Below are 127189 nucleotides of genomic sequence, written 5' to 3' on the forward strand. Positions count from 1 at the left end.
GGCTTCACAAGTGAAATGTGCATCTACCACAGCATGAGTGGTATAACTGCGGAACACATTTGGGTGTTTGATATTATACCAGAACCTGTCAAAAGTCTGATTTTTTCTTCAATTTTCACCATATATACACTCACTGGCCACCTTATTAGGTACACAGTGCTTTTACCAGGTTGGACCTCCTTTTGCCTTCAGAACTGCCTTCATCCTTCTTGGCATACTTTCTACAAGGTGCTGGTCATTCCTCAGAGATTTTGGTCCATATGGACATGATGGCATCACGCAGTTGCTGCAGATTTGCCGGCTGCACATCCATGATGCAAATCTCCCGTTCCAACACATCCCAAAGGTAACTGTGAAGGCCATTGGAGTTCAGTGAACTCATTGGCATGTTCAAGAAACTAGTTTGAGATGATGTGAGCTTTGTGACATTATCCTGCTGGAAGTAGCCATAAGAAGATGGGTACACTGTGGTCATAAAGGGATGGACATGGTCAGCAACAATACTCAGGCAGGCTGTCGCATTTAAACGATGCTCAATTTGTACTAAGGGGCCCAAAGTGTGCCAAGAAAATGTCCCCTACCACCACCAACAACCCGAACCATTGATACAAGGCAGGATGGATCCATGCCTTTTCTGTTGTTTATGCCAAAGTCTGACCCTGCCATCTGAATGTTGCAGCTGTAATCGAGACTCATCAGTCCAGGCAACGTTCTTCCATTGTCCAGTTTTGGTGTAACGAGTGATTATTTGAGTTACTATTGCCTTTCTGTCATCTCGAACCAGTCTACTCATTCTCCTCTGACCTCAACAAGACATTTTCGTCCACACAACTGCCGCTCACTGGATATTTTCTCTTTTTCGGACCATTCTCTGTAGAGATGGTTGTGCGTGAAAATTCCAGCAGTTTCTGAAATACTCAGAACAGCCCGTCTGGCACCAACAACCATGCCACGTTCAAAGTCACTTAAATCCCATTTTTCCCCCATTCTGATGCTTGGTTTGAACGTCTGCAAGTTGTCTTGACCAGGTCTACCTGCCTAAATGCATTGAGCTGCTGCCATGGGATTGGCCGATTAGCTATTTGTGTTAAGAAACAATTGAACAGGTGTACCTAATAAAGTGGCCAACATTACTCAACCTATGGGCATGATGTCATACTATATATAGAGTAACGCTATACTCGACCCAGGATATAATGTAGATTACAGGATATGTTGCTAATTCCAAACAGACCTACAGGTTCTTTTGATCTAGTTCATCATGCTGTTTTGTTTTAACATATTAGTAGGATACCATAACCGTAACTGGCACTGCCCAAAACTGTTGACTAGACTTGTGCATTCGGATTCGTAAAAACTTTACTGTTAACCAATTCTGTAAATTTTGTGCATTATCTCAGATAAGGAGGAGGGCCTCAAAAAGGAACGACAAGGCCTTCCTTGCCTGCTGTAGCTTAGTCAAGTCTCACATTTTCTGGAAAGGTTGCCCTGTGAATGAGAAGAAGTTACTTTTGTTGGGGTCAGACATGCTTAAACAAGCTATGATTAGCATTTTCGCAATGTTTCCAGAAAATGTGGTTAAGGTTCAAAGTGTGTACACCTGTTAAGCATTCAGAGTCCAATAAGTATAACAGGTGCTACGTATTAAGTATTAGCAAATGCAAACTCCCCAAGAAATAATCAAAGCCAGGTTGCAAGAAATTGAACCATGGCAATGCCCGCAATATCTATAAGGAAAAAAAACTACTTCGGATAACTCTTTACAAATCTCATCCAAAATCCCAATTTATGGTAGAGAGGTGCAAAGAGGAAAAGAAAAATCAAAGTTATCTGTGGACCTGCTGTGGAGTCAGAACAAGATTCCCCAAAATTAACAAACAGTTGCTTGAATTGAAAACAATTGTTGCCTCACTCAGCTGCCCTAAAATCTGATATAACCCCAACAACCAGACAGGTAAAACAAGGATCCCAATTGTAGCATGTAACAGTGTAAACCATTAAGCTCAACACATTTCCCATAACTTATCATGCCTTCTTTCTATCCTTTAACTGGTCAAGCGAGGATTCTTAATATTTTAGGGCAGTAAGTAAGTAAGACAACATTAGTTGTTTTTTTCAAGCCACTGTTTGTTATTTTTGGTGATCCCACAGCAGTGGTGAGTAGTATTTTTAAAACTAGTAGTTTGAGGTCCAAAGAACCCCTGGGATTTTTACTTCAGTGCTAGGGAGATTTAGGTACTTTATTGAGAGGTGTTTCCAAATAATAAAAAAACATTTCATCTGAATGGTCAGGAAATTAAACTAATTGTCCCAAAAAACAAATGAGCCAAAAACGAAATGAAACATTTGTCCAAATGACCACTCACAAGTATTTCCAGAACATTAGCAAAGCATTTAATGAAAAAATAACACCTATTTTGGATTATGTTGAAACCTTTTTTTAAAGATATGGCTATAATATATGATATATAGCAGAGAATGCCCTGAGATCCCTATACCAAGGTGGCAAAATAGCAAAGGATTATGTTTTAGAATTTTGCTAGCGGGCCACTAACTGGAATCAACCCGCTTTGCTTCATAAATTTCAACTGAAAATAAAGAAGGGGAACTCGCAAGAGTTGGGGTATTTCCCTCTCTTGATCAATTGCTCAATCTGGTCATAAAAATAGACCGCCACTTAAGAGAGAGGAAAGCTGAAAAATCATAATTTTCCCCAAACCATTCCTACAAAGCTGGAATGTTCCCTTCATCGTACCTAGACATTTTGGACAATGCTCTGCTTCCTACTTTGTGGTAACAGTTCTTTTCCCAGTCTGACTGCGCCCCAGCACACAAAGCAAGGTCCATTAAGATATAGTTGGATGAGTTTGGCGTGGAAGAACTTGACTGCTACTGCTGAGCTGAAATACCTTTGAGGTTTAAAAATGTTATTGTTTTATATTTATTTTAATTGAAATTGGATATGTCTTTCTACCTGGACCTTTTGGTCTGATAATATTATGGATGCTGCACATCTGAAATGTAAGCTACTTTTATTGAATATATGTGTTTACTACATTTATATTGATTTATACTATTGACTACATTTAGGGGACAAGAAGACAATTACCACTGTTATTGAAGAACCTATATACCTTTACCTATATGTTAGTACACTACTAAACAGCACCAATTTATGAAACATTAAATTACTACGTTATGTACTTTTTCATATTTATACAAACTTCTGAAGAATGACTCCATCATTTATCAGTAGTTGGCGTTATTCATTCTTCTTGGGGAAATCATTATTTTTTGTTGTTTTTATTCTGTGTTTTTGTGAAAGGGAAGTCTCATAGATTCACAGTCCAGCTGGTTTTCAGTTAAGTTCAAAGTATTTATTTTTTTTCTTACTAAAAAATGGCTACTAAATACATTAGTCCCTTTTACCATTTCTAATGTCATTAATCCTGTTGCTGTACATTTTAATTTAGATTTATCCTTTAATGTATCATTCTTGAAGTCTTTTGTTGTAAATACATCTCCTGGACCGGCATCTATGCCGGTGAATCCCATCTCCCTGCTTATTGTTGACTACAAGATCCTAGCTAAGGTATTAGCTAACAGGTTGCAGTCGGTCATTGAGTAATTAAAAAAAAATATTTTTGTTGGGGGGGCTTTTATTTTTTTTTACATTTTCTGGAACTGGAAGCTTCCCCTGATGGTGACATCAGTGGACAATTATTTTTACATGTTACCCTTTTTTTTTTAAACTATTTTTATTATTATTTTATAATTTTTTTCCCATTTGTTTACTAATCACATAGTGATTAGAAAGCTGGGCTCCATTGACTTGCATGGTTCAATGCAGTACCTGTATTCAACCTGCAAGTGGAGCCAGAGTTCTCAGGAGAGTCTGGAGAGACTCTCTTCAAAACTTTTTCAGCTCTATTATTTTTTGAAAGGCCGTGCCGCCATCTTGCGAGTGGCAAAATCACTTGCAGTAGCGTTTGTCACTGCTCTCCAGAGCAGTCACAGCGTGTGCTGGGGTGAGTGTTTTTTTTAAAACTATTTATAATAAGAATGCAGAGGCAAAAGGTATTCCTAATGTCCCATTAATAGAAGTAAGATAAGGAGGAACCGTCACTTTATATATTATCACAGGGTCAGCTTCAGGTAGTATAATGGCAATAATGCCAGTGAGCTTTATGTGTGATGTCCACAATGAATTGGCCACCGCCACATAATGCAATGCATGCAAATGTGCCCACTGCATTATGTGAATGTGGTCATGCACAGTTCATTCACTGGCCTTACTAACAGCACAAACATATACAGTTAAAACCTTGAAGGAATGTAAAAATCCATCTAGTTGTTTGTTATCAAGTTGTCTATCACAATAGAAATTGGGTGTGAAAGTAATTTAGCTGCAGATTTTGCAAAATGTCTTAAAACAACAGCAACAGATTAAAAAAAACATAGCTGCACATTCAGTAGATGGAAGGTTCAATTTTGGAACAGCAGATCCAAATACCAGCCCTACTCGGCAAATTATACAATATGTGCTCGTCCCTATTAAATTATGTCACGGTGACCATGTAGTCACAAGGATAGTTTAAGTTACATAATGCAGTCTTCACCAAGGAGAAGCACAAGATGTATATTTTCAGGTTTTATTTTTAAATGTAAAAATGTGAAACTACTACAGATATATTTATGATGCACTTGACCAGCAAACGTAATAGTTTTCTATGTGGAGAATCTAAATAAATTATACGACTGTTCCTTCAAAGTGCAGCTTTGAATAATGAGAAGGTGTCACACGTATACCAAACACATGAATTATTTTTCATTTTTACAGTGTCAACATATTTGAAGCATGGCACAAAGTGGTTACATAGAAATGGCATTTTTAAAGAGACGCAGGTGTGGCGGTCCCTTTTTTCCTGGAGCTTACAACCTTAAATACAATATACATACATCTCTAAACATACCTTCTTTCTTGGCTACCAAATATGTCTCCTGACTCCTACAGTAAAGCACATCTAGTCTATATTACAACAATGGCCATCTTGCAACACATAAAAAAACATACCTGGCCGTTGTTGCTATTGTAATATCTTATAATCATGATGACCTCACTGTAGTGTATTTAACCTATGGATGGATACATCATTTCTCACTGTATGACACAACTGCTTTTTGGAGAGACACATGCCTCAAATCTGGGAGTTCAAAATGTTACCAGTACTCCATCAACCCATTTTCTTCTTTAATATTTTTTTTATATTTCATTATTATTGTTAATTAAAACAGAAATTGTGTATATAAATTCAATTGATACCGTATTTGCTCGATTATAAGACGACCCTGATTATAAGACGACCCCCCAAAATCTGAATATTAACTTAGGAAAAAAGAAAAAGCCTGAATATAAGACGACCCTAAAGGAAAAAAGTTTTACCAGTAAATGTTAATTCATGTAAACTATTTTTTTTAATAAAAGCTATGATTGAGAAAAATATTTTTTTTGTTTTTATTTCTTGTATTTTCCAGCCTGTCCCCCAGTTACGCACATCTGCCCCCAGGCTTGCCACACCAATATGGCACTGTGGCCCATGATATGCCTTTTAACCCTCTATATGCCACTGTGCCCCATGGTATGCCTTTTGACCCCCTATATGCCACTCTGCCTCCAGAAATGCCTTATACCCCTATATCCCATTCTGGCATTTAGGGGGTTAAAATGCATATTATGGGGCAGAGTGGCATATAGGGAGGTATAAGGCATTTCAGGAGGCAGAGTGGCATTAAGGGAGTTAAAAGGCATTGTATAGAGCACTCTGCCTCCAGAAATGCCTTATACCCCTATATGCCACTCTGGCATTTAGGGGGTTAAAAGGCATATTATGGGGCAGAGTGGCATATAGGGAGGTATAAGGCATTTCAGGAGGCAGAGTGCTCTATTAAATGCCCCCTTAACGCCACTCCAGAAATGCCCTATGCCCCCATTTAACTAACACACACACACACTCTCTCCCCCCCTCCCCTCTCCTCTCCTCTCTTCTCTCCCCTCTCTTACCGGTGCTTCCAGCCGGGGCAGCGGGTTGACGTCGCCTTCTGCTGCAGCCGGAAGGAGGTGGAGTTGGCAGCGGGGGTTTGTATGCGTCCGTCGCGTATACTTTCCCCGGCTGTCAGAGATCAGAGATCTCTGACAGTCGGGGAAGGTCTACGCGACGGACGCAGACAACCCCCGCTGCCAACTCCACCTCCTTCCGGCTGCAGCGGACGTTGTCTACGCGGATCGCGTAGACGTCAACCCGCTGCCCCGGCAATACAGCAGGAAGCACCGGTAAGTGTGTATGATGGGGGGGGGGGTGAGACAGGAGGATCCAGGTCCCCTGCAGCGGTGCGGGGGATCTGGATCTTAGTCTCCTAATCAGACTCTATTTGAGGTCTGATTAGAAGACGACCCCGATTAGAAGACGAGGGGTATTTTTCAGAGCATTTGCTCTGAAAAAAACCTCGTCTTATAATCGAGCAAATACGGTAAATAAAATACATTATTCTGCTACTATACTGTATATTATTCAATTACATACATTGCTACCAACAGGTCACAAGATTACGTCCTTCTTTTGCCAATGGAAATGTTGTATTGCATAAAATGCTTTGGTATTCTAAATATATGTCAATAAGTGTCTAGCATAGATGTACCATATATTTGTAGAAGTTTTCAGTTCACTTATACTACCCTTTTAACCTCTTCCATCTCTGCCATATTGTTTTTCTCTATTTCACTCTACCTATAGTCACATTCTATTCCCTCACCTTATCTAATGTTTATATAATGCAGGGTGTTATAATTCTGGTTCACTTGCCCTGCAACATCTGCAGGATATTTTCCTGGAAATGTATACATGCTGTAAGGTGCAGATGCACATCAGGAATTATTGTTGCTTTATTGCGCCATTTTAAAGCTTTTCTTTAGTGATGACTAAAAGCTACAATGTAGTGTGCTGGGGCTGACCCAGTCGGACTCCTTCTCGCTTGTCTCATAAGGAAGTATTGTGTACTTACATTATAGATGGATGCTTCAAGCTTATATTTAAATGCAGGGAATAGAGAAATATGCCGATCAGTAACCTTCCAACTACCATGACACGATATGGAGAAGGAAACAGCCCCTGCAAGCAGCAGACATTACATAAATAAATGTAATATTCCAAATACCTTTTCCTCTGTACATCTGCTACCCAATAGCCCAGCACAAAGTATAACTTAAGTCACCCCTCACAAAAACACATTTTTCAATGACAGGAGCCCTTTAAAGGTACATGCCAGCATTCATATGCAATATACTACCCTGTATATACACACACAAATATTGTTTATAATATATATATATATATATGTAACGCCATAACTACTGTGTTTCATTCACCACCAAAACCCACTAGTTACCCCTCAGTCCTTTCTCTGCCCCTTTCCCCCGCCTTTTTACCTCACCGTTATTGCTCCATTCATCTCATGCAGGACAGCAGTTTCTTTTCAAACGCCCCATGGAGCCAGGCTCCGCCCCTCTTGTCACTCCCGGCTGCATGCTCTTCTTGCGATGTGTCAGTCCTCTTCCCGCCAAAACAGTCCAGGTCGTGGTGAGGTATGTATGGTAATGCAGTGTATCAGGTCCGATAGTGTTCCTGAAATGAATATCACGAATCTCCAACATTCTAACATAGTGTGTCATGTAATGCAACATATATTAAATTAGTTTATTATTCAATTCTGAAGAATACCTCACACCCCACATGGCTCCTTTTTGTCATAGTAAACTAGGGCTTGCATAATAACACTAATAAGAGAAACAGGGCAGGACTGGCACCTTCTAGTGGGAGGGGCAGGTACAACTGAGTGGCCCCCTGCCACTGCCCCACCAGTAACTAACATACAGATTAATACATACACACATGCCCCTTCTCACACACTAAACACTGTAACACTCACATACACCCCTCTCACACACAGGCATATTTGCTTCAGTACACCCCACTGTATCTCTGACACCTCACTCACTCACACATCGTCACACCTTGCCTGGAGCTCTTTTACCTGGGTCAGGTAGCGTTGTTAATATAACCTCTGCGAGTGGGCCGGTCCAGGTCAGAACCATTTAGTCTGCCCCATTGTTTCCAGCTGTAAAATGAGACATTGTTTCTCAAACATCATCATTATGTGGCAAAAAAATGTTTTTGTAAGAAAGCTTTTTTTCTTGCTCATATTGAAATATCCCCATAAAATATTAAACATAGAGTATGATATAAATACAAAAAAATTTACACCTGCCAAGAGTCCTAATTTATGAAGACAGCGCTTAAGTTTTTTTGCTCCATGGCCCTGTTTACATTTTTACAGATTTTTAAACGTGCCTTTTTAATAGCCGACTGTCAATTTATTCAATTACCAGTATGTATAGTGCTGTTTATTATTGCTCACCTTTAGACGTTATTGGAACAATTATTAAAATGGAGCTTTTTATTTACACTGTATATCTAAATAAAGAAAATCATTATATTAACCCAAGAGAAGATGAAAACTGGTGCCTTTTATTGGGCCAACATAGAAAAAGACATAAAGTCGCATAACCTTTTGGTACCTGAGAGATCTTCTGCGCAGATGAGAGACCTCAACTTTTTCTACCTTGGCACAATAAAAGATTTTAGTTTCCACTTTATCTATCTATCTATCTATCTATCTATCTATCTATCTATAGAGTGGCATATAGGGGGTTAAAAGGCATATCATGGGACAGAGTGGCATACCCAGACACTAATATACCCACCTAGACACTTCCCTCCCCACTGAGACACTTACCTACCCACCCAGACTCTTACCTACCCACACACTAATATACCTACTCAGGCACTTCACTCACCGCGATGCCTCAGCAGGCGCTTGCTGCAGCTCCCACAGGATTACGGCATGACGCTGTGTGACCCCGCTAGGCCTCCTCCAGAAAATTTAAGAGGTCTACTGGATCCGCTCTGGGATGGCACAGTGCCGCCGGGTCCCGGTCCTGCTTCTGGAGGAATCTCCCCAACCGGCTCTGCTTCCCCGCAGTGGGCGGGCTATCCCGGGAGCAGGAAGGTACGCGCGTGTGCAACCTCAGCTGCTGCCGGCACTTTCGCCAGCGCTCGGTGATAGACGCCGGCAGCAGCTGAGGTTACCATACAGGAGGATCCAGCTCCCCTGCAGCGATGCGGGGGATCTGGATCTTAGTCTAATAGTCAGACCTCATTTGAGGTCTGATTAGAAGACGACCCCGATTACAAGACAAGGAGTATTTTTCAGAGCATTTGCTGAAAAAAACCTCGTCTTATAATCGAGCAAATACGGTACTAAATAAATGTGCCCACCAGCTGGTTTGCCAAAGGCTGCCCCATGGCCCTGTAGAACATGCTTGTCTAAATTCCTAAACTCACCTCCCTTAACAGGCTTAATTCAGATTGAGGCAGCAGAAGCAAACTCAGCTCTCCCCCCCCCCCTATGATTTGTACAATGTGTACGGATTGACTAAACAAGATAGGATCTTGAGTAAACCAAAATGCAGAAACTATGGCTTTTAACAAACACAACCTTTAGGGCTATGCTGTACTGCTCAGTATCACGCCAAACATGACAGTTCTGGTTGCTCCAGAGAAGCAAACAGAAAAGGCAGGTGCACATATTAGGTGTTTTACGAGAATTTTAAATTCCATGAGAGGTGTCTCTATTTAGTTACATGGTAGCTACCTCTAAAAAAAAAATACAAGTTGGTTATTGCTTCTATACAATTTCTCCTTCTGTTGCAGTTTACAGGGGAAAACGGGGGAAAACTAAAAGAAAGCTAAATAGACAAGTGCTAGTGGCCACTATAGCAGGGACATGATATGCACCGCACAGGAAAAGGACTCCACTGCTAGGACAATAAGTTAGAAATTGGAGTCACCTGTAATGGATGAATAACTAATATCTAAGCGACTGAGTGAGCTATATGTACTTATGGTGAAGAGATCCGAAACAGGGTACAAAAATAAGGATTTAGCACCTTTAATTAAAAGTATGGGTAAGCCAAACTGAGCATGCATCACCCTGTAATGCTTTGGCCCATGACAGTTCCTCTACTTTACAAGGGACCTATGCAAAAGGCTAGGACAGAGCCTGATGCATCAGAACCCAAGGTGTTACACCAGAGTTAGGGTCCCTTGTTTAAATACTTTTTATTTAATTTTGGGATGCTTAGATTACCAATAGGAAGTAATTTTGGCTAGTTTTTAAGATATTTTCCAGTAAGGTAGATCGCACGCTGCCAAATATATTGACTAATGCATACAGGGTAGCATTTAGCCCATTGAAAAAGTAAGGATTGGAGTTACTCGGGTTCCTATAAAGAATAAAAAAGTCTGCAGTTATTTGGTTATATATAATAATAATATTTTATGGTCTAATTAGTTTCTGTTACTAGTTAGTATATGCTACCACCTAGTTCCTAAATAGTTGATTACACTTTTTAAATACCCAATTTGGCCTGATAATTGCCCTAACCAGTAAATTTGATAAGATGGACTACATATTTTAAAGGAAGACGACCCTGTGCGTTTGCATACCACCACATGACACACATTGCAGAGTTTCCAGGCGTGCTGAGCATTTAAGCTTGCTGATATCACTCTGCGTTATCAAGGGCAAACCCCAGCAAGCTTCTTCTGCATAAACTGGCCCTGCATAATACAAAGCTCATGAGGGGGACTTCTTAAACTATTCTGAATTACTTTTCCATACATTATAAAGGGCCAGCTCAGCCTCCTTGCAGGAGGTCACTGGAATTTCCCATGATGAAACAGAATGATAGCAGGTGAAACTTCTTCATCGAATGCCTCAAGGTGCGTCATTTGGTGTTCTGCAAAAACATGGGACATCCAGGCAGTCCATTATATCTCATTAGCCACCAGGGGACTCCAGTGTTGGGTTGATTTTTGGGATTTGGGGCATTTTCATAAGGCCTTAGTAATTAACTTGTAGTCTTTGAAAAAACTTCAAAGAGGGCTAAATGTATAATCCTTTCATTTGACCCTTCCCCTCACCCCCACCTTCTCGAGCAGAAGAACCGGTCACAAAAGTACTTTGTAATTGTGGTCTAAACCACTGAGCCTCCGCATCAGTGGGATAAATTGATTACGTTTTCAGAAGATATGAAAATGTCAGATCACTATGCATTATGATGGGCCAACCGTGGTGAGTTTCCTCTGAGCTGGCCCTTAAACTAAATAGTGAAATCAGTGAGATGGCTTTTAATAATGATCCCCATATTCACTATACATTATTCGGAACCAGCATAGCCATTCTTCAGAAGACTCTGCGATTTTCAATTCATAACACATAATGAAACAAGGGAGTTTTACTGTCTTGAAGACTCACAGTTTAGTGAATACACCCATAGTCTCTTCCTTGCTACCCTTCTTATCCCCACTCTTTACACTCTGATACTAAATACTTTAGTGTGCAGTCACCTGCTGGATAAACACTGCTATACACTGCACTTACACATTAGGAAAAGTGACAGATTTAAAAATGTAATGTGAAGCCACAAGTCTGCGATTTATCAGCTGCTGGCCTTAAAGTTAATGTCCAGCATGTTTTTCCCCCAGTCCTTACATATAATGGCTTGGCGATTAATGATAATGCCTATTCGACAAAGACATTATCTTTTACTGATTTAGTATAAGTGAATTACAAATCGTCTTTAATTGTAGGAGAGACTTCATTTATGCAAAATAGCTTCTTTTTTTTTTGCAAACATTTGTTTATGGTCTTCATCTGGTCAATCTTTCCTCTAACTATTTGCATGTGTTTCCTTAAGAACTTGTGTGTCAGCCACGTGGATGACAGTAGACATGAAAAGACATTAACATCTAATGGCTGCCATGTTAACTTTATAGCTTACAAACACAAAACTAGGTCACATTTCCTACTTCTGAAGTACTTTACTGCAGTGATTGACACAGGATACGAGATCACACACATGGAGTTGTTTAACTACCAGCCCAGTGGACAATAGTGATTTCTTTAATGGTAGCCATATTTCTCACCGTGCCAATGTTACAAAGCTCACAAATCAGTAGGGTAATGTTTCTCATGAGACATTAACTTTAAACATTAAAGGTTTACACAGAAAACCAAATGCTTCCATGTGGCAATGTTCTCAATCACTTTCAATTGGAGCCAAAACAGAGCTCTACTGTAGAATCATACTCAATGTGTAATATATTTCTGGAATTACCCATCCCATGTTAAACAGCCCTGTATTCTGAACTGGTTGTTCTATTTCTTTTTTCAGTTAAGACCCTACCAGCTAATGAACACAAGCATAGATTAAGCAAAGACTTCAGTACTTGCCTTTGTCATTTTCATGTTACTGTGGGGATAATTATATAACTTGTGGAAATCATAATCAGTGACTCAAGGATGACTTTACAGTGTAGAGCAAGTCCAAGTTAAAACACCACTCACAGCTATGAGTGAAAAGCTGTATACGTGAAATGCAGTAACAACTCATTCCTAGTTGGAATTAAGTGGGTTGAAGACATACAATGTGTAAGTACACACGTGCATTCTTCCATTCAGTAGGGCCCATCAATAATTTATTATGAAGATACTTTAAGATACTGTGTGGTTCAGCCAAACAATATTGAGAAATGGTGGTACAGAACTCTAGTTACTGGTTGCCAATAAAGGTATTCACAAGACTGATGGCCTGTCCTTAAAAATCCTACCTATATGGAAAAAAGTATTGGGACACCTGATCATTACACCAACAGTGACTTTTATGACATCTCATTCTAAATACATAAGCATTCAAATGTAGTTGAGCCCCCCTTTGCAGCTATAACAGCTAACACTCTTCTGGGAAGGCTTTCCACAAGATTTTCGAGTATTTCTGTGGGAATACTGGTGTTGGACAAGAAGGTCTGGCAACAGTTCCTGTTGGTGTCAGGTGTCCCAATACTTTTGTCCATATAGTGTATCACTCTATGATTTTTAGGTTCTCGCTACCAAGATTATGCTTCTTGAAAATCATGTGCGAAGCATTATTTGGTCATGAGCCTACTATTGGACCCAGTCTAAGAGTCTCCATACAGGAGTAATCCAGTGCCATGTGTTCTCCAGGTAATTAACGTACACTCTCCTTGCCATAAAAGTAATTTAAAAGAAAATGTGGCTCATCATATCAGGCTATCTTCTTCCATTGTTCCGTGGTCTAGTTCTTATGCTCACATTCCCATTGTAGGCGCCTTCGACAATGGACAGGGGTTAACATGTTCTGACACTTTCCTATCAGAACCAGCACTAACTTTTTCAGCAATTTAAGCTACAGTAGCTTGTCTGTTGGATTTGACCACATGGGCTAGCCTTCACCCCCCACGTGCATCAATGAGCCCTCAGTGTCCATGACCCTGTCGCCGGTACTCAGATTTTTCTTTCTTGGACTATTTTTGATACTGACCACTGCAGACCGGGAACTTGCCCATTTTTTCTGCTTCTAACACATCAACTTTGAAGATGAAATGTTTACTTGCTGCCAAATATATCCCACCCACCGACAGGAGCCATAACAAGATAATCAGTGTTATTCACTTCACGTGCCAGTGGTCATAATGTTGGTGTTTGTATGCTGGATCTGCATGTCTAAGATGAATGAAGAAAGGGATCTTAGATCGCTTTCTAAGCTTGTTTAATGCCATGACTTCCAAGGCACGTCATTGGTCATTAACTGACTGCTTTTGCGTGACGTGCCTGGCATGTCATTGGGTCACTGAGGGGTTAATAAGTGGTTGCCAAACTGTGGGAAAAAACAAAAACTTGCATGTATTTCTGCAACCAGATCATTCAGCACACAAGAGGTTACTATGCTAAGGCATTCATGGGAGATCTATTGGTGCAGAATCTTTTTCTATGCATGGACTACTAGTACTATGTAAATAAGTTTATCTCAGTTGGTTTGGAATGTCAGTCTGAATTATTGCCATACCAGGATAAGTGCAATGTTACTTAACAAAGGCTAATTACAGTCGCGACATGCATCATCGCTGGGAGACAGCCAAAGGAGTTTTTAAAAACAGGTTTGACTAGAACTGCTTCAGTTTGTGTTTTGGAATGCTTTTCTATTGTACCCACAATGGCCTGATCAGTGAAGACCCGGATGCAGCAGTTTCAGGAGGATTTGGCAGAAGGGACCTATGATAGAGAATTGGAGGGTGGTAGGATGCCACACTGCAATGCACACCGTCTGCAAAAGTACACACTCCTGAATCCTCCTAATAAGCTATCAGAAATTATATTTTTTTAGAGGCATAAATGAGAAAAGGAAACTAAAACAAGGATTAGGAAGATTAGAAAAGTCTAGCTCACAACCTCAATGAATATTCCTGTTCAGTTGTTACAGATAGGATGATGGAAAGGGACCGTAGTGAGGAAAAAAAGACTAATGATTCATTTGATATATTAGAGTTTATAGAGGAAGAGGTTCTACTTCAGCTGATTAAAGTAAAGACAAATAAGTCAATGGGGCTTGATAGGATGCACCCAAAGTTGTTAAACCCTTAAGGACAGAACTGTTTTTTGTACCCTTCGTGACAATGGCTGTGATAACATTTCTGTGTTGCTCCTGTTTATCTGTAATTTTCTTCTTTCTCATTCTTTCAATCATTTTTTGCAGGACACAAAAGGCTTTTTTTTTAGATACCATTATTTTGATCATATTATATAATTTACTATAAAAAAATATAAAATATGGTGAAAATTTGGTGAAAAAGGATCTTTTCTGACTTTTGCACATCTACAAAAGCTAATGAAAAAAAATAGACTCTAATATTTGTTTAGACATTCACAATGTTTTTACATTTTTGTGCAAGTTATAGGATAGCCTATTTCAAAACCATTTTTATTTCAAATCTAGTCATACCGCCCCAATGTCCTATCTGGGACATCTTTGAAGCCGGTCACTTTGATTTACCCCTATTAAACCATATATGTTTGAAAACTAGACACCCCAAGGTTTTCAAATGCTAGTATTTGAATTCTTTCCATGCAAGGAATTTTGTGAAGATTGTGCTTGGTCATAAAAATAAAGCAAAAGTGGCATAGGTATTCACATCCAAACTGGAGGAAGGGATTAGGAACTACAGCTCTTTAATGTGTAGCCCCCTCTTATTCAAGGGACCAAAGGTATTTGGAGACTTGACTCAAAAGCCATTTGATGGACAGGTGTGGTCTATTCCTTCATCAGTTAAGCAGGTAAAAGGTCTGGAGTTGATTTGAGGTGTGGCATTCACATTTGGAAGCTGTTGCTGTGAACCTACAACACGCAGTAAAAGGAGCTCTCAATACAAGTGAAACAGGCTATCCATCCTTAGGCTGCAAAAAAAAAAAACATCCATCAGAGAGATGGCAGGAACATTAGGGATGGCAAAATCAACCATTTAGTACATTCCGAGAAAAAAAAGAACATGCTGGTGAGATCTGCAACACAAAAAGGTATGGACAACAGGGGTGTATGATCGTAGGATCCTTTCCATGGTAAAGAAAAACCCCTTTGCAACATCCAACCAAGAGCAAATACAGAGGGTTCACCACAAGGTGCAAACCATTCATGAGCCTAAAGAATAGAAAGGCTAGATTAGATTTTGCCAGCAGTTTTGGAACAGCATTCTTTGGGCAGGTGAAACGAAGATCAACCTTTACCAGAATGATTGGGAGGAAAAGGTATGGAGAAGGCTTAGAATGGCTCATGATCTTAAGCATACCACATCATCTGTAAAACACAGTGGAGGCAGTATGATGGCATGGATGGCTTCCAATGGCACTGGGGTCACTAGTGTTTATGGATAAAACATACTGTGAAAACAACCCAGTAGTTTTTTTAAGGCAAAGAAGAGGAATATTCTGCAATGGCTAAGTCAATCAACTGATCTCATGCTAAATACAAAAGGTAAGGCAGGAAGCCACAAATAACTGAAGACAGCTGCAGTAAAAACCTGGCAAAGCATTACAAAGGAGGACATCCAGAGTTTGGTGATGCAAAGGGTTCTTGACAAAGTATTAAAAACAAACATTTTATTTATGATTTTGCAGACTTCTCCAATTACATTTGAGCCGCTTAAATGAGGCTGTGTATGAAGAAAGTAGCAATTCCTAAACATTTCATACAATATTTTTGTTCAACTCCTTGAATTAAAGCTGAAAGTCTGCACAATTGCCTCTGTCGTTTCAAATCCATTGTGGTGGAGTACAGTGCCAAAATTATGAAAATTGTGTCAGTGTCCAAATATTTCCAGACCTAACTGTATATGGTTGAGGTGTTTAGGGATGTGTTACAGCGTTTAACTAAGTGAAATCCTCTGGGCTCTAAATGCCATACCTTTTAAGACTTTAAGACTATACATTTCCTTTTAATTCTTTTAATTCTTTGTTTTAAGTACAGATTAAGTTCTTGCAAGTGTTTAAAATACACATTCTCATTTACAGGACCTCAAAAAAAACCATATATCTTTTAATTCAGAGCAAGAGCTTTCTTACCATTATTTTCATCATATCTAATTTACTATAAAAAAAAATATGGTGGAAAAAGCAAAAAACTTAATTGAAAAATATTTTACTCATCTACAAAAGCTAATGAAAAAACCTGCTAAATAGATTCTAATTGTCCTGATTTTAGAAATTTCCAATTAACTCCATGATATGCCAGGCATGTATATTGTTGGTAACTGACTGTTTTTCTGTGACGTGTCTGAGGTAACACTGCTGATTTCAGTTCTGGGTAAAACATTTATTTTAAACTATTAATGCGCACTAAAATGCAGACAATAAAAAACAAATAATGTAAAACTGCTTTATTCACAAGTATGAAGTTAATACAAATAGTTTTATTTACAAAAGTAACCAGTTTAAACAAAAAACAAACAAATGATTGCTTTGTATTGTTACTATGTACAGCCTTACTAGTAAAACAAAATTCCGGAAAAATATACAAAATAGAGAAAAGCGGACTGGTGATTATAACGTTCTGTCAGAATTACCTGCAGAAGCCTGGAATTATTCTCCTATATTCCAATTCTAATCAACGTTATAATTCTGACTGTTTTTCATACGCCATTAATCAAGGAACTTTTGTGAACCCTGGAAAAGCTACGTTTGGTAAAGCTGGTGCTTCAGTCTGGGTTACTTTTGTAATTAGATTTGCATTTTGTTTATATTCAATGAATATTAGAAGCTATCTAAACTCTTTGTTTTAAAGTATTGCAGTGAAAACACTGATTTACTTTCCGCCAGGCATGTTATCAGGCAAACATCGTAGGCTTTTGTTTTGTTTTTTAAAGAAATATGACTTTGATACAAAACAAGGTACCATTGAGTTCAACTTGGCAATTTTGGTTTCTCAAAAGTAAGCTTAAATAACATGGTAATACAAAAAAAGCCATTAAAGGTTTATAAGGACGGTAACGCTCAGATTCTTTCCAGGTGCCAACAAGGGGGAAAACTGTGTATTCAGCAACTATCCGCCAGCAGTACGGCTGAAGACTGCACCCGGCTAGTAACCATGCAGAACAGGCTAACATGTCTAAGAAAAACGGCCAGGACAGCAGGCTCTGCAGAGACAGGGTAACTTAAGAAATGTAATTTAAAAACTTGTGTAAAACAACTTACTTTACCAATTACTTAAAAATCCACTTTGGACTGAATTTAAATTTCTGGCAACATTATTTAGGACTGACATTTTCTCTAGCCTTATTGGCCTGATTTTTGTTTTAAATCTGTGTTTTTGACACATGTACATTGTGTGTTTTTTTCAGCATAAAGCAAACTACTGCTTCGACACGAGGTGACAATAGTTGTATAGAATTCAGCAAATTTTTTGAAGAATTATAGATTTGATTGATCGACATGGGTAATGTTCTTTAGGTTGGGATGTTTAGTAAAACACTGCTGCATTATTACCATATATTAATTAGTGTAAATAAAAAAACACACACAAAAGAACCGCAGAGAACTAGTCCTACGCCTTGTGAATTCTTCACTGGAAGGATAATTAAACCACTCCATTTCACTTTACCAAAAATAACGTGGTTACAAACATTGGCTCTTATTCAGGACCACAGGTATGGATGTTTTTAGTAATATTCAGACTTAAGGCAGGTGTTTCAGCCCAAACAAAAATATCTGCAGCCACCTGCACCCACTACAAGATTTGATTGCTCAAGGTTAACGGTGGTTAGAGCTGAGAATCTGTGTCTTTACGTGATTGGTTAACAGCATGCCAGAGAAACATTAACCAGAGACTTTTGTAACCTGTAAGAACAGGCCAGCTCAGTCTGACAGCGACGGGGAACGGAGTGAGCGCCCACTAGCTGGGCTGTTTGAGAATGCAACAGGTTCGCGCTCCTTATCTTTGCTTTCATGCTTGTGTTTGTGCTTATGCTTGTGCTTATGCTTCTTCTTCTTCTTCTTGTGGTCATGGTGGTGATGATGGTGATGGTCACTGTGCTTCGATGATCCTGATTCTTTAATAAAAGAGGACAGAGGTGTCGGGGGCATGGGATGAATGTGCATGTCCAAAGAGGACTGTTCTTTCCCTAATAAAAGAAAAGTTCAGAGTTAGTAAAATTTGATAGGGTCGCATTAAATGAACCTAGATATTTACAGTAATTTCTAACAATTATCTACCTGGAGCTTTCGGACCACGTGGAGTTATGTTTCATATATTTGTTGCCATTTTCTTACATGGTCCATATAGGAGACCTGAATTTGATTTCTAATTCCAAACTCTGTACTGTAAAATAAAACTAAGTGCAGGCAGGGCCAGGCTAACTTGCCCAGGGCCGGTGGCACCTCACTCTGGCTCTGGTCATTAAGACTTTTATTTTACATTTTTAACCCCTTGATGACAATTGCCGGTCCGGGCACGTCACGGAAATTCAAGTCGATAACGACAAATGACGTGCCAGGACCGGCACGTCTTTAAACGGGTGCAGAAAGCGATCTATTTTCGCTTTCTGCACCGAAACGGCGTTGCTGTAATGCCTCGACCTCGAGGCATTCAGCAACGCCATTATCGGCACAAAGGGGCCATCTCTGGCCCCTCCCCGGGGCGTCAACATCCGCCATACTTTGTATGGCGGCGGACGCTCGTTTTAAAAGCGTTTAAAACTTAAATGGTGTCGCTGGAATGCCTCGATCAGGAGGCATCCAGCGACACCAAACACTTACCTGGGGATGGACTGTGACCGCTACCAGTGATCTTCGCCATCAGCAAGATGGCGGCGGCCCAGGAAAAAAAACAATAGACTAAAAAGTTTGCTAGAGGGTCTCCAGACCCTCTAGAGAACTCTGGCTCCACTAGCAGGTTGAATATAGGTACTGCATTCAACCATGCAAGTCAATGGAGCTCAGCTTTCTAATCACAGTGTGATTAGAAAAAATAAATTAAAAATAAAATAAAATTAATAATAATTAGAAAAAAAAATAGTAAAAAACCAGTAAAATGTAAAAATAATTTCCCACTGATGTCACTATCAGGGGAACCTTCAAGTTGAAAAAAAGTTAAAAATTTTTTTAAAAAAAAGGCAAAAAAAAAATATATATATATAAAAAATATATTTTTGTGAGCAAGTCCTAAAATGAGCATATTAGCTTAAAACAATTCTCGCATGGAAAGAGTTAAAATACTGGCATATTAAATGCCCATGGGGTGTCTACTTTTAAAAAATTTATGATTTGATGGGGTAAATTGAATTGGCCGGGTTCAACAAGGTCCCAATTAACACCGGGGGGAAGGATGGCCACACATCTAATTTCCAATTAGAAAAATGCACACGTACCAAATGTGGCCTTTTAGTTCCCCCCAAAAATGACAAACCCATGCATGTGGGGTATCACTGTACTCAGGAGATGTTGCTGAACACATATTGGGGTGTCGTGTGACAGCGGCATATACCAGGAGCTGTAAATTCATACATAAAGTAGGTGTGTGTGGGAAAAATACACACACAAAAATACTACTGCAAACTTTGAAAAAATGCTGGTGGTAAAATGTGTGCATGCAAAGAGTTAAAATACCAGCATTTAAAATACCCTGTGGTGTCTAGTTTTCAAAAATATATGGTTTTGTTGGGCACACTGAAATGGCCCGGCTCAAAGATGTACCAAATAGGGGATGGGCAGTGGATCCCCAAATGCCAAAGTTCAACATTGAAAAATGTGCATGCCACAAATGTGGCCCTTTTGCCCCCAAACAGCCAGGCAAAATCATTCATGTGAGGTATCGCTGTACTCAGGAGATGTTGCTAAACACATATTGGGGTGTTTTGTGATAGTGACATATACCAGAACCTGTTTATTCATACCTGAAGTAAAATGTGTGTGAAAAAACAAATGCAAAAAAATTACTACCATAAAGTTTGACAAAGGCTGATGGTAGAATAAGTGCTTGGAAAGGGTTAACATACTAGCATTTGGAATACCCTGGGCTGTCTAGTTTTCAAAAATATATGACTTGATGGTGTAAATTGCATTGGCCGGGTTCAAAGATACCCGAAATGGCACATGGGGGGAAGAATTACCAGATTTGGAAAAAATGGCTTTGAAATAGCAAAACGCTACCTGTACTTATTGCTCCATTATGTGCAGAAAAAAGCAAAAAAACATAAAAACATTGGGTATTTCTAAACTCAGGACAAATAGTAGAATCTATTTAGCAGGTTTTTTTTATTACCTTTTATAGATAAGTAAAAGATGTTTCAACTAAAAGTTAGAAACATTTTTTTCTAAATTTTTCACCATATTTTATACTTTTTTAATAGTAAATAATATGATACAATCAAAACAATGTCATCTAAAGAAAGCCCTTCTTGTCCTGAAAAAAACAATATCTAATGTGTGTGGGTTCAGTAAACGGGAAAGAAGAAAATTACAACCAAACACGAGCAGCGCAGAAATGTTAAAACGGCCATTGTCACGAAGGGTACAAAAAGTAAAATCAGCCTTTGTCACGAAGAGGTTAAACAGCAAATTATTTTACCGAAACACATGTGTTTACAAGTGCATTTTTTTGTTCATAACAGAAAAAAAAAAACTATTAATCCCTGAAAGGATCCGTTTACATTTAGTATTTAAAGTGTTACAGGATCACAAGGGAAATTTGGCAGGAATGAAGTGACACACACCAGGACAGGGCTGTATCAGCGTCAAGGAACTTAAGACTTGTAGGTTCATGCAACTAATTAATTGATCGTTGTTCTGACAAGGGCTTTATTGCAAACATATGATTGCTTTCAGCCACGGTCTGGAGTCAATAATTCACTTGTTGGGGGGGCTCTGTTTAAACAACAAGGAAACAGCTGACAAACACAGCAATTATATTCTTTATGGCTTAACAAAAAAATATGGTAGAAAACTTCTAGCTAGTGATTGAAAACTAAGTTAATAATCTATTAATGCCCTTAAAGCTACTGTCCCAAAACATTAACTGATATTTCACGCAGGTTAAGCAAATACGTCTCTATTACATCCATGATTATAGTCTGTCTATTCAAGTTTAATATAAAGACAACAAAAGACTTTTCCAATTTCTATGGCAACAACCAATCCGTGCCTGCTCCTGGGGTCTGTTATGTACGGCATAGTTAAAATCACTGTGATTTCTTGAGTTTACTCACACATCAAATGGTGCATCGCCATCATTCCTTATAAAGAACCGTAACCAAAGTAATGGCAGGAACGGGCTGATGTGTTTATTAACCTCAGGAGCAACTTATAGCGCAACTGATGTCAAAATACGGCTAGAAAACGCATTCGAAAAGGATAAATGGGCAGCCCACTGAGAGCGAGCAGCACATTAACACAGAGAACAGATGTCCCCTTAAAAATTAAGGCTCTCTTTGGCGGAGAACTCTGCGGAAGATCCTCCATATAACTAAAAGAAGGCAGAGTGAGCAGGGTCATGAGTGTTTCCATTTGTGTACACACTTTAACTGCGTACAGAAACCAGAACGTAATTATAAACAGGGGATGCGACCTTAAACATCCAGATGGCTTCGATTTGTGCAAAGACTCATGAGTATTAAAGGAAAAAGTGCTTGCTTTGCAAAATCCTGAGGTTATGGAAATCCCATTTATTACTTTTTTTTTTTACATTATATTTTTGTTCCCTTCTAAATAATAAGACTATAAACATATTAACCATGTATCTATATATGTGTTGTAGCCCCCCTGATGGATAGTAGTCTGGATAGTCCTTGTAATTGTACTGTAGCCACGTGCAGACGGACTCTTTTGCTGCGCATGAGAATTCAAGGGCCAAAGTACATAATCCATAGTAAACACATGATATCAAACCCAACTGTACCTGGTGTCGATGGTCTTTCCAGCATATTCAAATGATGATATATGAAAGCCTGGCTGTCGTGCACTGTATCCATGTCAATTTCTTCTTCTTCCTTAAAGTTCAAAAACAGAAAAAAAAATGTTTCTGACACTGAAATACGGTGCCCAATATCAAATGTTGGGTTTGTAAATGTCCTTAACGGTATATGTGCTGATATTTTACGTCTGAGAACGGCTTACTCAGTCTAATGAAGTGTTCTCGGCCCTACTTTGTGCTGGAGTTTATAAATATTTTAGTGCTATGCTGCTGTTTATAACCTCCATTTGTATTAATATGCATATGGATTTGGGATAGTGCGCAGGTAACTATTTTTTTGGTGCTTATTCTATGTATTTTGGACTGATATTATAGCTGTTGCTGCTGCCCAAGAGTGATGGGAGTTTGAGCGCAGGGCTTTCTTTTATGTGTTTTATATTTCAATTTTGTATTTCACAGCCTGGTAACTATTGCTGCCGCCCATCCCATGTGGTCCCTATTAAGGGTTAATAAATGTGTAGGGGTTCAGAGAATACCCCTTCCTGCCTCAGAGATTTTTACCTGTAGCTCAGGGGCGTCCAACATGCGGCCCGCGGGACCTCGAGGTGCGGTCCGCGTGAGATCTGCAGCATGGATCACAAGAGCCCTGCTGCTTACGTGTAGGAGGGGCTATTCTCTGCTCCAGTCCTGCCTCCTCTGTGGGGAGAACGAGGGAGGCTGCGCCCCCTGCTGAAGTCTGTGATCGGCATTGAGAGCTGTAGTGCAGGTAAGGGGGTGGGGGAGTGTGTTTGAATGAGTATGCCTGATTGAGGGACTGAATCTGTGAATGAATGAATTTATGTGTGTGTGATAGCATGGATGTGTAAGTGCTGGAACGTAGGCATGATGGGACTGTGATTGCTGTTAACAATCCCACTCCTATCATGCCAAGTCAGCCAGTATATGCTGAAACCTGGCTAGCTGCCCCCTTGTGTATTGATGCTGCCAGCAGTATGGGGTCTGCACTTACAGCCACCCTGTACCAGCATGTACTGGCTGACTTGGGATGATAGGAGTGTGATTGCTAACAGCAATCTGCTAACAGCAATCACAGTCCCATCATGCCTAGGTTCCAGCATTTACTGGTTGCCTGAGTATAAAAAGAGTGTGTTTGCTGTTAGCAATCACACTCCTATCATGCCAAGTCATATTGTTGATTTTTTTTTGTCCAATTGTGGTGTGTTACTTTTAATAAAAGCGTGGTTACACACTAAAATTGGACAAAAAATACCGGTACAATGCCCAGCCAACCAGTACATGCTGGAATCTGGGTATGCCTGAGATTGCTGTTAACAATCATAATATATAATTTTTTGTACAATTTTGGTGTGTAACTTACTTTTATTAAAAGTGTGTGGGGGGTCATTTTCAGTTTCGGCTAAGTGAACCCTGAATTTTTGGTTTTGGTCCAGAATTTTCATTTTAGCGCATCCCTAAAATAAATAGAACTATTTTATTTTTACTTATCCAGAATCCTGCATTTGTAGTCACAAAACTTTCTAGGCCCAGAAATCAGTGAGAGGAAAAGTAAAGGTTTTGTGTCATTTAATTTATTTTAATCTGCATATCTTATTAAAGGCCATATTTTCTCACAGTGAAAAATGAGTGCGGCCCGCGCACGTATACAATTCTGATGAAGTGGCCCACTGCAGAAAAAACTTCGACGCCCCTGCTGTAGCTCATAGTAGCAGGGTGAATTATTCAGTGTAGGACTCGCCTAAGCGGTTTGCCGTGACGTGGCAGGCGAGCTTCCACTTTAATTGGCCATTGGAGTGAAACTAAAAACCTCCATTTGTCTAAATAAGCATAGGGATTTGGGATAGTGCGCAGGTAACTATTTTTTGTGTGTTTACTATTGCCATTGCTGCCGCCCAAGAGTGATGGGAGTTTGAGCGCAGGGCTTTCTTCTATGTTCTTCTTATAACGTTTGTATCATCGTCGTGGCCCCGGTGGTATCTCAATGGTAACCACACACTGGTACATGCGATGCCACCGACACTGGCCTTCATACATCCAGAAGGTTTTTACTCTAAGGCTACTGCACACTTGATTATTGGCAATAAACCCATACAGCAACACCACCCTTTCATTGCATAAGATCAGGACAGGAGTTCAGAGCTAAAAACAAACGACTTATCCAGGATAAGTTCCCCTCTCCTCATATGGGAGCTGAAGCCCAATTTTCTTACTCTGATTTTGAGTTTCACTTTATTGCTGTCCTCATTCTTCTCCAGTACCTGCCCGGGTTCCAGCTGCAAGTCGAGTATGGCGTCCAGCTTCCTTTTCATACCTTGTGGGATGGGCATGTTTTCCTTGACTACGGAGTCTTCATCCTGAATTAAATGCGGATTAGTAACTGCATGGAAATGAGTTCCAAGAGCAGAGGCGTATCTACCGGAAATAGCGCCTATGGCAAGCACTGAAATTGCGCCCCTGTCCAAATATCTAAAACCCATTTATTAGCCCCTGCTGCCCATATATACCGTATTTGCTTGATTGTAAGACGACCCTGATTATAAAACGACCCCCCAAAATCTGAATATTAATTTAGGAAAAAAAAAGAAAAAGTCTGATTATAAGACGACCCTATAGGAAAAAAGTTTTACTAGTAAATAATAATTCATGTCTATTTTTTTTTGTTTTTAATTTCCTTTTATTTACCAACCTGCCCCCAGTTATGCTCATCTGCCGCCAGTTATGCACATCTGCCCCCAGGCATGCCTTATACCCTCCTATATGCCACTCTGGCATATAGGGGGTTAAAAGGCATATCATGGGACAGAGTGGCATATAGGGGGACACTTACATACCCAGACACTAATATACCCACCCAGACACTTACACATATCTACCTACCCAGACACTAATATACTCAGGCACTTCACTCACCGCGATGCCTCAGCAGGCGCTTGCTGCAGCTCCCACGGGATTTCGGCATGACGATGTGTGACCCCCGCTAGGCCCCGCCTCCTCCAGAAAATTGAAGAGGTCTACCGGATCTGCTTTGGGACGGCACAGTGCCGCCGGGTCCCGGTCCTGCAGCAATCTCCCCAACCGGCTCTGCTTCCCCGCAGTGGGCGGGCTATCCCGGGAGCAGGAAGGTACGCGCGTATGCAACCTCAGCTGCTGCCGGCACTTTCGCCGGCGCTCGGTGATAGACGCCGGCAGTAGCTGAGGTTACCATACAGGAGGATCCAGGTCCCCTGCAGCGATGCGGGGGATCTGGATCTTAGTCTAATAGTCAGACCTCATTTGAGGTCTGATTAGAAGACGACCCCGATTACAAGACGAGGGGTATTTTTCAGAGCATTTGCTGAAAAAAACCTCGTCTTATAATCGAGCAAATACGGTATATAAGTATTAGTCCCTGCTACCGATACATATATACATATATATATATATATATATATATACACACACCGATAGCAGGTATAGATCAACACACAAACCCAGATCAATTGAAATTCACTTGTGATCTCAGCACTGAAGGTATATATCAAATAAACAGAATCAGACATACAAATCCTATATTTGCAGGTATACAATAATATATGAAATGTAGCATCGCAGGTATAGATCAAATAAATCCATGGAAACAGCATTGCAGGTATTAATCAACTGAATAAGACATACAAACCCTGTATTTGCAGGTATACATAAATAATGTATGGAAACATAGCATAGCAGATATGGATCTACAGCAGGGGTGGGCAATTAATTTTCCCATGGGGCCACATGAGAAATTGGAATGGTTTTAGAGGGCCAGACCAACATACGAAGGCTCCATGCACATTGCCGTAATGGGGCCGTATTCCAGCCGCCCGATTTGCGGCCAGAATACGGCCGCCATTGAAAATGAATGGCGCTGTAATACGGCGCGGTGAGCAACCGGTGTTTCACCCCGTTTTACGGCGCGGCCCCCGTGTCTGCCAATGGAGAGGGGAGCGGTAAGGAGCACTCCCATCTCCTCTCCGCAGCAGCACGCCGTAGTTTCGCCTGGGTTACGGCCCGGGCGAAACTACAGCAGTGTGCATGAGCCCTTAACTTCATTCTACCAATACCTGTATACTGCATACATATACTATCCCTTCTTAAAAAAATGGTAAATGACGAGCGTGGAACGATTGTCCTGGCACTCCCCAAGGTCCGCAACGAGCATCCTGGCACTCAGAAGTTACAGTGGCATCACTTACTCAGCATCGGGAAGCAGTGAAACTACAAACTCCGAAGCCTTGTCCATTTTGTTAACTTATGTGCTGTTTAATAAAGTTATTCAAGCCTACGTCATTGGTAGAGGTGCTTGAATAAGTAAGGCCTGAATAACTATTAGCACAGCACAGAAGTGAACAAAATGAACAAGGCTTCGGAGTGCATAGTTTCGCTGCTTCCCGTTGCTGACACCGGACTCATTGGTGAGTCACCAGGACACTCTTTGCGGGCCGGTCCGAGCTATTCAGCGGGCCGGATGTGGCCCGCGGGCCGTGCTTTGCCCAGGTCTGATCTACAGATTAACACAAAAACCCAGCTTTGCAGGTATAGATCAATTGGAATTCACATAAAAACACGGCATTAAAAGTTATATTTAAAACCCCCTAAATTACAGACATAGATCACAGGTTGCACACCCCAAAGCCAGCCCTGGCATCCACACTGCCGCATAGAACCTGACCAGCACCCAAATTACACACACATAAGATTTGCCATCTTTGTCCCCAAATAGCCCAGCACAAGTCAACTTTGTCCCCAAACAGTCCGGCCTGTGCCATCTTTGTCCCATATACACCCTGCCTGTGCCATCTTGGTCCCCAAGGCTCAAACCTCCTGCTAGTGCCATCTTTGCCCTTCCACAATTATACATCTATGATACACACAAACACTTTTACTGTCACTCACTAATTCACACTTTACAGACAACTCATCCACACATTAACCTATGCTCTCCCTCATTCAGACAATTCATCCACACAATAACTCATGCTCTCCCTCATTCAGACAATTCATCCACACATTAACTCATGCTCTCCCTCATTCAGACAATACATTCACATATTAACTCATGCTCTCCCTCATTCACTCAATGCATGCACACATTAATCCATTCTTTACTTATATCACTCCCTTATCACTCTCTAACCCCTCTCGCTCCCTTATCACTCCCTAACCCCTCTCCCTCCCTTATCACTCCCTAACCCCTCTCCCCTTTGATGTTCTCACCTTGAGGTCCAGCGACGGGAGCACGAGGCTTCGCCCTTCTTGCACTGCTGCGGTGCCCGCTGCTTCACTGCTGAGCGCCTTAATATGACATCATATTTCGGCGCTCAGCACTGAAGCAGCGGGCACCAGCGAGCGGCTTTTAAACGGTGTCTTTTTTTTTTTTTTTGATGCGGGGGAGAGCATAAAAAAAAAAAAAAAAAAAACGGCGTTTGAAAGCCGCTCACTGGCGCCCCCTTCAAATGGCGCCTATGGCAGGAGCCATAGCTGCCATACCCTAGATACGCCTCTGTCCAAGAGTCACAAAACAACAGGAACATACCTAGCGCCCGTATGCGCTTATCCTAAGCACGGCCATGTTAGTAGAAAATCACTAGAAATGGTGGCAACGGCTTTCAGTAACCTGAATATTTCTCTGATCCCATCGCATTACAATCTCCCTGCAAGACACTACTAAAGATTCTATTTTATATACATAACTCCAAATGTGACATTAAAACCAGCGGCATTTAGATCTTTACACATTTCCAGGCCCTTGTTGACCTTCATGTTTTTAACCCTCTCTTTTATTCTGTAAACAGGGCTTTTTGGTCTTGCGTGTTCTATATTTGATATACTTTATAAATATTTTAGTCAATATAAGCCTCAAAAAGGTATTCAAATTGACAATCTAACATATGAAGGATCTTTATTCAACCTTGCTTTAAAGCAGCGTTAAAAAGCCTTATTAAAAGGTGTCTCCTCCTGTAAGCAAATACCGTTCTGCTTTCTTTCTAGAGAAATTAGACGTTTACCAAGAAAAAAAACACCGCGATACAAGGCGACAGTGTTTTCTGCCTAGCAAGTCACAAGAGTCAACCCTGAAAAGCCTATTTACATCACAGCAGCTGGCCTGGATTAAATGCATATAATTTACATGATTACCTAGATAGTTCTGCCAACATTGTGGATTAATTCAGTGCTAAGAACGGAACATGACCTTAGCTGTGCATTAAAGCATAAAGACATTATAAGAGACTTTGTTAATCTTACGTGGCTTTGGAATCCTGTAACTTGCCCGTGCATGTTGGCATTTGGCAAAGGATCCAGGCTACTCGTTACGGGCTCTGGGATAATAGTGGGGTTCAGGACAGCTTTCTTCTCCTTCAGATTAAGGACTAATCCAAGCTCTGGCAGGGGCAGACACGAAGGTCTGCTGGGGCCGAATAGTATGTGGTACAGGTCCACTGCCCCACATCGCAATCTCCAGTCATGCGAGGTACCTGAAACGTGAGCAAAACGAATACTTAAATATATTTTCACAAACGGTATATTAGAGGAAAACAATTCTCAAATCAGAAATGAAGCCATTTTTCGGAAAGCCAAATCAGTGAAGTTGTTTCGGTTTCATTTTGCTTCTCCTCCGACTGCCTCTACTGAACGCATGGTGTAGGTTGAAGTACACTTCCTGCGCATGCTCTGTAGCGCACCCACTTAACTCAAACTGAGCTGAGCTCCCGTTAACCCCTTCAATCCCAGGGGTTTTTGGTACCTCAAAGCCCGGCGCAATTTTGCCATTTTTGTTGCAAGAAGGGCAGGACGTACCGGTACCTCCATAGGGGATTGAAGAGGTTAAAGAGTAGCAGTTAATCATATGTACGGCAGTTAACTGTGATTGGCTGTCACTGCTGCCCTTGATTGCAAAGAGGGCACTACTTCCTACCTTACTTAAGCATAAAAAAAATATACCTGTGCAACTTTGGCCCTCATGGGCATCCTGCGTTATCCAATCTATATCACAGATATCAGTCATTTGGAAAGGCATGTGTTTTTCCTTGACCCTTCAGCATCATTTAAAAATGTCGGCCTTCTTATAGAAACAAACTGGATTAAAAGTAACTGAAGTAACCAAGTAGTCGCTGTGCCCATTTTTCGACAATTTAAAATAATGAACTTATCTAACAGCATCTTAAACAAGTTGGAAGGAGAAGGCGTAGTGATAGATCCATCGCATTTATACAGAGAATAGGGCAACGTCTAGTTAAACATGGCAACAAATAAAAAGGTTCCCTGGAGAGATCTGCTCAAAAGGCTATTTAGTTCGGACAATAAATGGTTTAATAGTTTCTACCGGTGCATGAAGTGTGTCATGAAATGAACATAATCCAGACACTGTGTACTTTTATACCGGAACCACAAAGCATAAACAACATGGGTTCTGTATTTTGGAGGGGACTTAAGAGCTCCGGGATACGACACAATCCTACGGGTCCTTGTTTTAACATCTGGCAGCTTTCTGTGCTTGGCAGGCAGCCCCCATTCACCCCGTGCCCCCCAGAGTGCAATGAAAACCAACGAAAGAAAAAAATTATAATAATTAAGACGCTCAGAGCAGGACAGCAACAATAAAATCCTTGTTCATGTGTCTACAATCGAGTGGGGTTATTTTTTTTTTGGAACAACTTCTGCAAATGATGTTTCTTTTTCACCAATAACCACTGCAGCTTTAGCACTTAGTCTACTAATCCAGAGTACTGAATACTGATTCCGTTCTGGAGTAATGTCAGTTTTGGATAACCTTAGGAGAACCTTTAGGAGAACAAACCCAAAAGGCTAACCAACACTGTTAGTTATTATGGCAAAATAGCTGTCTCAATAACAGCAAGTATTAATATAATTGTGAGTATAGCGTGAGACGGCTACAGGTGAGAAGGCACTCCAGGTCCAATAATTGTGCTTCTCAGGTAATACTCCTATACCCATATACCTTACCCCTGCCCAGCGAGAGAGCTGGCGTGAGTTGTGGTTTCAACTCTCTCACTACACTATTCATTATTAAGGTCCAACACCACCAGGTTTTTCCCCCAAAAAGGGCTCAGCTGGCCCTGTATAATGGATACTTTAGTAGTGTGAGCACACTTTGGAAGAATCTCACTGATTTAACATATGCAGGTCCAGATAATTTCTTCCTGTAGCAGAAGCTTAATGGTGATGGGCCTTCATAACAAAAAGGGACTGAAACACAACTCTACTATCAACTCTTTCATTAGTTGCCCCCAACATGACATCTCCATTTTGCTTAATAACATTTTATGGAAACCTTTGGACTTGCAGTGAGGCATGTGACCTTCCGTCCCATCTTATTCCCCCATGCAGTCAAACCACGTGGGTGATATAAAAACGATGGGTTACTGACCCAAGTGCCAAGAAATGGAAACACACTGCATCAGTCTCTTCTTAAAGTAAAACACTTGCACACGGGTTGTAACTCCTTGCAACTGTAATTTTATTAACATGTTATTTCCCATGGCGTGACACCATATAGAACTGTATGCTTGCAAGGACATAGTCCTCTTCAGTATCAGAATGTGTTAGTGTGTGTTTATGGTAATTGTTATTGGTAATTTTCTATTCTACCATATTAAATGAAATCTGCTGGCACACTAAGATAAAAACCAAAAACAAAACATTATTTAAGATAAATATATAAAACAACGCTACGCTAATCTAAACTTTTTAAACAGCCTCGTCCGTGTAAGGCTGTAAGTTACAAGATGTGAGCTAAATATCAACATTAGAAATACGCTGTGTGATTTTTATCTGCACCTCTTGGGGAAATGAAGACATTTGCTTGTCCCTTTGAAATCAGAACACTTCCACCTCCAGTTATATGCTTAAACAAAATAATAATAAAAGAAGCACTTTTTATTTTTTTTTAAAGAGAAAGGTTCAAATATCTACTTCACACCTCTTGACAGGAACTTGAGCAGGAAAACCAATTTCCCCAAAGGAGGCCTTGATGGATAATTAACCTTGCAGTCTGTGTGTGGCATCCCATGGGGTTTATAATTGGTGGTTAAATACATATGCTGATCACTACAGTTCTTTTCTCAGTGAATTTCTACAATATTAAGTTTGTAAATTGCAGACTGGTTGTACCTACATGCTCGGTTAACCCATTCGTGACAAGACTATTTTTTGTACCCTTTCATGACAAAGGCTGTTTTAACATTTCTAAGGCGTTTGTATTTATCTGTAATTTTGTTCTCGCTCGTTTACTGTACCCACACAAATTATATACATTTTTTTCAGGACAAGAAGGGTTTGATTACTTGAGATACCATTATTTTGATAAGCATGGATGCTATAGTATATAAATCTAATTTACTATAAACAAAATATGGCCTTTTCTGACTAATTTTAAAAATATTTTACTCATCTACAAACGCTAATCAAAAACCTACTAAATAGATTTTAATATTTGTCCTGAGTTTAGAAGTACCCAAAGTTTTTATTGTTATTTTTGTAAGTTATAGTACCAGTAGTGTATTATTTCAAAATCTGGTCATACTGTGCCCATGTCCTATTTGGGACATTTTTGAAGCTGGCCGATTCAATTTACCCTATTAAACCATATATTTTTGAAAACTAGACAGCTCAGGATATTTCAACATTTTCCATCCACCAATTCTACCACCAGCCTTGTGGTAGTAATTTTTTGGGTTTATTTCTTACTCACATTGTACTTCGGGTATGAATTTACATCTCCTGGTATGTGTAACAGACACCCAAATATGTGCAACATCTCCTGAGTACAGCGATACCGCCCATGCATAGGTTTGTGGAGTCGTTTGCGGGCTAAAAGGTCCCATTTGGGACATGCACAATTTTCTACTTAACATCTGGTAATCCTGCCCCCATGTCCAATTTCGGACATCTTTGCAGCCAACTCATTTACCCAATTAAGCCATATTTTCTTGAAAAGTAGACACCCCAGGGTATTGCAAACGCTGGTATTTTAAATCTTACCATGCACTAATTCTACCACCAGCCTTTGTGAAAGTATGTGGTTGTAATTTTTTGTGTATTTCTTCACACATTACACTTCAGGAATGGATTTATAGCTTCTGGTATATGTCACATCCCAATATGTTGAGCACAGTGATACACCCCATGCATAGGTGTGCCAGGCTGTTTGGGGGCTAAAGGGCCACATTTGGGAGGTGGGCATTTTTTCAATATGGAATTTTGACATCTGGTCATCCTATTCTATTAGTCCTGTTTGAAAAATCTTTGAACCCGGCTAATTCAACTTTATGCAATTAATGTTTGGTCTAAATGGAACAGTTCCTTTACATTAAGGTTAAGTGGCTTCCTTACCCAATACCTTCGAAAAGCTATTTCAAACTCAAGAAATAATCACAGAAATGAAAATAATTACAAATGTTAGAAAGAGGGTTCGTAGACAGAGCTTAAAACGGTTACCTGAATTCATGAGTTTCCAGAGCTGATCAACCAGAGCTTCATTACACAATGGAGAGTCCACGTTCTTTGTAAATGGGGGGTTCTTTGACAACATGTACAGAATCTTGTGCCTAGAAGCAATCATAGTCAGTTTATTATTCAATAAGATGAATGATTGTCCTCTTATGGCTGTCAAGTACGTTTAAGTACCAAAATGTTACAAAATACTTTCAAGTAACATAATTTGAAACAGATTTCAACAGAAACAGACCAATTTCAAGAGGCTGACTGGTGAACGTTACAGCACGTTATAGCATCCATGCTGTGGTGTTACATAGATGGTAAATATACCCTAGTCAATTTGTGGCTTTAACTCGCTCATGTCACTATTCATTATGGAGGGCTGAGGTAATGGGAAAGGTTTGTGTCTGCCAATGTTTTGCTGCAGGGGTCATCTGTATCAAGAATAAAATCAACTAATGCTCTACAGAAATACTAAACTAATATTTTCTGCTAATGGAACACTAGATGCTGTTTATAAATCACACCAGGGAAAACAGGAGCCAACGGACACCGATGTAAAACTTTATGCAAGATTTCTTGCTTTGGTACTGAAAAAATCCAGTTAGAGTACATTGCTGGATATTCTACTGCAGGGGTTGACAAATTTGGTTTGTATCTATTTAAAACAAGTTGAAAAGGGGGTCAGAATTTGGCAAGTTGGACAAGAACTCCATTAAAGGAGGAACAGCCCAGACCCAAACTTGAAGACCAACTCAGCTGGACATTAGTAAAAACCTACTAAATGATTAGAATTTTTCTTTAGTAAAACCAGCCGCGTTAGCGCTCTTATCCGATGGACAACTTGGTGTTTGGTGAATGGGCTGGTATTATTTTAATACATTATGCAAATATTCTGTTTGGGGAGGAACTTGGCTAGTCACAATAGCTAAAAATGAGAAAATCTGTAGAACTGATGCAACGAATACATGAGAAACACACATACAATTTAAGAAACTGGTAAATAAGAATGGCTTTTTTTTTGCTTTTTACTTTTGGGTATTTTAAAACCTTTAGTAACGGATTGCAAAATCATTCCAAATAACAGATAGTTTGTACTAAGTGTCTCAAATCAAGATACGAGTAAACAGACAAGACATTCACGCACTGCTACAAATAGCTCTTCCACGTAAAAACATGGGGGAAAGGCTCTTATATAAATAAAATGTTCTATAAACCCAAATCCTACCATTTACTATGTGGAATGAAATTCTTATTGAACAATTGGGTCTGCGTTTGGCAGCAAGCGATGGAATTGCATTTAGAAGAAAAATCTTGGGGCCTAATCTATGCAGGGCCCTTTGGCACTGCTGGCTTTTCGTAGATTCAGATCGATGGTTCATTTTAATGCCAACAGTAAAGCAAAGTGCTGCGATACCCATTACGCTCAGCCTCCCTATAAGGCCATCCTTGACCAAATTCCCTGTACCATAGGTACCCAGACACCAATCCATCACACCGTCTACTGTTAATCGGAGAACATCTTACTTTGGACCCATGTGAGTTGATGTATGATATCATACATTCAATGTAATTTTTTTTGAACATTGTGTCTCTATTTGTGATGTCAGACAGCAGTACTCTTACCGATCAACTGTGTGTGTTGATTTCTAGTGTTCTTATGCCGCCAGCCTCATGGCGCACCCCAACGCCAATATGGTTAATGGGTAGAAATAGTCAGAGTTTCTTATCTTGGTCACGTGCATATTATTAGTCTTATTCTACTTTTTATTACGTTACATAATTTAACACCGATCAGTTTTTTCCACGAATAACTTGCGCGCGATAGAGCTGCCTCGGAATGACTCCCTTCGCCAATTCCCGTGTCAGCAAAAATGGGATTTATACGTTTTGCCTTCTATGCTGGTTATATATTTTGGGGAAATTTCCTCTTCAATAAAGGATCTGTTATTATCTAATTACATCATATATTATGTCATTTAGCAGCCATAAGCACACTACAAAGGGTTCAATATTAAAAAGCCCTCAGCGTCCTGGAACAGCTCTGACGATGCTGGCACTTTGTCTATGAGCTGCTGTAATGGGGGTAGCTGAACGCCTGTTTTCAATTCTATTTGGCGTTCGCCTGCTTTTACTGATTTAAAAAAAAAACAAAAAAAACACGAACACAAGTAAGGTCAATTCAGTAACCAAAATAATAGCCGCCTCGGTGAGCTTTACAAAAGGACCCCTTACAGTTTTACGAGCTTTTTAAAAACCAGAGTTCCTTTTCTAGAGTAAAGAAAAACAGACACAATATTCGGGCTTTACCGGGGTCTGTGTCGGTCACCACAGAACAGGGGGAGGAAAAAAGCTGTTATAAATGTGTAAAAGATGACTAAACACGTAAATGATCCAACGGAACACACGCGTTGTATGAGAGCTGCTTTCCACGCATACAATAAATGGCGTTTGCCAGATGTCTGATGTATTGTTAGTCAAACTCTTGGCAACATTCATTACAGTTCTAACCGGGACTGGAATTCAGTTTCCAGTAGGTGAAGTAATGACCCGTACGCATAGCGCCCATCATTCTATTATTGGGCTTTCATGATGTAGAACACTGCGATAGCTTGATAACAAGCAAACATTCTGAGCTCGGAGGAAAGAGGGACATCAGGGGAGGAAAGCGGGACAAGGAGATTTGGATTCTAAAGGGGACTGCCCCTTTTCAATAGGGACACTTGGGTGGCATGTGTATATATATATATTATATATATATATATATATACACACACACACACACACACACACACACACACACACCCAAGATATACACATATATAGACAGACTTTTTACCACACACATAGACCAATGCTGGCATAGATATATTGTTTGGTTGCTGTAATGACTCTTTATTTTAAACTTCAATAATATAAATTATTTTGCCTCCCTGAATAAAATGTGTTTTTTTCTGTGGTTGATTATCTTTTCTCTCTCAATTCTTGAGGTATAGACCATGCAAGGTTTTATAGAACTGTCTCTTGTCTATAGCCTTGTGTCAGGGTTTGAGCTCGGCGCAACCACAAGGCCACGAAAGGTCATGTTTCATGAAAAAGCTACGGTCAGGAGACGTATTAAGCCCCTTAACACGCGTGTTTTATTTCTGCGTTCGATAAAAAAGCATGCAAAATAGCGTTCCCATGGAAACTTATGGGGGCACCAAATGCACATGTCACGGGGTTCCTAATTAACCCCCTGCTTATTCAATGCCTCGCGCATGAGGAGGTGATACAGCCAAAGGCATCACCTGCAATAGACAGGAGCGGGGAAAGGTGATTTTAGCAAACAATCGCACTATGTCACGCAGTAAATGCCTGTATTTTTGGCAAGGGGCTAATTCCAATTTAACTAAATTTAAGAGACTGAGGAGGAATCATTTACACGCTGCACTTTACTGCTTGTGCAAAAGGCCAACCGTATTCCCGGACAAGACGAACAATATGTTTCTTATTAAATATAATCCCTGAATATTTAAGCAACGCTTTATAACTCACACAGACATTCTACAATATGACGCTAAAAGGAACAAAATCACTTTTGCCCCATCGTACGTGTTTCTGAAATCTCGGAGAGAAAGACACATGTTGGATGACGTCAAGCAAGCAGAAGATAACGTGTGTGGGTCCTCTGGAGAAAATCGCAACAATAAATTGAGACCTTAACAGTTGAGCTACAGATCAAATATTGGCCAGCGTCCGGCTCGCTGACATCACCGGCATCTGGATGATATAATTAAATACATTTGGAGAAGCAGGGGGAGAAGCCCCCCCCCCGCATGCTGAACAGGCTTATTCAGGATTAAATCTTTTTATAATATACTTTATTTTTCCAGCAGCTACACGCGCTGCACAGAAGATTAAACGCATAGCCTGCCTCTTGGAACTGTTATACTTTAACTCCATCTAGTGTGAGAGAACCGATTTACAGCCTGTGGTTTCGGGTCAACCTTTAATGAGGCCGCAGCAACCGGTGAGACCCGAGCTGAGGTCAAAGTAAACATCTTATCCCAGCAACCAAAGTATGAAAGCATGATGATCGCACAGATTTAACTACACATTATAAAGGGCTGACCCTACTCATTATTTTTGTCCTATGCAGAGAACATTGAGGTCAGCAACATGAAATCTCACTTCAGCTCCCCAACAATTCCTGCCTAAAGCAGACTTGTTCTCTTCTGCAGGTGTTGAGCTCTAAATATGTTGGTTGCTGGACCTTCGGTAGATTATTACTAGATATACCGTATTTGCTCGATTATAAGACGACCCTGATTATAAGACGACCCCCCAAAATCAAAATATTAATTTAGGAAAAAACAAAGCCTGAATATAAGACTACCCTATAGGAAAAAAGTTTTACTAGTAAATATTAATTCATGTAAACTATTTAATATTTAATAAAAGCTATGATTGAGAAAAATATATATTTTTTTATTTCCTTTTATTTGCCAACCTGCCCCCCCAGTTATGCACATCTGCCCCCAGAAATGTCTTATACCCCCCTATTTGCCACTCTGCCCCATGTGCCTTTTAACCCTCTATATGCCACTCTACCTCCAGAAATGTCTTATACCCTCCTATATGCCACTGTGCCCCATGATATGCCTTTTAACCCCCTATATGCCCCTCTGCCCCATGATATGCCTTATACCCCTATATGCCACTCTGGAGATTACACATCCATGCTATCACACACACACTCATTCACAAACATTTAAATACTCATTCATTCCATTAATCACACATACTTGCTCAAACCCCCTCCCCCAACCCCCTTACCTGAACTGCAGATCTCCCATCTCAGACTTCTGCAGGGGACCAGCTGTGCGAGCAACTTCTCCGGCCCCGCCCCCAGAGGAAGGAGGGGGAGGTAGTTATGTGAGGACTGTGCTAGCTTCCTGTTCTCCTGCTTCTAGTAGCAGAGACGCTGTTCGCGACCAAAGCCCGGTAAGCAGCATGGCCCCAGCAGACATTTTTTTGGGGTCTGATTAGAAGACGACCTCGATTATAAGACGAGGGGTATTTTTCAGAGCATTTGCTCTGGAAAAAACCTTGTCTTATAATCGAGCAAATACGGTACTATAACCGTGGCATAAATAAGACTCGTTTAGCTCATTCGTACTGATAGCAAACCATAAGAAGTATTGTAATGCCAAACACTGTGCCCTTTAATAACAGACACTTGTCTTATATTTAATGAGACAGTCATGCCTGTTTTTTTGTCTTCTAGACTAGTGAAGCAAACATCTCACGCTTCATTGAAGGCGTTCAATTAGAGGTCCTGCTTGTTGTGCTTCCGCAGCGACCAATTCTTTACCTCTAGCAGCCTCGCCGGTCTGCTTATGAAAGTACAAATATTGGTAGCATTTAGCCCAAACGTTTATAAGCAGAGCGTCACCGCTTACCGTATATAAGGCAAAGGATCGTTCTGGGCCATGTTGAGTAACCACTGCAAATCTTCAGAGCTCCTGTCAACTACAAAAACAATATTTTAATAAAAAGTTTTTTGTTTTTTTTAATAGCAATCATTTTAAGTCAGATTTGAATGAAAGCATCTAATACATGTAAATTTATACGAACATTAAACATATCCGCTTAACCCCTTCGTGACAAAGGCTGATTTTACTTTTTGTACCCTTCGTGACAATGGCCGTTTTAACATTTCTGCGCTGCTCGTGTTTAGCTGTAATTTTCTTCTTTCCCGTTTACTGAACCCACACACATTATATATTGTTTTTTTCAGGACAAGAAGGGCTTTCTTTAGATGACATTGTTTTGATTGTATCATATTATTTACTATTAAAAAAAGTATAAAATATGGTGAAAAATTTAGAAAAAAAATTCTAACTTTTAGTTGAAAAATCTTTTACTCTTTTACTCATCTATAAAAGGTAATGAAAAAACCTGCTAAATAGATTCTACTATTTGTCCTGAGTTTAGAAATACCCAATGTTTTTATGTTTTTTTGCTTTTTTCTGCACGTTATGGAGCAATAAGTACACGTAGCGTTTTGCTATTTCAAAGCCATTTTTTCCAAATCTGGTAATTCTTCCCTCCATGTGCCATTTCGGGTATCTTTGAAGCCGGCCAATGCAATTTACCCCATCAAATCATATATTTTTGAAAACTAGACAGCCCAGGGTATTCCAAATGCTGGTATTTTAACCCTTTCCAAGCACTTATTCTACCATCAGCCTTTGTCAAACTTTATGGTAGTAATTTTTTTGCATTTGTTTTTTCACACACATTTTACTTCAGGTATGAATAAACAGGTTCTGGTATATGTCACTATCACAAAACACCCCAATATGTGTTCAGCAACATCTCCTGAGTACAGCGATACCTCACATGAATGATTTTGCCTGGCTGTTTGGGGGCAAAAGGGCCACATTTGTGGCATGCACATTTTTCAATGTTGAACTTTGGCATTTGGGGATCCACTGCCCATGCCCTATTTGGTACATCTTTGAGCCGGGCCATTTCAGTGTGCCCAATAAAGCTATATATTTTTGAAAACTAGACACCCCAGGGTATTTCAAATGCTAGTATTTTAACTCTTTTCATGCACCATATCTACCACCAGTCTTTGTCAAACTTTGTGGTAGTCATTTTTTTGCATTTGTTTTGTCACACACATTTTACTTCAGGTATGAATTAAAAAGTTCTCGTATATGTCACTATCACAAAACACCCCAATATGTGTTCAGCAACATCTCCTGAGTACAGCGATACCTCACATGAATGATTTTGCCTGGCTGTTTGGGGGCAAAAGGGCCACATTTGGGACATGTGCATTTTTCAATGTTGAACTTTGGCATTTGGGGATCCACTGCCCATGCCCTATTTGGTACATCTTTGAGCCGGGCCATTTCAGTGTGCCCAACAAAACCATATATTTTTGAAAACTAGACACCCCAGGGTATTTTAAATGCTGGTATTTTAACTCTTTGCATGCACACATTTTACCACCAGCATTTTTTCAAAGTTTGCAGTAGTATTCTTTTGTGTGTATTTTTCCCACACACACCTACTTTATGTATGAATTTACAGCTCCTGGTATATGCCGCTGTCACATGACACCCCAGTATGTGTTCAGCAACATCTCCTGAGTACAGTGATACCCCACATGCATGGGTTTGTCATTTTTGGGGGGAACTAAAAGGCCACATTTGGTACGTGTGCATTTTTCTAATTGGAAATTAGATGTGTGGCCATCCTTCCCCCCGGTGTTAATTGGGACATTGTTGAACCCGGCCAATTCAATTTACCCCATCAAATCATACATTTTTTAAAAAGTAGACACCCCATGGGCATTTAATATGCCAGTATTTTAACTCTTTCCATGCGAGAATTGTTTTAAGCTAATATGCTAATTTTAGGACTTGCTCACAAAAATATATTTTTTATATATATATATATATATTTTTTTTTTTTGCCTTTTTTTTTATTTTTTTTAAAAAATTTTTCAACTTGAAGGTTCCCCTGATAGTGACATCAGTGGGAAATAATTTTTACATTTTACTGTTTTTTTACTATTTTTTTTCTAATTATTATTAATTTTATTTTATTTTTAATTTATTTTTTCTAATCACACTGTGATTAGAAAGCTGAGCTCCATTGACTTGCATGGTTGAATGCAGTACCTATATTCAACCTGCAAGTGGAAGTATTTTTTTTCCCGGGCCACCGCCATCTTGCTGATGGCGAAGATCACCGGCAGCTGCGGCTGTGACCGCTCTCCGGAGCGGTCACAGTCCATCCCCAGGTAAGTGTTTGGTGTCGCTGGATGCCTCCTGATCGAGGCATTCCAGCGACACCATTTAAGTTTAGGAGGCGATCGTTGATCCCTTCCTAAACGCTTTTAAAACAGGCGTCCGCCGCCATACAAAGTATGGCGGATGTTGACGCCCCGGGGAGGGGCCAGAGATGGCCCCTTTCTGCCGATAATGGCGTTGCTGAATGCCTCGAGGTCGAGGCATTACAGCAACGCCGTTTCGGTGCAGAAAGCAACGGTGCGAATGTTCCCTTAATTACTGGAGTCACAAAATGTAAACTCCTCCACCTGTCAGCATTTACAAAAAGAGTACTTAAATACACTTCCTTCAAATTAACTAATTAAAGAAAGCATTCAGCCGTGATTGGCTGCCACAACACCCATTAGTTCTATAACAGGAGCTCTACAGCGCATGCCCAGGAAGCGTACTTTAAAAACACCTCCTGCTTTCGGTAGAGGGAGCCGGGGAAGGCAATCCAATATTCATTATTTTTCTCTTTAATGGAGAACTAGACTGCTACAGATGACCTAACCTCACATTCATAAACCATCTAAAACCGCTACAATAAAAGCCCTTGTCCATCATTTCATTCCAACCCAAAAATCAATGTAGCACCCGAGTATTTTCCCGCAACTCCCATTCTGCTAAAACAATTCCATTTTTTCCATTTATTTTTTTTTATTTACGAAAGGAAACCCAAACACGTCTTTTCCAATCTTATGCTGATCAAGGCTAATCCTTGTGTGTTTGGTTTTCTGTAGAAACTGATGACTTTGGGAGACTGAAGGAAGTACAACATAAATGTTTAAATTTAGTTGATTCTTTCACTCTCACTTTATTGGAAAGTCTCCCTACATTCCCTGTCGACCACTTCCGTGTCCCTGTCTCCATCCTCCGCAGCTTCTGATCTTGCATCTTCTTATTCTTCTGTCTTCTATTTCCCCCTTCTTTCTCTGAAGCTCAGCTAAGTTCGCAAGGAGGCCATGTTCCTGTCCGGTTGTCCACGGATAAGCGGACAAAGAACAAAGACTTCTTGGAAGAACGGAAGACTACAGAAGAACAAGAAGATGCAAGATCAGAAGTGATGCTGTGTGTCGTGGAGACAGGGACACAGACGTTTTCAGCAGAGACGGTACAGAGATATTCCAAGAGAGCATGAGAGAGTGAATGAGGACGAACAAATTTATTTCTGAATGAAAAAACCTGGAACAAATATGCAGAAAACGGAACTCGTTGTACGAAAACGAAAATAAATTTACCAAAAACTAAACTAAAAAGATTGTCCACACACACACACACATTTATAGATGGCTAATGTTCCTAGGAATTTGTATTTGAATGTGTAAAAATAAAAGCAAGAACAGTGACCAAATTCGCTCACCATCACCACTGAAAACTGAAAGTGACCAAATGGAAAAACCAACTATAAATCTATTATTCAGAAAATCTAGTGAGTGAACAGTGCAGACAATGAAAGAATGTAGGAGTAAAATATTTTCTTGGCTGATGAGAATATGCCGTACACCGATCAGCTTACAGCTCTGTGAGGCTGTTGGTCCAGATGACTTTTCAGCTTCTGGCCAAGGGGTAGTTTAGGTCTGGAGAGTCACACATGGCCATCAGTTATTGAACAGGATCAGCAGAAAAAATAAATCAAATTTACCTTTAGTGTAATCAACAACGGCCTCTAAAGCTGCAACTCTGACATCCACAAAGTGTCCATGTTCTGCGTAGGATTTAAAGAGTGTTGGGTCACTAGGAACGTGCCCATTCTTCTGAAGGACACGAATGGCTCTGAGGCAACTAGAAAAGAAAAAAGCAAACAAAAAAGAGCTATCAAAACACGTACATAATTTTGAAAGGTCCACGCTGCTCCAAACAACAGCTACAGCGGCAACGGAAAGTAAATTAACCTTTTGGAATTTCCTGGTTTTATGCATTCATTGTTCATAACATTGGATCTGATCTACACCTAAGTCACAAGTATCGACCAACACAATGTGCTTAAGCTAATAACACACAAGCAATGATAATCTTTCACGTTTTTATTTAACACAACTATTAAATATTCACAGTGCTGGTGGAAAAAGTAAGTGAACCCCCCTTGGATTTAATAACTGGTCTAACACCCTTTGGCAGCAATAACCTCAAACAAGCGCTTCTGGTAGCTGCGGATCAGACCTGCACAACATTCAGGAGGAATTTTAGACCAGCATAAGAGCTCGTGCTCAGCCATATCCCTAGGATGTCTGGTCATGACGCCCCCCACACCATTGGGATGATGTTTTCACGTTATGCCCTTTTTACACCATACGTAGTGCTTTCTGAACAGTTCAACCTTTGTTTCGTTAGTCCACAAAACATTGTTTCCAGTAGCATTGTGGAGCATCAAGATGCGCTTTGGCAACTTTTATTCGAACAGAGATGTTAAACTGGAGAGCGGTGGCTTTCTCTGTGGTGTCCTGCCACGGACTTCATGCCTGTTGAATGTTTTGCATATGGTAGACTCATAAACATAGATGGTTCCAGTTCCAAGGATTCCTTCAAGCCGCTGTTTCTCTTGGGTTATTTTTTACCTCATCGAGGATTCTGCGTTGTGCCCTTGGAGTCATTTTTGCTCAGCGTTAACTTCCAGGGAAAGTAGGCACAGTACTAAGACGTTTCCTTTTACAACCAAATTGTCTGTGGACTGCTGAATATGTGAACTCCTTGAGATTACTTTGTAATCCATTCCAGCTTCATGCAAATCTTCAGTTCTTGATTGTAGGTCTTCTGAGAGGCATGGTTCCCATCAGCAGATGCTTCTTGATAATAGTAAACTCAAAATGTTGAGTGTTTTTTCATCATGACAAAGTGGCTCTAAAGCACACCTCCAATCCTGTTTCATTGATTGGACTCCAGGTTTACTGACTCCTGACTCCAATTAGCTTTTGTTAAAGTGATAAGCCTAGGGGTTCACATACTTTTACCCACCCGGTGAATGTCCGAATGATGTATTCAATATGGACAAGAACAATACAATCATTTGTCTGTTATTGGTTAAAACAGATTGTTTGTTTGTTATCGTAACTTAGATGAAGATCATATTTTAAGACAGATTTCTACATAAATGCTGGAAATGCCAAAGGGTTACTATTGCCACTGTATATTACATCATTAAACACTGAGCAGAACAGCTTAAGCTGACTGAAAGTACAGAGAACAAACTCAGATTAGTACATTGCCGACACCGAGCACACTTACTTGCATTGATTGCTGCTGCTATATAAATAAATGTCGTGTTTTACAGAGTGGAAAACTCAGTGTTCAGAGACGCTTGCAACATCTCTTACCGGACCAGCATTCACAGGCAAGATTTGGGCTTGAAATCTTGTAAATGTGAGATTGTGGAATCTCCTCTGACATTTTACAATATAAATACTTGACAATTAAAAGGTATCTCTGGACTATCTTCTCTAGAAACAGATACACTATAATTGTTTGTGTTAATCAGAGACACGTGATAGGGATGGCCAATCTTACAAGATAACATATAGAACGCACCTGACGGTTATCGTATGCCTGTAACCGGGGAGAAGTTTTTCCATGTTTAGGAAGCGAGTGATCTCCTCTAGAATAAGACGGACTTCAGCATTCAGATTATCCAGAGTCCTCGATTCATTATTGACACTCACAGCAGGCGTTACCGAATTCGCAAGTGCGTCGATCAGCTCTGCGCGGTAATAATTATCTGAAAACTAGAACGAGAAAATCAAAGTTAAGGTAAAGACATAATTTGTCAATTAAGGGAAATATTCTGCCATTAAATGTCTACATTACAGCAAACTGACCAAGAACAGATTCACAGCAATTCACCGTCACCTCTTCAGCTTCATCATTTCATACAAACGGTTAAAAAGAAAAAATACATCCCCACGCTAAACTAATTACAATAATTTCCTGGCAACGGATCGCGTAAACAAAATTAGTCAAATGTCTTTCCAACTAAGATGATTCAACAAGTGGGAACAAGATCAGATATGAAGATCAGATATGAAGAGAAGCTCATGATGTTTACCAGATCTGGGGCCAAACCTATTTCTATATACATATTAATCTTGGGCCAGCTCCATAACCCGTGTATATAAAAGAAATCATTCTCGCTGGAAATGCTGCAATCCGGGCCAGGTCCATAGTGAATACAAGTAAAGGGGTTAGTGTTGCTATTTGTATAATGTGTCCAGGGTGAAACTTGATAGTATGACACAGAGTAATGTGTCATTGCTCTGATGGTATACACCAAGGGTGTACATTATTACATATATATTGCTTATTTTAATCACTAAATACAGTTTCATGGCTTTATTTAACATACAGAACTGTGAAATTATACATTTTGGGATCTATTAACTAAAGAAGGAGTTGGCACGAGAGTTTGTCACGTGATTTCACTATTCATTCTGTTTAATGTATTGTCACCCAATGAACTTTGTAGTATACAGGGCATCGTGCCTTGTTCTTGAAAAAACTCCACTGTTGACCCCTTATAATGAATAGTGAACTCTCCCTTTAGTGAATAAACCCCTTTCAGTTAGAGTCTTACCTTGTTTTTCCTGTTGTCATTGTACTTGATGAGGTCTAATATAAACGAAAGTACTTCCTTGGGGCAGAGACTATGAACATCTCTCAACAAAGCCATAGCGACCGGCATCGTCTGTAGGAAACCAAACAATATTTTTCAGGCAGACACCGCTTGTTTACAAAAAGCCATAAACCTAGAACCTATACAGTAAACAAGCCGATTACTTAGAAATCAGGAACCCACTCTGGACGCGTAACACACAAAGTACACCACAAACATTTGGAAAGTTTCTCTCCGAGCTGCGCTGTGCAACACCGGGGCATGAAATCAAACCCCTGCAAAAGGAATCACTAGGAGCGGCGACATTTATTAGGACAAAATATACCGGCTCGTGTTTTCACTGCTTGGCTCGTCCTGTTCAAGCTTTTTTTTCTAATGATCATTATTTTGCCTCGTTAATGCATACATGTATCTTATTATTATCTTTTATTTATAAAGAAGGAATGGAGTGAAGAGAAGCATAAGATATGGAGAAAGGGGAGAGATCGTGCCATAGGGGTGTGTGGGGGTTGTATTGGTGATAGAGGAGTTCTATATGGGAGGGAGAGTGAGTTCCGGAGGTGCGGGGCAGCACGAGTGAGGGCTTATAAGTGGGGGAAAGGAAGAAGTGATAAGTGAAAGCCTTACTTACGAGAAGAATGTAAGGATCGAGTAGGGGAGTATTTTGTTACAGGGCAGAAATGTATGGAGGAGCCGTGTTATGGAGGGCCTCAAGGATTTCAAATATAAAGAGTCAGTGGAGGGGAGCGAGTAAGGAAGCAGAAGGAGAGCATCATGTAAGGAAGATAAGCCTAGCGGCAGCATTTTGGGTAGATTGCAGGGAGAGAGTCGAACCAGAGGGATAATAAAAAGAAGAGTGTTGCAATAGTCAAGGTGGGAAATGATAAGGGGATGAACCAGAAGGGTTTTTGTGGCTTCTTGGGTGAGGAATGGGCGGATGGGAGAATTTTTTTTTTTAGGTGCAAGTGGCAGGATCTGACAAGGGACTAAATGTGAGGGAGGAAGGAGAGGTTTGAGTCAACGATGACTACAAGGCATCGGGCCTGGTTAGTGGGAGAGACGTGTCGTTAATGGAGACAGAATTCAGGTATTAGGATGGAAGATAACAAGCTCAGACAGATATGCCAAGCGCTATAGTCAATAACTGATTCCAAACAAAAATCAAAACTCAAACAATGATGTGGCCAGGGAACCCGCTATGTAGATAGAGTGCAACTATCTGTAATCATACTTATTAAAATGATTATTCAGAACAATTACCGCATTTGTTTAACAGCTAATCTGGTAGATTGTGAAATAATGCCAAAAATGACAAATAAATATTTATGATAAGATTATTTCTAAGTGCGTATCTTTCCTTTTAGTTCACTAAACACTTGCTTTGTGCCAATGTTCACAAAAACACTAGAAGTTTTGTGATAGCTGTGTGAACACAAACTATATTTGAGGAGACTCATCCATTGTATGTTTCAGGAGTTAAAGTAACTCAAAAAGTACTAAACTAAAGACCAGAAGTTGCTAAGTTTCGCAGAAGGTGGCAAAGATCCACTGGTTATGAGCCACGGATCAAGCACTGGTTAAGGTTTTTACATCAGAAAAATTGGCAGACTAGATCTGATCTCTGGTCAGATTTCAAAATCTGGCACCAACACCCCCCCCCCCAAATAAACTATAAGGTCTAAGCTTGAAAGAAGAAAAACAAATGGAATCCCAAAAACTTGAGAAAACCCCCCCACTATTCCCAAAAGGGGTTTATTTACTAAAGAGGGTACAGGCGTCATCTCCCTGACTTCACTTTACATTATGGAGAACCAGTACAAATAGAATAGCTCGGAAAGCTTTGTATAATAATACCATCCTGAGCTCGGCCCTTCTTGGAGCAAAAGTCAGAGATTGCCCATTATAAAGGGTATCGTGAAACCACAATTCCTCCAAATCCAGCTTTATAGAATAAACCCCTACGCGATAACAGGAAAAACAGACATTCCAGTGATTGATTGGATTATGAAATCATGTCTTATGTATAGATAACATAGCATCCGACACTTCTAGATCTAAGAACAGAAACACACATGGAAACATACATATAATTTGGTCATTGTTATTGGGGCCAAAAAGTATTAAATTCACTCAAATATAAAACACAAAAGGGCCCAGCTCATTGCCGGTGCTTGTCTGATACAGTCTATGACATTACCTCACATGTATTCTGCACAAAGCACTGTTCAGGAATCCCCGACAGAATATAATATTACCTTCTGCAGGAAATAGCTCTGGAAGTTCATGAAGTTGTTGGTCTTGACAATGTTGGGGCAGCTCTTACAACAGAACATGCGGGTAAAGAGAGATTTCATTGCGGGGGGTCCCGTCCACGTGCTCACCATCGCATTAGCTATCTGCGTGATCGAATAATATGAAGTTGCTTAGTGTTGCAGCACATTACACACTTTATCATCTCCTAGTACAGGATTCTGGTACACATGCCGTGTCAATATACTGGATTAACAGCACAATCTATTTTCTGTAGCCAAAAATACGAATACATGTCTACGTCCATATTTATGTGGAAAATTGTTGATTTTCTGGGCATAAGGTAAGGATTTAAACATAGAGACCAGTGTTAAATTGTACCGAAGCTGCTAGAAACTGAACATACCTAGATTCTGAGATCTGCAAAATATGTTGTATTGCCCTCTAGACCGCTACAGAGTCATGGGCACTTACTGGTGGATAACCTGCGTCATGTTCTGTATCTCACCTTGGCGAGGCAGAAACACGCCATCATTCTCACTCGATAGAAGCACTGTTCTTGTTCAAGGATGTCCGTCAGCGCCAATCGCGATGCCGGAGTCGGGAAGGATTCCAGAGCGAGGATGGCTTCTTCCTGCGCAACCACGTCTCTTTCAAAGCGCAGCTGATATTGCCACATGAAATCTGCCTGCTCAAACTCAACCTTCCTCAACACCGACATGTCCGGATCAATTCTTATCCAGAGCAGTGGAGAATCGGCACTGCAAAAAACAAAATACATATTATATATATATAAATGAGATAAAATGCATATATCACATCACGTGACCATACTGATGCCCCCAAGGTCCGGTCGTTCAAAGCTGTATGACTTCATGTAGATTTTCTTGGCACATACTTCATATAATATGGCATCCCAGACACAGAGCAGACTTGTGCAGGACTACTGCATTCTGCTTTGGGAAGGGTCTCCGCGAAAAGGGATGAGCTGGTGGAGCAAAACGCGCGGTGCAATCCTTACAAGTCAAGAAATCTCACTGACTGAACCATACATTATAAAGGGACAGCAAAGCTTTTCATGCAGGAGACGCTCACCGGAGTGAGTCCTTAATGAGTAGTCAAGGAGTTCGAACCCCCATTCACTTTAAAAGAGTGAATATATACATAGATACATATGGATCCCACAGTGGCCGCTCGGCACAGACCTTTGTAGAGTAAATGGGCCCAGATAGTTCTGAGGAGGCTCACTGGGAAGCCAGAGATGACAGCACATCCAATGTAAAACAGGACAATCGGCCCAGGCCAGAATACTGAGCTGTGTATAATTATTCATACGGTGTCGGGAGCCTTTGGTTATTGCTATGGCCCACTCACATTTTTCTTTTGTTTAGTTAAACTATTTTACACAGGTCTATTAAATCAACAAAATGGAAAAACTCAACTTACTCCATTGCAGAAAGATCCATGTCTACTTCTTCTCCGTTCATCAATGGAATCTTTTTCTTTTTGTTCCTGGTGAGAATAAATAACCGCTAGGGTCATGTCTAAAACGGTAACAGAACACGTAGGTCTAGGCTGCGATGACATTGACACAACGCGTTCAACGGCTGCTTTGATAAATCAAATGCATGCAAAGAAAAGGAGCGCTAACCACTTATTGATGTTTTTAGATCACAGGCGTTTGCTGTAAATTGCGGGTGAATTGCATAAAAAAAAGGAAGTTTTACGTTACTGAGATGGTGGTAGATCAGGGCCGGCCACTCAGCATAAGTGGTAATATAGTGAGAAAATTTAAACATGCGCGGGATAGATTCAGGATAGCCATGTACCCGACACAAGATCAAGCACTGGTTAAGGTTTTTACATCAGAAAGATGGCAGACTAGATCTGATCTCTGGTCAGATTTCAAAATCTGGCACCAACACCCCCCGCATATAAACTATAAGGTCTGAGCTTGAAAGAAGAAAAACAAATGGAATCCCAAAAACTTGAGAAAACCCCCCCACTAATCCCAAAAGGGGGCAGCGGAAGGACATGCAACATTAGAGATTTTTCCAAAACATTTTGAACCTTAAAAAAACTAAATGCGAGATCGTTAAAGGGGGCTGTAGCTCCAAAAGCGACATGGCATAATCACACTGATTGCTGAACAAAAACACATTTCTGGTCCAAAATTTTGTAGTTACAGCTGAAAACTCAGATTCCGAGAATAAAAAGCAAGCCCCTGCGCTGACCCAAAAGGGAGCGAGGGGATCTATTCGCTTAATAGTGCTCATTGCTGCAGCGATTACCTTCTGCTTTTCGAGTGGCACGGTATGTCATGCTTCAGGCTGTTTTCTTCAATCTGCAGCGTGTGGTTAAAAGACCCATCAAGCTCTTGAACAGTTACTTTAAGTGGACCCTGCAGACGATAAAACAGGTTAAGAGTGTCTAATATATTAACAAACACTAAAATCACGCACGGATCCGGTAAGGTTAAAGAGGTGAGAAATAACTTTATGGGGAGGAAAGATTCCGCAGATCCTTATAGCAAGAGGTTAAGAGATACCTTTTGCCACTGTCCCTTTTTTATTACACATGCATTGCCACTTTTATTACGCGAGCACCTTTGCATTTGGGGAAAGCACTTTAGATCCCAAAAAGAAAGATTATCGGTAAAAGTCCTTCGTGAGAGATATCACAATTACAGCAATGCGGCAGAAAACATGGGATGGCTTGGGGTTTAAACGAATAACACCTCGCAGGCTATTAAAAGAATGACATTGTAACGGATCTGGGTTCCTCCGCAACTGCCGAATCTCACGCTTTTAATCGGCCGCTACCGCCTTCCCTTAAAGTCGTGAAATACTCTACATTGCTAAGATTATGCGTTTTAACTCTCTCTTTATATACATTTTTGCTCCCAAATTTTACTTGGCAAATGGAGCGTGGCAATTTATAACAGAAGCTTACCACGTATTTCTGAGTCCCCAGAGAACTGCAGTCCTGCTTTATTTCCAATTCCAGAACGTTTCGCTTTCTATTAAATGCAAAGCTGCCGTAGAACTTCACAACGCCGCTCTGGTCTCTGCAAGATACTGTTAAGACGTAACGTGCTCATATGCGTGGGTGTATTAGCACCCAACTCTCTCCCCTCACAGCACCCAACTCTCCCGACTCTTCCACACTGGCTCAAATTGTCCAAAATGCCTAAAAGTTATAATTGCTTATTGCAAATATCTTGGAAACCGCCTACAGTGAGCTTGCTTAGTTGACTGATCTATTTTAAAGACGATTGTGTCCAAATGAATGAAACACCGCCACGTAGATCATTATTAAATGTGTTTAAACCCAGGTGTAGCTTGTAATTGTAAGATGCAGCTGCCATCTTCCACCTGTGGTCTTATGATTAATGCAGCTATGCATTGTGCGCATGCATAGCTGGATCGTCCGTTTAATCCATCGCTACAAAGCTACTATAAACTGATCGGCTTTCACTGAAAACGAAAGGTATTTAACAAAAAAACTAAAGATAAAGTAACTGTAGATCACTGGCTCAGGTGTAAACACATGGGGTAGGTTTCCAATAAGTAAACCAACATTTTGTAAATTTGCCCACCCTGTTGAAAAAAAACCCCAACTATATTATGTCCGACTCTCTTTCATATCAGCACAATTAATTTATTCTCTAAACTAAGTGATTACTACCAAATGGATCTCCCAGCATTAACTATGCATCGTCCAGGGCAATACTCGCAAGAGAAGCTTGTCTATCTTAATGCAGGGTGCAGCCATGGCAAAGTTGAACTCACAAACTCCCAGTTTAGTGAACACAGCCCTTAGTGTCTACGCCATGTTTAATGCTGTTGGTCTAGATCACCAGTTTGACTCTGTCCCCAACCGCATTTTAATATTAATATATCTATATATATATATATACACATATATATTAAGTTGCATTCTGCCTTTTCTTCCTTTTGGTACATAGATAGCCTTGTCCTGTCCGCATATCCTAAAGAAATCAAATCTGTTAACAGGCCAAATGGCACGACCAGAAACAGATTATTTTCAATGCAGACTTTTACACTTAATTTTGAATTAGTACCGCCATGTTCAAAGCACCGAAGGCACCCCACAGTTTCACTGGATCGCCCCCACCCCTGCTGCCAAATTAAGTGACATTTGGCAGAAGGTCTCCAGAAATTACACATGTACCGAGTTACCCTGCCTTCTGCATTGAATATAAAGAAAATCTGTTTCTTACACAAGAAGGATACACCCACTGTTTTATTAAAGGTTGGATGTCTTTTCCAGAAACGTTGGAGATGGATTTCAAAAAGCCAGATGTCGAAACCAACATTTGACTCCACATGTGGCACTGGAACTTTTGAGATGAAGCCGTGCTGGCCAAACTTAAAAGCTTGTTGAAAACCTACAATGGAAAAAACGTATTTTAGAAGAAAAAAAAAAATAATTCTAGGTGAAAATCTTTCAGTAGCTGTCAATCAGAAAAAAAAACTTTAAAGGGGAACAAGCCCAATCTAACTCAGGGAAGCTAATGTGACAAGGCCAGTTCTATGAGCTTTCCTCACTTACATAGACCATCTCAATTAGTAACTAAACACTTAATTCAAAATGAATGGAAAATATAACCCCCCCCCCCATGGCACTGCAAAGGTTAACCCACTAGATGGTATACATTAACTTTATAACACTTACGAATAATAAAGAGCTATCTTCTCTGAACAAAGCAGATCGAGGCATTTCGCTTACCTGGAGCATGAATTCCATACTGATGCGGTTTTCAATCAGTCGCATGACTAGGTGGGCCTTGCACTGGAACATATTGTAATACTCCCAGGACAGGGTATGCGGGTGTTTGGTTGAAAAGTGGAAGTGTGAAGATGGGCTGAAAAGAAAAGAAAAAAAAAAAAAAACACACAATGTATACGTCAGTCACCGGAAAATATTTTTCCAATACTTGGAATACTACAGGACAGCTTAGAGGATCCGTCACACAATATGTTCACTTTAACCCATTCATTAAATGACCATTGAAGTATGTGCAAATGTGTGAAGACATCGGACGTTCTCAAAAGAAGTGTTCAGATATTTAATATTCTTCCATATATGAGAACAATCCGGTTCCATATTGGAATGCGGCTGATAAATAATACCCATGTCAAATATAGAGCTTTATTCTCCAAGTAGGGTTTCTTGTATTTACTAATGTAATACGTTACAATTTTCTGATACAGAGAAACAGAATAAGCTTTCAGGGAAATGGTATCTTTTTGAGCACATCTGCTATGCTGAGCTCATAAGACTACATAAAAGACAGATACGGGCTGCAAAAATGGCAACTGGTTTGCAGGATAAAAATCAGGGAAGACTAAGGAAGCGCAACACGTACCGCTTGGAGAAGAAAGGTGAGACACGACTGGAACATTTCAATACATAAAGGATTTATCAAAGTACAGAAAACAGAAAAGTTAGATCCAAAAGGAGGACAATGGTTAGAGACCATAATCTAAAACTAGGGGGTCAGATGCTTATCTGTAGTGTAAGAAAGTCTTTCTTTATCAAGGTGGTAGATAAACTGAACAGGCTCCCAGCAGAGGTGACGGAAGTTAATACAGTGAGGGATTTAGACATGCATGGGACAGGCAAATGGCTCCTGAACCTAAGACGAGGTCTAGAACTGGTTAAGGTTTGAGTCTTCGGAGCAGACACAGTGGCCAGACACGATGGACAAATGTTTACCAAATTATAATATCAATGAAATGCTTCTGAAAAGTATAACACAGCTGTGCGCCTTTACACGGATGTTATTTCTTATAAAGCCCCATTTTTTATGCAAAAGATGTTAATTCAGTATAATCCTTACTTATCCTTTTCTTTGCCAGCTGTGAATGTCGGGTGCAGTAAAACCCCTCCGGTTTTTAGTTCATAGGAGACGATCATGTCCAACTCCTAGGAATGAAAGAATAAAACGCTCAATGGGGATGTGGATTTGGTGCATTGTTTGCTATACATTCATTTTCAACTTTAGTTTCACAATACTTTTTATTTTTTTTTTTACTATTTATAATTAATAAACAAGGAATATAGAATGGCGAATATTTTTGTGTAATTTAGTTAACTTATTAAAGGAACATTTTAATCGACTTTTTGTCTATTTATTTTGAATGACACAAAGAACCTTTCATAGCATTCGTTATAGCAGAGCTCAACAAACCTGAGGCATCAGGTCAACATGGGGACAAGAAATGTCTTCCGAGCGCAGAAGGTTTGCCCGGCATACCCCACTGAGCTCAAACGCGGGTTAACACATTTCCCTGATGCGAGGAAGCAGAAGAGCTGCCTGACCCAACAAATGTACAAGCGAACAAAGCGTGGTGTAAATATGTACGTTACAGTGTGTGTAAATATGTTAGTGAGTGTGAGTTAATGCTACTGTGTGGGCCTATTAATGTTAGATTGTGTACGTGTAAATATGTTAGTGTGTGTGTGTGTGTTAGTACGTGTATGTGTAAATATGTTACTGTGTGTGTGTTAGTATGTGTATGTGAATGTTTCTGTGTGTGTAAGTATGTGTATGTTAATGTGTGTTAGTATGTATATGAAAGTTTGTTTCTGAGTGTGTGTTAGTTTGTATGTTTATTAATATTGCTGAGAAAAAAAACTTGGCTCCTAAATCAGAACACAAATTTGCAGCCCCTGCCTTTTAGCATTTGTTTCTTAAGCTAGCGTGACACTTTGTGCCTAAAGCCTGAAACCCCCCAATGTTATAGCACCCAACTCCACGGAGCGAATGCACAGGGAGAACAAGCTTCACAAATCCTTGCTTCTGTGTAAACCATGGAACGGCCGGTGCACCACTGATCTGCAGTCACTATAATAAACACTAGGTGATTAGTAGCCGATGTCACCAGAATAAACCACTGAAAACGAGGAAATTAAAAAGGAAATGTCTTGTCAGGTTACAAATGGGGTGCACTTCAGTGCTATGGACCAGCCAATGTGTTTGTGACTGTTCCCAGCAATATCAGAACATTGTAAACACAGGTTTACTCACTTCTTTGATCCAGTGCCGGTACTGATTAACACCAAACGTCTTCTTCATCCAGAGGCCGTAAATATACCCAGAGATACCTTTCAGAACCCACTCGTCTGACCTGTGACCAGAAGGAATAACAGATGATCGTGAACACACAGAGACTGTCACCGCTGTACACGGTCTTAAGGGTTCCAGCGATCTGTGTACTCAGCTGAGTAGCGTGTTATACTAGACTGAAGCGGATGCTAAACACGTAAAGCACTCACTATGTTTCCCGATAAGCAGTCTGGGCATAGTTTGTGCGGCTGCGCTTTTCTTGTTTTTAGATACCCCATCATCTTTTCTATTTCATCCAGACAAGTTTCTCTGCATTACGCCCGACCTATGTGACTTTTCTCGCTCTTAAAAAGCGATGCCGGACTACAGCTTCTAAATAAATGTGTCTATCAGTGTTATACATCACGTACCTGATGTCGGGCATCTTACTCGTGCACACACAATTGTCATATAAAAACGTAAACTACCTATACACAAAACCTTCGGCCCATTACAACATGATTGTATGAAGAACACAGACGCGATATGTATAAGTCCCCCAGGCACATCAATGTTTTTACATGATAATAATGTAGAATACTTAATGTTAATTTCTTGTGAAAGTCAGGCCCAGAAGCCCCCCAACGCTACGTCCTTTGACGTGTTAGTGAACTAAAAAGGATCATTTGTTCTGTTTTTTGTATATGTGCCGGCTTATACAGTAGTTGCCTATTTTGACAGGGCTGTCAGCTCACGCGACGTACTCACCAGGACATTCTCGAAATGAAGCAACCGAAAAACTGCTGAGCCAAAGACTGAGCCAGAAACCTTCTGGTTAACGGAGTCTGGTCAATAATCAACGTACTGTGCAGGAGGTTTGTACTGCCAAAAAACCAAACAAAACAACATTAAGATAACCAGATGAATTAACCCCTTCAATCCCAGGGGTTTTGGGTACCTCAAAGCCCAGAGCAATTTTGCCATTTTTGGGGTATGTCGGTTTAGCGATGATTCTCTTTTCCTGTGAATAGTGTACCCATGTAAACTATATATTGTTTTTTTCAAGGAGAGATAGAGCTTTCGTTTGATACCATAGTTGGATGATTAGCTGAAAATTTAGAATGAGAAATTTAGTAAAAACTAGCGAAGATTAGAAAAATAAACTAATTTTTTTTTACATTTTCCCTCTGAATCCTCCCAAAATTAGGTAAAGTGATGGAAAATCCCCTCCAAGTTTATCAATTCAGGTGTCCTGATTTCAGAAATACCTAATTTATATAGATTTTCCAGACTTTCCCAGCACCAGGGAGCATACTATAAGGTGTACAATTTTGTATAATTTTTATGCCTATGGCTTAACGGGTTTGGGGGTTGTGAACGGGGGCAGGAGGGTTATACTGGCTAGATGTTATGCTAGGGAAATGGGATGTAAGGGTTTTTTAAGAATTTTTTTTTATATATTTTTTTTTAATTTTAATTTTTTTTTACATTTTTTGTATTTTTTATATTTTATTTTTTTTACACAGTAATGGTTAGAGGTCCTCCTGAACACGCCAGTGATGTCACAGTGACATCACAGCTCACATTATAATTTTTTTTAGTATTATTTATATTATTTTAATGATTTATTTAATATTATTTTTAAATGCCTAACGGTTTTTTTTTTTCCAGCTTTTCTGTTACAGGACGGGAGGGGGAGTGAGAGAGATGGTTTCTCACTCCCCTCCCCGCGATCCCCCTGCACCGATCACACTGTGATCTCTATGCAGGTCCTCACAGACCTGCATAGAGATCGCAGCGTCTCTGTGCCTCATCGGAGGGCAGGATATCCCCACAGGGGATATCCTGTCCTCCGATGACCTTCCGGGTTACGTCAGCAGTGCCGCAACCCGGAAGGGAATGCCCGATCGCTTTCATGCAGGAAGCTGTTACAGGCGATCAGACAGCAGAAAGCCGGCTTCTGCTGTCAGTGGGGAGTCCAGGCTGTCAAACGACAGCCTGGTCTCCTGTGCAGCGGCAGGGATGTGTCCCTGACGCTGCACGAAGGGCTGGACGTACCGGGACGTCCATAGGGGTTTCTTTGTGGGCGTTCTTGGACGTCCCGGTACGTCTATAGGGGATTGAAGGGGTTAAAATGCTGAATAAAAAGAAACCAACCAAGGGGAAAAAAGCAGCAGCTGTTGAAACACAACACACATTGTGAATTACAGAAAGCTCCCGAGGATGAAATGTAGTATTATTGCGCAACTTACATATATAATTTTCTGTATAAGAGCTGCTTGAGTTTTTTAGTAGGGATTAAATGTAACTTCTCATTTGAGAAGTAATTTATAGACACCCGTTTAAAACTCTCTTGTTTACGCAGCAAACTGATACTGGACAGAGATTTAACAAGCAGGACCCAATTTATAGAAGCTGACGATTCTTTGCCGTAATAAACTCCCTACTATGTCCGCTGTTGCACTCCGACCTGGTACATCACGGACCATACTTGAACGTTAAGAAGACAGAGCGGGCTGCGACAAACCTGAAAATACTCATTGATGCGTAAGATGATACTTCCGTATACGCTTCATCCACAAAGACCGTTTTGAAGCAAGAATATGGATAACGGCATGTGAGAATCTCTTCATAGAACTCAAACACTTCATGCAGGTAAGAGGTAGTGTGTTTCAGAAGAGGGAGCAGCTGTGGTAAACAGAAGTGGGTCACCTGGAAAAACAAGCACATGCATCAAAGGCGACATGTTTAGGGGCATTTAGCACATAGGAGACCATCCATGAACTGTATCGCCAAGAGCATAAGTTACCTCATGCATATAGGGGTCAACAAGGATCTCAAAAGGCCCAACTGCCAGGGAAATGTTAGGGGAGGCCGTGGGGATTGGAAGCGTGTAATGGAAAGTCTTCTTCCTCATGTCGTGGGTGTAAACTATTTCTACAAGATCTCCATTGGAAACAGCCACCATGGAGGCATCAACCGTATACTCCAGCTTCCACGTGCAGAGCTCGGAGTAAGAATCAACACAAGGAAACCAGAACCTATAAAGAAGTTACAAAGATGAACATCAGCAGCGAAGCAGAAAGTATGGAGTCCTGTTCACTAAATGCTCCACAGCCAATAAGAAGATAATCTTACATTTGTATTACAGCAAGAAGCGTATTTGTAGTAGATTAACGCTTTAAAATTTCATGATCAAAAGATTTTAATTCTGTTGATCCTTCACTACCCACCTACACTGCTTTAAGCACAAGCCATATCTCTGTCTACCCTCGTTTGTCTATCCTTTATAATCTTTTATACCTTTTACAATTGGCTCATACCTCTGGTGTAAAGAGGCTATGTACGGCGTACTGTCTATATTTATATTTACATGAGCAATGGGCTTCCTTGCCATTCTTATAATAAGGGCTGGATTTTAAAACATTTACACAATTTATAAAAGGGTAGTTATTTAAAAGTAAAATAAAATCCTGACAGTCCATAAAAGAACTCCACAAAAGCATGGTGTTAATAATCTTTATCGGCTTTGCTGCTTGTGCCGAGACTGACTAAGAATAGTGTTCTGTTGCCCCTACCGGCAGACCAAGGTGCAACAAAGAAGGACTGCGCATAACTTACTAGAGGAATATAGAATTATTTCAGATCGTTATAAATTGGCAATAACAAAATGCCTTGTTTTTAACAAACATTTTCCCACTGTTTTGATGCAAGGAACAAAAAGGAGGAAATGTTTTCAAAGTTAATCTTACCTGGAAGAATTTTGGTAGCCGTAGGAAAACACATGCGCTCCACGTTCTGCCATGCTGCCCTCAACATTGGGGACGACAAAATGCAGTCCGCCTTTCGGCTGGTCCAGAGAAAACTCAATGTATACTTTCAAGCCTTTTAACTCTGAAAGAAGTTAAAAGGCAAGATGAGATTACGAGTTATTTATTTTTCTTACAGGTCCCAAAAGTGGTCAGTAATCTGCCGGGACATCATCAACACAATCAACAGACACACAATCTGACAGATACACTGGAGCACAACAACAGTTATAAGGTAATAATAAACCCTGCGATCAAACAGCCAGGTCCTCAGTCGTCAACATCTTTATTTAATAAACATGCATAGGATACGGGGTGAAGTGTTGCAGCTACGGATCCCTGTTTCATCCAAACATAGAAAATCCTCAAATACGAGCAGGGCACTCACTTGTCCAATGCTGGATAATTAGTACCTTTTGTTTGGCCTTATGAATTACTTCATTAAAATGTTTACTGAGATTTAATAAAGATTGGATGATTTTTTTATATTACCGGACAATTACTTTTTCGGATTACTTTTCTGCACGTATTTAAGGATTTCCTATAAAGGTTTTAATGCCTCATTACAATACTTACAAGATGCAAGCAGAAAATAAGAGATGCTAGTGAAGAAAATACAGAGTGCCAGACACCTACCATCAACATGCTTCCATAATTCAGAAGGAACTTTGATGCAAAGCTCCCCATTTCCAGCATCTGGATCCACCGCACTCACCGCAGCTGCATAAGCATTGGAAAAGTAGTTCAGATTCCTCCTAGAAAGACAAAAGGTGATGTCGAGTTTTTTTTAATTTTTTTTATAATGTAATATTCTCTCTCTCTCTCTAAGTTAAGCGTTCAACTGTGCTGCCAACACCCCGGTTAGTAAATACATTCCTAAAAGAAACAGATCATCTCCATTGAAGAGTCAGACACTCGGAACCACAGGTAAATTTAAGCTGCCAGTGATCTTTGCTGCTCGGCTAAACATCGAATCATTAAAAGCTTTCTGGAAGTCTGCGCTGCCCCATTCTGTGCACAGGACAGCGATGCTGGCATTCAGAGCTCGCTTGGCCAGTTTTCCTTATATCTGTAGCTATATTCGATTTTTCCTCTTTCTGCAACACATTTTTTGAGCATTTCTCAAGGAAAACTGCATAGCAGAGAAAGGAGGACATTCCAGCCATCAAATGAACCTTAATGCATATGAAATCTCTGTGATCCCTTTAAATTATCATGGTGTCCCCTTTGCGAATCCCCCACATGGATTTGCCCATCAGCTTTAAGGCTGAGTTGCAGTAAAGATCATTACGGCAAACTTGCTATGAAGCCATTATCAATGGCATTTGTATTAAGCAAGCAGACCAAGAGTGAATAAGGCTGCTCAGTCTGCGTAGGGTCGACCCAAACCACCCAGAGTTTAACATAAATGACTAATAATGCAATCTGATTGCAATCATAAAATCACAGAGGGAATGTGTAAATGTGTAAAAGTTTGATAATCTAGCACAACTGTTGACAAACTACTGACAATAATCGCATTAAATAATAAGCAGGCTCCACGGGATTAGCACGCTTAAAGTAACGATGCAGCGCATTAAGTGTGGGTGTCTAGCTTCACTTATAAACCCTTTGCAGGCTGCTATTACATATTATGCGGCGATACATTTGCAGACCCTGGTTATCCGCTTCCTAATGTACATCACGTTGTAATGGTGCTGCTGTAATCATGCGCTATTGGAGGTAAAACACATTCATCTTGGAAATGCATTCACTAACATCATTACGAATCTATCATTTCTCCAGCATGCACTGACTGTGCCCCGGTTGACAATACTCACTGCTTGGACTCATGGTGGCAGACCTCCAGAGTTGGGTCATTGTATATGAAGGCCGCTTCCAGCTCGTTCACCTTCACACGGTATATCCTGCACTGCTTGCTGTTCAGCTTGATCCTGTTCAAGTTAGCGACTGTTGGGAATATCGTCAATTCGACATAGCCCTGAAAAAAATAGATTTAATATCAGCAACGCGTATTTAAAAAGGACAATGAAAAGCCAGACGCCTGCAGCATTATTTTATCCATGTGATATTCAGTTTATTTTTATTTTTTCTACCCCAATCAACCCCACAAAATTCTATTGAAAAACACCCAGGGAATCCAGCAGACGCGGCTTTATTCATAATTCATGCAGGGAGTTTATAAACCCGACCTAAATTATTAACAAAAACGTGCGTTTATTAATTGAAGAAACGGAGAAAGACCCTCACTCTTTCTACAGGGTCACTTCGCTTGTAAACAGTAGTCAAGTGGCGATACCGCGGGCATCAGTTAATACAGCGTATCATAAAGACCTTAAAATAACCTTTGCTGCCAGAAAAAGAAGCAGATATTTAGTTTAGCGGTTCTACGGGAGAGTCATACTTACAATCACCGAATTTCTTTGGAAGTTGATGTTGTTGATGCAGACAACCTGGTGGGTCGTGAAGGAAACAAGAAGAAACGGGGGAAAAAAATAAATTCCATAGAAAAAACGCACTCGGTTTTTCTTTGTATGAAGAATTTGGTAAAAACCTGAAACTTGTTTTTAAAAAAATAAATAAAAATAAGCAGTTGACATAGCTTTAACACAAATTCCAGCCATTACACTAAGGAGGCGCTACACATTTACTATAATTATTAGATTTTATTTATATAGCGCCAACAATTTACGCAGCATGGAGACCCACAATATCTCACATGATCCACACATGGCCATGTACGTGGCAGACACAGTATCCAACACAACCTCATCCTACGCAGCAGACACATCCGTGCCAGACCACGGATACGGGAAACCAGATGCAGTTACACAGCGGGCAGAACGCAATCTTGTTACGTTAGTGGTCCTGTTTGCGTCGCCGTGTGCAGCAGGTCACACGGATACTGGCGTTTACAGGTTATATACACTGCACACTAACCTCAGCGATCATACATTGCATGTCGTAGGCATGCATACTGTACTGTCTCATGACCCGTGCGCATTGCAGTTTATCCACGGCACACACATATACATACACGTGTACATACACATGACATTTCAGCGGGTAATATTTAATGCAGATAATTAAGTCGTGCTGCTGGATGCTGGGTTCCTGATCTTGTCAGATTTTGGATAGGTTTGTGCCTATGCCATGCATGTTTACATTTCCTCTGTATTTGCCTCTGATGGGTGGATGGTCCATTTATCTACTAACCACTAAACACAAATTTTTGTAGCATGCAGATTGTGTGCTAAACATTTGTACAGCGGATAATGCAGATTTCACTATGTATACTATAGCTTACACACCACACACACTGTGTATACGATAGACACACAGTCTATATTATAAACACACACACTGTGTATACTATAGACAGACACACACACTGTGTATACTGCAGACCTCACTGTGTATACGATAGACACACAGTCTATATTATAAACACACACACTGTGTATACTATAGACAGACACACACACTGTGTATACTGCAGACCTCACAATAGAGCAGTTATAGAGTACAAGGACAGACAGACACAGCAGTCCGGATACTTATAATTTATAAGGCCGCGGGCTCTCGAATCCCTTGTCTCCCTTCTTTCTGTTCATTGTGCTGAGGTGCAAACAGCTCTGTCTTCGGGGTTCTCCGTCTGAGCCCCCAAGAAACTTTTACGCTTTCCCAGAGGGGCCCCGGTGACTAGCCCTCCCAGGGGCCCGAAAAACAGGCGGCCTGGCTTCGTTGCTATGGTTACAGACCGCTAGCAAGGCGACCTAATGGTGTTCCCGCTCTCCTTCACTGCTGGGACCATGGGTAAGCAGCGACTCTTCCGCTTCCCGGCTTCTTGGCACGCGGTTCTCGCGAGACTTCAATCACGTGACGAAGCGTCCAGCAGGATTACGTGCCAGCAGCCATCGTCCATTTTTGACGCGGGCACCCTAAGGTACACAGTTCACCGACAGAAGCAGCATAACCCAAGCACAACCAAATCGTTCCAGTGAGGGGGAGGCAGCAACTAACTACCAACTAAAAGCCACAAGGTGTCACTCTGCAGAGGGTAACTTGTCTCCCCTTCTGGCTGCTACGTGAATAGGAGAATAGTTATGTTTTATCTTAAGTTTCCCCTATACTATCCATAAGTCAGCATAAAGATAAACACTGTAACTATACCCGCAGCCGCCGTCCTCTACATTATATAACAGAATTCTAGCATTAAACACGCGTGTTGAAATGCTCCAGGAAGTATATATATGGAAAAAAAATTAAACATATATTATATAAAGTATTTTTATAGGCTGTCTGATTTCCTCACGGTAGAAGCTGCTGCCACCTCTGCTTGAAGGCTGTTCCACTTATCTGCAGTTTAAACCCACGTTATTTGTCGGTGTTGGGAAAGTTTGTGACACGGTCACATACACTGAACATTAAGAATTCCTGGAAGAGATACGGCAAACTATTACATTTCTATAACATGCTACAAAATGATTTTTGTGCTTTTTACACGTTTTCCTGAATTATCTATTGAGTATGTGAAGATTCCAGCTTCTAACTCGTCTTAAAACCTGGAGATCCTCCCCCTAAAAACCTTAATACTAAAATTATAAGAAGGTCTTGGGATTTAAAATACTGAATAAAGAATCTGACTTCTGCCCTCCGTCCATAAATAGAATTATCCAGTTTTAACAAATCTAGCACTTTGTATGAAAATGTGGGCGCCACGGCCCATTTAAAGTTACCAGATACCGAAACGAATTGTTTCTTCAAATAAAACATTTACTGATAATCAGATTCTTCAACTCAAACTCACTGGAGTATAAATAAAATAAAAAATAGCTTGAGAAAAATCACAGATTACCAAAACCAGAGTTTTATTGCTACAACCTAAAAATGTATTGTTTGTTACAAAGTCACACATTTTCATGATAGAAACTGATAAATCATGGAAATTGCAGAAAAGGAAACTTCAACTTAAGGATGCAAACAGAAACAAAGTTGTTTTCGAAGAAGGGACATCTATTTAGAACAATTGGCAAATATGTTTATAAAAAATACAGGGCATTCTGTAACTTATATTATTATACTCCATAACCAACTGACAACACCCTAAAACCGGTGTATAAAATGCACATATACATATTTTACAAAATTCGGAAGGATGACCAGAATGTTAAGTTAGAAAAGTGGCCGTCGGGAATTGTATAATTTCACGCCGTTCTGGACAGACGATCGGGCGTATTTAGTCAGCAGTGCCCCGATGGTTTGCTTCTCTCCACATAAGTCCCTAGAAGAAAAAAAAAATAAAGAACAGAGAATGTCAGGAAGACATAAATTGGTCATTTAGAAAAAATAAATCAAATAAAAGAAATGCTTGGAAATTGGACTTAAAAGTAGCGGATGCCACCTAAAGTTTACATGCACACTTTTTCATAAATCCACGTATTTTGTTGAATTTTTCATTAAGCTGAGGTTTGTCCTGGGCATATGCACGGACTATGATGGTGGTAGATATATATATATATATATATATATATATATATCTATCTATCTATCTCTAATATAAATATATAGGGTTGGAAAAACACGACAGTATATTTAGGTTGACAGAAACCACACTCACTTGATATAGGGGGCAATATCAGCTTCTGTCCACTTCTCTCGCATTGTAAACAAGCTGTTGAACCTCTCCTGGGTGTCCTCAGGCAAGTCCTCGGTTTTTAATAAAAAGATGGTCTCTGGTCTAGACGTTCGATCCACCAAGGCCAAACCCTAAGATAGACGAAGGTGTGTGAGAATAGCATTTGCTTGCCAACGGGAGGAGGCAGACGGTATGCTATTTACTATAAGGGTCTCAAACATGTTCAAAATCTCGATGATGCCACTTATAATTTTTTTAGTAGCGCTCAAAATCGCCATTTAATCACAAGTAGCCTTTATTAAATAAAAGGGTGGAAATACTAGCTTTGTTATAGGTTATTCATTCCATGTCACAGGAAAAAGTGTTTTTTTTTGGCCCAGAAGTGAAAACCTATCGAGAAATAATTCCAGCTCGTAGACAGCATCTCACTGCACCAGTCTGATGAGTGAATTTGTTTTGGGCACATAATTTACCAAGTGTTTTATTCAAACAGTGCCTGCCTTTAGCTGATCCATCCGTGTGGTCATGCCCTCCGGGACGCTTTGCTGCCATACTTCCTGAAAGTCTCCCAGGTTAAACTTCACTGCGTTCTGTAAGAGCATCTGGGCTGTAGCTCGGCAGATCTTCTCCTCATCCAGAGCAAAATACACTTCGCCTAAATGAAAAAAAATCTATATAATCATCAAAATATATATAAAAATATTCATATTAATGCATGGAGAAAAAGAGCACTATGTTAAAGTAGCACGTTTTATATGCCAAGGCCATGGACCTTAATGTGGGGGTTTGTCAGAGTTGGGGGTCATAAATGGATGATGATGATTTCAAGAGGCCAAAGGCAAAACTGGTATCAGAAATTCAGGTCCAACAACTAAAGGCCCAGGGATTCTACATCATCATAAGCCATCCTGTAAAGGCGAACTCCATGTTAAGAGGTCCACCTCCTCTTCTCCCCAGCCTTCTATGTGGACTAAGGAAACTTCTCCCTGCCCTATATTAAAACCCCCCACCTACAGCGCACTGGTAGTAACTCAAGGTACAGATGTAGCGGGGGCATGGAGTGCGGCCCAGACCCTGTACAGATGCACCCCACAACGGCTGCCCCATCTGGAGGACTGGGGGAAAAGAGACTTTAGGACATTGAAAACAGGACCAGCGCTTCTCACACAAAACTAAAATATTACGAGAATGCGCAAGAAAACTTTTTGTATTAAAATACACAGTAAAAAAATACGTCTATGGGTAGAAGATCTGCAAAAATAAGCAAATTTTGCAGGCCTATCATGATCTAAGCAGACTGATAGGCACAGGGGTTTAACTGTATGTATATACATGGACAAAACCAATCTCACCGTCATCAAGAAACGTCTTCCCGTAGAAATGTAAACAGTGTTCAATCATTTCCCTGGGGAGAGAAACATTTAGTAAGAGAATATCATAAAACTCAATGCTTCATGCCAATTGATCTACTATATTTAAACTTTTGCTGCGGTCCTATTTTTGCCAGAAATACCGGTCGAGCGACACAAAAGTAAGCAATGGTAGGCTGTGTGAAGAGCGTACGAATGGCCACGAAAGCCGAACCATACAGAATTACACAAAAAACGTACAACAGACTACAAACCCCAACAAATAAACGATACTTACTCTGGCTCCAGCATGCCGAGCTCCTGAAGACAGACCTTCAGGGGAACTCTGCTAAAGGACCAAGACTCCGAGTCTACTAACTGGGTAACATGATTCAGAAGCTTCATTTCGTAATCAAAATCCAGAACTCTCCAGAAACCTGATAAACCACAAAATAGCAAAAATCTGCCAGTGCTTCTTAAACATGTTGCCGACGTATTATGGGAAAATGTGCAAACAAACAAGGGATGAGCAACGTTTAGCAAGCCAACCTTAGTAATGGATGACGTGATTATCTCTGGCTGGGGTGAGGACATTCACAGGGAATTACAATACTTCCAGAAACAGAGAATACCGGACAGGGGATTATACGAGAATGGCTTCTTGTCACTATTTGAGTTGAGGCTTTCCAAAAAAATGCCCGCTAAGAAAAGCAACTACAGATGGCAAGGTCACTTGAAAACATTAAGCTTACCTTTAATATTACATGCATGAATAATTTTCAAATGGTGCATCAACTCTTCACTGCTTGCTTGAATTTGATCCAGAAGATCATTTGTGGCGTACTGAAAATATGATTTAAAACAGAATTATTAGACTTATGCTGAAGCGCAATTGAAACACGGAATTGCACGGCAGAAAAGACACAGTCAGCCCATCTAGTCTGATGTAGAGAATCAGACCATGATCAGTCTTTGGTCAGGGCTCAGAGATTCACTATGGCTTTAAGGCTATGTCATGCGTGTTTAAATTCTCACGGTTTTTAGCCTCTACTACTTCGGGAGGCTGTTACATGTATCTACCACGCTCTCAGTAAAGTAAAAATGAAGCAACTCCGCATCGTTTTACTGAAATGCTCTCTGCATAGCGATGATGATAAGCCTGTGTATATAAACAGGTTAAACGTATCATATAGCAAAGGGACTTCGGCAGTTAGTCACATTGATCCCAAATCCACCACAATTTTTATAAAACATTACCTACATCAGAAATAGCTATGTCAACCCAGAGTCCAGCTAGTCCAATTCTTTTTAAAGAATAAACATTCTTCATCCTGTTCCAGTGTAAAAGCAGTCTTGTAACCAGTGCAATGTTCCTAGGTTGCTTTGGTGATAACACCACACGTCAAACCTGGCACCACAGTCACTTTTGAACCCCCATGCATCAGAAAAGGGTCAGAAGAGAAAAAAAAAAAAAAAAAAAAAAAAAGATATTTTTGAGAGTTGTTTATTCCCGCTTTGTTTGAACACCTACTCGATCCCTATGTTCTTCCCATGGGCTAAGGCTCTCCTCACTTATCACCTCTTCCTTTTCCAGTCTACAAGATTTCACTCGGGCTGCCCCATATCTCTGGAACGGACTTCCACCGAGCCTTCAGTATTCACCCTCCCGACATTCAAGAAACATCTCGAAACCTACTTCTTCAGAGAAGCCGCACCATAACTTCCCCGTCATCAATACAACCACCACACTGCCTCTCACCCGTCTCTGTGCCTTATGTTTGTCCCCCCATTCCCTCAAGATTGTAAGCTGAGCCTCTCCACCTAATGTATCGGTTTGTCTTAGTCTGTCAATTCTCGTCTTGTCATACCCCTTGAATATATGTATTGTAAGAAGAGCCGTGTAAATTGTTGGCGATATATAAATAAAAAGATAATAATAATCTCTTAGATCCCAGAGGCAGCCAGCGCGGCACTCACGCTACGATAATTCTGGTCGTGATTCTCACCAGCGGCAGGTCTTTGTTGTTTTCACTTTCATTCTCTGGTCCTTCATACGAATTTTCCATTAGAAGTTTCTTGAGTTTTTTAAGCTTGGGTCGGCACCGTCTGAGTTCCCAGTAGTGGTTAGAGAATCCAGCAATCTGCAGTAAAGAACGGTTTAGCCGCCAGACATGGACGGTTTTAGGATATATTTGGACATAAGCGGATCTGGTAAAGACAACGCTGCTTTTAGCTAAATTAATTTTATTCAGTCGTTAAGATTGCCAGTCCATCCTCAGGCATATCATACAGTTGAAGAGAGAATTTAATTGCAGAGGTTTAGTGGCAATTCTTATTTTGAATGCATGCTATAGCTAATATATCATGGTATATTGCCACAAGAACAACAGACCTTACCTCACATTGAACAACATTAAGCTCTTTCTGGTCAGCAGGCAACTGGTCTGAGGTTTTGCCCCCAGGTATAAAAAGCAGCAGATTGGAAGTGTCTGCGATCTTTAGGTCATAGGTTTTGTTTTGACTGCAAAGAACAGCATGGTCATTTTTGTCCCCTCGGATAACAAGACTGTAAAAGAAGGAAAATAAAATTAGCAATAGTGCATTTCTAAAGGGTTTTCAGGATATTCTCAATTACCGTGGATGTAGAATCCTCAACTTAATGTCAGAGGAGCCGCCTAACCTGACACCCCCTATTATTTAATCAGTAGTCTTTTATACATCTCTTTGGGTTTATTTTCCCCATAGCACCCCACTTTCTAAAAGTTACCGGTATACTATGCAACTCGTTGAACAGTTTACTGAGAAAGCATCAGACAAGAAAACTAGGCAATTTATCATGATTTTCTTTTTGTGTATTTAATCCTTTTCTTGTAGGTCATTTGTTTAGCATCATGATGATAAGTGGAAAGAAAATATTGCTTTTATAACACATCATTAGGTTGAAAACTAGTGCATTACTGTAAAGAATGTCCTAAAGAATGTTAGAAGCTTGTATGCACATATTCTGTGCCATCTCTTATGTATAATTATTAGAATACAAAAAAGCATCCTGGGTTCTCACTTCAGGTTTCGCTTACAGAAGTTTATAAAAACTTTGCTTCTGTAAGGGCAGGGTTCTGAGCACTTTATAGTAATATATATATACACACATACATACATACACACGCTAATATTAAAGATACAGCTAAAAAAAAATCAGCTACAGGTATGTACTGAAATAACGTTCTGTCTTTAAGGGAATCATATATAAAGATGAGCTGGTAGCCGTTTGACATCCGTCCCAGAACCTTATCACCAACAGCCAGGACACGGATCAGACTTTAAACTTGTTCTGCTGCACCTAGTGTTTTTGAGTGTGGATTAGGAAGAATAATTTGTCTACCGGTCAGAAGTCACAAGGGTGACGTTCAGTATAATAAAACAATACAAACTAGTCACTCATACAACCTGCCGCCAGTTTCAATCTCTTTGCATAGCGTGTCATCAAGCTCCATCAAGGTGTATTCCCCAGAATCAAAGGCTTGGTTGAATGACAGGCAGTGCACGGTGCTGCGCAGGTCCTCTGCGTCCAGTTTGGCAATCTGCAGAGTGGCCTCTACTTCCTCCGGCGTCCGACTCATGATTTTACCTGCGGTAATGCGTTGATATGTTAGCGTGATGTTACATACATGGTACAAGCAGCCAATGCGGTACGTGCAACAGACTTAAATACACTGCATGGGACCTTTAACCTGCACGCAAATATATTATGAGTTTGACTTCATAATACTTTATTTCACCGAGTGACAAAACAGTTCATGGGGTTCATATAATCACACCATAAAAACTGATGTGAGTCAGTTTTTAATTCCAGGTCCAGCACAAGTTGTATTATTTTTTATGACGTATCACTTAATTGGTGGGTTTAAGCAGGACCCCCAAAGCATGTGTTTCTGTCTAAATCATATTTTTGTTCGCCCAGCACCATAAATATATAAAGTATATATAAAACAGATAAGATACATTCGGCCTGTCTAGCCTCCCCATTTTGTTTCTGATGTAAAGACTCAGACCTTAGTCATACTTCTCTTAGATTCAGGATATCTCTACGTCTATCTTATAAATGTTTAAATTACCTCACCGCATTAGCCTCTACTGCTTCTGGCGGGAGTCTGTTCCATTTATCTACCAGTAAAGTAGAACTTCCTTACATTACATCCAATTAAACGTTATTTTACGATTTGCCATATACCAAATAAAAAAAAAAATACACATAGCAAATTGCATGAAACACGTCACAGAAGGTAACACGAGCTTCACAAATGCGGGAAAAATCATCGTATCAAAGACTAAAGTATTATAAATCCAGACCTTAGCAGGCAAAAGCTCTCTCCTCGCAGCGATGCCTGTAACGCGATACACGGAATGCGGGAAACACAGCGCAGTCCTACGAGAACTCAGGTCCGTAAACTACACCGGAAATTCTATTAGACCGGCTGTTACCACAGTTACGGAGTAACATCCTGTCACTATTTCCCGCCACCACTCAGCGTGTCCCGCCCATACCGCGCGTGTGCCGAATCCTGCATAAGGGGGCGCGGTTTAAAATAAATTATAATTAAAAAAAAAAAAAAAAAAAAAAAAGAAAAAAAAAAAAAAGAAATTGAATGCGAGCGTTTTATTGGGCAGCTTCTCTCTGGCGCCGGAATCTTACGCTATAAAAGTATGTGCGGGTGGACGGGTGCCGCCTTTTGGTTGAAAACTGGTTTTGTGGCTGCTTATTGGGGGAAGAGGGCAGCGAGAATAAATTTAAAGACAGAAACAAAACTCCTCGGTTTAGGGTGATTAAGTAATGGGCTGAATATTCTAGATTAATTAAATTGTTCCTTGAGCAGTTTAATTTATGTAAGAATTAGAATTTTTGAAACCTAGTTTCTCGGTTCTAAGGTTATTGAAAACCAGAACTTTTCCCATGGCAGGGCCTTGATCTGTGGTACTGGGTTCACTTCACAGGTGGAAATGTAGCGCTGGGGCCCCTAAACTCCCACACACACTCAGCCGTACTAATGTCATGCATCGGAGCCAAAGGAATGGGGCCCCTGAACTCCTACACTCGCCCAGCCATACTAATGTCATGTCCCGGAGCCAAAGGAATGGGGCTCGCCATACCAGGTGGCCTCTATGTTAAAATTCTAGGCACACTGCCAATGACTCCTTTAGAAAACTGCAAAGTCCCCACGTTACAAAAGTGACCCGCTGCGGCTTCCGAAAAGTCACCTCATGGCTCTCTAACTAAAATTATTGACTTCTGCTTCACTACTTTGTTAATTGCAGAGACTGGCGGAACCATTGGGACGATTCGTTCGGGAAATCCACGTTTACTGGAATAAATAATATGCCACAAAAGAAATTACGTCTAAGCCTCTGACCCTCTAATTTTTGATTTTGGTAATTTCTCCTCTTTTAAAATAAACTTTTCTCCTGTACTTTGTTAAATCCCTTTATGCATTTAAATATTTCTATCGCCTCTCGCTCTTCTTGGATATACATATCAAGACCAATTCTAATACAAAGTACAAAAAGTGCTTGCGCAATTTTGTTGCCATAGCTACTGCTCTACTTTAACTTATTTTGTTATGCAACTCCCAAGCTCCCAGACTGTGCGCTCAGGATCTATCACAGAAAGATAAAGCGTTGTGGAATAAATATGTTTTTGGGTGACGTGACCTATTTTCCCACAATTACGTATTCAAATATTGATTTGAATTTGATTGCTGCGCTTCAAAGAACGAGCTTGAGCTGCTTTCTGACCTCATAACGTGCGTCTGTAATCACAATTAGCGGAATCTCATCTTCCTTAGAGTCATTTTATAGATTTTGGTGTTTGGAGTGATGGGCTTCTTTTTTTGTTTATCTTCAGCATCAGGCTCACATCTTTTGCCCCCAAGTACCCCAGTGCCTTCCCTGTGATCTGTAGGCTAAGACTGAACTCGAGTAATACCTCCCAAAGGTGGTGTTTTATAATGTGGATTAGTTTAATTTAGATACGGGTTTCTTGTGTTGTTTAACCTCTTCATGACAAAGCCCATACATGTACGGGGTCACAATGCATTGTTTTTAAAGGGTTTAACCCCTTCAATCCCAGGGGTTTTTGGTACCTCAAACAGTGGCGTCTCTAGCTTTCATATTTAGGGGGGGCACATGGGGGGCCAGGGACCAAAGTAGGGGGGCAAATAAAAAAACGGTACATATACACTATGTATGTATATATATATATATATATATATACACACACGTTAGACGTGCATTTTTAACTACATAATATGCACTTATCTCTTTGAAGTAAAGACCGTGATTGAAATATGATTTCAAAATAACAGCTAAACTGGCAGTTATTTCTCATTCTTTAATATTAGCCCCTGCTGACAATATATATAAATATTAGAACCTGCTGCCGATATATAGAAATATTACACCCTGCTTCTGATATATATTAATATTAACCCCTGCTGCGGATATATATTGATATTAGCCCCTGCTGCGGATATATACTTATATTATACCCTGCTGCCCATATACATAAAAATTATACCCTGCTGCCGATATATATTAATATTTGACCCTGCTACCAGTATATATTAATATTAGCCCCTACTGACAATATATATCATTAGTCCCTGCAGCCAATATATATAAAATTAGCCCCTGCAGCCAATATATATTAATATTAGCTCCTGCTGCCGATATATATATATAAATACTAGACCCTGCTGCCAATATGAATATAAATACTAGACCCTGCTGCCAATAAATATTAATATTAGCCCCTTGCTGCCAATATATGTTAATATTAGCTCCTGCTGCCAATATATATTAGCCCCTGCTGTCGATATATATTAATATTAGCCCCTGCTGCTGATATATATTAATATTGGACCTTGCTGCCGATATATATAGTATTAGTCCCTGCTTCCTATATATATTAATATTAGCCCCTGCAGCCAATATATATATTAATATTAGACCCTGTTGCCAGTATATAAATAAATATTAGCCCCTGCTGCCAAAACATATATAAATATTTGCCCCTGCTGCAAATATATATATAAATATTAGACCCTGCTGCCAATATATTTTATAGTGAAAAAATTGGACCCTACCCAAGCATTTCCTTGGGCCCCGCTCAACGCTTCCTTGCATGCAATCACTCCTTCTGCTACCGTACTAAAAAAAAAAAATTCCCACACTGACTGCAGATCAGGGGAAGACCGCGAGAGTCAGTCCTGCACCGTTACATTGAGAGGTCCTCGCCCCTGTAATCATCCCCAGAGTCCCTTTGTCCCCTCATTCACTAAACCATAGCGCTCTTTTACTTACACCCTGTAGTTCAGGTATAGATCAAATAAACAACACATGGAAACAGCACATGCAACTGAATGAGATTAAAAAAAAACTTGTATTTGCAGGTATACATAAATAATGTATGGAAACAAAGCACTGCAGGTATAAACCAACAGAACACACAAACCCAGCATTGCAGGTATATATCAACTGGAAATCACATGTACACTCAGCACTGAAGGTTTAGATCAAATAATCAACACATGGAAACAGCACTCCAGGTATTGATCAACTGAATAAGACATGCAAATCCTATATTTGCAGGTAAACATTAATAATGTATGGAAATATAGCCGATACAGATGAACAGAATGACACAAAACCCAGCTTTGCAGATATAAATCAATTGGAAATTACATATAAACTCTGCATTAAAGGTATAGATAAAACCCCCTAAATTACAGGCATAGATCACTGGTCACACACCCCAAAGCCAACCCTGGTGTCCACACTGCCCACATAGAACCTGACCAGCACCTAAGTTACACAACTTTGTCCCCAAACAGCTGAACGTACGCCATTTTTGTCCCATAAAGACTTCTCCCTCCCAATCTATCCTATCTACCCCCTCTCCCTCCCAATCTATCCTATCTACCCCCTCTCCCTCCCTATCTACCACATCTGCCTCCCTATCTACCACATCTGCCTCCCAATCTATCCTATGTACTCCCTCTCCCTCCCAATCTATCCTATGTACCCCCCTCTCCCTCCCAATCTATCCTATCTACCCCCTCTCCCTCCCAATGAATCCTAACTATCCCCTCTCCCTCCCAATGTATCCCATCTACCCCCATCTCCCTCCCAATCTACCCCCTCTCCCTCCCAATCTATCCCATCTACCCACCTCTCCCTCCCAATCTATCCTATCTACCCCCTCTCCCTCCCAATCTATCCTATCTACCCCTCTCCCTCCCAATCTATCCCTATCTACCCCTTCTCACTTCCTATCTACCTCTTCTGACTCTCTAACCCCCTCCTAACTTTCTAACCCCCCCCTTTGAAGTTCACTTACCTTGGGCTTGTCCAGTGGTGAGATCGCGAGGTCTCTGTATCCCTGGTTCTGCCGGCTTCACTGCTGGGCGCCGGATATGACGACATATACCGGCGCTCGGCTTGAAATGCCGGCACTGCGAACAAGGCAGAGGCCTCGCGGTCGCGGAGAAGAGTGAGAGGCGCTGAACGGTTGCTGAGAACTTATTCCTCAGCAACCGCTCGGCGCCTCTCACTCTCTCCTCCGGGTCTATTAAAAAAAAAAAAAAAAAAAGACGGCGTTTCAATTGGGGGGGCACACCGGGGGGCACAGCATGATGTGGGGGGCCATGGCCCCCTCTGGCCCCCCCTGCCGACGCCACTGACCTCAAAGCCCGGAGCAATTTTGGGGTATGTCGGTTTAGCGATGATTCTCCTTTCCTGTGAATAGTGTACCCATGTAAACTATATATTGTTTTTTCAAGGAGAGATTGAGCTTTGATACCATAGTTGGATGATTAGCTGACAATTTAGAATCAGAAATTTAGTAAAAACTAGCAAAGATTAGAAAAAAAAACAATTTTTTTTTTACATTTTCCCTCTGAATCCTCACAAAATTAGGTAAAGTGATGGAAAATCCCCTCCAAATTTATCAATTCAGGTGTCCTGATTTCAGAAATACCTAATTATATAGATTTTCCAGACTTTCCCAGCACCAGGGAGCATACTATAAGGTGTACAATTTTGTATACTTTTTATGGCTATGGCTTAACGGGTTTGGGGGTTGTGAACGGGGGCAGGAGGGTTATACTGGCTAGATGTTATGCTAGGGCAATGGGAATTAAGGTTTTTTAATATTTTTTTTATTATCTTTTTTTTATATATTTTTTAAAAAAAATAATTTATTTTAATTTTTTTAGTATTTTTTTTAACACAGAAATGGTTAGAGGTCCTCTTAGGGACTTCCTGAACATGCCACTGATGTCACAATGACATCACAGCTCACATTATAATTTTTTTTAGTATTATTTATATTATTATTTTAATGATTTATTTAATATTATTTTTTTAATGAATTAACTTCAGCTTTTCTCTTTCAGGACGGGAGGGGGTGTGAGAGAGATGGTTTCTCACTCCCCTCCCTGCGATCCCCCTGCACCGATCACACTGTGATCTCTTTGCAGGTCCTCACAGACCTGCATAGAGATCGCTCGTCTCTGTGCCTCATCGGAGGGCAGGATATCCCCGCAGGGCTGGACATACCGGGACGTCCATAGGGGATTCTTAATAGGCGTTTTTTGGACGTCCCGGTACGTCTATATGAAGGGGTTAAGGATAAAGGGACAGTCACAACATTTTTATCCATTCATATAATCACTGTGCTTTCCATGATGCTTCTACAATGGTCAGCAAGCTATAGGCTGCTTCAATATAATGTATCAATATAGTGATCATATATACTTTAATGCCAGCCTGCTCCAGGTCTGGCTCCCACGGGGTCTAATGATTCCCCCCTGTGTGGCTGCATTACTTTCAATGAGACTGCAGCAAAAACTACCTTTAAAACCAAATCACAGAGGGGCATTTTATCCCAGAAAACAAATGAATATTAATCCTAAAGCACTTTGAAAAGCATTCTTTGTTGGTCGAGGATCATAGGGGATGCTGGAGCGGTCCTTTAGTTTTCCGCCCCTTGTGGCCGATAGCACAGTGGAGCACCGTTGAGGAGACTGTGCCCTGCAGACACCTAAGAGCTACCTGCTGGGATAGTCAGCAAGCCACCAAATGCTACTCGGAAAAACTCACTACTTGTCGTGACTTCAGTACACACTGGAAAACACTTCCCTTATAGACAAAGCAAAAATTACATAAAAAGCGGTGTTTAAAGGGAAAAAATGCAGTCATGGCTTTTTTTGTAGTACACAACTGGAACATCTGCAAGAAAATAGTAATAAAATATATATATATATATATATCTGTTATGATAAATAAATGTGTTCATCTGTGCTTATTAATTAAATCAACGTGGATATGACCTCGGTGAAGGGAAGCAAGCCTTTGTGAGTAATACATATATTAATATTAACGCGTATGTGTGTATATATATATATATATATATAATATATTTGATATATTGGGTAATCAGATGCTGTAGCAAGGCCATGTTCTTGGTGGACCGCATAATAAATGTAAGATTTGGGAAGGCGGTGCTTCCATCAAAACATAAAGGCTTCCTATAACACCAAGCCAATCTATCAACCTTTAGGAATGTGCAAAATACGGCTTAACCAACCGATATTTGTACATATTGCCTATACGCTGCTGAGTGACCTGCTTTCCCAGCGCCTCTCGATGCCTGGACCCGTACAGTCGCTGCGTTTCCCCTGGCCGATGTGATTGTACCCTAGGAACGATCCAACAAACTGATAGTATGTCTGAAAATAGTGGAGCCGGTGCCTTTATATTCTCATGGGAATGCCATATAGAACAATAGTAGTGATAATACTGATTTTTTCTTTTTCTTTAATGAAAGTAATTTATTAAGTGATCAGCAGGGGGCAGTATAGCACCATACCAGCCCAACCTTATGGATGATGTAATCTTGTAATTTATGGAAAGCATTTGTTTTGGTGTGTTTATGGAAGTTGTGTGAACGTTTTTCTTAGCATTATAGGATTAGCGTTGGGGAAAAAGTTGTAGAATAGTCTCATTTTGATAGGTGGTCGGGGACTATCTGGTCTCCCATCAAACTATTGCCTCTTCTACATCCTCTCACCTGTCTCACCTGAGAACGACAATCTACCCATTAATAGTGCGCTTTACGAGGAAACGTGTATAGACCTGCACCACGTGTATTTTGCGTATAATAACATTGTTTAGATTATCAAGTCTGATTATATTAGAACTGACAGAACGAGACATATATATATATATATATATATATTTGTTCTGTCCCTGGGTTATCTCTCCACCTCTCTGCATTTCTCACCTCCAGACCTATTATTTACGACACCCCACTCAACCCCCCCCACCTTATACCATCACTTGTTTTAAGTTGTAACCTCTATCATGTTGATTAGTATTGCTTCAGACCTGATGAAGGGAGGATAACTCTCGAAAGCTTGTCTTTTTAATATTATGTTAGTCCAATAAAAAAGGTATCACCGCATACTCTGCAATCCAGCGCAGACGGGGTTAATGTTGTAAATGACTATTGCAGCTGATTTTTAATGGAATCTCTTCATAAGTGTACAGAGGCTTTTATCACTCCCATCACTTTATCATTCCTTTGTTCCAATGGCATGTTGTGTTCGCTAGTTTAGGTTTGAAAGGCTAATTAATCGTTAGAAAACCCAAAAGTTTGAACGGTAATGTGTATATATGTCTGTGTGTATATATATATATATATATATATATATATATATATATATGTTTATTGCAATGCACTGTATGTAGGCCTCCCATAAAAAGAACTTCACAAACTGCCAGACTATTAACGAATCAACCCCGCGCATGCCATATTACACCTATTTTACAGTCTCTCCATTGGCTTCCTATCAAATGGAGAATTTGCTTTAAGATAGGCGTGTTATCGTTTAAAGCCATAAAGGTATCCCTGCTTGCCCCCTCCGATCCACACGTATGTCTCTTCTCTCATTACCCAAAGTGCGTGCAAAATCCGGCTCCAAGGCCCCAACTTTAGAGAAAAAAAAAGACTTAAAACCCATCTTTTCTCCCAATCTCTATATAAATACTTGTTGTTGTAGTGTTGATTCTATAATGTACATATCTGTGTGATCTCACCGTTTTTATCACAAAAGCAGATTCCGTCATGTAAAGGTTTCACCAAAACTATCTCCCATCAGTCTCAATATTATTATTATATATTATTATATTATATATTATATCTTTGACTATACATTGTACATACACTGTCAGAATTATAGGTGGGCTTACAGATGCAGAAGGAACTTCTCTGGGGTAAATCCGTTACCTGTAGACGGTAACAGACTTTTTTTTACTTTTGTTTAGCATAATGTGTAAATTGACTTAGGAGGACTGTTATTGAGACTTATGTTTTTATGACAAATGAGCCTATAAACATAATGCATTTTTAGCTGTTTTTTTTTATCGGATAAATGGCAGGATGTAGTTTTTTTTTTGTAGGTTATATAATCTTTGCAACCTCGAAAAATCGGTATGATCTGCTAAAATGTAGACTGTGCCAATTTCTACCATTAAATGCTGTGTTTGCGAATCAGTATAATTATTTTGTTGATATTTAGTCTAAACTAAAGATCAGGGGCAGCTTGTGGCAGAAGCAGCATTTTATAGTTTCATGACTCCTCAAATAATGATACAAACGATCATTAATGCTTTGTAAATACATTAAAATGCATTTTTGAATCCCTAATATTTATGCCTTAGACAGCGAATCTCTTCTCTGGGATCTCGTCTTTTGCCCTACTTTTGTCCAGAACATGTCATGTACTCTGTATAACGTTACAGGGATGTGTAGCATATAGGGCTTCATGTCATGTACTCTGTATAACGTTACAGGGATGTGTAGCATATAGGGCTTCATGTCATGTACTCTGTATAACGTTGCAGGGATGTGTAGCATATAGGGCTTCATGTCATCTACTCCGTATAACATTACAGGGATGTATAGCATATAGGGCTTTATGTCATGTACTCTGTATAACGTTACAGGGATGTATAGCATATAGGGCTTTATGTCATGTACTCTGTATAACGTTACAGGGATGTATAGCATATAGGGCTTTATGTCATGTACTCTGTATAACGTTGCAGGGATGTGTAGCATATAGGGCTTCATGTCATCTACTCCGTATAACATTACAGGGATGTATAGCATATAGGGCTTCATGCCATGTACTCTGTATAACGTTACAGGGATGTATAGCATATATAGGACCTCCCTGTCCACGGTCACTATGCGGTCACGACGGTAACATTCATTAGCTTCCGGCTACTAAAATGATTAACGAGTAACGAGCCAAACTTAGCCGGCGCTCAAGACCAGGAGGTTTTTGTATTTGTTCCCAGTGCTGTTTTTCTTGCGAAGGTGATGAAAGCAGAAGTTGTTTTTTTTATGGAAGAAAATATTTTAGGTTCAACTCTCTAAGCTGTCACTTTTGGCTCAGATAATACAGCTTGATAAATTCTCAGAGAGCCGGACCTCTTAATTAACTCAGCAGGAGCAGAAAGACTCGGTTATTAATCTTATTTTAGTGTCTGCCCAAAGGCGTATTTCACAATTCTTCATCCGTTACCTGCTATAAAAGTCGATTGCGAAATGGAACTAAATACAAATCCCTGGATCGCTCTGTGAGATCCCTCTTTGTAGGTTTTAGAGACTCCAAGTAGCGCATGTACGATTCCCAACTGCAATTAAAACATTGAGTTTTCTGAATATACCCCTTAAAAGTGGAGAGAGAGAGACTTAGATGGCACCACTGTGATGGAGTTCTAAGCATTCCATTTTAGCTTCCTCCATTAAAATTTGTCTCATGAGCTTACATTCTACAATTAAATCAATAGAAGTTTTCTGGGTACATTGGTGGCTCATGAGACCCCGTAAAACGTTATCTGTGCCGGTGCTGATGGTCAGTAAGTACGGGACATCCCAGGAGATCTGGAAGTCACTTGGTGGTGGGGGGGTATTGTATTTGGAAAGGGGGTGTGAGGCTGCGAGGCAGGTACAATGGTGGAGTCCGGTATGCAGGTACGTAACCCCAGGATTCGGTACCCGCGGGCATCGGGTATTCGGGTGAGTCGCTTCGGCGGACCCGGAGTTGCGGGCCCTAACAGGGGGACAGCATAACAATTAACGGGAGCTCTTAGGTATCATGTGCATTAACCCCTTTTTCACTACTGAACCAAAACCGTTATTGAAATCACACAAATTATATATTTTCCAGGGCAAGTAGGGCTATTTTTTTTAACCCCTTCACAACACAGCCAGTACCCGTTGTCCTTAAGGGGTTAATATTCATATATGTAACCCATTTTTTATTAATTCAATTTAAAAAAAGGGGTATTTAAAAATATAGATACAGTTCTATTAATTATACACAGCTAGTATAAATGGGGAAAAAAATATATTGAACTTGCCCTGATTTGGAAACCATATATTTGTATACAATTTTCATTTAGGTTTTTCAAACTATAAACATAACTTTAGCTAAACCCCCCCAAAAAATCTAACCCTTTAGGGGCAAGCAAAAAAATATGTAAATTTGGGTCATGGGACCCAGGGAATCACTGATTGTTCGCTCTCTCTGTCTATCTATCTATCTAGCTCCTGATCACATTGAGAAGGACCGAGGCAGAGGACGGGGACATCTTGCTGTAATGGCGCGTGTGATTGGCTGCAGAAAGGTGCTGAGAGGTGTCAGTAGGGGGCATCGCTTTACCCGGACTCAATGCAGCTCGTTGGTCATTCATTATTGTGACTCTTTCATACCTTCGTACCCAGCAAACATTCTGAGCTCCTAGAAAAAGTCATCAAAAACAGCAAAGATAGAATCGGGTCCGAGACAAAAGGGTAAGAGCTCCTATACGGGGGGCACTTGGGGCCGGTGTATGGTAATGCTAACAGGACCTTTATATACGGAGGGCAAATACTGTGCAAAGCGGTAAGAGTGAAGCAATTGGTAGAAACATTCCATTGGTTGCCATGGTAATAGCACCAAGCACCAGAATTTAGGCAGAATGTAATATTGTAAAAGTTGACATAATGGTATTATTATATAACACAGTGAAATAAAGAACTTGCTGTTTTGCTCATGGTGGGCATTTACTGGGGTCTGCGGTGGACAATTTAATGATGTTCTATGGACCTCGCCGCGAACACCGATGTCCTTGTACGGACGCGTCGCCTCTCGCTGTATGCAAACACGCGTGTGTTTTGCTTTCCATGCATTGGACCTTCCCAGACACCGTAGCAGGGCTGTCAGCTGCCTCCCCTCCCTCCCCCCCCTGCTGCTGCCTGTCTTCAGAGCCAGCAAAGGGAGGAGGCGCTTTTGCCCCAATGTGGCTTTTCTTTTAAAGTCTCTTTCTTTTACATAATGGGAATGTATTAAATGTTTACTCGGGGCTGACATGTTTTCGCCGAAGCTGCGGTGCGTTTGCAGTCAGAACCCGAGCTGATCGTTGCATCATTTTTCCGCCCCATGGCACGGGCAACGTGCTCCTTGGAAGACTTTGGTGACAGCTGCACGCAGAAAGCCAGCTAGCGTTACACAATAGATCGCAGTAGGATCTCCTTCTCTTTTGTGCACGAATCCTGCCCCAGGATCCACTCCGGAAAGAAGACCACCAACCATAACTTAACGTAATCTATTAATTCTTTACAAAGGGACACGGATCGCCTTACGGGGATCCTGACAAGTTGCGGTTGGATCGTCAAGGGCTGCGAAAACAGAACTGTCAAAGTGGGAAAGTGACATCTGACTGACACCGACACTGGAATACTGCACGTTTTTGTGTATTTGAGGGTTTTGTTTGTTTTTTTTTGGTGGGGAGGGAAAAAACCTGGCAGTGCGGGGATTGCACTTTTTTGAGACTTGGGGTTGTTTACATTTTAAGAACTTTCACATCTGTCTCGTTGGATCATTTCACGACCACAAGCTCAGTGTTTGTCAATGATATCAAAGTTCAGCCTGGTGCGGATGACGTCATAGCCCCGAGCTGCACACGGGACATTTAAACCATTTCTGTGTCTCCCCTCCGCTTGTCCTTGGTCGCTGTGCGTTCGCTTCGTCTCCGGGGCGCTTCAACTCTCTGATGCGAAGCAGATTATTATAGGAGACCCTGGGAGGTGTTGATGGGCGATATTCTTTTTACAATCTCTAAGAAAAGAAGGGTCACAAAATCACTTCAGGTCAGTATTATTATTATTAATATTATTATTTTATTTATATAGCACCAACAATTCCCGCACTGCTTCTTACAGTCCTTACATTCGAGGGATCTGACAATCCTAGAATAGACCGACAAATCGATACGTTAGATAGAGAGTCCTGGTTCCAGTTGACATGTTGACTGCTTGTTGTCGATCGGATGTTTTCCTTCTTCCTCTGGAATGACTTGTTGATGTGTAGAATCTCCGGTGGGATTGTATGATGATGTAATGCAGCAGGATTCCTACCCCAGCGCAGGAAAGATCCGTCTTTGTGTTTTTTCTATCTCTCCTTTCTCCTCCGCAAAGCGCTGCTGGGTTCTAATTTTGTGAGATTAATACAGAGACAAAAATAATATATTTAATAAATCACCCCCCAAAAATTGCGCGGTGGGAGTTGTATCGTGCGGTTCAAATCTTATTGAAGCTGGCCAAACTATTTGATGGCTAAACACATACGTAGCGATACATGTTTTCATTTCATGATTCAGTTTAATTGATGGGATTCCAAATAGATCTACCAGCGAAAAACAATTTTGGAAGCTAAAATGTTAATATGGCGACAGTATCCTCATTAGAAGTGTATTTTATTTAAAATCTGTTTTTTTGTATCATAATATATAATAGTTTTATATTATGTTGCAAATAAGTGGCATTAATACAAATCTATGATGTCATTGCTTGTTATTATTCAGCTGTGGAAGCTTTTCGAATGTAATCTGTGCTTTGTTCTCGTTTCATGCTAGGAATGGATACGCTTAATATCGCGGTGCTGAAGAGAGCCACGGAGCTGGAGCAGATGACAGAGGTTCTTATCATTGGCGAACAGCTAAGGTATCATACGGTAGCCGAGTGTCCCCTTTACATTAAACTGTCTTCACCTATGTAAATGCATTGATGGATTTATGAGAATCCTTCCCTGCCCCTCTGATTGGTTATAGGGGGTCTAAGAAAACACCCCCTGTAATGCAGGTGCAGAAAGGCTCCCATTGTCTTTTAGTTGGAGAGGTCACCCTTCACTGATTCCCTGTTTAAAGGGACAGTCTGGTGGTCCCGACACCCCCTCTAAAGAAGAATCCATATTAAAGTACTCTGGGGAAATAAAAAGAAAGAAAGCTCTTACCTGACACAGAAGCTGCAGTCCTGCTGCAGCAGCTGCCCTCCTTCTCCACTGTTCTGACATTTGTTGCCACTGATTGGCTACTTGAAGCGGCCAGTCAGTGGTAGGAAAGAATTCCCAATGAAATAAATGGGAGTGCTTGCCTCATATGCGCACGGGGGTCTCAACAGACCCTCACACACAGTGAATGATGGCCGTAGTGTCCCTATCAAGCATATAGCGGAGAATGGATGGGGCATTTTACTGCAACTCATGAGCTGCAGCGTCTGATAAAGTCAGGTACATGTCCATGATTTACCTTACAGGTAAACTATTTACAAAATACTTTAATATGCATTCACTGAAATAAAACTTCTGAGTGAAGTAAAGGCGATCGGCAGATATTATCAATTTATCGGCCTGTTAAAGGTGCTGTTCCACCTACTTCACGGAATACAGCACAACATTTTTTTTTCCCCCCCCAAATACAAAGGCACTCGCTGATACGTTGTTGCCGTAGAACCATAAAAAAATTAAATGACAGATCTGCCAAGGTTTATTTGATTAAAGGGAGGCCTTATGCGCTTGAAAGCATATACTGTATCGTCCCGATTACGGGCACTTTTTCATTCCTAATTTAACTGTTTAAATCTTTAGCTCAGTTCACAGGCATTGCTTACAAATATTATCTCTTATATTATTATCTAATATTAGACAGAACACAATGGATGTCCCCGGCCAGAAACATCTAAAGTTATAGTCATTTTATTAAGTTATTTATAGTGTGCTGTAGTAAATTGTATCTATACAATTGTGTAGCAGATGTATAGATGATAAATAACCCAAGTTGGACGTTTTAGTCAGGGTGTTTATCTCTTTTATCTATAGTCGCCTGGGCTGAGATAACAGAAGTAGAATAAATACAAATAGCTAATATGCAGCTGCCTGAAAACATCATATTACGCAAAAACTGCAACGGAAAACAACATAATAGTTTTGAAAACATATTTTTAATTTGATATCAGTGATGAAAAAAATGGTAGGAGTTTCCCTTTAAATTATACACTACTGTTCAAAACGTTTTGGGGTCACTGTTTTCATGAAAAACAAGGACATTCTAATATAATTGCGAAAGGATTTTCTAACAATCAGAAACTTAAACTTGGATCAGCGAACACAATGTGCCATTGGAACGCAGGAGTGATGGGAGTGATAAAGGGCTATTGTAACACAGGAGTGATGGGAGTGATAAAGGGCCATTGGAACGCAGGAGTGATGGGAGTGATAAAGGGCCATTGGAACACAGGAGTGATGGGAGTGATAAAGGGCCATTGGAACACAGGAGCGATGGGAGTGATAAAGGGCCATTGGAACACAGGAGTGATGGGAGTGATAAAGGGCCATTGGAACACAGGAGTGATGGGAGTGATAAAGGGACATTGGAACACAGGCGTGATGGGAGTGATAAAGGGCCTCTGTACGCTTATGAAGAGATTCCATTAAAAATCAATAGTCATTTACATTAACCCCGTCTGCGCTGGATTTCTGATCCATTTCATGTTATTTTAATGGACAAAGTTTTACTTTTCTTTACAAAACACAGAAATATCTAAGTGACCCCAAACATTTTGGAAGGTAGTGTGTGTGTGTATGTATATATATATATATGTGTATGTGTGTGTATATATATATTTCTCTTGTAGGAGATAAATATGACTTAAGGCCATGCCGTTCACTAAAAAAGCTATTTATTACCACAATGTTGCTCAATAATCAACCTGTAGAAGGTGGTTTAGATATGAACAAGAAAGTACAAACTAGTTTATGGCATCAGGCAGGTTGCCTGCTAAGGATTAACCATTTAAAGGGAAATACCCGTCAGTGTTGTGCGTCTTGATGCAGCGTTTTAAGTGTAAGTTATCTTAATTTTGCACAGAACAAAATCTATATAAATATTCACAATTGGATACTTACTGCATCAATATACGTCGGCTTCGCATTAAGTGACCATCGCCAGTCCACCACTTGAATTTAGGTGAATTGGAATATTTCACCATCCTTAAGGTCCTCCTGTAAGAAGATCTGAGATGGGCCTGTTGGATGCATCAGTAAGATGGCAATAATAATAACTATTGTTGTTATTTCTATTATTATAACAATTATTGACTTTTGAAACTAGCGGGTTAAAATATAAAACTCACTCTCTGTTCTGCGATGTGACTGCGATCTAGATCATTAAAACATATTTCACACCTTTTTAAATCTGGCATTGGTCGTGTGAAGTTGAGAAATCCTATTCTACGCTCGTTCCAATCTCTGATTCTCTCTAATTTTAATATGTTTCAGAAAAATGTGATTCTAAATGCAGTTTCTGTACCAAGATTCTGTTTCAATGTAACAGAGATGAGGTTTGCTATTTTATCCCCCACAGCGCCTGCATTTTGTAAGTTTTTTTTTCTTAATTTTTTCTTTTTTATTCTTTTTTATTTTTTTTATTGTTTTTTCTTTTTTAGCTTGAAAGGTCACAAAAAATCAGATTAATGTGTTTTGAGAGGTGTTTAATGATAAGAATACCGTAATTGAGTAAAATATCAATATATACCAGTATATTCGCTGTGAAGTTTTAATCACGGTAGTTACATGAGCATTTAAAAAAAACAAAAAACATTTTAACGTATTATAGTAATTATTATTATAGTAATTAGTCACTGATTTGAGTTAAACATTAATAAAGAAGTGATAAAAAAAGCTGATGATGAGGTTATATACACAAGAGTGAATCGGGATTCGGGGGCGGAGCTTGGGAAGTAGAGTGTCACTCAAACTGTCAGCGTTACTGTGCATGTGCGGTATGCATTCTGTGGTGTCCCAGACATCTGAGAATGAAATCGTGATCACATTATCTGTAGTCATAATAATAAAAAATCCCCTCGCCCGCGGGACCTCCTACCCCCAAGGGGGGCTCCGGAGCCAGAAAGTTCCCAGGTATGGACACACCGGGTGCTGTAAATACATACCTGGAGTACATTGTTTCTGAATTTTGCTTATATTTGTTCTTGCATTTAGGGTCATTATTTTGTTGAACTTTTTTTTTCCTGTAAACCGGTTAGTTTAGTAATCGTGTTTGGTTAGCAAACACAGTCAGTCGGTATGTTAAAGGGGTAGTCCCACTGTAAAAAAAAAAAAAAAATTCTCTTTGAGCATAAAATCCAGCGATGTGTACAATAACGTAGGTTAACATTGTCAGTCATGTGATATTTTGGGTGACTTTCCCCACTTAAACACCACACTGAGCTGATGCTTTACGGCAGTGCTAATGAAGTCCGTTCCTCCATAGACTTTCATTAGTCGGAGTGTCCTGCTGAGTGGTCAGCCACAGACAGTATGAAAAGGGGTCTAAATGTTTGTCTAGTAAAGAGAAGAGAGCTAGAATACAAATAGAGCACAAAATGCAACTGCCGGGAAAAAAAAGAACGCTCATAGAAAACAGCACAATATTTTTAATCAGATACTATTAATAACGGCTCAATTTACAAATAAACTTATTAATAAAATCATATGTATATATATATAGATATATATATATATATATCTCGATTAATTAATAAACAGCCCCTGTTAAGATTCTCCTGTGGAACCCTTTAACACACAATATTCCCAAGGGACACTTTTGTGTTAGTGGGCGTGGTTAGGGGTGTGGCTAAGGAGCAGTTTCACTTATTCATAATGCTCCTCCACTGCTTTTATACCTCCTTTCCTTTACTGCAGGGGGGTAGCTAATTGGAACAGCCTTCCAGTAGAAGTGGTAGGAGCTAATACATGCATGGGGTAGGCATAACGCTATCCTGAATCTAAGCCGAGACAGAGGACTGATTATGGTCTGACGTTTTTACAGCAGGGAAAATGGGGAGACTATGAATGTCGGCCGTTGTCAAGAAAGCAACGGAGAAAGCTGTAAAAGTACGGCCGATGCTATCTTCATGCTGATTGGGCCGTTACTTTGTTATGGTGATAAAACTTGGGCCGATGCAATCTTCATGCTGATTGGACCATTACTTTGTTTGTTATGGTGATAAAACTTTGCACCGGAATCACTTTTACTTGTTTGGTCCCTCTGACACTTTACACGTTGTTGGAATTTCAGCACAGAGAGTTTCTTGAGTATCTTTTGCTTAATGGTTAGATTTATTTTCATTGTTAAGTGTTTTTATATTTAGAATAAATGGTGAGTGACGACCGTACCCACTGTGCTAGTTAATGGTTCTCCCATTCCCTGAAATAATTCGCCGACTTGTTATTCATTAACCAACAAGGTGTAGCTTGTCACTTGTGTTATTACTGCGTAAGAATGAACCGTGCACGTATGTTTAGCTACATTTCTCACACTGTACGCGGGAAGCATTTATGATTTTAGGGTTAAAGGGCATTTGTATTACAACACATTTACTTTAAAGGTGCTGTTCCACTTAGACAAGGCATTGGTGGCACTGTGTTAATCCAATAAACCTTAGCAGACCTGTCATCTTATTCTTTCTCAAAAACAATGTATACAGTGGTCGTAAGTAGGGCTGAAACAACTAATCGATAATGAAAATCGCTGTCAACAATTTTCATTATCGATTAATCGAATCGATTTTTATCGATTATAAAAAATTATAATCCGACCTCAAACAGAGATCGGATTATAACACTAGAATCCAGATCCCCCGCAACGCTGCAGGGGACATGGATTCCCCTCACTGTTGGCCGGTCTCTCACTTCCGTCTCTCTCCCCCTCCCATACACCCCTCTGACTCCTCCCCCCTTCCATACATCACTCTGCCTCTCTACCCGGTTCCGTTACTGACTTCATAGAAGCCTCAGCGTAAGTGAAGGGCAGTAACGGAGGCTGTCTGTGCGCATCGTTTAGACCCCCACCGGCTGACAGAGGATCATCCTCTCTGTCAGCCGGTGGGGGTCTGCATCGCACAGACAGCCTCCGTTACTCACCTTCACTTACGCTGAGGCTTCTATGAAGCTGCAGTGAAAGTTCCTGTCAGTAACGGAGCCGGGTAGAGAGGCAGAGCGGTGTATGGGAGGGGGGAGGAGTCAGAGGGGTGTATGGGAGCCACCCTCCCATACACCACTCTGGCTCCTCCCCCTCCCATACGGCACTCTGCCTCTCTACCCGGCTCCCTGGTGTCTTGTGAACCTCCGTGGCTGACAGGAGGCAGAGTGGAGTATGGGAAGGGGGAGGAGGCAAAGTGATGTATGGGAGGGGGGAGGAGCCAAAGTGATGTATGGGAGGGGGAGGAGGCAGTTTGGTAAATAAAAATTTTTTAAACAAGGCTTTTTTCTCATAGTTTTTATTAAATATGAAAAATAGTTATCATATGAATTAATATTTACTAATAACTTTGTATTAAAACCTAGTTTGAGAAACACTGTGTTTGGGTTATTGTAGCTTTTATTATTATGTCAGTAAAATAATAAGGTGAATAGAGAGAGTCCATTGCAATAAAGAGATGAAAGTGTAAATTGTAAGTTTTTTTATTACATTATTTGAAATTGAAAAAAAATTTAATTTTTTATCCGATTAATCGACAAAATAATCGGCCAACTAATCGATTATTAAAATAATCGTTAGTTGCAGCCCTAGTCGTAAGCAATGTATAGGTATAAGAAATCCACTTTGTGAAAATCCCATGGAAGTCACTACCCTAAATTCTGATTGTCAGGATCTGCATGGTTATTCCTCCCCATTGAGTTACTTCTGCCCTTTTGATGGAAGCTAATTTGTTGTGGGAGCCTAGAAGAAGGAAGATGAGTTAATGGAAGGAAAGTAATTTGTTATGCAAATGCACGGGAAGTCATTAATCCAATTGCATTGATTTGCTAATAGTGTCACCCTTAAGGGCTATAATGGTGCTACTTAAAAAAATCATTATTTGTTTGGAGTGAAAGATATTCAAGTCAAGTCACCTGTATCCAAGCAGGGTATTCGTACCGGTGTGAAAAAAACATAAGCTCAGATATCCTTAAATCTGCCCATGCACCCTAAGACCCCGAGAGTCAAGGTCAGATCTGGCACGGTCACGCTCAATGCTGCCCACCGGTTTGGAGCCTTGGGCAGGTACCTGCATTGCCACGAATTTCCATGAGAAGCTTCACCAAGTATTTATATGTGATAGCTCCTTATGATATGGGGTGTTCAGAAGAAAAATAACAGATTTTCTTCTGTTTCTATACACATTACTGTGGCTTTTATGGCCGTAGAACGCTGCGATACCCTCATACCCGGCATATATTCCGAGCTCCTAGAAAAGAGCTATTCGGGTCTAAAACATCTGCAAAGTCTGCCTAGGTTTAGTCTCGGCTTCTCCTCGAGCGGTTATATTTTCCAAATCCCACCTTTTGTAGTCAAGTATAAATGTATATAACGGTGTTAAAGGATGAATATATAAATTTGTATCAAAAACATAGAATGCATACCCTTAACTTCCTGGTCTCAAGATTCACATGGTTATTCCTCCCATTCAGGGTGGGGGTCCCATACAATTCCACTTAAATGGCAAGTTAACTTTAAATTAGTTATTTTTGAATAACAAAACTGGATTTAGAAGATAAAAAGCAACCTGTTAACAACATTTGGGTTTTATGAAGGTGTTAGAAAAGGAAACATGATCTGATTTTGTTCTTTCCTCTGCCATTGCCATAAATCGCATTTCCTGTCCCCGATGATTCAAGTTGTTTATATGGCTCCTTTCTTTGGCAAACCGGAAACTACTAATGATGTCCTGTTTATATAGAGTGTTCGTACGACACAGCCCAACAGAATCTAGTGGTGGGGCTTAAAAAAGTCCACTAGAGAGAGAATTCAATGAAAACATAGGATTTGGCAACAGATGAGGACCATGTGGCCCATCTAGCCTATGAGTTGTTTTTTATTGAAATGTTGGTGTGTATCGCACACATAGACAGAAGGCACACTCGTGTCTTTATGGATGTGCACAAACATTCTAAGATGGAAGCGGATCACAGAAGGGCATCTGGAAGCATATATATCAAACCACCGTACTAGATTGGAATACCTAATGAAATGGCCACTGAATGTGCTTATATAACAACGTACATACATACATCATCTGTCACGCTGAAACGCATGTGTGGTTTTCTTATTCACTTTGGCTCCACTAACTGCTTTAAATTGATTATCTAAGTACAGATAATGTGCTGTACACAAGCTTTCAGGAGCTGAAGATCACTGTGTTGCTGTTTCCCTAATGCCTGGGGAAACGCTGTGCTGAGTACATTAGCCGCTGTATTATGTATTACTTAAAGCACTAATGCAGCTCCTGTCCTTGATGTTTGTTCTGATGCTATACCCAGCACAATTATTATTATTGTGCACCGTTATTGCGCAAGCTGTTCTAGCCGTTGCCAACCAAATGTTGGTTGGAGCCATCAGAGCTACATTTAGGCTACGTTGTGTGGACTGGAGTTTTTTCTGGTCTCACATTTAATAAGAAAGTATATTCCTCTTTAAAAAAAAAAAAAATGTTTGTAAGATTAACCAAGATACTCGTACGGTATGTAGATCATGGCAGTCATTTCACCTTGGGCTCTTGTATAAGGCGCTTGGAATTATCTGTCCCGTTCACCAGGGTTTATCACTACTTGATAACCATGCATGGGTATTCTGTTGGGTTGACCCGGAGTCTCAGGATGACGCCCTGCTTCCATGGGTCAGGTTCTTCTTTGTCCGGTCGGGGCAGCAGTGGGTGACCACACCCAGTCCCTGCCCACTTTTCCTTAATTCCAACCCACATTCTGCCCCTCACGGAGGTATAAAAGTAACACTGCAAGTGCAATGAGCTAACCTTGTGGAATCTTGCATGTGGCAGTCGGGTATTTTAGCTTTGTCTTCTTTTCATAATGCAGACAGAAGAACCCGGAATGAATTCCTTTATGAAAAAAGCTTTCATTCAGAGTCTCCTGGATCACCATTATCAATATATTTTGACAAGCTATTTCCAGCCATGTACCCCCCAGTTGTACTTTGGTTGTCCCATGTCTATAGGAGCAACTTGGCATATCTAAAGCTCTTCATATGAGAATATTATATAGGATAACTATGATTTGTATGATGCCACGTGTATGGGAGTAGAACAGGTTGGCGATGAATCCTGTTTCCGCGTACATTCCAATTTCTATAAGTATGGCTTATGGCACCTGGAGCAGCCGCTGAAATATACATCAAGAATGCTTTGAGAAACCCAAGAGTATCTTTCTTTCTAAAACATTAATGAAATACACAATAATCATTCATATTGCTTCATATTTTAGCACACAGCTTTTTCTACATATAGAACCATACCCAGAAAAGAAATACATTTGAATAATTTAAAAATATTACGGCTAAAGTCAGATTTTTTTTTTAATTTAATACCACCAATGCAGTATGCTGCAGTCTCATAATGGCAAGTAATCGCATGCAATGGAACAGGGGCATAAAACAATATACCGGGGAAATAGGTCAATTAAGATACCGTTTTTTGTCAAGACTAAGAGTGCCAACACGCCGCACATAACTTCACGCGTTTTAGTTTCTAGGGGAGAGCTAGTACCTTTTGGTATGTAGGTAGGTTCAGCTGAGTGGCCCCCCTGGGCTCTTTACATACTCTCTGTAACACACACTAACACATCCTCACTCAAACCATCACAGTCTTAACTCGCCCAGGACCTTTTTTTATATCTACTCACATTATGCGGGTGGCCGGGTCACATGACCCTTTGCTCCCGCCTCGATGAGTGGGCCAGTCCAAGTCGGACTACCCCTCTTTGACCAATTTTGGACCAGCCTCAGGGGTAATTGCCTACCGTGCCAATATCATTAATATCAGAGGAGGTTTTATTCCTTATAAACACTCCATTAAGGGACAAACCGGTCAAAAGTATCCACTGTAAAAAGTTACAATTCCAGATTGCGCTACGAACAAGTACGCGATGTCGGCCAATGTAACCGTAACAGCCTCATACCCGGCCACTGCTTCCTCCCGTCACCTTCCCCTGTCTTTGGGCAGGGAGGCGATATTTGGCCACGCCGTCTCTCCACCCACTCAGTGCTTTCTGGGGCTAGCTCTACCCTTATGTGTGACTAACCCCACCCCTTAAAGTAGCCACTCCCCCAAAAGAGGGAGAGCTGCAGGTGCCCAGGAAATTCCCAGTATTCCCAATGACTGTAAGCTCACGTCTCTCCTTATATATGTTATATTATACACTACTTGTCATGTCAGGTTTACCCATTGTACAGCGCTACGGAATATGATGGCGCTATATAAAAACAAATAATAATAGTAATGATCACAAAGTTTGATAAAACATAATATTTTTATAATATAATAATAATAATAATAATATGTTATTTTAAAAATTAAGAATATGCTGTTAGATTTCAATGGCTGGCTGGAGTGAGTAAGAAGCAGGGGCGTAGTACTCAGCGGCTTTGCCCGGATTAATTATTATACATTAAGGAGTTATCTTAACTCTGGAACGCTGAACAAACACACAAAAGATTGTGATTTATAATGTGTTTGTCGGCTCCAGCCAGGTGTTCACTCTCTTCTATCCGCACACTGATTTTATCTTAGAGTTCTCGTTTGGCTTGCGGTTGCTAAGTGCCGATGTTCCGTCACAGAAGCCGTCTGGTTTCCCGAAGTGTACTTTTACCCAATGCTTAGCAAACACACAAAAAAAAGTTTGCTTTTATGTGTGTTAGGAAATATTTGCACTTTTCTGATAATTGCCTTACATCTACAAGTGGCCTATAGACTGGAAATCAAATCTGATTAGGTTTCATGAAATGAATGAGATTTCCTGAAAGTCACCTCTCTGATTGACCTATGCATTATACAGGGCTAGCTCAGCCTGTTTAGGAGTTAGATGTGCCAGGGGTGGCTCTCTATAATGCAAAGTGAAATGAGAGTTAAAGCCACAGCTCTCCTGCAAGCTCTGCAGCCGACTCCCGCTTTAGTGTATAAGCCCCCAAGACTTTTGGCCAGTGGTGGAGCTGGCCTTGGCGATGTTATTATTCGTGGAAATACCCGGAACACAGTAATTTCTCAGTAATCTGTGTTCCTGGAATCATCTGAATTGTTCATAATATGCTAATCATTTCTCGTCTGTGTTATTTGTCTACTATGGAAAATAGTGTATTTATTTAATTTGTTTTAGATGATTTTCACAAACCTAGACTAATGGGGCGAGGAGATTTAATCCAAACATTTTAAAAAGTCATATATATCTAAAATATTTTTTTCTATCAGGCTGAGACCTTTACAATAGGAGGCTGCAAAGTAACCCTTCAGTGTAACACTCTTGCGAATGAATGATGATCATTTTGAGAGGTTCCGTGTCTCCTGAATGGCGCTAAGTCTTTATGGTGACATAAAGAAAGGAAGGAAGGAGAGGAATGCTATATAATAAATGCAAACGCTAAGTGAGGGGCCATGGGATTCCTGGTAACATTTTTGGAATTCTTCACATCTTAAAAAATCATTCACATCATATGTATATATGTTATGTTATATGTAGGGATATGGATCTGTGTGTGTGTGTGTGTGTATATATATTTATGTATATATATATAAGTATCTGTGTGTAAATATATATATATATATATACATACACACATACATGGATACAAGAAGCAGTGAAAATGCCCTGTCTATTCATGATCCTAACATGTGGAGATATAGGAGTGCAGGCTTTGAAACAATCACTAATGTTTTAGGATTAAGGATAGCTTCACTTAATCCAGAAACCTGCATATCCAGTTCGTTCTGGGTGTGTAAAAAACATCGTAAATTAATAAAATGTATTTTCTGATCTCCCAGAGAGAAATTAGAACCTAAATTTAAGGTTTTCCCATTACAGCGTGTATCATACTCAACGAACAGAAGAGATAAGCGCGTAGCGTCACATTGTGTAGGTGCCATGGCTCCCAAATGTTATTGCTGGCTCCTATTTTATTTCTTTTTTTTAAAAAAAATCTATTTGTATTGATGATTTTTTTGATGTATCCCACCGTGATCGCTAAATCCCTTACAATAAAAGATTTTGGAAAAATTATTTTCAGTCTATCTTAATAAATAATGGTGGCTATTACCCTTTGACCGTGTGTTGTTTAGGGCTGAGAGGCAGGCATGTTGCTGACATATAAAACCATGTGTTCGCCGTTCTCGCACGTTCGCTAAAAACAAACACGCTTTTTCCCGTGAATACATGCATTATCCGCGCCGCCTGTCTCGGTTACCAGTAGGAAACGACGGCGTGTTTAATGTACGCAGAAGTAATCTGAACCAACAGCTTTAACCAATAAACTGTTATTCTCTGTTACTCTGTTCCGCTTCTACCGATAATCCTTTCTAAGATTTCTATTTCTTCAAAAGTATTGCATCTTCTGAGGACGTCAGATACTTACATAGTTATTCTGAGCCCCCCCCCCAAAAAAAATTGGGACATATATATGTATATATACAGAAAGGGGAGCACATAACCTAAAAAGCATACTAGGCATAAACATTCAGATTCCGGGGTTGCTCCTAGAATAATAATGACCGATAAATGCACAAAACAAAACAAGATTTCGCACCTATCCAGGGATTACTATTCAAAAAACACCTGAGGCATAAATATTAGGGATTCCGTCACACTATATGGGGATATATCGCTATACCGCCTCTACGCCAAATTACCCCAAGTTTGGCGAGTCCTATATGATTTTTATGGCTATATTGCTTGCCAAGGAGCTGAATCAGTGGGACTGCATCGCATTTTAACCCAAAAAAGAGACTCTCAAGCAATTTAAAGCCGTCTCTGGGCACAGCTCGGTATGGGTTATTCGGGTTCATACACTTCTGAATCTTTTGTATGTATTTTTTTATGTACGTAAATCTTTACAGATTACAGCATAAGAAGAGGTGCATTAAGTGCAGTCATATAATAAATGGCTGGGGTACGACAGGTTATATTATATTAGGCGATGCGTTCCCCGCCTCATAGAGCTTGACGTTAAATTACTTTTCCCCCGAATTATAATAAACTCCTTTTATTTCCAGATTTAGGCTGCATGAGGAGAAAATCATTAAAGACAGAAGACACCATCTGAAGACTTACCCAAACTGCTTTGTGGCTAGAGAGGTGGTCGATTGGCTTATCGAGAGAAAAGAAGCCTCGGACAGAGAGATAGCAATAAAACTCATGCAGAAGCTGACGGATAGCAGCATTATCCATCACGGTGAGTGACCCTCCGTCACGGTGAATGAACCTCCAACGCGTTGCCAGGCCGTCATACGGGATAAATCCCATGACTACAAAAATTGTTATACGTTTGTCCAACTTTGGGGTTTTTTACATATATCTGCGATTGCCAGAGGTTAAACTCTAGCGGCTACAGCTGGCACAAGTAAGTCTATACATGGCTCAGCTCCAGTAGAGGCGGTAGAGGCTAATCCCAGTGAGGGAATTTAAACATACATGGGACAGACATAAAGCTATCCTGAATAGAAGACTGATTAAGGTCTCATTCTCTACATCAGCAAAAATAGGCAGACTAGACAGCCGAATGGTTCTTATCTGCCGTCAAATTCTATGTTTCATCTTTTCTTCCGGACTCAAACTCTGATTATAATTTATTTGCTAAAACCTAGCTCTATTGATTGATATTTGGGTCCTAAAACGAGCTGCCGAGTCTTCTCAGGACCTCCAGATTAATTGATGTCCAAAGTGGACATCAGTGGAGGATTTGAGCCCAAATAATGCTGGCCCATGGTCTTCCTGTTCAACGCACCTTTTGCAGTAGTTTATACAGACATGGCTCACAAGGATTTCGCAGGCATTTCAGGGCATTGATTGGGACAACCAGTTGGGTTACAAGTCCTACTGTTAGGACTGTCCTCAGTCTTGGTTCCTTAAGATCACCGGATAGAACTGGTCCGTGTTCTCTTGTTGCCGATTCTTTGCTTCCATGTGTATTTATTGGAAACGCGTTGGAACCCATTAACATTCTTTCTGTCGTAGTGTGCGACGAGACCAAGGACTTCAAAGACGGAAAAAGTTTTTACCGCTTCAGAAAGGACGATGGGACGTTTCCTCTGGATCAAGAGGTGAAGGTTTTCATGCGCGGGCAGCGGCTGTATGAGAAGTAGGTTTTATACTAAACGTATGTACTAACGACACGTTAAGACTGTACAGAGATGCAGGAATTTTTGTATAAATTCGTTACTTTCTAATATTCTTAAGATGCTGCTATAGTAAAAAGAATGTAAAGTGAAGTGATTGGATTGGGGAGTCCAAGCACGTTCCGCCATCTTTCTATTTTAATCCGTCATTGTGCGTCACGAGCCGCGAGCGATGGATCATTTTAAAAAAAAAAGCTGTTGTGTTTGTGCGTCAAGATCTGTTTTCCTGATATGTTTTGTGCCGACAAGGTATTTGTTCAGCTACGACCTAGAAAACGTTACGCTCGGGCTTTTGTGAAATTGTGAATTGGCTGATAAATGATAAAAAAACATTTCAACATACAAAGGGGGTTAGACAAGAGGGAAGCGTAATTTAAAGCAATATATCAAAGTGCCTTAGTCTAAAACTAGATTGGCGGAAGTTTAGGTTATGCAAGCAAGGGTTTCTTCATCAAGAGTGTGGTAGATACATGGAGCAGCCTTACAGTTTTAAGGTCTTACACATGGATAGAAAAGAGGTCGGGCTGACCACATGACTCTTCCTTGTCGGCAAATTCTGTTTATATGTCATCACGCAGTTGCTTTGTCATTGAGCGTCCAGTCGGCTCTCCGTGGATCAATGTCAAACTCTCACATAACTACCTGTTAGGCACCTGTTAGAGCCCCTCACTGCCAACCATTCACCTTCACGCTCTGAATTAGGAGAGTTAATGCACATTAACCAAATACACTTTAAGCCCCTTTAAGCAGAGTCACCCAAGCAGTCCCACACCGGGGACTGCATTCGATGGCAATGGAACCCCAACACTAAATACGGCATTCAATGGAATCCCAAGTCACATCTTATGCAAACGTGGCTCTAAGTCCGCTAAACGGATACAGTCCACTCTATTACATTATTGTGGATCTGTCTACAGTTATGGAAATTGCTAGATCAGGTCCAGGCAAGTATGACGGGTTTTACGTACATTGTAAAGGAAATGCATATAGTATGATACTGGCTGTCCTGGGTGTCAGATGCGGTGCGCGAACCCACAATCTCCACTGATCTATCACCAAATGCTGTGCGCGTGCAGACATCTTTCAACTCCGCCAGGGGCTATTCTATAGAGTTACTTGTTAATTTAAATTAGAATAACTTTTGACCTACACATCTTGCTAGCGCATTTGCCTATGCCATGTATAGGTAAAAAAAAATCTATAAAGTGACATTATATAATGATAGGCTCGCTTTAATAGGATAAAAAAAAACCAGGATGACATTCTGGAAGTTCATGGAAATCCATGTCAAAAGGCACAGGGGTAAAATCCAGATGTCTTTGGGAAACAGACGTTTGGTTGCCTCCCAGTCTGCTTTATGGATATAACCAGAGACTGAGCATATACAGGATTATCTGAGCCCCTTACGTCATCAACTTTTTTCTGTATGTGATTATGCCTATTAAACTAAAAATAATTGAAGATGTTAAAACCTGGGAAATACATAAAATATATAATATATAATATTTTTTTTTATTATAAAACATCCTCAAATAAGGTGGAATCTCTGCTTATGTCATTTTTACCCATTGTACAGCGCTGCGGAATGTGACAGCACTACATATAACAATAAATAATAATAATAATAAAAAAGTATTTCCCATTTTGATAGAAAGTAAACTAGATCCAAAAAAAAAAAAGGCATCCAGTAGACGTGCAATCTGTTCATGGCATCACTTTCCCTTTTCCAGGAAACACGGAGGACACTCCTTATAAGATCTGTACCCCATCCAATATAAACATAAGAACACTTATAAGCGCCGTGCATTCTGGGTAAAGTAACCCGCGCTCACAGGGAACGGCTGTATTGGCATCTTTTGTTACTTTTGAGATGTGTTATGAAGACTTCTTGAGATCTTAAAAAGGGAATAATTTGTACTCTTATGTTGGGAAATCATGTTCTTAAAGGGACAGTTTACTATACCCGGCACCCAACCAAAGCATGTAGGTAACCCTAACTCGTTGTGAGTCCATAATAGAGAATATGCATTCTTCCAAAACAGAAGAAAAGCTAAACCACTTACTTGACGTAGAAGCTGCAGCTGCCCTGCATCTTCAAGATTTGACAAGCTTGAAGCAGCCGATCAGTGGCAGGAAAGTGCTGCCATTGAGATTAATGGGAGCGCTTTCTGTGCATGCTCTTAAGGGTCTGAACATGGGTTTGCTGGATATGACTGGAGGTAATTACGGCACATTTGGGGAGATGTGATTGGCTGAACACATCACCTGCGTGGCATATAGCTACGGGTTAAGGAAAGAGGCAAATGCACAAGGGAGGGGGGTCTGCAAAAAATCCTGCATTTGCGCCTTGTTTATATTGGATGGGGTAATAAAAAGTTATTACACAGCTATAATATGCAGTAACGTGTATATGATGGCTGGAGTCCCCTATACGCTTTTCCTGCTGTTAACTAATGCATAGATTGAGATTTGTGTGTTCTCAGCACGCCATGGGTTAAAGTTGTGAATGTATATAGGAAACATCATTTCCTCCCCTTTGTCTGAGAAAATTCCATTCTTGTGTTTTCTGACCTCCAGATGTAATGTTTCCTATAGCATAGTCCACCCCGGCACACAATACCCAGTACATACACCCCGCCAGAGAGAATACTACGAGGCTAAAATTGGTGTAACAAAGCCTCATGGGGGGGTGGGACCCTCAAACCTGCACTGGTCTACGTGTTCAAATTGTCGAAGCATCCATCTTATTTAGTATGACGCTTACTCATAGGTTTTTGAACGCAGTAACCTTGAAATAGGAGCCCTTCTCTTATCTGTCTCTTGTTTATGGAGGTCTGACTTCTCTCTGATCCGTGTTGTGATTTGTACTGTTGTAAACTATTTCTGTGTACACGTGATCATTGACATGTTTTTATATAGACACGGTTTCGTCACGTCGGTCTTACGTTCCCCAGCTGACCGGATTTTCATGATCACTTCCAAAGGCGTAGAACACGCGTGATTCAGAAGTGTCCGCGGCTTCTTTGCCAGCGATGCCCCTTTAACTTTTAAGGCTGTGCGTGGATCACCTTATCCGGGATTTCCATGCTGATCGACCCATTTATCCGATTCTCTGTTATGCTCAGCGACGGAACCTTTTAGCGGAGTGTTTCTGTAGTGTGTATAATATAACCCTAATCGAACCGGGTGGTAATATGTTCTGCTTATAGGACCTCCGAAGGTCCTATGACCCATATGGTTTTATGAACCATAAAATGTTACTCCTGTGTTTATCCTTAGTATTTTAAGTCTCGGATATATACCAACGCCGCCATAGAAACAAAATAAAGCATTCACAATACCTTGGATTTTCCACTTAGTACCGTATTTGCTCGATTATAAGACAAGGTTTTTTCCAGAGCAAATGCTCTGAAAAATACCCCTCGTCTTATAATCGGAGTCGTCTTATAATCAGACCTCAACTAGGTCTGACTATGCGACTAAGATCCAGATCCCCCGCAGCTGCAGGGGACCTGGATCCTCCTGTCTCCCCCCCCAACTTACCGGTACTTCTGAGTCCCCGGTGTGTAGTCCGGGCAGCGTGTAGAGTTCCCCGTGATCTCTGACAGCCACGGCAGGTCTGCGCGATGGACGCACCTCCTTCCGGCCGCAGCAGAAGTTGTCTACACGAATCGCTCAGAGCTCTACACGCTGCCCGGACTACGCACTGGGGACTCAGAAGCTCCGGTAAGTTTGGAGGAGGGAGGGGGAGGGAGTGTTAAGTGGGGGGCATAAGGCATTTCTGGAGGCAGAGTGCTCTGTGAAATGCCTTTTAACCCCCTTAATGCCACTCTACCTCCAGAAATGCTTTTTAACCCTCTATACGCCACTCTGCCTCTTGAAATGCCTTATACCTCCCTATATGCCACTCTGCCCCATAATATGCCTTTTAACCCCCTAAATGCCAGAGTGGCATATAGGGGGGTATAAGGCAATTCTGGAGGCAGAGTGGCACATAGGGGGTCAAAAGGCATATCATGGGGCACAGTGGCATTTAGAGAGTTAAAAGGCATATCATGGGGCACAGTGACATATAGGGGGTTTAAGGCATTTCTGGGGCAGAGTGGCAAGCCAGGGGGCAGATGTGCATAACTGGGCGGGCAGGTTGTAAAAAAGGGAAATAAAAACAAACATTTTTTTTTTCAATCATAGGTTTTATTAAAAAAAAATTGTTCACATAGTTTACATGAATTAACATTTACTGGTAAAACTGTTTTTCCTATATGGTCGTCTTATTAATATATATTAATATTCAGATTTTGGGGGGCCGTCTTATAATCAGGGTCGTCTTATAATCGAGCAAATACGGTAGTTGTAGACGGGTATGTATCATATGGAAAAAATGGCATGTTGTGGATACGGTTTTATATAAATAATGTAGATTATCTGCCAGTAAGGATCCTTGAACATTAATATTATTATCAATATATACAGAGAAGGTACCTTTATTGGCTAACTAACATATAATTGGCTGACAAGCTTTTGAGACTCTAGGACTCTTCTTCAGCCCTATTAATATTGTATACAGTTGGCGTCTTTTAGGTAAGATCCCTCGACTTACTTGCTTTTTATTTTATTGGCTATTTTATAGCCCGCCAAGCACATCTGATGCACATAAAGCAACGATAAGCCTGCTGAGATTCCCACAAGCCCTGTGCAAATCCTCTTGGCTGACAGCGTTAATGGGTCGCCACCGAGGAGAGAAACAGACTTCTATTACAGCTGTTACTGAAAAAAGTATATCATAGACACACGGCTACACATCTTTTACTCTGACGACTTTGTTAAAGGGATCGTCCAATGTCCATACAGCCAATACACCAAAAAAATAATACACATTAAGGCACTACATGCATTCTTTATCTGAAAATTATGCAACTTCAGAGCTTCAGCTTGCTGTCCCCGTCACTGAGCCCTGGCACTTCTAGGCTGGAGACCACCAACTTAAGTGGTCGCCAGCTGCGTATGCCGGGCCACATGTTATGTTTTTACACTCACAAAAACACACTGCAGCACCCCATCTGCCTCTGGAGCTACAGATCGGGTAGAGAATGCAGCACTGTCGGCCGTCAACCTTCCAGGCATTTTCCCGGTGTGCCAGATGGCCAGTCCGGGCTTGGTACCAATAATGGCACCTATAGGCACACACTGTAATGGTTCTGCATCATGGGCGTTGCGGTCGACTGCCATTCTATAAACAGGTGACGCATTCTATGTTTTGTTTTTTGTGGCATTTGCGTGCAAATTGTTAAGCAGAAAGAAGCATTCTATAATTAGATCTTCTTTTTGTGTGAAAAATGTCAAACTCCATTTTTTTTCAGCCGCTTTGGGCACTCATGCAGAAAACAGGAAAAAGAGGCAGATTTTATGAAGTCATAGAAAAAGCCAGATAGAAGCGGGACGAGGCAGATGGATCTTTACATGATGTTGAATTATAATAAAATTAAATACAAAAAAAATGTAATAAACCTGAACTAGAGAATACTATCTGATACAGCGTGTTTAAAACATTTCCAGAACATTCCAAGAATGTTACCAGCGGAGAGTAAGAGACAGAGAGTCTGGACGATCGATAAGCTTCTGCTTTAGCGTATTGATGACTTCTTATTTTCTTTAATAAAACAGTGTTTCTATGAGAAAGGCAGAGGTAGCCTCTAGGCTGAATCTGGCCTCGCTGGGAGCGTATAAACTGTAAAATAACATTGTTTTGTAGCAAAACAGAAATTTTAACAAGACTAATTTACAGATTTAAGGAAATTTAAGCAAGAATGGCACAACCCAAGGCCCAGGATCAGGTAAGGTTTTGAGGTCTCACAGCAGGTAGAGAAATGGCAGACTGGATGTACCCAATGGGTCTCACGTGCCATTAACCTCTACTGATGGTCTCTGGATTTCTTTCCGGGATAAGAAGCCGTGATATATAAGCCGTGTCGTCTCTTCTTTGTTAGGATAATGAATTCTGATAACACGCTGCTGCTTGCAAGAGAAGAGGATGGCGCGAAGTACGAGCGTACGTTTGTGGCTTCCCAGTTTGTGGACTGGTTGATTCAAGAACAAGAGGCCAAGTCCAGGAGTGAAGCCGAGCAGCTGTGTCGGCGGCTGTTGGAACACGCCGTAATCCAGCACGGTAAGAGGAAAAGGCTTATCCTTTCAACGCCTCCAACAGAGTATCTAAAGCATACTTCTGGTGTTGGGTTATCGCACTGGTCGCTGTTTGGAGGCACGCAGGATGCTTACTTAGCCCTAGCCCAAGACATCTCTCATTACATGGTGTCTGTTCTGTAACTTAGTATATGGGGCTTTATTTATGGGTCATAGAAACAGAAGGCAACCAGCCAGATCCTCACTACTGCCCTGAGACGTAGCTGTCTCTCCAGTTATATCTTCACATCTTGAACTGTAGGCCAAACTGACCCAAGTTCTTCAGCCTAGGAGACAAGCCCATGGAGCACTTGCCCTCCAGTTCCATGACTGGCAGTATTGAAGGGGTTTATTCACTAAAGCAGGAGAGTTGAGGTTTCACTTTCCTAAATTCACAGGGCATTGATTCGCCAATCCCAGTAAGCTTGTCCTGCATATAGATGTCTTTTTGGTCTGGGTAACGGACAGTTAAATCAGTGAGAGTTCTCATCCCCTCAGTGATTATCTATGCATTATTCTGGGCTAGCTTAGCCCTTCTTGCAGGATAAAGTTGCCAGGCATGGCCCTGCAAGATGCATATTGAAGTCAGTGAGCTGAAACAATAACTCCTTCAGCCTGCTTTAGTGTTTCTCCCAGTTCCGGTGAATAGACTGATTTTTAGGGTTGGACCAATTGCTTTACATTGTGCTTATTTCAGTCCCAGCTGTTATTTATTTTTGGTTTAGAAAAATCTGGGTGATTGGCCTGCGTTGATACAGGTTACAGATAATTTGGGGTTTTCTTGATACTCTGTAGGAGAACCATTTAATAATCACAAGAAGGATCTTTGTGATATGACGTTGAATGGTTAATAGGTTGATGCACCCCAGGCAGGGGCATATACCATAGGTCCCTGCAATGTATGGTGTCCCCAGCGGCTTCCTGTGGCACAATGGGCTTATTTTACATTGGCACACTAGGTGTTCTCATAGAACTGGCTTACTTTGGCTGGAATTGGCACGTTTTGACATTTTTGGAGACCCAGCCACGGGACACGGAGAGGGAGGCAGAGCTTGCAGTTGGCCCCTAGTATTACGTGTTCTGCCTCCATGCTCCAGGGCCTGTCCTCGTCCACACCACCTTCACTCAGTGAGTCTGTATTCTACATAACTCCATCGCATGTCCGGCAGCACAACCTGATCTGTTTCCGGTTAGACGAAGATTCGTTGGGCTTTTGTTGCTTTGTTTGTTTGATGTTATTTTTGTTTCAGGCTCCCGTTTAGCTCTGTAGCCCGAAGCCGGTGACACTTTATACGTGAAGACCTCACGTGGTTTGGAGGACACCAGTCACTTCTCTAGGTTACTTTGCGTGTAGTGTTCTATTACAGAAAATAATAAGCGAGGTCGTTGGAAACACGTTATTGTTTGAGGTGGTGTGTTAGTTTGCTTTGGGTCGCTATACCGTAAATCACTATGTATAGTAACGATTCACAAAGGATAATAATGGTTTAGAGCACACTGTCCAGATCACAAGCTTTAAATGGCGATCATCTCTTTTTCCACCCTCCGACGCCTTCACTTCTAGAACGTGGAGCAGTCTCATAAAATTTGAAGCTTGGGGTGTGTAGGGGAATTGTAAGTTTATTCCGTTCATTATTATAATTGAGAGCGACGTTTCATCTATACGTTGTGCTCATTAAAATGAGAGAGAGATTTTGTCAGATATTGAGTTAGGTAAACTTAGATTCGATCTATACATTGTGCTAGCTCTGCTCTGAAGTTTCTGTTTAAATGTATTGGCCAGTGAATGCGTTTTGTGATTATTATTTATTATATATATATAAAGCGCCAACTGTTTCTTACAATAAGAATAAGTCTGAACGAGGCGATGTTTGAAGTGGTGGATTTACCCATTGCCCCCAGCAGCCTGTTCCCTGATCACCCTTTTGTGGCAGCGGAACTGCCACCCGCCTGGACCTGCCACCCTAGGCCAACCAGGGTACGTCTCTGTGTGTTGGGGCGCATGAAGCCCACTTGTCCTGAGAAGAATGAATCATTTGCTAGCAATTTGTCTCCATAAATTGAGATTGACTTCCTTCCAGAGGCCGGCGACGTCTTTCGGAATTCTGTGGCAGGCTGGCACACTTTTTAGAATTCTATACACAAATTAAACCAGATCTCTACATATAACGGACCATATGAGCAGTTACCATTTCTGGTAGCTCTGGCTAATTCATCAACGAACCCAACAAACGTTAAGCGTGCCGGCCTGCTATACCATCATAGTTCCCAGTGCTCAGGGAGGGCAGAGGTTTCCCAAAGAGGAGCTCAAAATAGTAAAAGAAGAATTAAATATTATCTATTTCTGGTCAGACTTATTGTTCAGAGCTTTTAAAAGTCACGGCCCATCGCTGGTCCATAAATAGTTAAGTATACATTGTTAAAGTCAAAGGATTCTTAATTAACGCAGCATTGAGTGTTGAGAGGCGCTTCAATTAAACCAGGGTTATCAACCCGTGCAAAGGAACAGCCTTTCAGCACCGATACATTAAAGGAACGCTTATTAAGGAGTGGCTCCTTGGAGAAGTACCCAACAGGCGCGTCTTGGATAAATCCCTTGTCTACAACGATCTAAATAAGTTGCTTGATTGATAGCTTTCAGACGTTAATGTGCAAATGCTGAGCGTCTCAGGGTTATGTGTGATTTTACTTACCCCTTCAGAAACTGGTATTACATCGATTTATTCATATTTCCGAAGAGAGAAACGGGGGGTTTAAAACCACTAGCTTGGAGCATTCCTCACCCCACAAAATAAATATTAAATTGTGGGGTAAGGAAGCTCCCTATAGATGCTAGGAGGCACCACTGCAGGTTCTCCTCTACGTTAGAGAGTCACAACGATGGGGAGCAACATCCATGCGCCTTCTATATTGGCGCAACATAAAGCCCCTGGTGCTGCTTGTCCACTGCCTGCAACATCCAAGGAGATAAGTAAGCGGATGCCCACACAAGCAGTAGTACATGTAACCTCAATGAGAAGGGCTCGTGGCAAAACATGACCGGTGGTGTGGTTGTAACATATGGAACACAGGTTTCTTTTTTTTGTCTGTCTCCTAAATACGACCATATAGAATCCTTAACGTTCTTGGTCGGCTACAGCTCCCCATTGATCACTTTTTTTTTTTGACTTTCGCTTGCGCACTCTCTTGACTTTCGCTTGCGCACTCTCTTGACTTTCGCTTGCGCACTCTCTTGACTTTCGCTTGCGCACTCTCTTGACTTTCGCTTGCGCACTCTCTCTTGACTTTCTTTCCATGTTTCGTGAAGCTCTGGAGAGAGTAACTTCCCTATACACAACCGCTGCTCTGGCAAAAACACTAAGGCTTTACCCCTGGAACGTCTGAAACTACTGATAAGTCTTCATTATCATAACACACTGTCCCTCACAGGTCATCACTTATCTTTATCACCTCTAATCCTGCCGTTTACTTCACACCATGAGTAGCTACTTGCTAATGACACAATAAACGAGTAACTTTCTTTATGTTTCTTGTTAGGAACCCTTAACTATTTTTGTATGAGACAGAGAAATAAAGTCTTTCAGATGGCTACAAGTTCAAGTGGGAAGTAACTATCCCTCTTGTTTTAATGTTTTTTTTTTCTGCCGGCTTGTAAACCTTGGTTAATGTTTTCCCAAAGCTTGGTGTAGATGACTGTCAAAACCGAACTATCTGTTCATAATCCCATTCCACTATTGCTACTATATGGGTTCTTAGAATAATATACACTTATGTATGCAGTGTATGCTTAACCGACAAACATATTAAAGTGCTAACCCCAACCCTTCAACCTCTATATATATATAAAAATAAATAAAAAAGTAAAAAATAAATAAATGAAATAACGCCTTTAGGATAAGCTGCAGCTCCAGAGCTGCAGTACAACGCCCCCCTCATGGTCCCGTTTGAAGCATTCCAATCAGTATTCTCATTAAGATCAGATTGCTCTCTGCGCATGGGCATGGGGGTCTCATTAGATACCAATAACTCTCGCTGAGCAACATCCTCCATGCATTTGCAAGGGGTGAGAAATTATAATTTAAAGGGACCACTCAGCTGCCATTTACATTAGAGCGTCCCTTTTATTCACTTTTACATAAGGTTCATATCATTTTGTACCTCTTTATATTACTGACCCCCTATCTAAGTATCTTAAAAAAGGGGAAAGTACGGGTAATCAAGCTTTTATAGTAATTTGAATATTTTTTCGTCACGTCAGATGGGGCATTGTGCGTCCCAGTTGTGCAAAATATTTGGCCGATTAAGTTCACAATTACTATAATGTTTTCTGGATCACGTGGTTTTCCAGCCTGTAATTCACGGCGCAACAAAATCAATCGGGTCTTTGTGAGTCCAAATAGCTTTCTTGGAACCCTACGCGGGCTTTTACATTTGGCTGCACAGCGCGTTACCGGCTGAACCAAGTCTGTACAAACAAGATCACGCCGGGGAGTAGCGGGTAAGTGCCGTGACGCCCCACTCGTGAGAAAACACTGATTAGCTTTATACAAGCAGGGCCAGCCGCAAGCACAAACATTTCATACATAAATCGTAACGCATTCCTATTTGCCATTAACCTTTTAATTACCAGAAGAGATGAATTGCTGTCCAGTTTTGTGCCTTTTTTTTTTTTGGTTTGTTTTAGCAATCCTTTTCCATATTAACCAGTTTAGAGAGAGAAAAAAAGATCTCCAATTGTTTTTGTCAGTTGTAGTTTCTATCCGTTAATGGGAAATACTCTTTACATTTTCATGCAAAAGCACGCACCTCGAATAATATTGATGGAAAACATTGTTTGGTCAGTGTTGTTGTTACAATTAATAATTAGCCCGGAAATACAATCGAGACCCGAAAATAGACGTGATTTGGGGTGAGTAATGCTGTAATGAGGGATTGTCACAAAGATGCAGACCGTGAGTTTCTCTTGCCCAAAATATGCCCTTGTGATGGTTGTCGGCGTTGCCTGCGGTCACGGTGTGGTTTCTGACCCTTGGGAATGGGTAGGATGTCTTTTATTTATTTTTTTATTATTATTTTTTAAAATACTCTAATTGCCACAGGGCGGATTGGGATTTGTGACCTTCTGCCGTCTCTCTGGGCTTTAGTTTGTAGACTGGATTCTTTATTGATCTGGGTAATTGGTAGTTAACTCTACGCGCGTAAATTGACCAAAGCAGATTATAACAGAATGGAGACAAATTTAGAGCCTTGAAGTCCATCCGAAGTATCTGTTACACTTAATAGAGTTATCAGGAGTAAATCCTCTTTACCAGGGACGTTCCATGTAAGAGATTGGTCAGTCACATAAATATATGGGTCACACAACCCTTAAACACTTTCTCGCTGTCTGTTATCTTGATACTCTCCTATCTTAGCATAAAGTTGCATTCATTTTGGCCTTTAGTGTAGCTTTTGAGAAAAAACATAAAAAAACCCCACTTATTGTATTTACACAAAAAACTGTGGATACCTGGTACAGGTAGGACCGTTTCTGGAGAAATTATTATTATTTATTGTTTTATATTGCGCCATCAAATTCCGTAGCGCTGTACAATGGGTAGACAGGACATAACAAGTAGTACATAACATAACATAACAATTTGACTTACAGAGACAACAGGTGAGGAGGGCCCGGGTCAGATGAGCTTACAATCTAGAGGAATGGCCTTGCAATGGGACAGGGCTTGCCCCAGACCCTGTTTAGAGAAGGAGGAAACTGGCCCTGAGACCCCGGGAAGCAGCACTTCACCCGGAGACACCGGGTCAACCCCTGAGGGTTCCCAATCATGCGCAAACCCGCTGTTGATTAAGACACCCCACCCTGTACTTAAGGGTTTATAAGGAACCGCATTGTATCTCTGAAGAAAGAAGGCACCTGGCTAATTTAATAAATTTAGGCACGGAATGAAGTTATAGGGAATCCGGATTTCCTTTTTTTTCTGATCTAGTTGATTACATTTAAAAAAAAAAAAAAAAAAGTTTAATAATTTTTGGCTTTAGTTAAAGAAATGATCTCTTCCTCTTTCCCCGGTTTTGCATTTTTATTTCTGATCTTCTGGCGTCCGGAGATCAGGAGGAGAATGCTGCAAACTATCGCGGTTTGTGGTTAAACAGAGAGTATGGTTTCTCAGTTCCCGTTCTAAAAATATCCGTCACGGTGCTGTTTACTTCATTCACTCGCTGTTTCACACAAAACACTACTGATTCGCGCAAGACATATCTAGGAATCACATTACAATATTTCCCCCCCCCCCCGCTAATTATATATATATAAAATATAAAATGAGATTTTATAATAAACTTGTAGCAGGGCTCCCTGGTGCGTACCTTAGACAATAAATTGCGCATGGACCGTGAACAGGGCGTTATTGGATCTCATCAATGGCTTGTAAAAGTGCACAAAAGGTTGTGTGGCCCCTTTGTGATCCCAGGATGGCGGTGAGTATAGTGCGTGTGCGTGTAAGAAAGTGAGAGATGTGTGAGCTGGGGTGGGGAAATACATAAGAGGGGTGATGATTGTCACGAACGCACTCTACTCCAAGCGTGCGCGTGACTTGGTTCTGGTGGTAAAAGGGTTAAAATTCACTATCTGTCTGCCCTAGACCGAAAATAGTGATAAAAATACAAATATCCACCCTTAATACCACCCGCAATTAACTATAATGATATAACAAATATCAAAATAACGCTGCCACCACCAAGACAATTTAGAAATGGGGTGCCTTGGTACCCCAAACGAATCAGACTAAAAAAACCCACACAATATATTTTAACACCATAATTATGTGATTTAAAATTACCAATAAAACGGTCTCTTCAGGTAACGTAAGTCTTTACCAGACAAAGGCAGAACTTAAGGAATATTTATTATGAATAAAAAAATCACAGTGCATACAAAAAAGATGATAAACAGATTTACACGAACAGATAAAATAAAAAGGAGAAAATTACAGAAAACCTAACTACTCACTGAATGGTCAAGTAACAGTTTTTCTGTCCGTAGGGCTCCGGCAAGGAAAGATGGCGACTTACTCAAAATTAGATCTTGGCCCCTAGTAAGCACACTGACCAATCTTCTTTCACTTGCTTTATACTCTTTCCCAGTTCATCTCGAGTTTCCAAGCCGGCCCAGAGGTGGTATAAGCAGAGGGAAGGTGTACCATAAGTGACCTCCCCCTTGAGTAGTGGAAACATATCCGTCAAAATAACTTATTTTCATTTTATCGTCCCTCCTGTGCTCGCCACAGCCATAATTCATGCATTTATGAATTTCCTGTAAATTGTGAAGTCCATAGATATGTCACACTTGCTACATATGACTGAACATCATAGACTTCACAATTCCTTCCAAACCGTTTACGTTGCGCTGTCATGTTTGTACTCTTTTTGTAGGCTGCGCTTTCCCCGTTCTAGGTATGCACACAAGGAGGTATGATAATGAATATATGAGTTATTATTGATATGTGTTGGATATGACCTGGATATGAGATGGTTTTCCTGACTGCTAGTGGTCACTTAGCATATCAAAGAATCCAGTATTATGAGGGGGAAACAGGCATATGGTCGTCTACATTTGAACCTAGACAAAACGGCAGCTCCACTGCAGGACCTAACACCCTGTAGAAGGCCCCGGTTGGAGTCCGAGCTTCAAAGGACACATTTATCTCACAAGACCTTTTGGCACCACATGACTGTACAATCAAATTAACCCCTCTCATACTGAAATTGGCCATTCCATCTCTACCAAGTAGCAAGTCCATTTATGCACTACACAAGTTGGTGTGACAATGATCTAATGAGCCCCTCCATGCATTTGAAGGAGGGAAGGGTTAATTTAAAGGGCTGGCTTACTTCCACTGTCATATGGATTAAAGTGCATATGACGGCTTGAGCGCCTCTTTAATAAAGACGATGGGAAGGCGTACAAAAGGCGCACCCAACGATCCCTTTGATTTCTAAATTAACGACTTTTCCTACCATTATAACGACTCAATTATCTTTTTGGCTGAAGCGCATGAAAAAAGGAGTATTCGGCTACAGTTACTTATTTTATAACCCCCCCCCCCCCATGTTTAACCGCGGAAAGTCCCCAGACGAGATCAGTTGAGTGTCTCCTTCTGGAATGCCATCAATCTCCGAGTGCCTCCCGCAAGCTGCCTGGAGGCTGAACTCGGCAAGAAAGACAATCACGGCTTACTGAATGAATGTTGTGCTTTAATGTTGGGTCTCGATGCGTTCCACCTACAGGTATACGCTCCACGCCATGCCGTCTGGTGCTGATAGCTCATATAACTTAGATGGAATCTTTAAAACTCACTTGAAGCACCACCAACGTTTTGGTTCACCCCAATAAAGTCTAATACTTTAAAATATTGCGTTTTCATAATAAGTGTTTTATTTTTATTTACATAAAGTACTTTAATATGCATTCTTTTTGGTGAGGCTGGAGTGACCGTGCTCCAGGGGCCCGAAAGCTCCGTCCCACCTCAAATTCCTGCTAGGGGCTGAATAAAGCGTATTGAGAAGCCATAACTTGGATAGGGTTGTAGACAGCCGTGAAGGTACAGGGCAGCAAGAACACCGGGGCCTACAGTCTCTATAGGCTAGGGTGACCACATGGCCCGGATTGCCCGGGACAGTCCCGCAGAAATAAAATGCGGTCACCCTACTATAGGCATGTACGTGATTTAACGTAAGCACTGCCAATACACAATTCCAATGCTTTATCTCCACGTTTTTGTCTTTTACAGTGGCGAGCAAGTATCACTTTGTGGACAGCGGCCTTTTATATCAGTTCAGGCTGAACTTTAGACGAAGACGAAGACTCATGGAACTTCTGAATGAAAAACCCCAAGCGGTGTTAGAGAGCCACGACAGTCCCTTCTGTCTGCGGAAACAAAATCACGACAAAGCCACCAGCTTTCAGTCCGGTAGGCGACCTCCAATGAATGCCCCGCTATAGCTTACTACTTCTATACACTGGTGTATATTTCATTTGTTCATTAGCTTCTGACGCTTTACCTGTTGTCTCTCTATACAGTGAGCCCCACCAGCGAGGTAAAGCCTATCTCGGCAGTGAGGAGGAGTAGTCTGAGCGGTACCAGCAGCACCAGCGGGTATTTCCGTAACATTCCCATCGTTTGTACCAACACTCCCGTGGTGCTGTGTAACCCGCGGTCAGGTACGTCACATGAATGCTTTATTTTATTTTTATATAAAGCGGTTTAAGATGCATTCTTGTCGGTGGGGTATTAGGTCATTAGCATGGTGTATGCGATCCCAAAGCCTGCGCTTGTAGGACGTCTGCCGTGTATCTGTCGGTTAGAATTCTCTATGAGGTTACCGCAAAACAGAAGCTCTTTGTAGGAGAAGCCGTTTAGCTTTTTAGCTTTTACAATGTGCTCTCGCAGATAAGCAAAACCACAGCATGAACCGAATGCGGAACTTTAAGTAACCGCAGCTCCGGCACGTGAGGAGCCGCCGTATCGATGTATTTATGCAACAAAAACCTGCTCGCTAGGGAAGCACTATATCCGCTGACGTTCTGGAAGTTCTGTATTTTAAAGGAGCCAAAAAGAGCCTTCTTCAACTTCAATAAATAACATTTAAAAAAAATAAATATATATATATATATATTTTATTAAAAAAAAAAGTAAAAACATCAAAGTTTTAGATCGCCAGTTTTCTCACCATTGATCGGCTGCTTGAAGCAATGGGAGATCTTTCAATGCATGATTACGAGGGTCCCGTTAGACTTCGCCCAACCCGGCAGAATCCTTTCATGGGGCTCATCAAATTTTAATGGGGCCACTCGGCTATCGTATGTATTGAAGTACATACAAAATACAAAAAAACCAAAATCCCTCAAGATGCATTTTCTCCATTATTCTCCATTATTTCATTAATTTCCGTAAAAATTGTTGTTGTACGTCCATGTGAACACGTAACTAATGTTGGTGGCGGCAGACATATAGGAGGGTAGGCATGCATAAGAAGGACTAAACTCCACAACTATACTAAAGAAACAAAATATAGGTAGAAAAATACAAATTGGCAAATTTTTGTACCCACTTTTGATGGCTACAACTTCCATCCCCTTCATCATCACCTTGACTCTGGCTCAGGACAATGGGAGTTGTAATCCACTAACACTGATCAGAGTCTTTTAGTGCCGTGGAAAGGGTTAATTGTGATAGTGTAGGCAATGCAGATAGCATTATGTTTAGGCACGGAATTAGTGTTTAGATCCTGTGGGTGTGCATGGTCATGTGAAGGTTGTGTAATATTTGTTTTTGCGTGTAGCACATGTGTTCAGGACATGCCGGAGATTACAGATGCTCTATGATTGCGCATGCGCTTCTGTGGGTTATTGGAGTTCATGTTGCTGCGTGCGCTTTTGCCCGACAACAGTTTGCATTAAAGGGACACCTTTAATAAAGTCCCCCCTGATAGCATGCCTTCCTCCAAAATTCAAAAAATAAAACACCTGCCCAGTTGCTGCAGCTGCCCTCCTGTTCAATGGTCCGACATTTTGGGCCAATGCTTAGCATCAGTAGCCGGAATGTGCTAAAATTAATAGGGCCCATTTGCTGTGCACTTGCATGGGGGGCCTAGATAGACCCAAGCCCCCAGTGTTCGCTGAGCCAGGCGGTAAGTGTATCAGAATTCCAGTGGGTATAAAGTTTACTGTCACCAAGTTGATTCCAGAAACTTTGACTTTTTTTTTGGAATATTCTGATTGGCCATTTGTTATAATTAGGAGTTAATTGGCACCTAGTTAATACGAGCATATCTGTAGAGCCAGGGCCTTTTTGCCATTGATACCACGGGGAAATCAAAGCAACTCAGCCAAAACCTCAGAACAAAATGTTGTGAACGTCCAAGGAGCAATTTCCAAACTACTGCAGGTACCACAACCAACTGTACAAACAAGTGTAATATAAATATATAGGGCTGCAACTAACGATTATTTTAATAATCGATTAGTTGGCCGATTATTTTTTCGATTAATCGGATAAAAAAAATTTTTTTCAATTTAAAATAATGTAATAAAAAACGTACAATTTACACTTTCATCTCTTTATCACAATGGCCTCTCTCTATTCACCTTCTTATTTTACTGACATAATAATAATAAAAGCTACAAGAACCCAAACACAGTGTTTGTCAAACTAGGTATTAATACAAAGTTATTGGTAAATATTAATTCATATGTTAACTATTTTTCATATTTAATAAAAACTATGAGAAAAAAGCCTTGTTTAAATTTTTTTTATTTACCAAACTGCCCCCGGTTATGCACATCTGACCCCCAGCTTGCCACTCTGCCCCCATAAATGCCTTATACCTCTTATATGCCAGTGATATGCAACTGAGCCCCCTGATATACCTTTTACCCCAGATATGTTTTATGCTCCCCTGATATGCCTAATATCGATATGCCTTATACCCCCTATATGCCCTGAAATTCATAATACCCCCCATACACCACTATAACTCACCCATACACCACTCTGGCTCCTCCCCCTCCCATACACCACTCTGGCTCCTCCCCCCCTCCCATACTCCACTCTGCCTCCTGTCAGCCACGGAGGTTCACAAGACACCAGGGAGCCGGGTAGAGAGGCAGAGTGCAGTATGGGAGGGGGAGGAGCCAGAGTGGTGTGTGGGAGGGTGGCTCCCATACACCCCTCTGACTCCTCCCCCCTCCCATACACCGCTCCGCCTCTCTACCCGGCTCCGTTACTGACAGGAACTTTCACTGCAGCTTCATAGAAGCCTCAGCGTAAGTGAAGGTGAGTAACGGAGGCTATCTGTGCGATGCAGACCCCCACCGGCTGACAGAGAGGATGATCCTCTGTCAGCCGGTGGGGGTCTAAACGATGCGCACAGACAGCCTCCGTTACTGCCCTTCACTTACGCTGAGGCTTCTATGAAGTCAGTAACGGAGCCGGGTAGAGAGGCAGAGTGATGTATGGGAGGGGGGAGGAGTCAGAGGGGTGTATGGGAGGGGGAGAGAGACGGAAGTGAGAGACCGGCCGACAGTGAGGGGAATCCAGGTCCCCTGCAGCGTTGTGGGGGATCTGGATTCTAGTGTTATAATCGGATCTCTGTTTGAGGTCGGATTATAATTTTTATAATCGATAAAAATCGATTCGATTAATCGATAATGAAAATCGTTGACAACGATTTTCATTATCGATTATTATCGATTTTATCGATTAGTTGTTTCCGCCCTATAAATATATATAATATATATAAATATAAGAGAATATGAGTCACAAATTCAATTCCAGGGCTAAATGGGCTTTGGTCCAAGAGGTTCAACTGAACCCAAAGACAACAACAAAGGAGCCGGTGAAAGGCTCGAAGGCATTGGGTACCAAAGTATCTACATCCGCCATTAAGAGAGTCCTACTTCGACATGGCCTGAAAGGCTGTCACACCAGGAAGAAGCCCTTACTCCAAGTCCAGCATAAAAAAGCCACAATGAAGTTTGCTGGAGGAAAACCAAGCCTTCTGGAAGAGTGTTCTCTGGTCAGAACACCATCCCAACTGTGAAGCATGGAGGTGGTAGCATCGTGATGTGGCGGTGATCTGCTGGTAAGGGGCAGGTGCACTTCAGAAAATAGATGGCTTTACGACGAAAGATGATTTTCTAGAAATACGGAAGCAACACCTCCAGACGCCAGCTAGAAAATGAAAACTTGGTTGCAACTTGGTCTTCCAGCAGGACAATGATCCTAAACGCACCAACAAAGTCGCACCACGATGGCCTATAGACAACAAAGTGAAAGTATTGGAGCGGCCATCACAAAGACCTGACCTGAATCCCACAGAAAATGTGTGGACCTGGCAGAAAAAGCGGGTCTGAGCAAGGAGGCCACCAAACATGACTTGTGGAAGGCATTTGGCTCAAGTTGAGCCATTAAAAGGCAATGCCAGCAAATACTAACAGAGTGTGTGTGAACTTTTGACCCACTGGAACACCACAACACCATTAAAATACCTGTTTCATGTACTGCCATTTGATCCGTAGCTTTTGGAAGTTGTATTAATTCTTAATTTCGTAGATATATGGAGCCGAGGATAACTTTGGAGAATATTTAATTCTTTGTAGGAAAGAAAAATCAAATTCTACCAGCGTTTTTTCCCCACGTATTGTTCAACGTTTATGTGTTCTGTAGCAGCGTATGGATTGCATTACATATAGTCATAGTACTGTATATTGTTAATGTAATTACTAAGTCTTCTGTCCCCAGATTTAAAAAGAAAACAAGGTGCTGGCTTAACAATAAAATTGGTGTCTGTATTTAGAGTGTACGTGGATAGAATGTCTTCACCAAGGAGTTCTGTTTTTCCGCAGTGTTGAAAAGACCTGTTATGCTGGATGAGCTCCTCGCCCCCGGGGCTCCTTACAATAGGAAGACTCTCACTGTAAGTCATTATTTTTTTGTGAACTTTGTAAGCTTTTTTTGAACCCGTCGTGTTTTTAGTGGCTTTTATTAGCACTTGAATGGATTCTGTGCCATTTAGTGGAACAGAAGACTTGCCCACGCTGTGTGCCTGTTTGGCGGTGGGAGAGCCACCAAACCGGGGCAGAGCCTGGGCGATACAGCGGATGTGACCTGAATCACTCCCAACTCCTACGTTCAGAGTACTTCAAATCATGGGTAAACCGTGGCTGTTTAGTATCAAAAACTGCTGATGGACTAAAACTCTCATCATCCACTGCCCTTAGTCTATCCTCTCTTAGAAATCCATGTTCATCAACCCTGTTTCACGGTTTGTTTTTGGTTTGCCTCCCCAATTCTTTTTGTGACTTCTTTTTTCTTTCTTTGCATGTTTTTCGGGATCCACACGCTTGAGCAACCCATGTGAATATTTAAGAACAAGTAGTAATTTAGTATTAAAAATGTTACCGGTGCCCAGTTTGGATTCTTATTTATGTAGGAAGAGAACGTATATCTCCGGTTCCTTATGGTCGTTTTATTTGACCTGATCAATTTCCCCTCCACCTTACATTTAATATAATTTAGTTTTTTCTCCCCTAAAATAGAATATCATTGTGCTGTACGTGCGGTTAGATATAAATGTCCTCTTCGTGTTTGCAGATTGTCAGCGATGCAGTAGGATGGGGATTCGTGGTTCGTGGAAATAGTCCGTGTCATATACAAGCCGTGGATCCCAGCGGCCCCGCTGCAGCAGCTGGGATGAAGGTACGGTACAATGACCATAGGGGGATCTGTAATCATGTCTATACTGAACTATAGCTGCCTATAGATCTACCGTCCCTTTAACGATTCCTTATAGAACTTGCAGACCTGCATATGCCGAAAGTGTCTCGGCCCCGAGCCGGCCTGCATGCCGCGTGGCACCCATCCAGCTGGAGTGTATATCATATTCATACGTCTCAATAGTCTATTGTACTCTGTAAAACTATACAGAAGCCATTGTTTGCTTCGTGGATTTCTTCAGTGATGGCATTCTTGCTCCTCTGACAAACGACAAACAAAATCTGTAAATTCTGCCAAAATGCTCATTGTTGCCAAACTTTGTGTAACTGGTTTAATCTGAAACTGCTGAAGTTCGCTGTTGCCGCTGCATGCGCGGATGTTGCCTAGCACACAGCCAGAGCAACAGCCCAGGGGGTTACTGAATGGATTCATTTATTCCCCCCCGTACAGAGATATCATTGAGAAGATGAATCTGAGCAGGAATAGTGAGCACACCCCACTGCAGCACATTTAGGCACGTGGACATACGCCACAAAATCGTATTTTACTAACGTCCTATTAAAATCAATTATGTTTCGACTATTACTACATACCCAGCTTCCACATCTCGCCGTGTACTCACGATCATCGTTCCCTTCCAGATCTGCCAGTTTGTGGTGTCCGTGAACGGGCTCAACGTTCTAGAGTGCGACTTCAGACAAGTGAGCAACATCATCCTAAACGGTCCACGGACTATAGTCATGGAAGTCCTGGAGGAAACCAAACCGTGAAACGCATCGGGGGGGGGGGGGCGACCATCTCAACGGAACCAAAGTTTTAACAATAAAAAAACCCACAACTCTGTGGAAACAGTTCCGGCTCCGTCCAAAACGAGCTCTTTTTTCTGGAGCCTTCGCTCTGAGCCTTGTAGCAAATTCTAGCAGCTACATGATAAAACTTGAAGAGAGTTATCTCATTCGCCATAGTTGTCTTTTACAATGAATAAGCTGTGCTCAAATTCTATATGTACTGTAATTATATATATATAGATATGTATATGTGTGTGTGTGTTATGTGTGTCACATATGTAGTGTACACTTTGATGATTGTTGGATGTGTTTAAGAAGTGCCAATATGGAGTCACGTTGATATTGGTGAAAACGCGTCACTCGCACAGGAAAAGCCGCTCGATAGCGCCACGGTGATTGTCGGACTACACTTCCCACAATGCCTCTCTCCAAGTATTTTGTATATTTTTAATACAGCCAGATTCACAAAACAAGCAAAAAGAGGGCTCTCGGCTGTACAATTGCTGCTGAACTAAAACTCCCATCATCCGCCGCCTCTAGCTGGATTTGCAGACCAACCACAACCCTCAACGTCGTTCCACTTATGTAAAATAAGCTAACAAAAATTGTGATACGTTTTTTGGGCCAATGTCCCAGTTTTATCCTCTTTTCCCATTGCATCTATGCAGTGATTGCTATTTAGCGTTTCTCTCTGGCATTAAATTTAGCCCAATGTGAGAAACAAATTAAGGACAAAAAAAATATATATTTAAATCAAAGTTCTGCACCAATGATTATATTGTAGCGTTGATTGATCCGTAAAACTTCTCACACAAAGGGAAGCACTTTTAGATTTTGGTACATATTGCATCCAGCTTCGTATCGGTACTTTCAAGGGAGGATTGAAAGAGTTAAAATGAGATTGAATACAATAATGCATAATCAATAACCCATAGAATGGCACAGGGGTGCAGATCAATTTTTCTGCTCGTGGGTTAATAGAATATATTATAAGCCGGGATATTAAGTAACAAAATCATGATTCTATGATTATGTCGATAATCGCGCGATGTTCTGGCTGCAGACCGCTTGCTAAGTCATGGAACCCGTTCTCAGTCTTAATGCCAAAACCCAGAGCCCCCGATCCCATTTCAGGGCTCCCCCGTAATCATAAATATCGGGCAATAGGGGGATAGCATCCACAGCGCAGTAATCCGAGCAGTCATCGCTTGGGTTTCAGAGGACTGCGTGTCATTCTTAACCTTTGGGGACTGGATACTGTTACGTTAATGATGTCATGCGGGAGGACTGGAGGGCTGCGGAGAGCCGCCGTCTGTCTCACGAGAGAGTAAAAGGTATTCTAGGGCCACACATTAGGTTTTTCCCAAATAATATGTTGGTGATTAGAATGATCAGGCGTGCTAATAGCTTGAAACATTAATTATGGTTTCAAAGCCTGAGCGTGATTGTCCTGCATTAGAATGTTGGATGTAATGGGAATGCCGTCTACACCAACTTGCATTTTTAGTAAGCAGGGGCGTCCCAAGTGGTTTAATCAGGCTGTTGTCTGACATGTCCTTGTCTTGCCCCCCCCCCCCCGAAAAAATGCTCCACATTGGACACCTAAATGTTTGAGCTTGTGGGGAAAATATGGAGGTCTGTGTTTCTGCTGGCAAAACCTTATCTGTTTTGTATCTAGACCCAACCGAGTCTAGACCATGACATCATAACTTTGTATATTCCTTTAGAAGCAGAGGTGGGTAGAATGTTTATAAATTGATAGCTTTCAGCCAAAATGAACGGACCCTCTAATGGCTGGGGGGGCTGTCATTGGGCTTCAGACCTTTTGCCTCCATGGCTAGCCTGCCTCTACGGTGCCCCACTGTGATTACGTTTTTAGCTAACTAGGTGCTATCCCAATATTCTTAGATATATTTTCCTTTTTTTAAAGAAATATATCAACACCAATCTCAGTCTCTTCTGCACTTGATTTGACGCAGAAGAGATCTCGAGCCACGTTTGCAGCTGTGAATCTTTCATAACAATCCAGAAATGGACTATTTTTTACATTGCCAAAACTCTCTACAATGTGCCAGTGTGATATAATGCCTTTTAAATGCTAATGTATAATTCTCATGGCGCGCACGCCAAATCTTTTACTCGAGTCAGGAATTTTTAATGTGTTAAATGATCAGCAGAGTCATGACTTTATTATTACAAAAATAAACATTTAATATATCGTGTTACAAAGCCTCGGAGAGTTTTCTTCTATTCCGCCCACCAAAATAAAATGTTAATCAGTAATCCTGTAATGTTCACAAAACATAAAAGCCTGGAAGATACGGCAACAAAGCCCTTCAGCCTATCGGTGGGGTAGCCGTCTGTTACCTAATTAAAATTAATCATAGATTGCTAATGCGGATATTGTTACCTGAGTAAAGAAGTGTTTCTGGGTATTGTTGGGGTATAATTTTGGGAGGTATAAGATTGATGGTTGACAACGGTGCGCTACACCCAGGCAGCCAGGCTCCCCTACCACTTCTGCTGGGGGGTTGTTCCACTTTTCTACCACCCTCTCAGTTTACATTAAACTTCTTAACTTCCTTCGTTGTAACCTTTCCTCGCCATAAATCCCACTTCCATCACATTCCTCTTTTATGGCATACTTTGTGATCCCATATATATTAACCCTCTTCTCGCTATTATCCATTATATTAACCATGCTGCTGTGCTTCACCTGTTCCCAAATCTCATCACTGGTTCATTTTCACTGTGGTCGTGAGCTGGAGAGAGACAGAAAACCGTATGAAACTGATTCCCTGCTTCCCGAGCCCCAGGTTTTTAAGAAAAATAATAATAAAAAAAAAAATGTTATGATTTTCTTTTTACTTTGTAGTTCAAATTGTGTATTTAGTGTAGTGGGGGCTGGTTAGTTGGGAATTTGTTAGATAGGATTAGGTTTAGGGTGAGAAAGGGGTTGCAAAAATAAAATAAATAAGGAACATAGGTTGGTTTCCAAACCAGGGCAATTATAATAAAAAATATTTTTGATATTTTTCTCATTTATATTAGCTGTGTATATATATTATATAGTCTTAAACAATTTTCATATATGTGACAGCAATGATAGCTATATATATATATATATATATAAGGACAGATATGGCTTTAATACCATTTTATGTCTTCAGTCCATTATTTAGTATGAATAATATTTAAAAACAGAAAAAGATTATTTATTCTGTAGACCGTGAGAACAGGAAGTTAACGTGGCTGCTTGTATGGCGTACAGGTAAAGCGAGTTTCTAACACAAATATATCGCTTGTTTTAATCTGTGAACAACACTACCTACGTTTATTAATGTACTAAACTGATTTGGGAAAACTTACAATTTTAATTTTAAAATAATTTACATACAACTCATGTGAAGAAAAAAAATCAATTGAGCTCTCATTCTCTAGGGTTAACTTTTGAACATCTGCAGATCCTTTTGTAGTATGGTGACCCCTTGTGGCAAGACACGAGAATGCAGATTTATACTTCGTGCTCTAGAACCATAAAAACACTTTGCACATCAGAAGAATACAGAATGACTGAAACAAATCAATTTCTCAAAATCTAAAATTATAGAAAACTTTATCTGTTTTCAGTTCCTCTTCAAAAAATGTATATTCACATTGATTCTAATATCATTATTTAGGATCCCGTCATTCCATTCTTAGGTTGCCAGTGTTCTGCATTGTTGCTTTATGCGTTATATGCACACATAACTGATCCCATAAATGAATTATAGAAATTTCAATTAAAAAAACCAGCAACAATGAGTCAAAGCCAGAACTCAATAAATCAGATACCTCCCAAACCTTTAATTTCTCTATTACACCCTTTTATTTCTTTACGTACTCCAACTGAGAAGGGAGCAATTTTGCGCAATCGCATAAACTTTCAGGACCACAGAGATGTCTCCGCAGATGATTGCAACTCAAGAAGAGATTTTCAATTTTCTCCTGGGCTGATAAGGCCATATCCATTTTTCTCACCGTGTTGATAACATCATTTTTTACACTTTCGGACTGGATCGCTTTTTCTAAATTACCGCCTATAACTTATGTCCATACCTAGCCCGTATGTTGTAATTTGTGGTGTAACTGGATATAGTGCCTATATAGTATAGACGTGCTACTGATGGGTTAAACCCAACTGCAAGGGGTGAGTGGTCAGCACTACTGCATGTCTAACACCAGGGGGCAGCATCCAGCTGAGAAGCAGACAGTGCTAGTCAATGTAGTCAATGTAATGCTTGTTGAATTGCTTGGAGGATCAGTGAAGCATCATTTTCTTCTTTGATCCTTGAAAAAATATTGAACATGATTTGTTTCTTTAAGTGTAAGATTTCTGTAAGTGTCTAGTCTAAAAAAAAAAAAAAAAAGCACGCGGACGCACACAGCCAGCTTTCGGCTCCATTGACGTCGTCATGTGGCCGCCAAAACCTAATGTGTCTGGAAATGAGGGCCTTGCGAATCAAAATTCCCCTAAAATATTAGAAAATAAAGAAAAAAGACAATATTTAAGATGTTTAACAATTCTCTTTAATCGAAAAACCATATAGCTGGTATAATGTCCTGGTCTACCGGAGCTATACGAACATCCATCCATTAATCGCTTATATATAAAAAATCAAACAAAACCCAAACAATCATAATGAGAGTTATCAATCAGAGGGCATATCATATCAGTCTATCAGGATCAGGGGCCAACATCGGCTCTACCAGCCCCACCAGGAGCCAGGGTATTAGGGGCCCCAAGGGCTTTTTGTTGCACAAGTGGTTCCTTTGATACCGACACTAATGGCATCTGCTTCTAATGAGTCTTGTTAGCGGTTGTTATAACGTCACTGGTTTATTGATGTGTTGCTTGATATAACTGCACATCGTTACGACGTATTCATAGCCACAAGATACAATGAGAGGGAAATCCCTCAACACAGCTTGCAGGGGGACCCCAAACTTTTACGTTAATGCCTCTGATCAGGACTCTTCAGTATGTTTGCCCAATGCGCAGGAACATATTACCTTCCATTCTTCAACAAGCCTTTCATTAGGATGACAGAATTCTGACAGAATCCCATCAAATCCTGCCCCGAGGCGCTGGCACATTCTGTTTTAACGGACCCCCACAGGCCTGTGAACTGTGAACTTCTATATCTGTACAAAGAGATGCATGTTCCGACAAGTGATATGTCACGCAGAAGCGCATGCTGGGGTGTGATAGAAATAAACTAACAAACTACTGGTTATTTGCCATTATCAAGTGCCCTGTCATTGACGTACAATGATCACGTGTGGGCCTAAAGAACAAGAAATTGCTCGTAATGATCTTTCTTGAACATTGGCCTAGGTCTATACCATCGTCTTCTATGGTTCTAGATTCACGTTTAACTTGGGTTTCATTACATTATGTTTTGGACAGAGCGCCAGCAGTTCCTACAGCGATTTTAGAATAGGGAGACAATTACAATTGATACAATCTGACGATAAGATTAACAGGTTAAGACTTCATGGTACAGGAGGAGAAGAGGGTCCTGCAGTGTTTTAGGAGGTTGAGAGGGAAGAAGACAGAAGAAGGGACTGCTTGGGTGAGGATCATTGGATTGTCGCGAGGGTGAAGTGGTGTGAAGTCAGTGGTGTCAACATTTCAAAGATGGGGAGGAAAGATGGTTTCTTCATGATGCAAATTGAGATAGATATTGTTAAACTTTGGTCATCAGTCCAGATGGACACCAACCACATTAGATAATCTCCCTCTGAAAATTCCATTTCATATTTTAAATATTTCTGCTTGAATTTTACGTTTATCTGTTGCCATTGGTATGTTTTCGGCTTCTCTGACATTTCACTTTGGTCAGGGTCAGCATTAAGACTGAAGGAATTTATCCTCATGTCGAGTCAAGTAGGTGGAATGAGATCCGAGCTGTCATTTATCCCAAATCTCTAAGCCTTTGCATAAGATCCTGCACGGCCGGGGGAACCTACATATATATATATATATATATATATATATTGAGGTAGAGCGCAGAGAAGGACCCTGAGGCCACGAAGGACAACCGAGGTTCATATTTGTAAATGTAACACATTTGGTGATAATCCCACTCTGTAAATGCTGATGAGACAAACCGCAGATGAAATTACTCCATTTAGTCCGTCATCATGTCAATGTGATAAATCCCATAATGTCTTTAAAACAAGCGGAAAGACTCGGGTTTCAACATTTTCAACCAAAAAGAATGTACTTTGTTTGGATCAATCAAAGCAAACTTACCTTGAAAAAAAAAATAAAAATACATGCTGTTTTGTAAACTTAAAGTTATCGACTAAAAAGTTTACATTTAATCTTTGAGACTAAATAAAATAAAATACTGGCAAGAATGACTGATGATAGTTACCTCCTGAAACACCTCTTCTCTTTTTTTCTGGTTATAAATATATGTAAAGTATATGTATAATTTTAACATGCTTTATCCCAAAAGCAGTGGCGGATCTACCGGGGTCGCAGGGGTCGCGACTGCGACCGGGCCCCGGCGGCAGGGGGGCCCAAGCCAAGGGGCCGCCCGAAATCTTTTTTACGTTTTTAAATAAGGCAGGGGCATCCAACATGCGGCCCGCGGGCCAAATGCGGCCCGCGAGACCTCGAGGTGCGGCCCGCGTAAGATCGGCAGCGAGGGCAACCGATCTTACACGAGCTGCACCTCAAGCCCTGCTACTTACTTGTGGGAGGGTCTTCTGGACAGCACAGAGGAAGCGGAGTTCACGTGACTTCCTACTTCCTCTGTGCTTTAGCAGAGAAGGCAGAGGGAGGCCGCGCCCCCTGGTGAAGTCTGTGAGCGGCATCGAGGGAGCTGCAGTACAGGTAAGGGGGTGGGGAGGGTGTTTGAATGAGTGTGTGTGATTGAGGGAATGAATCTGTGAATTAATGATTATATGAATAAATGAGTGTGTGTGTGTGATAGCATGGATGTGTAAGTGCTGGAACCTAGGCATGATGGGACTGTGATTGCTGTTAGCAATCACACTCCTATCATGCCAAGTCAGCCAGTACATGCTGAAACCTGGCCAGCTGCCCCCCTTGTGTAGTGATAATGCCAGCAGTATGGGGTCTGCACTTACAGCCACCCTGTACCAGCATGTACTGGCTGACTTGGCATGATAGGAGTGTGATTGCTAACAGCAATCAGAGTCCCATCATGCCTAGGTTCCAGCATTTACTGGATGGATGTGTAAGTGCTGGAACCTAGGCATGATGGGACTGTGACTACTGTTAGCAATCACACTCCTATCATGCCAAGTCAGCCAGTACATGCTGAAACCTAGCTAGCTGCCCCCTTGTGTAGTGATGCTGCCAGCAGTATGGGGTCTGCACATCACTTACAGCCACCCTGTACCAGCATGTACTGGCTGACTTGGCATGATAGGAGTGTGATTGCTAACAGCAATCACAGCGAGCACAGTCCCATCATGCCTAGGTACCAGCATTTACTGGTTGCCTAGGCTAACAGCAATCACACTCCTATCATGCCAAGTCATATTGCTAATTTTGTCCAATTGCGTGTTACCTACTTTTATTAAACATGTGAGTTTTTATTAGTATTTTTAAAGGTGGGGGTCATTTTCGGTTTTGGCTAAGTGAACCCTGAATGTTTTGGTCCAGAATTTTCATTTTAGTTCATCCCTAGAATAAATCTAGGGAATCCTGAATTTGTAGTCGCAAAACTTTCAAGGCCCAGAAATCAGTGAGAGGAAGAGTAAAGGTTTTGTGTCATTTTACTTTATTTTAATCTGCATATTTTATTAAAGGCCATATTTTTTGTCACAGTGAAAAATGAGTGCGGCCCGCACACGTATACAATTCTGATGAAGTGGCCCACTGCAGAAAAAACTTGGACACCCCTGGATTATGCCCTTTGTACATGCGCCCCTTTTTCTTTGATTATGATTCAATATGTAAATTGAATTTGTTGAATTAGTTGAAAAAAAATTGTTGGGTAAAAATCATGTTTTTTTGGGGGGGGTGAGGGGGCCCTTAACAGATTCTCGCACCCGGGCCCTGAGGCGTCTAGTTACGCCCCTGCCCAAAAGGTTCTGTTTTATGCTATGAGGAAAACTGATATTACATCCTAAAAAGAGGAAAAAATAATGTCACTTTGAGGAAATGTCCATTAAGAGGTCCTTGTGGATAATCAGACAAGGGATACAATTACCGATGGGTAAAGGGTCTATGTCTATTAGTATATTATTAACCTATTCTGATCTTTTAGAACCATCATTTCTACTAATTTTGGAATGAAAACACTTTTTCCAAGAAATAATTCATTAATCACATAAATGTTTGCTTCATTCATATCTTTTGCAGAAAATACTTAACTGTTACGTGATACCAGGACTGGCCGATGTGCAAACCGTGCAAATGCGCTCGTGCAACAGACCGTGTTCTCCAACGTGCGGCAGCCGGCTGAATTTACCTGTCTGCCGGCTGGAAAAGTGTAAATGCGCACGTGTGATCCCTGCCGGTGGCCGCTTGTACATCATTGATTGGCCGCTGGCTTTAAAGCACCAGGGACTATTTTAACTCCCAGTCCGGCCCTGTGTGATGCATAACAAGATACTAATAGACTGTTTGTTGTAAAGTACCACAGATAGACAATATCAACTCCCCTGTCCGGTGACGTAGTGTGGCCTAGGGTAGCAGGTCTGGGGAGGTGGCAGCCCCTCTACCACATAACAGGAAGCCTCAGGCTCTCTGCCACGTCATTACTCAATGAGCTCATCATCGATCTTCCCAACTGGCCCATTATCACTATGGAGGGCCGGGTCGGCACAGCCCGCCATAGCCTCTCCCCGTGCCGTGCTTCCATTAAAGCGTTGGAATGCGGAGGAGCACACGATCCAATCACAGTGACTTTTACATTATTAGAGATTCTTATAATTAGCTTTACAATAAAGGGATGGGATCAGTAACTGCTTTAATGACTTGGTTCAAAGGAAAATATGGTAAAGCCTTTAAAATGAAGACTAAACATATGTCTGGCTTAAATCAAAGAGCATGCTGAGAGATTATTATATAGCTATGTACACAACTTTGTACACAACGTGTGTGTTTTATTGTCGTTTATGCCCTTCCGCGCGTGTTCTGACGCCGCTCACCACCATCGAGCTGTAGCTGCGGCCACTTGGCTCGTAAAGAAGCAGATGCTTCTTGCTTGTTCTAAAGTTCTGAGAGGCAGAACAAGCCAGGTCCATAAAATTGCCCTGGACTAATGAATGAATCCCTATTAAAGCCCCTGATCATGATATATGGGGCTGAAAAACAAGGGACAGGAACTAAACAAGGGACCGTTAGCAATTCAGACTCAATAGCGTAGATGCTTTATGATATACCCTGTTAAACACTACATAGGTGACAGGATCCCATCTAGAACAGACCCACATGTTCAGGGCCAGACCAAGGACCACAAGGCAACCGGGACAAGGCCGGTGGGCACCAATGATGTAAGAGGGGCCAGCGGCTGGATACAAGAGGCCACTCTGCAATTTTTAGGGTGGGTATGGAGCGATATGGGCCAGTGGCTTATATTCAGGTGTGCACAGATGCACATGTTAGTAACTTAACTCATACAAACAAATTCTGACTACCTGCTCCGATACACGTTTAGTGAGCATACCTCATAATAACAGCATAGCGTGCTAACTGATCGCTGCCACGGGAGAAGTGCATTACAGCCAAACCAGTAGCATCTTTTTTGCAGATGTTTGTTGTATTAACTGATGTTTGTGTATATATATAGTATATATCTAAAAGCAGAATGTACCTGTTATTAGGTAATAATTCCTATTTATT

The 127189-nt window shown here is 40.8% G+C and overlaps 3 protein-coding genes across 4 annotated transcripts; 1 reads left to right on the plus strand and 2 right to left on the minus strand.

Moving 5' to 3' along the window:
- Window positions 1-18378: 18378 nt before the first annotated feature.
- Window positions 18379-62106, minus strand: LOC149305650 (transcription initiation factor TFIID subunit 2-like). Of its 2 annotated transcripts, XM_089477251.1 has the most exons (27): window positions 62054-62106; window positions 60901-60955; window positions 60313-60473; window positions 59129-59247; window positions 58436-58577; window positions 57493-57724; window positions 57211-57395; window positions 55452-55565; window positions 54666-54765; window positions 53475-53560; window positions 52361-52496; window positions 51865-52019; window positions 50561-50675; window positions 49900-50009; window positions 49055-49120; window positions 48117-48369; window positions 47614-47754; window positions 45320-45430; window positions 44281-44474; window positions 42401-42540; window positions 38368-38437; window positions 32924-33033; window positions 28712-28941; window positions 24658-24801; window positions 23382-23396; window positions 22415-22505; window positions 18379-18644 (listed from the first exon to the last, which is right to left on the minus strand). In XM_089477251.1, the coding sequence occupies exons 1-27, from the start codon at window positions 62104-62106 to the stop codon at window positions 18379-18381; spliced, it is 3594 nt and encodes a 1197-aa protein (XP_089333377.1). The 2 variants fall into 2 exon arrangements, with proteins under 2 accessions (XP_089333377.1, XP_089333376.1); XM_089477250.1 differs by lacking the exon at window positions 23382-23396 and having other exon boundaries at window positions 22415-22521; window positions 24659-24801.
- A 1561-nt stretch (window positions 62107-63667) lies between these two features.
- On the minus strand, window positions 63668-69099 carry LOC149305651 (sister chromatid cohesion protein DCC1-like). The gene is made up of 9 exons (XM_089477271.1): window positions 68927-69099; window positions 67877-68045; window positions 67486-67620; window positions 66232-66322; window positions 65778-65916; window positions 65483-65535; window positions 64631-64785; window positions 64113-64261; window positions 63668-63776 (listed from the first exon to the last, which is right to left on the minus strand). The coding sequence occupies exons 1-9, from the start codon at window positions 69097-69099 to the stop codon at window positions 63668-63670; spliced, it is 1173 nt and encodes a 390-aa protein (XP_089333397.1).
- A 10472-nt stretch (window positions 69100-79571) lies between these two features.
- Window positions 79572-117300, plus strand: LOC149305652 (DEP domain-containing mTOR-interacting protein-like). The gene is made up of 11 exons (XM_089477273.1): window positions 79572-79622; window positions 81213-81288; window positions 82502-82589; window positions 94953-95131; window positions 95914-96037; window positions 102062-102240; window positions 111044-111223; window positions 111334-111474; window positions 115660-115730; window positions 116408-116512; window positions 117172-117300. The coding sequence occupies exons 1-11, from the start codon at window positions 79572-79574 to the stop codon at window positions 117298-117300; spliced, it is 1323 nt and encodes a 440-aa protein (XP_089333399.1).
- Window positions 117301-127189: the final 9889 nt, after the last annotated feature.

This window comes from Sceloporus occidentalis, unplaced genomic scaffold (genome assembly GCF_023333645.1).
Source record: "Sceloporus occidentalis isolate IW3139 unplaced genomic scaffold, rSceOcc1.0.p SCAF_11, whole genome shotgun sequence".
Taxonomy (NCBI): Eukaryota; Metazoa; Chordata; class Lepidosauria; order Squamata; family Phrynosomatidae; genus Sceloporus; species Sceloporus occidentalis.

Coding starts and splice junctions, on each gene's coding strand:
- LOC149305650 (XM_089477250.1), bottom strand. CDS start 62,106: ATGAACAGAAAGAAGGGAGACAAGGGATTCGAGAGCCCGCGGCCTTAT. Junction 59,248..60,312: donor TGCCACCATGAGTCCAAGCA/GTGAGTATTGTC, acceptor TTGTCTTTCTAG/GAGGAATCTGAACTACTTTT. Junction 28,942..32,923: donor CTGGAAACTCATGAATTCAG/GTAACCGTTTTA, acceptor CTCACGTTTCAG/GTACCTCGCATGACTGGAGA.
- LOC149305652 (XM_089477273.1), top strand. CDS start 79,572: ATGCAGGTACGTAACCCCAGGATTCGGTACCCGCGGGCATCGGGTATT. Junction 81,289..82,501: donor GCGAAAACAGAACTGTCAAA/GTGGGAAAGTGA, acceptor GTTTCATGCTAG/GAATGGATACGCTTAATATC. Junction 96,038..102,061: donor GGGCAGCGGCTGTATGAGAA/GTAGGTTTTATA, acceptor CTTCTTTGTTAG/GATAATGAATTCTGATAACA.
- LOC149305651 (XM_089477271.1), bottom strand. CDS start 69,099: ATGAGTCGGACGCCGGAGGAAGTAGAGGCCACTCTGCAGATTGCCAAA. Junction 68,046..68,926: donor GAGATTGAAACTGGCGGCAG/GTTGTATGAGTG, acceptor CTTCTTTTACAG/TCTTGTTATCCGAGGGGACA. Junction 63,777..64,112: donor GATATTGCCCCCTATATCAA/GTGAGTGTGGTT, acceptor TTTTTCTTCTAG/GGACTTATGTGGAGAGAAGC.